Source organism: Mya arenaria, chromosome 6 (assembly GCF_026914265.1).
Source record: "Mya arenaria isolate MELC-2E11 chromosome 6, ASM2691426v1".
Taxonomy (NCBI): domain Eukaryota; kingdom Metazoa; phylum Mollusca; class Bivalvia; order Myida; family Myidae; genus Mya; species Mya arenaria.
Window position 1 is genome coordinate 67,684,480 of NC_069127.1, and position 132,705 is coordinate 67,817,184.

The 132,705-nt window shown below is 33.7% G+C and overlaps 4 protein-coding genes and 2 long non-coding RNA genes across 6 annotated transcripts in view; all 6 read left to right on the top strand.

The window, feature by feature from the left end:
- Positions 1-784, top strand: part of LOC128239119 (uncharacterized) — a 1,033-nt gene extending 249 nt beyond the window's left edge. Inside the window, exons 2-3 of the long non-coding RNA XR_008261819.1 lie at positions 47-173; positions 717-784. This is a non-coding gene — a long non-coding RNA (uncharacterized LOC128239119). The remainder of the gene's footprint in view (positions 1-46; positions 174-716) is intronic.
- A 1,087-nt stretch (positions 785-1,871) lies between these two features.
- Positions 1,872-15,879, top strand: LOC128237983 (receptor-type tyrosine-protein phosphatase O-like). The gene is made up of 11 exons (XM_052953559.1): positions 1,872-1,949; positions 2,210-2,311; positions 2,866-2,953; positions 3,288-3,378; positions 4,244-4,320; positions 4,888-5,022; positions 11,857-11,979; positions 13,648-13,811; positions 14,256-14,391; positions 14,555-14,639; positions 15,806-15,879. The coding sequence occupies exons 1-11, from the start codon at positions 1,930-1,932 to the stop codon at positions 15,877-15,879; spliced, it is 1,095 nt and encodes a 364-aa protein (XP_052809519.1). The 5' UTR covers positions 1,872-1,929.
- Positions 5,236-10,015, top strand: LOC128239118 (uncharacterized). Its single transcript, XR_008261818.1, has 5 exons — positions 5,236-5,597; positions 6,235-6,399; positions 7,273-7,391; positions 7,717-7,792; positions 8,119-10,015. It is a non-coding gene; the product is annotated as an uncharacterized LOC128239118 (long non-coding RNA).
- Positions 15,880-29,993: 14,114 nt separating the features above from the next.
- LOC128237984 (receptor-type tyrosine-protein phosphatase F-like) lies at positions 29,994-76,456 on the top strand. Its single transcript, XM_052953560.1, has 30 exons — positions 29,994-30,264; positions 31,613-31,718; positions 32,476-32,628; positions 37,306-37,599; positions 43,151-43,300; positions 44,100-44,390; positions 48,034-48,192; positions 48,600-48,881; positions 49,164-49,214; positions 51,735-51,875; positions 54,231-54,407; positions 54,602-54,745; positions 54,967-55,112; positions 55,339-55,413; positions 55,745-55,811; positions 56,390-56,569; positions 57,066-57,206; positions 57,387-57,513; positions 58,354-58,421; positions 63,983-64,091; positions 64,346-64,447; positions 64,767-64,854; positions 67,405-67,495; positions 68,145-68,221; positions 68,334-68,468; positions 69,393-69,515; positions 71,429-71,592; positions 71,938-72,073; positions 73,461-73,536; positions 75,405-76,456. Exons 1-30 carry the CDS (start codon positions 30,187-30,189, stop codon positions 75,452-75,454), a joined length of 3,981 nt encoding a protein of 1,326 aa, XP_052809520.1. The 5' UTR covers positions 29,994-30,186; the 3' UTR covers positions 75,455-76,456.
- Positions 76,457-88,938: 12,482 nt separating this feature from the next.
- On the top strand, positions 88,939-91,470 carry LOC128237985 (uncharacterized). Its single transcript, XM_052953561.1, has 5 exons — positions 88,939-89,042; positions 89,893-90,069; positions 90,260-90,403; positions 90,675-90,820; positions 91,384-91,470. Exons 2-5 carry the CDS (start codon positions 89,994-89,996, stop codon positions 91,468-91,470), a joined length of 453 nt encoding a protein of 150 aa, XP_052809521.1. The 5' UTR covers positions 88,939-89,042; positions 89,893-89,993.
- Positions 91,471-92,515: 1,045 nt separating this feature from the next.
- On the top strand, positions 92,516-106,880 carry LOC128237986 (tyrosine-protein phosphatase 10D-like). The gene is made up of 13 exons (XM_052953562.1): positions 92,516-92,600; positions 92,774-92,900; positions 95,543-95,610; positions 97,221-97,323; positions 97,987-98,074; positions 100,139-100,229; positions 100,888-100,964; positions 101,078-101,212; positions 102,170-102,292; positions 102,959-103,122; positions 103,498-103,633; positions 104,345-104,420; positions 106,780-106,880. Exons 1-13 carry the CDS (start codon positions 92,516-92,518, stop codon positions 106,827-106,829), a joined length of 1,323 nt encoding a protein of 440 aa, XP_052809522.1. The 3' UTR covers positions 106,830-106,880.
- Positions 106,881-132,705: the final 25,825 nt, after the last annotated feature.

The following is a 132,705-nucleotide window of genomic DNA, read 5'->3' on the forward strand; positions in this document are numbered from 1 at the left end:
ATATCATGAATCTCAATGTTCAATCAAATGTTTTAACCTTTTTCAGAGAATCGGCGAAAGCGTTCTGCAACAGATGATTCGAACATATTTGTCATTGGAAATGACGTGTGTCATGGTTTTTCTACTACAAAGGAATATTGCAATGGGCCTTTACCTGATGGACGCTCTTTCAAGTATACAGCTTCTTCATTTTCAATGTCATTACAACAATTCCACACGTTAAATTATCCATCTGGTTGAATGCAAGTATAAACTAACTAGATCATTCATAAAAATTATATTTTGCATTCTCTTCAACGGTTCCGTTGCTTCCATGTATACTAAAACGTTTAATTTATATTAATGATTAGGGTAACAATGACAGTATGTTTTTTATTTGCGAAATCATATTCGAGTTCATACGAGTTCAGATGTAGACCTTTTTGCGGATACCGTTTTAAGCCGGTTGTTTCATCAACATCGCTAAATAAACTATCCATTTCAATGCGATTGAATTGCTTAACTATCCAAGCAGTGTAGAATGCGACAACAGGAGGTATCCGCGAAAGGTGTTATACAAAGCCTATTCAGTTTCTTGTTCATCATAATCCAGTAATGTAAATATAAAATGTTCCAAACACGAAGGATAAACCCAATGCATGTAGGTTTCTATACATAAATTTGTCTCATGTCGCGATATGCGTCATTATTCACAAATGCGATTTGGTTTCTTACAGAGTAAAATCCTTTGTTTGTACGGACTACGGCTGCAGTGAATCCGTATACTCACAACCGATAGAAACAGGTAATTTGGATATTTACGAGATTCTCCTTTGTCCTTATTTAGCATTTAAGTATTTACAAACAATGTGTTTATTTTTTGTCCTTATCAATCGGGTTATTGTATTTCGCTTGCAACTACATTATTATTGAATATTTATTTTTTGTCACAGTGAAAATACTCGTAAAAGGTACAGGTCATTGGTGCTTGTTGTTTGTTGCAATCTTGTAATTTGATCGTGTACAAGCTATTGATTGCATTTTGTATGACTAACTACAGATTTATGAAAAATGATATTCTACTAAAATACCGTTTTCCTAAAACTGAATGTCTTAACAATCGAAATGCATGTACACATTCAGGAAACTCTTTATCATTAAACAGTACAGTGAATGAAGACAAAGCTTTCATTCTTCCTCGAAACCCACAGTATCTCTCAAACTATAGATACTTTTCTCGTTGTTTAAAACTATACTGTTCTGATTGAGTCTGATCAAATATGCTTATGAACTTTATATAACTAATTGAAACACAACATACAACCTATGTTAACCTCCATTTAAACAGCCCTTAGACTCACATGATACAATTGACACATGGTTTTATGAAGTATACGTAACCAGTGATGTGTTGTGAGAAAAGATTCAATATTATAATAATAGTTTGATATATGGTTTCGATACTTACTTAACTTGTCCTGGCTACATATTCAGCACATGTTTAAATCATCTCAATTGTATTTAAGAATGACCTATCATTTAAATCGAAGAATCCTGTTTTCGAAATATTGTTTGTATATTTATTGTTGTTTTAAGTTTCATTAAGTTCAGAATTGATTGCAAGTCTAAGCTATTGTTATTGCATATTAATACCCACTTGTGATTGTTTTAATTGATTATATAATTAAGATTTAAATATAATTAATATAATTATATCATACAAGGTTATGGCCATGCGTTCACATTTTGGCATTACTGTGCACGAATGTCCGTTCACAAATTTATGAATACAGAATTTTATAATTCACTTTTCTATTTATTATTGGCAGCATTACGATAACAACGAATGTGCAATTTCTAATTATAGAACCTAATATGACAGCGGCATTTGTGGGCGGAGCAGTATCCGCGGTTGTTGTTCTGGTCCTAGTTGTATTGGTGATCTTCTTTATGAGACGAAGACAGGCAGCGTAAGGAAACATAACTTTTCATAAGTTTTTTTTCTAAATACTTTAAAAGCAGGCATCATTTACTCACCAATTTCGTTATTTAGAGAGAAATTGCAGCACTACTACACTAGATATTAACACTCGTAATTCTTACCATTTAGCTTGAACACACGACATACTGTCAATGGTTGTCAGGCTTCTGATTTGCACACGCCAAGCTCAAAAATTATTCTGAGTGCAATTTATTTAAGATTTAACATTAGAAGAAATTTCCTTTATAGGTGTTTCAAAAAGGACACAGAAAGCATTACACATACTTCCAGTGACCAATTCGGTGAAATGGGGACGATGCAAACAAGGGAAAAACCTGTTGCTGTTTACAAGTACTAATGCTTTGCTTTTGGCTTTTTGAGTATTGTGCACAACCTTTTTAACTATCTCTTAGATAAATAGTTTTAATGATCGATGTTGATTTGGTCAAATCAAGCCTCAATTACCCGAACAATATTAAGTCCCATATACAAGGATCGAGCTATGCGCTCTTTTTTGTTTTGGTATATGTTGAGTAAAATTATTATTTTAAAGCGTGTGTAGAATTAAAAATGAGTATTTTGTATATCGGAAAGACAATAACGATAAACGGTGTTTTGTGTTTTAAATCGGCTAATTGAAATAGGATAATTAAGAATGTGAACAATTTGGTCAATCTATCATTTAAACTAATTTGTGTCGCAACACGACATGTTTTGACATCAAGTCGGTAATTTCGATTTGTAAAAAGAACTCTCTAATGCATTGTCAATTATTTGAACTACACTTATATCTATCTCAATAAACGATTTCCAGGAAAATATCGTTTTAGGCCAAAATTCATTTGTTTAGACTGCTATAATAATTCAGAAGCAAGCAAATGAGCTTCTCGTTGACTCCTTTTCAGACCTGGTCCAGTTAAACTGACTGAGTTTCCAGACTTTGTAGAGAAAATGCACAAGGACAGTGATCTTCTCTTTGCTGATGCTTACAAGGTTGAATTCGTTCCATCGTTCATTTGAATTTCAAACATAAATCATGTCTCAAACTGAAACTGCAAGCATACTATTTTCACGTATCTCTCAATAACTAGCATTATGTTTTGAGTCACCAATTTAGATAGTAGTTTATATCATAATAATCTCGTTATACGAATATGCATTTGGAGTATTTTTTAGAACAGACGAGTAAAAGTTTAATTCAATCACCCGTTTTGCATTTATCATCTTTTTTAAACATTTATAATGCACAAAAGTGCAATGTCTTGCACAACTAAGAACACTTAATTTCATTATCAATATACCAACACGTTTGTTTCATACGTTCCAGGCTATTAAGGAAAAAAGCCCTAAACATCCTTGTACAGTTGCTGAATCTCAGAACTGCAGAGCGAAAAATCGATATACCAACATTCTGTCATGTAAGTGTGTAAGTTGCTGAAACAACGACATAAAACAAGTTATCATTTATGTTTGTTAATTCATGAATACTCAAGTTCCTATTGTAAGTGATCATAAACATTTATTGAATTACCTCAGTCACAAACCATACCATGTCATGCTAATACTTTCGACTCACGACGATATGACTTATATCTATAGTTTTGCATTTATTCATAAATACTGGGTCTGAGTGACATCAATTTGGCTTAAACCCCATATGAGTTTTACTGTGTACCGTACCAATGTTTACCAATGAGGTTACACCAACATTAATAAGTTACGATATTTTGATATGTGTTTAAGATGTGTTGTCTTGTGGTGCTGTGTCTCTTGTTTGAGTTTGTTTGGTCTTGACCCTTGTGTCTCTGGAATTGTATAAGCTGCAATGTGATCAAAAATATATATCTGAAAATATTGAAAAATAAACCATTTTAGGATTTAGAAACAAAATATCAAAATAAATGTAACGCCGGCAGCAGGAATCGAACCAGAGCCCTCGCGGTCTAAAGGCAGAGATTATAACCACTACACTACTCATACAAGTTTATGAAACATATCAAAACAATTTGACATTTACGGAAAATTTGTTCAACATTGGAGCTGAAGTATTTTTATTGAAATATTTATGTTTATGTTTTAAAGATGTCAAGATCAAACTTTTAAATAGAGTTCAAATTCATGAATATGTTTCACTGTACATGAAACCAGATATTCATTTCTTTATTCGTAAATGAACACAAATACATTGGTAAAAATGGTGTATGCGCTTTTGAACAGGATCTTGTTTAACTTGCAGGCTACTCAGCTTATTCTGAGGTGTCCATTGCTTATCTATATTTGCAGTTGACCACTCTCGAGTAAAACTTCGGCCGTCAGACGATGTTGACGGATCCGACTTTATAAATGCAAATTACATACCGGTATGTACATTTATAAAATATAGTGAACTGGTAAGGGACCACTTTTGCCCGTACCAATTCATTGTCCACCCTGTACATCCTATGTTATCAATTATGTCATAATTTCTTTCATACTAGTGTTAGTTTATGTGGAAATGAAATTTTAAAATAGGAAAAACAAATATATATTTCTCTGAAAATATTAGCAATGTAGTTCGAATATATTGAAATTGCATCATGTTTGACCGCTCAACAAAATGGAAAATATTTTACCAAAACAAAAAATACTAGTGTAAACACTTCAAATCATTGTTACAGTACACTTCGGTGAATTTAATGAGTATGTTTGGCACTTGCATTCGTTCTTCAAATAAGTATTCATTATAAACCTTATCATACTGAATTTTAGATCAGGGGCCTTACGTTTTCCCTTATGATGTTTATTCGCAAATATTCAGTATCTCTCGAGTTTCTTTCAGTAAAGCCTTCTTTTCCGGGCTCGAAAGCGTCCCTATCAAGTACGGTATCTATTTATGAAATGGAATTATAATTCAATTTGAGTATAATGTGCACATGACTTAACTACAGGGCTACACATCCCCAAGCGAGTATATTGCCACCCAGGGTCCGATGCTGGCGACGTTTGACGACTTCTGGCGAATGGTATGGGAACAAAATGTTGACACCATTGTTATGCTGACGAAACTCGTGGAAAAAGGAAGGGTAATATATTTACTGTTTTAATTTGAACTTTTTTTATTTGTGGATGGGAACGCGATTTTGATCATTGTGGCGCTAACGTGAATAACGAGAAAAAGCGAGAATCAAATCGCGCACTCTTTTCCCCTTGATTTTTCATGGTATTTTCGAGCTTAAAACTTAGTTATTTGTTGTCAACATAAAAAAACACATCAATTTCAGCAATAAACCCTCTGCAACACTATTTATTGACGTTTAGTTGATCATAACCTTTTAACGTGTGTTTAATTTACCGAAAGAGTTGGTCAGCTGTTCGGCTTTTGGACTTTGGTAACTACGTTTGTATGACGGTAAGGTGCAAACATTTCTGGTCGATGATGTGAGGCGTTTTTGAAATAAAAACAGTATTATTTTATTTTTTTGAAACGAAAGAACATTGATCAGAATATGCTTGATCATGAAATGGTTGTTTATAACCGATATTTGTTAACATTCTGACAAACAACGTAGTAACCGAGACACCGTTTCCCAGTTTATCACGAGGAACATCCGGTGTTAAACTTCAACGTTTCTTGGTTTAAATTGTGGAATTGCAAGTGGTAAGTACAAATAAAATGTTATTTAATCATTAATGATTATTTTTAATCAGTATAACACAATCTACAAGCTTGATAAGTAATTTGACAGTACTTTCACATGGCAATCAAAGTAATTGTCAAAACCCGGAAGTGAATTCTGCGAATTGTTTTGTTGTTAGCAACCGATAATGACCGCCAAGGTTAAATGTTAAACGTTGTCACAGGCCTCGACGGTACCTTATGAAAAAGAATATATTCAAAATGATGATCCAGATTTTGCAAATGAACAACTTTAACTTGACAATCTTTATTATAAATGAATTTGTGCAGTCTTCTCAAAGTCAAAATATAAAAGATTCAGATGAAAGGTCAATTTTATGTTTGATAAATAATGATGATTTTGATTGTGAAATGAACAAGAGTCTGATAGTGGACATGATGTTTCTGAGACTAATTTCAACGATGATTTATTACTTTGTAAAATAATTATGATGGTACTCTGAGAACTGAAGATGTCAAGGAGATTCAAAATGTAAACAAACTGCAGTGTGCATACTACTATCATTTGAATGTTACTGAATAACGGGTTCGGATCACCTGTTTTCATAAAGTAAAATACTATTTGATTTTTTATTTGCTATCATTATTGTCTTTGAAGGTGCTGAACCATGTAGCCAAGATGTGCACTACCACTACTCATGGGATTTTGCCCAGCAAGTCCACTATCCACATCATGCCAACAAGTTGGGCCGATATATTTCGCCACCCCACAGAAGTGTCATGTGTTTCGCATGTGTGCCTTAGGTTCAGCTATGTTTTTATGGTAAGATGTCACTCTGAATTAAACATGGAGTAACAGAATAAGACAGATCTTATACAATAATGATGTACCTGTAAAAATTGTCTTTCCAAGTCAGAATTAATTTTTTAGGTTAGATTTTTTATGTTGTCAGCTTTGTATTCCTGTTCAAAAACTTTTACCTTGGCCATACTTAGAAATCCTTTTAAAAGATTCAACGTAAACAAGTTAAACACTCTTGATCTTAGCTTGGATTTTAAAAATGAATTTTAATTAGAAATAAAGATCTGTAAAAGTAATACAGCTATCTGTTAGTGTCATTTTGGGTTGTCTACATTATCTTCTTGCTGACTATTTCAGTACAATTTTATTATTATTTGTGAAATCAATTAAAGGGGCTATACACCATATGATGAAATAGCGGGAAAAAAAGAAGAAAATTGTCGAAAACTGACATAAACTTGGTATCAATGAGTACAATGCATTGAAACTAACTACATGTAACTGAAGTACCACATAGTTTACAATTATATATTTGCAGTTTTTTCGTATTGTACCATTAAAATAGATTACTAGGTATGTATACCTAGTAGAATTCATTTGTATGCGTGATTGGCTTGTCAATGTTATCACCTGATATTACCAAGTTAGGTATATAGCTTAGATATTCCAAAGGTTTAGAGTAAGCCTTCGTAGCACAGTAGATACAACATTGGACTGCAATTTTGGTGAATCCGGATCGAACATTTACATTTTGGTATTTTTTTACAATTATGATATCAAAGAGTAAAACATTTTATTAAATAATTGTCCTGAGATTTGTTACAGAAAAAAACTGTTTTTGGTGCCAATCTGGTGTATAGTCCCTTTAACAATAGTTAACATTTATTTGTACAGGAAAGTAGACATTTTATCTGGTGGACGAGGCCGAATTGTTGGGGAAAGGAAGTGACAGTGTCGTGAGCCTGGCCCACCACTACTTTCAGCACTATGGTGTCGGTGAAAAACATGCTGAGGTATTTAATGCTTCACCCATTTAAATTATCTATAGAATTTTAATGGATTAAAGGTTCTAACAGCTTATGCAAACTTTATCCTTATTGCTGAGAAGAGATTATGAGAATCAATAGTGAATATAAAAGATGATGAAACTTAACATATTTTACACCATGAAACACATTCTTACTCAGATTTTTTTTTCCATTTTACATTCGATGATTGATAACGATTGGATATTTGGATTCAACCATGGCTTATGAAATATGTCCATCAATATAACATTGCTTTCTTCATGTACTGCATATAGCTTAAAAAAGAAAAAAAATGTATTAAATTTTCCAGGTTTATTTCGATAATGCTGTCTGCCAAAACAAGAACAATGCTGTGCTTTGGTATGCCATGTGACCTGTAATGACAGGTAAGTTTTCTTATCTGTTAATAATTGTTTGTCTGATTTTTTAGGACAAATGCACTGTCTTTTGAAATCAATCACATCATTGATATCTGCGATTGGTGCTTTAATTTTAAAGGATGCAGAACTGGATGAAGTTAAAGTGTAGTTGGCAGTAATTTGATATGAGGAATATGTTAGCTAAATAAACATATGTTAACACTTCATTATTGTAAGATTTATATGTCTTGAAAACTTTATTATACCCTAGTTAAAATCATTTGCTTAGTTATATTTTTTGTGAATATAGATAAGTTTTATTTACACTAAACAGATCTTCCAACAATTTTCAGGATTGCATGAGAGTGTAACACTAAACACTATGTTGGCTGGGCACACCAAATTTGCTCCTGACTGTCACTTCGGCAACTGGAAGGTCCAGTGGCGATGTTGTAATGCCGAGAATCTTCAAGAAATTGCCCACACTGTTTTCACCTCTTCAAAGTCCGTCCACAACATCCCACACTTGGTTTATGACCCTCAACAGCCAATCACAGTTCACAGTTGGAAATCATTCCTAGATACATATTTCAAAACTCTAAAGAATATTACCAAATACCACCATTTCTATGTATCAAAACATAAACCAGGAGTTTAGTATGCAAAGAGTTTGTAGATTCCTCAGAAATTGAAGTTATTCTTTTGAGGATGAGTCCAGAATGTGGTGTTTTGCCTGAAATGAAGCACGCAACGTGCCTAGATGCTGAACGTCAATCGTACCTTCAATATTCTTTTGGTCCATTCTTTAGATCTGAGTCATCAAGATCTGCAGTATGCCCTAAACCAACTCTGTGTAAAGTCGAAGTTTACTCATTTGTTGGTGAAATGTCGATTGTAGATCAAATGTTTGTGGCAAATATGAAAGAAATGAGTAAAAAATGGCATTATCACATGTAACCATAGCAACAGGCTGTTGTTTTATATAGTTCTTTTGTGTCATTTTGTACATATAATGAGCAATGTGTACTCTTTGTGTCTATGAATTAGTTTATGTGTTAGCTATAACAGACAGTTAAGTTAGTATTTCGGCATGGACACTGCATTTAAAATAAGAACATTTTTAGTGGACATTGTTTTCAAACTGGCTTACCAATGTGTAACAGAATGATCCATATCTTTTGATTTCTTTGTACAAAAATGACTAGAAACTTTAGTTTTTATGCCTAAGATACTTGGTATCATTTACATGCCAATAACTTAAAACGCATTGTATATTGAGAACACATTATTTGTGGCAGACTTTGAAAATGATTGGAAATAGCATTTTCATTAGTAACCATAGCAACCGATGTTTGCTTTGACCTTTGTGGCCAATTTCTATGTCAATATAGACATTAGCAATGTGTACTTGCTATTTTAATGTTGAAGTTTATGTAACACTAGTAAAGATAAGTGATATATTTAAACAGGTATCTTGACATATATATAATATTTAAAATAAGAACAGTTTTGTTCACATTGTTTTTTATCCCTGTGTTTCATAATGTTTCATATGTTTTATAACTTTTGTGAAATTTAACGTGAAACTTTAGAGTTAATTTCTGTAAATACTTAGTATCATAAAGATGTCAATAACTTATAAATAAAAAAAAATTATGCGGACTTTCAAAAATGATTGGTAATAGCATTTTCATAAGTAACCATAGCAACTGAATTTTGCTTTGACCTTTGTTGTAAGTTTCTTTATCATTATGGACATTAGCAATGTATACTTGTTACTTTCCTTTTGTAGTGAATGTGATACTAGTAAAGATAGTTTTATATTTTAATATTTTGACTTGTGTACTTCATTCAAAATAAGAACAGATTTAGCGAACATTTCGTTCAAATTGTGTTAAAGCTCTCTGTTACGAAATGTTCCATATCCATTGTTGTTTTTTTAATATTTGACTGACTAGTTCAGATTTTATTTCTGCAATTGCTTGGTATCATAAAAATGTCAATAACTTAAAACACAACTTTATGAAAAACATTATTTTTTGAGAAACATTTAGAAAATGAGTGAAAATGGCATTATCAATAGTTACCATAGCAACCAAATGCACTTATGAACTTTTCGTTAACTTTTGTAATCAAACTATGAGTGCTTATTGTTTCTATGCTAAAACTTATATGTTACATGTAAATAGTCCTTGACATGATACTTATCTGACATGGATATTTCATTCTAAATAAACACATTAGACCATACATTTTGTTCATTTCGATTTCTACACCCGTGTTACGAAAAGTACTATATTTTTTTAGTTTTTGTGAATTTTGACTTTTGGATTTTTGTTCTTGAAATACTTGGCATCATAAAGGTTACAATATCTCAAAATGTCATTTTTGGGCCAGAATGATCATATTCCCATTCCCATCCACATTTACAGCATGGTTGATCTGACTCACCCTTCTAGATAATGGTTTCGATGAACTGAAATTTGTTGACGTTTTTATTTTACTAAATATGGATTCGCTCATAAACACTTCGTTCGATGTTATTATTTGTTATGCCCATATGCTTATGGGATAGTCTGAATTTTACAATATGATAACGTAACATCACTTCAATTTCTAGTAATTAGTATAAGGTAAATGACTACCTTTTCTTTGAAAACATAAGATAATTTATGTCTTTAAAATACTTTTTTTCTTTTTCTTTCTCGTTACCGCTTTTATTCAGTTATAACTTATAATAAACGTCTGACCTCGCAATAAATACAAACCAGTATTGAATGTTTTTCTCTTTTCGAAAGGGGAAGTTGTTCAAACTATTAAAGGTTTGGCTATTTATTTAAAATTGAACTGTACAGTATGTTACATATAGCGTAAATATAATTTTATCTTTTTTTCTGGTAAATAAGGCATCTATATAGATAATGTTCACGGTCATTCATTGCCAAACTGTACCATTTTCTTGTGAGTCAAGTAGGTCATTTCAAATGTGTATGCATCACAAGCATCACAATTATGTTTATAGCGCTCAAACTTACTGTACTTACATTTGCATCCATCGCTTCTGGTAAATATTTAAATATGAAAATGAAAAGTAATTTCAATAGTTTTTACATGAGGAAAATATAAATGTCACTCCTTATCAATACCTTTTAACATGTGAAGTGAAAATAACACACTAAGTATCTTGTTTATGGTGAGGCACAACCCTTTTCATTTTCAAAAACTTCGATTCATTTATATTTTGTTATTTTGTTACAATCATTTTATAAAGCAAAAAGTAAAGGCTATTAGTTAAGAAACTAAACAAACCACGAACGCCTAAGATAAAAGCAAACTATAAGAAATAGATTTGAAATAGGTTCGGACCTCAGATCATTATTGGGACTGGTCGGTCTTTACGATGCAAGGAGGCCATCAGTGAACTGAACTGCTTGTTTATAAGTGTTCAAGTGATCAGTAAATGTCCTTAAGTCCAGTATCATTGATGATTCGACACTATGATTGGTTTGGTTTATTCTGTTCGAAGAAACAACGAGCGTGTGGGGACGGTCATTTTCTGTTTCAACTAAAATGAAAGTTAGATGGTAAGGGTTGTTGGGTTCATGAAAAGTTCAATTTGGTGGAGGAAAATATTCAATGGTGACATCCATTACTATTACACTTTTAACTGTTATATATCAGTGGGTGGGGTATGGTTTTGAGGCAACATTTAATAGATTAACTTTTAAATATTGAGAGAGTGTCTTAATAATGACACTTAAAAATGGTATAAAGGAGAGTATAAAATGACGTTTAACTGCATTATATTTTAATAATAGAAACATACAAATTACGTGTATTGTTCAGCAAAGACAGAGTTATTATACTTACATATATAAACATATATAATTACTTGTTATGTAGATGTTTTTTGTTATATGGTTACTATCTTGTACGCCATCTTGGAGTGTCGCAATATTTTATCACATACCTTGACGTACTGTTTATAGCATGTTTAACCGTTTACCAATCCGTTACCATTTTCGGATATTTGCGACTTAACTTTTTTCTTTTAAGCAAGTGTTTCGTTAAGACTATTACATTTTCTGCAGATTAAGTGTGATAAGTACTGGCCGGATGTGAATGAACCAGTTTATTACGGGGACCTGGTTGTCTCGGTGACGTCAGAGTCTAACCTCTCCGACTACACACTTAGAATATTCGAAATCAAAATGGTGAGTTTTTTGCATTTATCGTTTCGTAGAAACTATGTATCACTTGTCTAATGTTATTTTGGAAGTACATATCAGAATTTGTTCTACACCTGACTACTACACACTGTCAACTGTAATGAACTTATTCCGAAAAAACATTTGTTTTTAACTCTTTTTAAATTTTCAATTTACTAGATAATAGGTCGAAATCAGTAAATGAGTTAAAATGATACAGAGTACTAAATCATAAACTGTACAAATGACAGGGAAGTAAAACAAGGAAGTTAAAGCACTTCCATTACCTTCAATGGCCTGACTTCGGGTGTCCGGAGCGTCATTGGCCCTTGATTAACTTCGTCACCTTGGTCCGCCAATATAGGCCGCTGTTTCCAACTGGCCCTTTGTTGGTACACTGCAGGTATCGGAATGTCGAATATGCATTGTGTCTATAGCTTATTATTACTCTTAAAGTGTTCTATGTTGTTCCACGAATACCGAAATTAAAGTTATCCCAGTTGAAGTGCATCCACCTAGCACCCCTGCATGTTTGGTTTAACTTGAAGTTTGTCGAGCATAAAACATCTTATTCAAATGAAGAAAGTGTTTAATTACGTACCTGTAGTGTAACCCTGCTTGCTCAGAATGAAGTTTATACAACGTTATAAGAATTCATGTGTTTTAATTCTCGGATGTATAACTAATTCAATCGTCAGGCACAACTGGACTGGATAATAGGTTCTGCAAACAAATACCCCGAGGCATGCTAATCACATTGCTTAACATTTACAATACAATATACAAATATTTAATATAAAACTATCAATCACAGTATTCTAGACGGATTAAATGAAAATGGTTCGTTCCAGCTCGTGTCTCATTTGTATTTAAACAGTCAATATATATCTAACATATTAATATATTCCTACACAATTCTATACTAGAAACATGGTATAACCAAGTGTTTGAATCAAAAATGACTAAAATAATCTCTTCATACTTACATGTGTAAATGTAACCCAAAACCTATCTACTTAACTTCCGCCTCCAATTACTGCAGACTGTTAAGCTGTGTTAACAAAATGCAATGTTACAATAAAGTGCAGAGAATAAAATGGTAAATGTCAGCCCGTAAAGATTTACAGAAGAAGTAACAGAAGTTTGAAGCAGAAAGAGTATGAATGATGAAAATTCCATAACACCGAAGAACAAGAAAGCCAACAACTGCTAAACAAACCTGTAATAAATAATTGTTAAAGTATATATTTATTATTTCATTTCACACAGTTAGTCTGAGATGTTCTCCTTTCGACTTCTTTGACGTTGTGAGTTTTTCTTCACAATCGCGCGTGAGAGAGAAAACTTTCCCAATAATAAAATAATAAATAAAATGTCCAAATCTCAAGCAGTCAAATCACAACGAGTCACAGTAGTATTCCCATTTTTACGATACCAGAGCTCGAATTCCTTATATATGTAAATAGGACATGGCATGCATTATACGCCTGATAAAGTAGACAAATAGAATCGATACGAGTCGAGCCAGTTAGCATGAATGCCTTTGGTGGATGAGCTCACGGTTTTATCATCTTTTATCATCTCACTTTAAATGTCAATAATAAACATGTAGATGCAATGCATAAGTGTTTGTCTTGATAACCGCATGTCAAATCCCGCATGCTCCCATTTCAGAAGGGGGAACGGCGTTCTGTCCGTCAGTTCGCTTACCTGAAGTGGCCAGATATGGGCTGCCCTGAGGATCCGGAAATGCTTCTGGAGTTCGTAAAGTCAGTGAAAGAGCACAACAAGCGCCCAGGTGGCGCACAAAATGCTGGGCCCATGATTGTGCACTGCAGGTGGGGGAGAACGAAATAAGAAAAGAAGAAATAATGTTTTGTTTTTGTTAACGCACAGCACTTACACCCAATATGTCTTTTATAATTGAAAAAGTACACTCAAACCCACACTTCACGCATCACATCTTTCATAGAAACGTGACTTATTTATGGCTTGCTTTGTTTATATTATGTAAATTCCCACAATTTGAAAATGTTCATTTACCTTTTCGTAACTATATGTCGTGATTAAATCAATACAATATTGTACGTACATAACACCCCGATTTTCTAATATTGTACTTTGAAGCAGTTGCAGGAACATATTATACTGCCAATAGATATGCCGTAAAACACTACTGTACATTTACGGTAAGCATTGCAATGCAATATCCTCATTATTATATGCATTATTAAGGGTCATATCTTTTCGAATTCTATCAACACCTCTCTCACTATCTGCAGCGCTGGTGTGGGTCGGACGGGGACGTTTATCGTGGTGGACCACGTACTGCAGCACATTCGAGACCATGACGAAGTGGACGTGTACAAACTCGTGCTTGATATGAGAAACCACCGATGCAACATGGTCCAAACTGAGGTAGGTTAATGTACATGCTCGTTCTTTCTTGTTTATACCTCATGTGATTGAGTATCTGCAGCAACTATATATGTGCACTTTAAAGTATATCGTGTTTATTTTTAGATATAGACATTTAAATAAATCAACGTGTTTTACAATTTCTTACACAATAAAAATGCAGGACCAGTTCATCTATATCCACGAGTGTCTGAAGGCGTTTATAACCTCTGACGAGGATGACGAAGAGGAGGAGCCGGAAGATGAACGTAAGTTCACTTCTTTAAGTAAAGAACATTGAAGTCGTGGGTGTGTACTATTTTTATTACTTATGTTGCTTTCTTGATAAGGAATAAAGCATGGCTCCTACTGTCACTACTTTGGCCGCAGACGGTCCGTATTCAAAAGATCCTGATTAACGTAGTAAGTTGCAAGGACGAACATGATGGTATCTGTCTGAATTTTTAAGCAACATGCATACTCGGTTTTATTGGAAACGGAAACAACTGTTTAAATCTGTCTAGGAGCATTCGCGATGATTTAGCTTAATAAATTTGATATTTGTGAACATCGTCTAAGAATCATTCGTGGAATTCTAAAATAAAAAGTAATTGAGCATTTGTTTAAAATTTAAAGCAAACATTTACGATTAAAACTACAAATGAATGCAGTTTTAACACATGTTCTTCACTTCCTCTACGGTTAAGGTGTGACAATTAAGAATCGGAAGCTGCCTGTACGGTCTACCGCAACATTTAAATGAACGCACGATTGTCTGTATATATTGCTGCTAGGATAATGTTCGAGGCATCGCCACAGGAAGCGAAGTGAATCCTTTGGAAACTTTGCTTTTTGCACACTCATCATAAATAATTGGTATTGATCTAACCACCATTGTTACTGAATCTTCAGCAATCCTCTTGCACCTTAGAGTATTAATAAGGTCAAGTTTCAAACTTATGAAAAGGTAAGATTACATGGAAATGCAAATCGTCAACATGTCAATGAATACCGTCCCATGTCAGTATTACACAAACGTGTCCAATTTAAAGCGATTTGTCAATGATGTAGATCATAAAATCATACCAACGACTAGTAAATCGTGAAATTGTTTGCAACCGGTCGTGAGATTGCCTACGACTACGTCGAGGCGTAAATTCGATACTAAGCCGACATGTTCAGCAAACGGAGGCAGAGTTGTGCCAGTGCGCATGCCTTAATTAATAACTCGAGTAACGAGAATAGGTATTTCGTAAATTATCTTCGCGACGGTGGGTGCTAGGCTTAACATTGCTCGCAGTCGTGAGCTTACTGTTTTATAATTTTAAAAGTACTCATCATATTTGAGATTGATGAACGCGCTGCCTATAAACGTAATAAAACAGAATCGAATGATATGACTTCATGTTGTGTTATATACTGTTTTGTTATTCAGACCTGTACGAAAATACACGTATGGGGGAAGATAATATCTACGAAAACACGGCATACCAGAACGATTCATTATAAATACATTCTGGCAAATGCGAACAACAACAGCTTAAGCTGAATTTATCTAAAAACTTGAAAACAGTCATGAGAACATCTTCGAATTTGACACATCAACTTTCCGACAATTTGATATGTTTTGAAATTTAAAATGCATCCTTTCGTTTGTATCAACATAATGTTATGGATCAACAATTCTTCGATTAAGCAGTGTTAGGCTTTGTTATACTGCCTTCACTTCATTACATTCATTTGATCTTGTTTTCCATGAAATCGGTATATACATTTCTTTCTTAACTACTTATTATTTATTCTTTCTTTATGTATGTACGTGTGCTATGTGCCATTATTGAACTGTTTAACTGTGGAAGTTCAAGGACAAAGAAACGCGTGACTTCTTATCAACAAGCATACAAGTCAATGTGATAATTGTTTATTTGAAAAAAGCAACATATATGGTTAAATCACATTAATTAAAAGTTGAATATGCAAATTATTTTTGGTATTTTATTAATTTTTTTAACTAAAATCGGCTTTAATAAATTGCAAGTAATTTATGAAACAATGCGAGATTGTGTTTGAGTTCATCCATTAAAAATGTATTCGAGTTCACTACAGCACTTTTTGATAAATCGGGGCTCATGTAATTGCTCTAAATTTAATCAAGACAAAAAGCGTGAAAGAGTCTGTGTACGGTTTGTCTTAGACACAAACACAACAAAGTGGAATGGTATTTATTTGGCAAAATTAGCATTCATATATCAACTTTGTCTTTGTTAATTGTGACTTTTTTAATATCAAGATTACTTAAAAAACCCGTTTTATATTGTCCACATAAGATCTGTCCTTGCAATGTGCTATTGCCTTATGTCTTGTATTATTGTATACTTTTTGTGTGTTTATTTATCACAAGAAACCTTATAGTTTATGTAGATAAAATTCGTTTCGTTTCTGCTCTGTTCTGTGTCACACTGTAAATGCGTTTTAATGTGATTTATTAATAATTTGATTCGCTAATAAGTATCACGATGATGAAATTAAATATACCCTTACTTTGCATAATAAATGGATTCAACAGACAGAAGAGTCATTGATGATATTGATTTCCAATCCTTACTATACTTATTGTACTTGGATTTGTTTATCCAAAGGACGAAGCACAAAATCTGTCAATTTGATACATGTGGTCAATTACAAAAGTCTGCTCGTCATTGGAATAAGCAAGCATTTACGTGCTAAATTATGAGTTAGAGGTTAAAGTTCTTTTCTTGTTCCTTGACATAACAATTGAAAGACTTGTTTGGTTAAAATTAAGCTATTTTCAAATTCCACATTTATAACTGAGTTACTTAGTCGTGAGAGTGTTTAAATGCTATGCTGGAAATATAACAAAGCACGAAATAAACAGGGTGCCAATAACATAATAACTTCACATATTGACAGTTCCTATTTTAGGATTGTCATGATTTTAATATCAAGGCAGCACCCATTGTATGAATGTCGACATTTAAACAATACAAGAGTTCCCATGTTTAATGAAACTGACATACAAGTAATACATATTTAGACAAAACGTTCCTATTTTATAAATATTTAAACATTTGGACAGTTCCCATTATCTGAGTGATGATATTTCAATAATATGAACTAATGCGCTGCCTCTACGGGTTTGAAATATTATTGCCCGACACGTTATAGTTACAGTTATGTCTATATGTTACTCAATTATTACACATTTGCAGTAAATGACACACGTTTAAATAATTGACCAACCTACAAGTTCGACAGGGGTGACTAACATCTTCATTCTCTTGAAATATGGGATTCAGTGCTGCATTGACTCCCGTTTCAGATTGCTTGACCACTTCAGGCTGCTGGCACATGGTGATCTGCAAAATCAATGTTTTAATAGAATCAAACTACCATATAATACTGTGAAGGTATGCAAAATGCCTGACAACAATCATTTGAGGCATACGCAAATCAATATGTCGTCATAAATTTGATGAATAGTGCAGATTTCATGCATTCAAAGATCAAGATGATAAGGTATATAATGTTTGGATAATTTGCAAAAAGTATTTAACAACTCCAAGGTTAAATCCCACTTATTGACTACAAAGAAGCATTTTGGCGAAGTCAAAACTAGACATGTTTAGAATATTATTTTACTTAAAGACCATATTCAAATTTCCGGGGGCAGTATGGAATTCTGGGCAGGACCATTCTTTGAGCAGCACAGGTTTTTGTCCTTGAAAGTTCATCCACAGCTTCAGCAACCAGGCGGCTATAGAAAAAAAATCAATACATTTGTGTTTTAACAGAATGTTTAAATGTATTTAGGTGTATTGAGGGAAAAGGCAATAATCATAATGTAACCGGCACACTTTTTATCCTATTTGCTTTAAGATATTTCAAGTAATAACATTTAAAACACTGAATACGAACTAGTGAGTGATGTGAGGTGAGGTGAGTGAGTGAGTGGTAGTATTTCTTTTAAATACATGTAGGAGTATTGTTTTATTTGTTGCCATGATTGTTGAAGTAGATGTATTTGTTTAAAAGCTGATATCAAATGTACACTAAATAAATCATCAATCTGCATCATAAATAAAGTTATAATGAGGAATTGGATAAATAGATAGATGCACAATACTGAGTCGATGGACATACTAAAAAGTTATGTTCATAAGGACATACAACAGAGTGTTCGAGTGGGGTTGGTGGGGCTTGGGTTTATACTATATATTTAGGTTGGGGGGATGGATATTATGTGTGAGGGAGGGCGGGGGAGTGCTATAAAAAGGGTCTCAAATGCTACTCTTATTACCGGAAAACACTTTTTCATTTTCATATATATCCTTGAGTGTAAGGGGGTAGGAGGACTTTGGTTCATACACGTACTTTATTTTGTTGGAGGGGTACAGTACACTCAGCGAGTTAGACCCACTTTCCGCGCTCAATCTGAGGGATTAAGTCGGCCTATTGTATGACCCTGCTGCGGAACTCATCGTCTAAGGAGATAAGCAAGAAATAATTATTCCCTGTTCGGAATAGTACCGTTTAATCCCTATGTTCATTGTAAGTCGCATACAGTTCTTACCAGCAAAGTGCGAACACCAAATAAATATTGTCTTGACGTCTTCATACAAACATTGAATCATTGATATATTGCCTCTGTTTGTTTTTCATGTAAAACAGCTGACATTTTACGCATGCCCTTTATATCATGCGTGTCACGTAGTGTTGAGAAACAGTTCAAATTTGACTATCGATCATCGGTTTCACTCAAGTAACCGATTATCGATAGTACAACCGAGTTTTGAAAATACCTTAATTATAGTTTAATTCTTGTACAATAACTCCTAATCCTTAACTATTCTTATGCTGTGTCTATCTTTGAAGTTGTTAAGTGTTGTTTTTGGTTTCGGCCATATTGCCTATTATAACAACTGAACACATCCGAATGTATAAATGAACTCAAAGGAGAAAATTGGCGGAAATTAACCACACTTAAATAACGAGAGGAGAGAAAACAACAGCCTACCGATTGAAACGATGATCGATTATGACAAAATACAATCGATTGTCGTTAAATTTAGAGGTCTAACCAATCAATTTTCGATAATCGTAACATCACTTTGCGTGTGATCAATACAATGTAGTGTAAAGTTATATGTTATTAATTATTGGTGGTTTAAAATAGCTAGTGCCATTTTTGGGAATTTTCCACAGAAAACAAGGCATGCGGGCCTCAACCATGTGCTTTCAACGCATGTTTGATTGCAGTCATTTTCAATTTAGATTTGCGAAAATCTTAAATTAGTAACAAAGCCTATTTCGTGTGTAATGTGTTTAACAATGTTTATACTATATCAAAATAAAATGCCATTATTCAGTCATGATATAATCAAACATTGTCAACAAGAGCAAGTCTCGTTATGATAGGCATTGGCGATTAAGACTGCATCTATTGTGGTAAGCTAACTTTATGCAAAGGTAAAGTCTATCGAATATTTTCTCGGAAGTGGATAATATGGAAATAAGTAATAGCTATTTAGTGTATCCATCAAAATCGTTTGAAATTTTTATTCAAACAATTATCAATTTAAGCGAAATATCATGTCAAGTATTCGCGGAGTTTCGCAGAGTTAACCCCTCTAAAAACGCGCACTTGCATTTCTTCGGTCGACTAATTACTCTCTGAGGGCCTAAAATCCATAATCCGTGAAACGCAAAATCTATAAATTCATTTTGTTTGCCGCGAAAGCGAAAATCGGTGGTGGGAATGGAACGTGAGTCTAACTCAACGAGTGTACTGAATACTATGTATAGGGGAGGATGGCGTAGGAGGAGGCTTTTCGGTAATACCACCAACCACTCAATACTTACAAAAAAAATAAAAATCATTAAAGCCCTAATATACAATACAGAAGTCAATAAGTAAGTTGTTTTGACCAGATTAGTAAGACACGTGAATATACAAAAATAAGACATGCATATGCTACTTCAGTCTATGCTATTGAAGTGTCCAATAACCTAATTATAGTTCTTTTATTTCAAATTTCATTCACTAATTCATTACATCCTTCAATAAGTACAGCATGGTGACTCACAGATTTAGAAAGTACAGACTACGTACTGTTTTGTTTTTGTGCATTATGAGTCATAATGCAGATCGTTCAGAATATTCAAAAATGCACCAGCCGTCGGGATCACATCAACAATTATTACTACGTTTGTAACATTTTTTAGCAGCTTATTACCCAAAACAAACGTAGGAAATCGGTACTAAACCGTTTTAACTAATGCTATAAAACATCAAATGATCGATAAATCTATTGAATTATTATGTGTATTCTTAAAGAAAAGTTTGTGAATTGCGTCAGAAACGTGTGGGAAAACGGATGTCGGAGACCTCGCACCACTTCAATATCGTACCACTACTATATTTTACCATTCTTGATAACTCTTTTAAGCCGAATCATCGGCGAAAGCTACGAATGCTCCTTTAACGATATTGTAGTGGTTACTGCTACAAAGTCTTCGTAAATCGGGGAGCTTGCGTAGCCTGCTGACACAATACAAACAATACGAGGTCAACAGCTTTCAACTGACAGGAACATTAATAAGGGCTGATTCGTGATCTGAACATATCCGAAGATGTTGCGTTCATCGGAGAATATTCTTAAATGCAGAAAAGCAGTTCATTTAAAGAATGGAAGTTGAGGTAATAATATGTATGCATTAACATGGTTTTGTTTCAAACAATCAAAAACAACCACATGTTTGAAATACAACTTTGTATAAGATTGTATATAGAAACAGAGTTCGAAATGATTTCCGTCGAACTGGTTATAACAATAGTTTAGACCGAAGGTTTATATAGTACATGGCAAATGTAAGCATTAATATATGGAACTCTAAATCTGAAGTTGAGATTTTATAATTGCTTCGTTTCACTGTAATGGAGAAGTGTGAACATATAGAATCCGTGGATATAAAGGCAATATTTTTAAGAGCACTTGCCTTCTTGTTTTTGAAGATGAATACCTGAAACAAAATATTGGGTTGAATATATCATCCTTTCATGACTTAACTTTCAGTGCTTTGATTTTTATGAAGAATTTGCTAATTCATGTTATCTTTAAAACCTTTTTTGGCGGACACGTGTTGACTGACTCCGAGTGTTTTGGCTGTGACTTATTTATCTTCAAATATTTTACGTTTTCAAATCATTTGGAAGGAGAAAATAGCATATACAAGTCGCTTTTATTTTTAATAATGTTTTTTCTTTATTTGTTCCCAGTGTTAGTACAATGATGCTTTTTATTATGAAACTCTATGATCACACAGTTTAAAACCTTTTATTTTATAAGGCAGACTGTGTGTGATGTTTTTGGTTTCTAACGATGACTGCATCGTATCTTTGAAAAATATTTGCGTTAGGTGCTCTGAATTGTTTCCCTCCGTCTGCAGATAGAGTTGGGATCTCTAATCATTGAAGTACTTGGGGTTTACCTTTTCGTTTTTTTATTATTATTTGTTTTATTGATAAGTTTCCTCAAGTTAATGCATACTTTGATAAGATTTACCTTTTGCGTTTTATCTTTATTAAGAATTGTTGGGATAAGAGTGAGGTTTGTGCACATAAACTGGTTTAAACCCCCAGTAAATTTACATTTTACTGACCGTTCCAAGGCGGTACCTAACAATTCTTGATAAACAGACCAATTATTTATATATATATAGTATTTATGCATTGTGCTGTTTGTGGATTTTGTGCTGTTCTATGTTTCTTGTTGGTGATTTTGTGTTCTATGTCTTTGGCGTTTGCCCATTGCCACTAAACCGGGTTAATGTTTAAACTTTTTGCTACTGAGCATGTTTCTGTAGCTTTTTGCATATATATTGGTAGTCTATCACACTCGCTCAGAGCAAGGAACTTTGCCACCATTCTATAAAGCATATGCAGTTTCTTACAAAAAGTTGAAATGAATTCTTTCTATGTTTTGGCAGTAATTGTATCCCCTCATTTCGCACGAGCAACTAAGAATTGGCGTTACTTTAGAGTAGAAAATTTTAAACGCATCTTTGATATGAAAATGACCAAAATGGCATTGGTAACGAAATATAACTAAGAATGCTTTCATTGCACTTAAATAAATATGTTGTCATTGTCCAATTTACTTTATGCGTAATATGTCCCTGTAGAACCATCTTCCGTAATGCCGCAACGGGTCCCCGTTTCGTTACACCATTATTATTGTTTAGTCCATGTTAATGAGCTTTCACAAAACCTTTCGATAATGTGTATTTGAGTTTGTAGATTTCGGACTGTTTCAGATAAAAACTAGCAACATAATCGACAAACATAAAGGCAAACAAATCACCCGTCTCCTCTGTTAGGTAGGTTTCATTTGGTGAGTTTTCCTTGAGGACGCTTATTTAAAATCATTCGTTAAGAATACAAAAAACTCGGGCGATGAAACGCATTCTTGTTTTATCACTATTTAACAAGGGTAGCACTCAATCAACCCACTAGAGAATTTTATACACGATTCACGTTGTCCATACATTGATTGAAAATATCTGTACATTTTCCCACCAATTCCAGTTCTGTACACTGTCACAATGTATCGTGGGGCTCGAATAAATGATGGCACGGTGCTCTAACCAACTGAGCTAACCGATGGGCTAGTTCTCACCCACAAAACTATACACCTCCTCCATTAGCCTTTTAGGAGGCATTCCTGCCGTTTACTGCAGCCACCATTAAAGCAAGCTTTTGAGGAAAAGTGCGCCCAGATTGAAGGATCGAATCCGAGACTGCCGTAATACTAGCACGGCGCTCTAACCAACTGAGCTAACCAGACAGATGGTTCCTACCCACAGAAACTACATATCCACATGCATGCGTTAGAGAAGTTATTTCCATATTGTATTTTGAGTTTAACTTGGAATATCATCCTTTATTTCAGCACTTCTCAGGACAACCAACGGATTAGTTGTTCGGAGTGTTTCTGTTACCCCGGCAGTAGCAAGCACCTGTCATACCACTAACAGAAAGCTGCCATATTCACATCAAACTCATAATGAATTAGCCACAAAAAGAAGACCGGTATTGGCAGAAATAACCAGTGTCAGTTGAAAACTAAACTATTGACTGTTGATGAGTACAAAGTTATTGATAATGAGTGTAATGATCACCTCTTTTGGCTGTATCTTCCAACCTTGTTATATCTTATAATAACACTTATTATTAAAATTATTCACTGCGAATATTTAAAAGCGTACATTAATTTACTTCTCGTTGATTTTTGTCCTAAATTCTGATTGGTTGTTTCATCTGGAGGTACACTTGTAGAAAAAATTTTCTTGCTTTTTATTCGATCTTTGTTTGTCCTGCTTGACACTTCCTGGGTCAAAATTAAAAGAAGGCAACAGACAACAAAAATGAGACACCACAAGGACCATTTACAAAAGAAGCATTTAAGGGTGACTAATTTTGCCAGTTGACATTGCTATACCATAACCTTTTGAAATTTAAACTGAGTATGAAATTTGTAAATCGAATATAACATAATATAAAATAATAATATATAATTTTCTTATATAATTTGTAATTTGTTACAGAGGACAACTTTCTCTTTCAAATTAATGTTTGGAAATAGGTCCCAAGGCTTGTAACTAAGGTTATAACGCCTCACTTTCAAATCCAAAGTAAAATTGAGGTGTTTTTTTAAACAAAATTAATTTCATCAATGTAAAATCAAGGCCAATTCAAAACTCGATGTGGTATATGAAAAAGTAAGCTCATGCGCGGCCCTATAAGGTATGCGCTTGTGAAGGCCACGTTTTCTTACAACGGCAAGTGGCATAATTTATATATTACAGGTTGAAGAACTAGGTTCTTCTCCAAGTTAAAGTGACACTCTTATTTAAAATCGATACATGCACATGTATAACAAACCTTAATTTTGAGTGAAACACCTTTAACTATTTACTAAATAATGACTTTGTGGAAAATATTACTGACAACAAGATTGTAAACGCGTATTCAGAAGCTTAAAACGTAATTATATTAAATGATTGGTGAGTGCTAAAAGATTTGCTGTGATCTACTATCGTCTCATAAAAAAGAATTACCGTGTTTCTGCCCCTTTCTTTATAATTAAATTCGGTATCCTTCATAAAAACTTTCGACATTTATTCATCCTTTTTGATATATAAAACAATTGTATTAATTGATGAAAATCTTACTTGGGAGTAAAAGTGCATCTTAAAGGCTTTTTGGCCAGGTTTAGATTTGGCATGAGCAACTTTGTGTCGTTGTGGAACACTTCAGTGTTGAGCACTTAGTTGAACCTGGAATACCAGATATGTGTTAATAAGGAATGTTGGGTAGGCCATCATCGCTTGAATGGTACTATTTTGCGATTGTGTATCTATGTGTTATCCTTATATGCTATAACATTATTGTTTTTAACAGGCCCGTGGAGAAATAATGAAGATCCATCCAGCCCGAGCTTTAATTGGCGTACCACAACATGTCGTCATTATTAACTATTTCAAGATAGCGGTAAGTAAATTTATTTTATACTCATCATAAATCAACACGCGATGAATGTCACAAATTTGAAAATCTGAATTCAATTCCAGTGCAATGCGGCCGTATTCTATTTTCCTGATGTCAGATTATAGATCGTATAAAAGTATCCTTACAAGATGTTAAAATGACGTCATAAAACAAAATAGTGTGACATTAAAATGATATTGATAATAAAAGCAGTTGTCTTTTTGTTGCGCCTCGTGAAGATATGCAATAATCCACTCGAGTCGAATACACCCTCCCGGATCAAAACGCAGTACTAATAACCCTGTTGTATCCAAACTTACCCTTATCCTAACCCCTTATCTCTTAGTTAATGTATCCTGTTTGCATTGTTCCTAAATGATAGAGTTACATGCCGTTTGTCGACTGTTTGTGGCCGATGAAGATAAAATCTTAGTATTGATCATTGGTCTGTGTTGTGAATCTATTTACACATGTTTTGTTCTCTTTTCAGGTGAGCCTTATATTAAATGCAATCATTCATACGTTTTCGATTATAATACATATCCACTCATTCATTCAGTTGTTTTTTCATTGTATGACCTAAAAGGTTTCAAGGGTATCAAAAGTGTACCGGTTTACATTATAATTAATGCCCTCTTCCTCCATACATCCTAAATACAACTACATACACTAAAAATGACTGAAAAACACAAAGTTAGTGCTATAAGCCAGGCTGCTGATGTGCCGGGACTTCTGCTGGTCAAAGGGTAGTCCTGTACGGAACTCCATACCACCTCATGGCAAGAGTTTCCAAGAAAGAAATATGGTCTCTAAGTCAGAAGAAATACTAAGCATTTGTAGTTATGACGCGTTCAAAATTCTTCTTTTCAGTCAATAACTGGACTTGTTAAAAACGTATTGCAAACTGTCTGAAAGAGTATACATGCCATGAATTTTGTCTTCAAAATATTTGAATGCATTAACATTTCTGCACTATTTCTCAAATTTAATTTTCATTCTTTAACAGTAGTTGATGTAGTTTTATTCCTGTGTAAAATATTTCTTATGCGTCTTCTCTGCAAATTTTGATGTGCCAAGCAGCTACGACATTTTTCCTCAAATCGCTCAAACATTCTGAAACATGGAGATGCAGCTATGAATCACATGTATCAGGAGAATATCGATGTTAGTCACCCCTGTTGGACTTATGACTAAATTATTTAAATGAGTGACAAAAAGCAAAACAGTTAAAATTAATCATCATATAAACAATTGGAAAGTGTTGTTCTCTTAAAAATTGGCGGCAAATCAACACTTAAAGACAGATACTTAAATTTAAAAAAAAATCATGTAGTCATCTGACACAAGCTATTATAATGAATCTTTCATTTTTTGTGCTTTCTTTTCCATTTCTCGTGTTGCGCCATTTGTCCGAGCGCCTATCAGTTTGGCATATAGTCTATGAACACATATCACTTTTAACATATAATTAAATAAATAAGTTATGTTAAATATGTATTTGAATGAATCAGAGAAGCACAACTATGATTTTAATTTGACTATGTTGTAAATGATTTAAAAAGAATAACAAATACAATTGATAGTACCTAATGCATTTTTTTCAAAGATATGATGCAGTTATTGTTTGAAACTATGAAAATCCCACACAGCCTCCCTGAGCAAATAAATGTGTGGTTTTTTCATAGAATTTCATACTGAGAGGCAACATTGTACTAAAACTGTGAACTAACAAAGATAACATGTAATAGATAGAGTACAAGTGTTTCTTCAAAAGTGTCCTTAACAGACGTAAGAAGAGCCTTCGCCTCGGACATGATTGGTGCTCGTCCTAGCGAAACGGTTTCTTATGTCTGTAAGTGGACACTTTTGAAGAAAAGACGAGTAATTGTATCTGACTTATACGAAGATAAGTGTATTGTATAAAGTGAGCAAATAAATGCATTAATAAATCATCTTTTATACAGTCTTATAAGAAGGAATATATTTCGGTGTGGGCACTTACAGTGTTGGCCGGTAAATCTTCAACTATTTGTCCATTTATTACCCAAGATTTGACCTTTAATCGTCTTATTTTCTTGCTTAACTTCCCTTACGGATTTTCAAAAATCCTCAACTTTACGGTCTATTGACCTAATTTAAGATCGTATTACAACCAATACAGACGCTATATTAATCTCACTGACAAAAAATTGACGTCTTGTTTAACATCGAATACTATGTCCTCATCATTTCGAACGCTTTTTGTTTGAACGGTCACAGAAAATAACCAAGACGGATGAGGTATCTGTTTCTTGGCGTCCATAGTTTATCCCTGACGCTCCTTTCTGCTGCGATGGCTGAGACGCTGGGATTGACATCCGATTGTCGTCTTGGATATGTTGCGACGAGGCACCAGCAGAGCCAGCACCGGGGAACGAAGTTAATTGACGTCCTGGGTGTTTTCCAACCGATGCCTGCCGGGAGACAGACGGTTGGCGGCCGGAACGCTCTTGCAATTCAGGACCCGTGCCAGGGTTTGTCTCTTCATAGTTGAGAACAAGTAATAGGAACGGGCAAATGCGCATGCATAAGTGAAACAGTGTTCAATGTTAAGGTCTTCAATTGTTTTGTTTTTTTGCATTTTGCAGGTTGGGATAAGTCCCGATCCTTTCTCGCCGTAATTACACACTTATCCCCTCTGTTATATAGCCATATCCGTCACTTAACGGAAAAATAACATCATCACAATTACATCACAGTCACTACCGAGTTAGGTATTTGATAAGACGCAAGCAGTGTGGGTGGTTACGGCGGCTGGTAAGGGAAATAGAGTTTGGGAAAGCGATCACTTGTAGATTTCTATCATAAAAGTAATTTGACCTCGGGTTAACGGACCCGGAAATGACGTAATCATATGGCATTACGAATTGCAGCACACGCAAAGACAGTGTTGTGACGATTTGCTTTCGGAAAAGAAATATGGTTAGAATAGTAGCTTTATTCATTTGAACATAGCCCTCTGAAGTGGGCAAGGTCACTCCGATAGCGCGAGAGTCTCGGATGCATGCTCCTGAAGATGAGCTTGTTTCTGCCTCAAGGACAGGCTCCCTGAAGCGAGCGTACGTGTTTTTAGGGAATGAATTTACACGCTTAAGAGTCGTATGTAGTAAAAAAAATCAAGGAAATGCTATACAACCATATCATTTCGTTTGTAGAATGGGTCCCAAAAAAGAAAAGGCGGAAACGGATAATTTAAGTAAATGCTTGGATTCAGATGATTGGTCAGTTAGTGATCATATTTTCTTTGTAAATTGTAAACACAAAATGGGGACCATTGACAGTTGATACATTTGCAACACACTATTATAATACACGTGATCGTTTCATTTCAAGATGGTGGGTCCTGGTAACGAAAGCCAAGATTGTTTTACGAACAGCTGGGTTGGCGAGTTTAATAAGAGCGTTTCGCCACCGAATCTGTTAGATCTTTGAACAAGATTGTTGTTGCGAAATGCAAGGGCACAGTGGTGGTGCCTAGATGGCTCCGTTGCGGTTCTTTGCTTACACAAAAATTGGTTTTAGGAGTTTTGTAAAAGAAAAACAACGTAATACGAAGAACGAAATATTGATAAATGTGCTTTTTAATTTCAGATTATTTGCCCTCTGACAATTAGAAAAAAACGCCATAACTAGTGCTTTATTCGTACAGAGGGAAGTAAATCTTGATCATAAACGAATACAGAACATGAATGTACATGTCTTATCATGATATACATCTTACAGGTGTTGGCTTGAGACAACACGGAATACGTGATAGAATGGGAAGCCACGTTTAAACAGCTAGATCAGATACACTGTTTCGAAATAGCACCATCAATTAAAGGGATTCATAGACTTTTGCACCTAGAAAGGATTCGAATATAGACCAGCAAATGTATTCATATTTCAAAGTATTTATCATCTTAATACTGTATAAGCAAGTATGCCAGCATTTTATGAAAAAAACTTGTACCACACATTAAATGATTTCAGAGATAAAACTTAGAAGTGTGAAGTAAAAGCAATGCTTGAATGTGCTTGAACTTGCAAATCGTTTAAACCAAAGCCTATTTAGAAAAAAATGACGCTGTCAATTCCGAGCATTTGATTGTCACATGCGTTTTGAATCCATCGACGTGATGTGTCACTTTAAATTTTATCTCTTTATATATACATGAATAAAATCAAACTAATCTATCAGGAAGTTTAAAATGCTGTTATCAGCATATCAAAATCCTTCAGGTCGACGTTGGCTATTCAAATGATCGTGGCTCTTTCAGATAACATTAAAGGATGCAAAAATGTGTTTGTTCTTGTATTTTTCAAATGGAAAGGAAGTTAAAACAAATGAAACTAAAAAAGTTCTGATTCCATCATATTGGCTTACTACCACAAGCATTAATATTAGCAGCAGCAAAAGCGGCACTAGGTTAAGAAGTAGTAGTAGTAGTAGTAGTAGTAGTAGTAGTAGTAGTAGTAGTAGTAGTAGTAGTAGTATAGTAGTAGTAGTAGTAGTAGTAGTAGTAGTAGTAGTAGTAGTAGTAGTAGTCGTAGTCGTAGTAGAAGTAGTAGTAGTAGTAGTCGTAGTCGTAGTAGAAGTAGTAGTAGTAGTAGTAGTAGTAGTAGTAGTAGTAGTAGTAGTAGTAGTAGTAGTAGTAGTAGTAGTAGTAGTAGTAGTAGTCGTAGTAGTAGTCGTAGTAGAAGTAGTAGTAGTAGTAGTAGTAGTAGTTGTTGTTGTTCTTGTTGTGGTAGTGGTAGTGGTTGTGGAAGTAGTAGTAAGTAGTAGTTGTTGTTGTTGTAGTTTATATGGTATTTCAAATAAGTCCGCGTTCAAGCCTTAAACGTTGGACCTTTTAAGAAAAAGAAATCTAACTTTTGTCGAGCACTGATTCGCTTAAAGATGCTTCTCTGTGGTTTAAGTAGCTTCCGTGTTGCTATTATATTACTACTGTCACTTTAAAGTATATGTATTTATTTTATTATCTGAATGAACTAGTTATCTTCCTCATTTCCTCAAAGCTGTAAATATCATCTGATATAGGTTGATATGCAATGTCACCTATTTATCACTTTAAATAGTTTAGTTCGCCGTTGTCAGTAATATTGTGTTTATAGGAATGGAAAAAGTCGAACACCTGTTTTAAACTGTGTTAATTAAAGAGACGGAGACAATTATTTCACAGTTATATAATGAATATATATATGGAAGGATTATCTCATGTTTGAAATAAATGAAACGCAAAATCTATACATTTCTGCCTTTTGCTTCCGTGAGAGATTTTCTTTCAAATTCAGCCAACATGGGCTTTGTAAGTATACTAAAATTTGTTTAATTAAATGATTAGATTATTTTGATTGAATGGGCTTTTTTAAAGCATTTTCAAACATCTTCGACAAAATTGTATGGTTTTAATAGAAATGTATTCTTAATTAGTTTATACCCTCTTTACAAACTTTGAAAACCGGGTTTTAGCATAACTTTAAACATGAAAAAATATATAAAACAATTCTAAGGTATATTTACCTGAATATCTGCTGTCTTCGAACATGATGTTAGGCACTTCATATTCTCATGGAATGGTATTAAGCATAATACATGACGATGACAGCAGCTAGTTTAAATTGGGCTTCAGCTTCTCTTCTTCCCACTTAGTAAAATTCTTCCCGAAAATTTCACTGTAGTAGTTGCCTGTTGTCGGTATTTTCTTACATACCAGAAGGGCTCCAGTCACAAAGGCGATTCTTGTAATCAACATGGACGATGAGTATCCGTTTCATGGACTATAAGTATATATCATGTGTTTCCGGTACGGATTAAAAAATCCGACCCGAGGGCACACGAAGCGTGCCCGAGGGTCGGATTTTTCGATCAGGACCGGAAAAAACATGATTTATATTTTTTCTTGCATACCTAAAATCAGAATTTGTGAAAAAAATTGACGTAGAAAACGCACTGTTGTACATTTAAGCAAAAAGCGTGTGCGACGTTGTGTACTGACGTCATAAAGCGCTGTAATTTTAAATCACTATCGACGTCAAATAGTTCCTTTAAAAATCTCGCTTTTACGATTATTTATTTTCAATGTTAATTAAATGTATTGTATACTTATATTTTTTATTGCGCTTTATTGAAATTGCATAATATACTTTTCATAAACCATACAATAAAAGAAATAAGAAGTGGCGCGTTGTTGCGCGTGACTCATCGTACATAGGGGGTATAAGACGAGTTTAGCCAGCACCGGTCACATGACTGGAAACACACGTCCGGTATGCAAGAAAATCAGTATCCGTTGTCTACGGTTGCACGGAATAACAACCAGTGTGTTTTCATCTCCGTTCTCTCGGTTGAGAGTAACGTCACACTCTTTTTTTTCTCTCGTCTGGTCACTCATAATAATGCAACCTTTTACAATTATGACCAGGATCATTTTAATGCATTCTCGTTCACCAGAGTGATGATGCTATGCGTACTATAGATGCGTTAGATTTATCACGATCGAACCTCTGATAAATGAGAATGTTTTAATGCGATACCGGCATCGTCGAAAGTGTGCTGTGTCATGTTGAAAATTATTTGATATTTTGAAAACAAATATTTATTGAGAAATATGCATCGTTTCAATTAATCAGCGTGTTTTTTCTTCGTTTTTACAGACCTATTTGACGGTTGTGGGTTTGTATATATTAATATTGGTGTTCGGTGCGGAAGCAAGCACAACAACAACATTAACAGTGATGTCGACTACTACTTTAAAACAGGGTAATGCTAGTTTTGTTTGTCTCACAATTCACTGAAACGTTGTTGAACAATCTTTCCATTAACAAGTTGTGAATGAAGGACTTATTCATTTCCTGTATAAATGGCGATATATTATATGTTTAGAAACAAAAGAGAGTTATGCATAAATCCTTTAATGCATACTTTACCGTTGAGTAAGATTTTCTGTTACGATTTGGATTTAAATTTTTGTTTATAAAATTTATTTTGATTCGCGTGTGGTATGTTTGTGGATTTTGTCCGTGCGTATGTGGTCTTTATACGTTTGTTTCACTAGTTGGGTCACTGTCTTGTGCTCTGAACAGGATTCATTTTTGAATGTTCGACTACTTGGCTTGTCTCTGTAGTTTTCATTGTATTATTGTTCACCCCCGGCAGTTTAAAGTAACTGCAAAGAACAATGCTGATAAAAAGTATATTACATTTTGCAGTTCTTTATAGTATTTTTTTTTGTAAGAAATTTGCATTGTCTCAACAAAAGTTTTAATAAGAGGAGACGAGTAATCAGTATCTGAAAAAGCCGTCACACCAACATGTTTTTCACAGGAATATCTCACTCACCTCATATTTACTTAACGTTTTTTACCAATGTTCTTAAAATAAAACTAATTTGCTACTGAGTTATTTATTTGCATCATTGAAATCCTACTTACAAATATTAAGGGTAAACAATTGATAACTTATTTTAACGTCATTGATATACAAACAATTCACCATTGTATTTTCCTTTTGTTTGTAGAAATAAAATTCAATGAATCATGCAAACAAAATGATGGAATAAATCCTTGCATCACTGACAATGCAGTATGCAGCTGGGAAGAGGAGGACATAGGTTACAAGTGTATATGTATGGAGACTGCTCCTTATTTTTACAACAACGCCTGTATTGCGGGTAAGTTTTGATTCATTTTAAAAGAAATCACGCTTTTATTGTTTTTTGTTCTATTTTATGTCAAGAAATCATTTTTTTTTCTAAATTAACGCATATCAAGATAACTGCTTGAATAAAATGTAAAATGAACTGGAAAAGTACCGACTATTGTTTTTCTTAAGCCGACCGATAATAAGCTTTGTCATCTTTTAATAGCTGTATGTTTACATGTATAGTCTTCATACATTAACATGGCTTGTGCCTCTAAAAACATTTTTTATTGATCTTAAACCTAGGTCAAAATCAATTTTATACACGAACACGCCAAATATACTTAATCGAACATGTGTAGACAAAACCAAAAAATGACATAGATTTAAAAAAAAATCATGTATACATTTATTTTTTTTATACTTAGAACAAGCAAAATATCGTTATGTTTTGAAAAATGGAGGCCATTAAACACCAAATAAGAATGCAAAACTACGCATACAACTTACATATCGTTGCAAATTTCCCGCAGTTGTATTCATTCGCAAACATTTCACTTCTTTATTAGTGTTTTGTTTTTAAACCTTATTTAAAAGTCGTTTGTTATACGGACACAAAAACATGCTAAATTTTGTGTGTAAAGGCGACACACAGAATATCGAAAACAAAATAAATATAATATCGACACTTTCCAATATAGATTGTGAAGTGATATTATTATACTTGATGTTATAACGTTGAATTATTTTACTTCCAACAATTCTATCCCCAATATTTCTTTAAAATAGGTTAATGACGCAATCATGTACACATATTTTGGTTTCTTTGATGAGCATAACTAAAAGACCTATCCACAGTCTGGACGAAAGCCACGAATAAGCATATACCCATGATTACATGTATTTTTTGGTAACTTTGTGTGTGGATCTAACATGTATCTATTTCATATTAAAGTAGTGTCTTTCCCCGTCAATATGATTTCTAAAATTAACAGTTAAGTAATTCCTTTGTTGGCGACTTTCGGTACAGGCTGACGACAATAACATTAAGTTTAGTTGCCCACTTATTGTGCCTGTTTGTACCGTCGTGAATTGCAGTAGTATAAATTTTCTTTACACAATAATAACAACAAAAGCACCATGTACTGAATTCCTGTACTGGATGTGTATGTTTCGTGAACATGAGTACTCTGTTGAATAGGTAACAATTTTTGACAGTTTTCCCAAAATTTGTTAAAACTTTTTTTTATAATATATGTGAATATACATCAACCAAGAACATACAGTTACTCGCTTCAGCACAATTAGGAAATTCATATATAACACCATTCAATTTTTGAAAGCATTGTCTGTCACTTTTTAAGACTGTTTTAAGAATATTATACATCTCACATTGAAACTTTCGATAACGATCGGCTTTTGCTGCAATTTATATTCCTTACATTCATCTTATTTCTATATGTCTTACCATAAGAATATTCCTTGAATCGTATGCCAAGAAATAAAAGTTATATCGGTGGATCAAAACTTCCCTGTGAGATTTGTTGCGAATGGTACTTAATACTATTTCCGGAAATATTTTGAAATTGAATTATTTACAAAAAAACATATATAGGATATTGTGGATGTTAAAACCGAAGTATATACCTAATTCTATATTTAAAGCCCTGATTTCAGGAACAATTTAATTCATACATACTAATAAGAGTTATTAGCATAAGAGTTGACATTGAAATCGGATTATAGGTTTTCAACCGGGATACCAATTTTCCTTTAGATTCCTTAAGTTAAACCAGCTCAAATTTATTCTTGAAATGTTTTTAAATCAAATGCTTACAAAAAAGGAGCCCTACGTAACGGCAATAAAATTGTATTTATGCATTTTATGCACGTTTGATGGTTTCAACGGATGATAAGATTAAGGTAGAACGACCCTATAGCTAATGGGCATCATTTCAAACTATGATCAGCTTGACATTTCTAAATGTGTATCATTTCCTGGATTCAGATCAAAATTTAAAAAAGACTTTTACTGTCAAATAACAGTTTAATCTAAACTTTGATTACCCTACCCCAATTTCAGATTATTTTATAAAAACATCATCATCCGAGAGACAAGACAAAACCTTAATTTCATTTATTTTTCACCATTTTCGGAAATAATTTGACATCAGAGTAACAATAAATATAGTTGCTTTGAAAAAAGATACATTTTTGATCACCTTATCAACAAAAATAATCATATTGCACTGAAATAGCCGTATAGTATGACAATTTTGACCGAGTGAAAATTGGAACGTATACGTTTTAAAGCAAAATCAACAAGTTCTAGAAATGTTCATAGCCTGTTCTTTATTAGTAATCCACTTTAACATTTTGGGAAAATTTTGCCAAAAAATATAAATGTTTTACCGTCTCATTTACAAAAATTGAGTTTGAAATCCCCAACCACCTAGATCAGCCGGGCCTGAAAGTAATGAAATGTGTAGAAATGTGTTTAACTACTCTTTAAAAAAATAACAATATAAACTTCTGTAAAATATGTAAGCTTATGAAGAAAAGAAAGAAAAAAAGATATATTTGTTCTCATGGATGGATTCGAACCTCTACCTTGAAACCCTTAAAATATCTGTAGTTGTGTGCTTAGCAACATAGGCTAAATCATTAAAATTAAAGAGTTTAAAGTGGAGGTTTTCATTACTTGGGGGCTTTTTAATAGATAGTATTATTATGCCCCCTTTTGAAAAAAGTGGGGTATATTGTTTTGCACATGTCGGTCGGTCGGTCGGTCGGTCTGTCTGTCTGTCGGTCGGTCGGTCGGAATACCAAATGGTTTCCGATCAATAACTTGAGAACGCTTTGACCGAGGGACCTCATACTTGGTATGTGTATTGGTCATCACCAGCAGATGAACCCTATTGATTTTGAGGTCAGTGGGTCAAAGGTCAAGGTCAGTGTGACCTTTACATGAAAAACGGTTTCCGATCAATAACTTGAGAACGCTTTGACCCAGGAACCTCATACTTGGTAGGTGTATTGGTCATGACCAGCAGATGAACCCTATTGATTTTGAGGTCAGTGGGTCAAAGGTCAAGGTCAGTGTGACCTTAACATGAAAAACGGTTTCCGATCAATAACTTGAGAACGCTTTGACCCAGGGACCTCATACTAGGTAGGCTTATTGGTCATGACCAGCAGATGAACCCTATTGATTTTGAGGTCAGTGGGTCAAAGGTCAAGGTCAGTGTGACCTTTACATGAAAAACGGTTTCCGATCAATAACTTGAGAACGCTTTGACCCAGGAACCTCATACTTGGTAGGTGTATTGGTCATGACCAGCAGATGAACCCTATTGATTTTGAGGTCAAAGGTCAAGGTCAGTGTGACCTTAACATGAAAAACGGTTTCCGATCAATAACTTGAGAACGCTTTGACCCAGGGACCTCATACTAGGTAGGCTTATTGGTCATGACCAGCAGATGAACCCTATTGATTTTGAGGTCAGTGGGTCAAAGGTCAAGGTCAGTGTGACCTTTACATGAAAACCGGTTTCCGATCAATAACTTGAGAACGCTTTGACCCAGGAACCTCATACTTGGTAGGTGTATTGGTCATGACCAGCAGATGAACCCTATTGATTTTGAGGTCAAAGGTCAAGGTCAGTGTGACCTTAACATGAAAAACGGTTTCCGATCAATAACTTGAGAACGCTTTGACCCAGGGACCTCATACTAGGTAGGCTTATTGGTCATGACCAGCAGATGAACCCTATTGATTTTGAGGTCAGTGGGTCAAAGGTCAAGGTCAGTGTGACTGTAAGCTGAAAAAAGGTTTTCTGATTGTCCATATTTTATTTTCTTATATAGTAGACAGTAGAAATTTATATGTCACTAAATGCATGAGTTGAAGTATCAGTTTTCAGTGAACATCTAGTTTAATTATGCCCCCCTTCGAAGCAGAGGGGTTATATAATTGCTTTGCACATGTCGGTCGGTCTGTTGGAAGACCAAAGCTTGTCCGAGTGATAACTCAACAATTCCCGGACCTATGGTCATCAAACTTGACATGAAGATTAGGTATGACCAGTAGATGACCTGCCTCATATGCATCCAATGACAAATCAGCTGTCATTTCAGTCCATGCATATTTCATTCAATTGTCCAAATATTTCTGGCAACTTGGCGCTCAGGGGGCATAATGTTTGACAAACATCTCTTGTTTATTATAAATTTCATTTTGAATCATGGTTTATATAATAACATGTCGCATGACAAGTGAATAGGAATATATACGTTACAGTAATGTAAAAAGCAGATCTGCGAGTTGCATATGTTGCAATGCCAATATAGCTTTATTCAGATTCACAAATAAAAGCTTAAGGGATCGACACAATCTAGCATGGTTCCCATTTGTTAATTGCCAATTTAACTAGATCTTTGTCGTTTCAGGTTTAAAACCTTTACATAAAAAATGAGGTAAATCGAATTAAAAAGGCATACTTATGACGAGTTGAATTAAAAAGGGTTATTTTACAAATATATTTTCAAATTGTTATAAGTATCTGTTTAAGAGACATAATACTTATCAAACAGATAAAATGGTTCACTTCTTTCTCCACATTTGTTGCTGAGGGTGTCACATACTCTTATATGCTTCATACTATGTATGCGGTTGCAATATCAGTTAAATATTGTAACTATATTTCAGGTCTGGATATAACCGTTACAGGCATAAACTGCTATATAAGTGGAAACCAAGCACTAGGACATGCTTCAAACTCAATAATGATAGCTTGTACTAGTCCTTCGATCTCCGAAGATATATTCGATGTCTACAATGTGCGCATAGTTAACAGTACAAGGCAGTGGAGTTTTGTTAGAAAGGAGAACACTAATTATAGATTAGACAATTTAAAATCAGGAGAAATATATCAAATAGAAATATTTCCGACAAAAGACTCTATCCCTAGCATAGAAAGGAAAACCATTGAAGGAGTAACAAGTAAGTTATCTTCATACGAATTTTGTTCCTTTTTGATAAGAGTACGAAAAATTCTATTTTGGGTCATGCCTGAACTGCACAGTAGGAATTTCTAGGTGAGTCAGCTGCGGATATCTCTCTTTATGCCCAAGGTTTAGTAACAATAAGTAAACTAACTCGTTTTAGCTTTTAAATGAGCTCATTTCATCCCTGTAGCCACGCGTCTTACCGGTTGACATCTGGTAATAATTTGTGTTCACTCTTACATCCATATTAATTTTCTCAAGAAACTTCTAAACGCACGAATTGAGCCAACAAGCGGAAGCGGCGTTTACGTCCGGTGATATTCATAACGACTAACCAGTAAACAACACTTATTAAGATACTTTGTATTAATTGGATGAAGGTCAGGCGACGATGTTCATTGTTCCCAATCTTACAATATAATAGTATACTAAGCATTAACAACAACGTCTTTGTAAAGTTGTCCTGAATGAAAACCTTTCGAAAATCAAATAGTTTTATTTCTAATTTTCGTCTTAATACAGATCGAAATATGTTTTCCATTAACCAAATTAACTTAAAAGTGGATTTAAAAATATTTCTTTTTAAAGATGATTGACGTCTTTATCATTTTTAACGTTTTTTTTTCAAAAGAAAAATGAAACTGTAAACATATGTACTAATTATTATTTACTGCATTTGTTTCCACAGCAATTGGAATTATTTCGATTGTTCGTAAGCGTTTATGGAACTTATCATGGCGATAATGCCATTTGTTGTGCGTATTCTTCGATTTGTTTGCCTTTTTTGTTATTTTGTGTATTTTAGTACAATTACAAGTGTATTCATTGTGTAAATCAACCTAAGATATCGAAGGCACCAATGAACTATATCGGTAAAATAACAAAAAAACATATAATTGAAAGAAATAAATACGTCAAATGAAAAATTGTCGTTTAAGATTTTAGATAAGTTCAAATACATGCGCATGATTATTTAAATACTTTTTTAAAAAACAATATCATACCATGTAGGTAATCCATTTGTATTCCCGGTAAAATATTTCTAAGCCAGCAACACCGTTTAAATACATAAGGTTCATAAGATGAATCAAACAACGAAATTTACGGTAAAATTAAATAGCTAATGTTTTGAATGCGTTTGATTGACGTCATGATGCCATGCTATTGCTTGAACAAAATATCCTTGCAATAATTGTCGCAAATAAGTTGGCATGCATATCATGTTTATGAAAACCTCCTGTTACCAAAAATTTCGTTCCTCTCACCTGCAGTTGTATGAAAGTAATTTAGAAAAACACATATTATTACATTTCATTGCTGGCAAAAAGAATCAATATACAATGAACTAATTATAAGACGAAATATTAACTTATATATATTATATTGTCGTGACTCTTAAGTATTATGATATTTTTTCTCGTTGTTTTTAGTGTCTTATAATTTAATCGATATTTTAATAAACACACACTTATGTGTCATACTCAGAAACTGTCTGCAGATTCATCAAATGTAGAGCAGAACCTTTATCCGAAACAACAGTTTGTTTGCATAACAAACTAAGAAATGGCTTTACGTCTACTTGTTTGGATTGGGGGTGCCCCGGAAGGGAGGCATATAGTAATAAGACCGTCCGTCCGTCCGTCCGTCTGTCCGTCGATCCTTCCGCACTTGGGGTGCTTAGAGAGTTATTATTACTATGAGAGTTAAAAGGTTAAATGGTAATGTTTTCTATTCAAAAGCGAAATGGTGTAAGTGGTATATTTTAAAGAAGAAAAATAACAAAAAACAAACACCAACAGTACCCAAAACATGCAGGGTCCGTTCCCGCTGTTTCAGATCAATAGCTGAAGAGCGCTTGGGTGAAGAGACCGCAATCGTTGAAGGCAAGTTTAAATAATAAGCAAATTTACCCTGTTGGTTTGAGGTCCGTGTGTCCAAGGTGAAGTGCATACTGACTGAAAATCCGCTTCAGGTTTATAACTGAAGAACGCTTATGCCCAGATACCTCAAAGTTGGAAGGGGGGTTGGTTTATATACCGGACAGCAAATGAACGCTATTGTTTTGATGTCAGTTGGTCAAAGGCCAAGCTTGTGGTAACCTCGGGCTAAAATCCGTTTCCAATCAATAGGTGAGGATCAGTTACGCACAGAAACTTCAAACTTGGTAGGCTTGTTGGTGATGACTGGAATATGAGCCCAATTGATGTCGAGGTCTGTAGATTAATGATCAAGGCCGTGGTGACTTCGAGCTTAAATTCTGTTTCCAATCTATAATTAAGGAACCCCTTACATAGGCCCATAAAAGTATACCTGAAAATGCTTAGGCCAAGAGTTTAGGTGATATCAACTCCATTTTGCAGTGACGTTTCTTCTCGATGTACATACTTTCCTCTTTAAAATGTTACAGATCAATATTTCAAAACTTCATGGGAATGCTAAGTATGTTGTTTATGAAAGTTACTTCTCAAAGCTATCCAGACATAAAGGCCCAAATACTAATGGCTACCTGTCCAAAGAGGTGTTTCGGAGGAATTTGTCGCGCTCCTATGATAGCTCTTGTTGTTGTTTTAAGTATTTTTTTTTTCAAATATATTTTGATATTAAATACCTACACTACGTGAATATCATAACATAAAGGCATTTGTCAGATTGCGTTTTTAAGTCATGTTCACTTAAACATTAACAAATTTATTTAAGAGGATAATAAAATACTGTAAGAGGAGTAAAATCAATCAAAGGTAGAAACAAGAAAACAATAGATTTCGGAAATGAAAAAAAAAAGATTCGTTTGAGCAGGTTATGATTAAGTTTGACTTTTTAAGATAGAAAATGTATCCATATCCAAGGATATGTTTAAACTAAATTTCCTACAAATATACACTCATTGTTTCAGACAGTTTTCAAATGAGATTTAATTGGGTAGGAAACTTTGTTTAAACATAAAAGTATTAGTTAGTATTGTAACTACTATAGTTTGTAATATAACTATGATAACTGTATTATCAGAGTCCGGGTGCGGGGTTAAAAAAGACAAAACTTTATCATAACCATGCGTGTGTTGCCAGTTTACTTTCGATATTTCTGCCAAAAAAGAAAGGGCAAGATAAAGGGTCTATAAATGTTACGAGCTTTTTAGGAGCATTGATGATTGCAAACAACATTCAAAAGAGTAATGCAAACTACTGTATTTTATCAACATAATGATGTGAGTATTTAAAATCATCTTAAAATAGATACACTCGAAATGTGAACAATAATTGAATGTAAAAGCAAATCTGATTTTCCGACATTTTATAAAAAAGGTTTTGTACGATACAATCTTCGAAGACCCTGCACTTTAAATCGACAATTTAATTCAACATGAAGCTATAATAATTACGGAAAATATAATATAGGCTAGATATGCAATACGAATTACATTTTTATAATTCACAATTTAAGTTTCATGTCAAACGCGCATGTTTTCCCAACGGACGATACCTGTAATAGTTTCGTTTTTTTTAATGTTATTACCTTCATTGCTAATAGCTATTTGTTTCTTGAATATTCAAAAACAGCAGTTACAACAAAAACAACAACTACATGTATAACAACAACAACAAAAACTTTAATGCATTCAGAAAATACATATAGCATACAAACAGTTTACGATCAAACAGGCAAAATTATGATATTATAATGTGAACACAAGATGAGTCATTGTGATTGAAAAAAATATACCACAAAGGATGAATACATGTAAAAAAAACAATGGTTCTTATGAAGATACCGAGTTTAATGTGAAAGAAACGTGTAGAAAACGCGGTATTTCTACCTTATGAGACGATAATAAATCACAGTAAATCTTTTTGCACTCACCAATCATTTAATTGTTATCAGTAATTAATATTTTCCATAAATGCATTATTAAGTAAGTAGTTACAGGAGTATCACTATAGAGTGAAATATTTTACAGAGAAATGTAAATCTAGGAAGTTTATATAAGAATCTTTTTGTGGTTAACAATTTGCTAAAACAAAATTTAGACAATAAATTTATCTAAGTCCGAATGTTTGTTTTCATATGTTAGGGGGGGGGGGGTGTATTTATCCAATCGTGAATATCATTATAAACATAGAATGAACGAATTCGTGCTTATGTATGTATTCAATGACATGACACCTACGTGTTACTAACTACAACCGCCCAATAACTTTAGTTAGCATTGATAGATATAGATAAAACTTGTTGTGTAGGTAGCTTATGTACAGAGCTAGCTTGGGATTGCTTTTGAGAGGGGTCGAGCTAAGGTCAAGGTCGCTGTTACTAAAAATAGAAAAATGGTTTCTGCCCAATAACTTTAGTTAGGATTGATAAATATTGACGACATTTTGTACTAGTAGCTTATGTGAAGTGCAAGCTTGGAATTTCTTTTGAGGGGGGTGGGGTCAAGGTCACTGTTACTAAAAATAGAAAAATGGTTTCTGCCCAATAACTTTAGTTAGCATTGATAGATATTGATGAAACTTAGAGCGAAGGTAGCTTATGTGAAGAGCTAGCTTGGGAGGTGAGGTCAAGGTCACTGTTCCTAAAAATAGAAAAATGTTTTTCTGCCCAGCAACTTAGTTAGAATTTATGGATAGTGATGAATCTTAGTGTGAATATAGCTTATATGAAGCTGCAGATTGAACTTGCTCATACAACAAATTAATTGGCTATAATTTCTGATTGCCCATAACAAAAACCTGGTTTCGTCGCATTGCCGCGCTTCTAGTTTATTTATTGATTTGATGTTAAAATAGCTCAGTGTTAATTCATCTGTTTCAATGAAATGATATACACCCTTGTCCGTTTTTTAGACGTAGTTATTTCTAAGCACTTTCTTTGGAAACCTTTTTAACTTGTAGTGAACTTATTGTCCGTGTTATCTCAAATGCATAGTAGCTCTATTTAAGTTGAAATGAGAACAAATCCAAACATTCATATTTAGTATAATGCATTATATATAATGTATACAATATTATTGTAGATGTTTTTGTATATATTAAATAAATTGCCAACAGCAGCAGACTTCCATGTTTCATTAACATATATGAAAAACGTTTCCCTTTCACTCCTAATATGTTTCAGTTAGTCATTAAGTCAACTTTAATATGTCCGGCAATAACACTTCAAGCCAATAAAGGCTTTAGTTCATTTTATTCAACTTTACATTAATCCAAATACGCTGATGTTTGATGTTTCATAAATTCCTTCTATACCAATATATATATATATATATATATATATATATATATATATATATATATATATATATATATATATATATATATATATATATATATATATATATATATATATATAAACCATTTATGTATATATACATCAGAAATGGTAATTTAGTCTCACTGTGCTTTGCTGATTGTCAATAAATTAGTGATTTATTTTTGGAAAACAAAAAAGATTGTTGCAATATAATATACTTTATAATGTAACGGAAATGTTCAACAACAAATAAGGCATTGTTAAACAAACATTAAACCATTATGTTTTCCTTTTGTTTGTAGAAATAAATTTTAATGAATCATGCACACAAATTGATGGATTCAGTCCATGCATCACTGAAAATGCAGAGTGCCAGGAAGATGAGAACAGTAGTTACAAGTGTGTATGTATGGAGACTGCTCCTTATTTTTACAACAACGCCTGTATTGCGGGTAAGTTTTGATTCATTTTAAAAGAAACCACGCTGAATTGTTTTTTTGTCCTATTTGATTTCAAGAAATCACAAATGCTTTAAATTACTAATTAATATCAAGACAACTGCTTGAATAATTTTTAAAATTTTTGGAAAAGTTTCGTCTATTGTTTTTCTTAAGCTGACCGTTCCAACCCAGAAACCATTGCTCCTTTAGATTCGTTTTATCAAACCAGCCTTGAATCATTCTTGAAATATTTTTTAAATAAATGAAATGGTTACAAATTAAAACTTGATAGGAGGTCATTGTTATTGGAAACAATAGTATTTTTGTATAGTACACATATATAATACATTGAGTTTCAATTTTGTATGGCATGGTAGTCACAGTATACGTTATGTAGAAAACAGAGTAACATAGGTTGAAATGCAGATATTGAGCTTTATTCTCTGATTCACAAATACAAGCTCAAGTGATCGACACAATCTAGAATGTTTACCATTTGTTAGTTGCTTGTTATATATTGTTATATATTGTTTTATGTCATTTTAGGTTTTTAAATCTTTACATATAAAAAATCGTGGTTTATCAAATTAAAAAATCATACTTATGACGAGTTGAATTAAAAGATGGTTACTTTACAAATGTATTTCCAAATTGCTATAAGTATCTGTTTAAGAGACACAATACTTCACAAACAAATAAAAAAGGTTCACTTGTTCCTCCACATTTGTTGCTGAGGGTGTCACCTTTTCTTAAATGTTTCATATTATGTATGCGATTGCAGTATCAGCTAAATGTTGTAACTATATTTCAGGTCTGAATATAACCGTTACAGGCATAAACTGCTATGTAATATACCAAGCACTAGGACCTGCTTCTAACTCAATAATGATAGCTTGTACTAGTCCTTCGATCTCCGAAGATATATTCGATGTCTACAATGTGCGCATAGTTAACAGTTCATTGCAGTGGAATTTTGTCAGAAAGGAGAACACTAATTACATATTAGACAATTTAAAATCAGGAGAAATATATCACATAGAAATATTTCCATCAAAAGATTCTATCCCTAGCATAGAAAGGAAAACTATTGAAGGAGTGACAAGTAAGTTATCTTAATACGTATTTAATTCCTTTTGTGTACGAAATTATTCTATTAATTTTGGGTCATGCTTAAGCTGCACAGTAAGAACTTCCAGGTGAGTCAGCTGCGGAATTCTCACTTTATGTCCAATGTTTTGTAACACTATGGAAAACTAGCTCGTTTTAGCTTTTAAAGGATCTGGAAATTGTATATGTTTACTCTTATATCCATATTACTTTCCTCAAGAAACTTTTGAACAAACGAATTGAGCCAACAAGCGGAAGCAGCATTTAAGTTCGGTGATTTTCATAACGACTAACCAGTAAACAACAGTTATTCAGATATTTTGTATCATTGTTTCCCATCTTTCCTAATAGAAGTATACTAAGCGTTTACGTCTTTGTAAAGTTCTTATGAATGAGCAACCTTTTAAAAATCAAATAGTTTGATTTTCGTTTTAATCCAGATCAAAATTAGTTTTTCCATTTACCAAACTTCCTTGAAAGTGGATTCCAGAATATTTCTTTTTAAAGATGATAAACAGTTTTAAACGTTATTTTAAAAAAGAAAAGCAAATGTAAACAAATGTCCTAATTGTTTTTTTTCTTGTTTATTATTTACCGCATTTGTTTCCACAGCAATTGGAATTATTGCGATTTTTCGTAAGCGTTTATGGAACTTATAATAACGATAATGCCATTTATTGTGCGTATTGTGCGATTCGCTTGCCTTTATATTATTTAGTGTGTTGTTGTTTAAATCGACCTAAGACATCGAAGGCACGAATGAACTATATTGGAAAAATAACTAAAAACATTTAATTGAAAGGGATTATACGTCTAATAAAAAATTGTCGTTCAAGATTCAAGTTCAAATATATGCGCATGATTATATGAATACTCGTCACAAAAGTAGAAAAATACTTAATTGGAGTTAATCCATTCGTATTTCCGATAAAATATTTCCAAGCCAGCAACACCGTTTAAAAGCATAAGGTTTATTAGATAAAGCAAATAACGAAATTTAACGTCAAAATTTAATATGTTGTGAACAAATGTTTTGAATTCGTTTGATTAAAGTCATGATGACATGCTTTTGCTTGAACAGTTGTTCAAAATACCCTTGCAATAATTGTTGCAAATAAGTTGGCATGCATATCATGTTTATGAAAATCTTCCGTAACCAAAATGTTCGGTCCTCTCACCTGCAGTTTGTATGAAAATCATTTAGAAAAACACATATTTTACATTTGATTGCTGGCAACAAAATTAAATACACAATGAACTAATTAAAAGACATTAACTATGAATATTGTCGTGACTCTTTAGAATTATGACATTTTGTTCTCGTTGTTTTCAGTGTCTTATCATGTGATCGATATTTTAATAAAACACACACTCATAGATGCCTATCATAGTCAGAAAGTGTCTGCAGATTCATCACAAAATGTTGAGCAGAACCTTTATTCAAAACAACAGTTTTTGTGCATAACAAACTAAGAAATGGCGTTTCATCTATTTGTTTGGATGGGGGGAGGCCTGAAGGGAGGCATATAGTAATCGGACCGTATGTCCGTCCGTCCGTCGATTCTTCCGCACTTGGGGTGCTAAGAGAATAGGTTTATTAGAGTTAAAAGATTATATGGTAATGTTTTACGCTTATGGCCAGACACCTCAAAGTTGGAAGGGAGGTTGATTCCGGCCAGTAAATGAACTATTGTTTTGATGTCAGTTGGTCAAAGGCCAAGCTTGTGGTGATTTCGGGCAAAAAGTCCGTTTCCGATCAATAAGTGAGGATCAGTTACGCACAGAAACCTTAAAATTGGTAGGCTTGTAAGTGATGACCAGAATATGAGCCCAATTGATGTTGAGGTCAGTAGACCCCTTAGAGAATTGATCACTGCAAACAACATTCAATAAAGTAATGCAACTATTGTATTTAATCAACATAACGACGTTATCATTTAAAATCATTTTAAAATAGACACAATCGAAATGTGAACAATTCTGATTTTCTGACATTTCATAAAAAAAGTTGTGTACGATACAATCTTCAAAAACACTTCACTTTAAATCAATAATTTTATAAAATTTGAAGCCATAACAGTTACGGAAAATATAATTTAGGCTTGATATGCAATACGAAATACATTTCTATAATTAACAATTTAAGTTCCATGTTAAACGCGGCATGTTTCCCCAACGGACGATATCTGTAATAGTTTCGTCTTTTTTGTTTGACTGATTGATAAGTCATAAATTTCGATAAAAAAAACCCATAAAAAGTATTGTGAAAAAATGCGAAGTTAAGTATTTCTATTTTGTATCTTGCTGCTATGATGACATGGATTCAAATGTCAACTAATTATGAAATATTATTACCTTTACTGCTAATAGATATTTGCATGTTGAATATTAAACAGCAGCAGCAACAACAACATCAACAACTATAATAACAACAACTTTAATGCATTCAGGCAATTATGCATATAGCAAACAAACAGTTTACGATCAAACAGGCAAAATTAGCATGAAGCATAATATTATAATGTGAACACAAGATGAGTTACTGTGAATGCAAAAAAGTACTAGTATCATCATAGAGTGAAATATTTTACAGTACAATGTAAATCTAGAAAGTTTATATAAGAATCTTTTTGTGGTTAACAATTTGCTAAAACAAAATTTAGACAATAAATTTATCTAAGTCCGAATGTTTGTTTTCATATGTTAGGGGGGGGGGTGAATTTATCCAATCGTGAATATCATTATAAACATAGAATGAACGAATTCGTGCTTATGTATGTATTCAATGACATGACACCTACGTGTTACTAACTACAACCAACCTGCTACGATTAAAAAGTACTTCTTGATCATGAATATGTATTTCGGTTATTTTTAATAGATAACGTTATATTAAGCCGTTGCCTTTTTCTTATAGGACTTATTATTTAATATTACTTTAACATTATCTTATTTGTAAAATTACAAAACAATCAGTGAAATCACCTTCACGATGTCGAAGTATTTTTCAATTCAATCGGAGTCAAAGTTAAAATCACTACATGCCATGTGTGTATAGCTAACCACACATTGCTGAATGTTACCTATATCGAGATTATTTCCTTTTGTCAAAAGAATTATTAGGAAAAGCAGGTCAGCAGATTTCTCTACTATTTCCAAAAAACTTAATACTTATGGCAATTAAACTAACATACCAATACCGTACTAAGTGAAATGTATGTCATAGCAGGGATTATTCTAGTATCTATTAGTGAAAATAATGTAAGTATCGTAACAGTAGTACCGCGCTCGTTCAGCTTTCTCATAAAGATTTAAAGAAATCTATGTATCAACCCGGTTGTTAAATCGTTTATTAAACATGAATCTGATAGGCTTTATCGGGTCATAAATTATACCCAAATGTTTTGCCAGGAAATCTGAAGCAGTGTTACTGCGGAATTTGATATCGACCATATGGACTAGATGGGTTATGTACATATGCTTCTTTAAGCTCACAATCAAGATATAATTTTTATCAGTTTACACAAAACAAAACGAAATGCAAGCCTCTTATATGTGTGTGTGTGTGTGTGTGTGTGTGTGTGTGTGTGTGGGTGTGTGTGCTCTATATGTGTGTATATATATATTATTTTTTTCAGAACCAACCAGTGAAGCAAACTGGAGTTTACGTTCTATTGATACCAGTTCATTTTTATTTGAAAACAATGACACATCTGCCGATCCTCTGAAAACATATACTGTTGAACTTAATACAACGGATATTAATTTTTCTACAAATTGTTTATCAAAAACCGAAAGTAGAGGAACTACAATTTGTTCGATACTTCAAAACGAGTCCTATCTTAACATTTCGAAACTCATTTCAGGCAGTTCTTATGAAATACAGATATTTTCTCAAATTAATTTCAACGGTAATGATATTAAAAGCAATACACCTCAGTTCTTCGTCAACTACACAGGTAATTCAATTATTCTTTTTTTCAAAAACATCAATATGCTGAAATAATGACGAGATAAATCCATTTTCTTGAACATTATTAAAGAATCTTAAAGTATTCGTCCAATCTATTTATGATAATACCTTGCGTTTTGGTATATTAAAAAAAAAAATAAAAAAAAATGTAGTAATCATTCATAAACGACATATTCGAGTTATCACATTTTCAAAGTTGATTATTTGCTCTTCTTTTATCCTATATTTTAGTTCCTGAATTGCCTGATGTTATTAATATTCCTCTTGGCAATATTACCCATGACAGCTTCATCATTTCATTCGAAAGTAATGGCAACAAAAGATTCACATATTGGAGTGTAGTTGTGATCAACAGTGAAACAGGGGAAAGGGTAGCAGAAGATGCTCGTCCTTCTGACGTCAAAGCACTGCAGATAGCAACAAATATCACCTCTTCAACGTTTTATCTGGTTCAGGTTCAGACACATGTTCCACTGCAATCCAGCGATTTGTTCAACATAACATTCAATACAAGTACATTCATTTCTTATATAGATAATGCTCCTTGTTAGTCTTAAAATCTTGATATAATAATAATAATAATAATAATAATAATAATAATAATAATAATAATAATAATAATAACAATAATAATAATAATAATAATATAATAATAATAATAATACAATATAAATAACACAGACAAATTTAAAGGTCGTGTAAAGTAATATAATGATTGTTATTAGATTTCACATTAGATTAGATTGCATTTATTATACCTGTATGTTATTAAAGCTGACCATTCTGTATTTGCAGGACCTCGGCGACCAAACAGTGGCGTTCTGGTGAAAGCAAATGTGACCGAAAGTGAGCTAACGTTATACATAAAAAAAAGTGAAGAAGAGCGTTTTGATTATTATTCTTTGATCATTACCAGTTCAGATGAAGCCTTGTTTACACTCGGTGGCCCTTCAATAGTTTCTTGTGAGCAAATCGGAAATACCTGCACATTCCCGAGATCTGCCAATTTCTCGACGGAAGTTACAATAAAGAGACTTACTTCAGGGACATTTTACCCATTACATCTTTATTCAAGCTTTAATGGATTGCCAAGCCTTGAATCACAAGATTTGTCTTCCTACACAGGTAAACGATCTTTAAGAAGTACTGGAAATTAAAAGCAATGAGCAAATCTGCACAATTTAAACATTAACCAATTGTTTCAGACCATATAATAAAAACGGATAAATTATATCTCAAGACATTTCAACTAAGATTGTATTGATTAAGAACATATTCAGGGGCATGGTTTCCTAAAATAAAAAAAATAAAAAAAATAATAGTAATCATCAAATTGAATTGTTGCCTACTTTGGTTACAATGCATAAGATATCAATATTTAAGCAAACACTAAAGGATAGTGATGTTCACCAAAACTTGCTAGTACGAAACAAGTACCAAAAAGCAGCCCCAGGCCTGGGTCTGCGCATGATTGTCGGCTAAGCTACGCCCTTGATAGTGATGGCGTATATTCTGTAAACTTTAACGCGTTTAGCAAAATAACTAACTTTTTCACCATGTGTATACACTTCTTTTAGGTTTAATTTAATGTTTCACTTATTAAATGTTATATAAAATACGTAATTTTTACACGTGAAATTCTTTTGCTAGTATAGTGCACGTTTTATACTTATACTATGCTGATCTACGTTTGTTTGATAGTGTATTTCCTGTCCGATTTATTTGTCGAAAGTATATCATCGAACAGTTTTGTTGCACAACGAAACTGTCTTTAGTGGAATATTATCTTTGTAAAAATAAAAATAATAAAAACAATAATAATAATAATAATAATAATAATAATAATAATAATAATTTTAATAATAATAATTAGTCTCTTAATTTTAGCGCCTTCAACGCCTTCCTTGCTTGAACTTCCGATGGAAAATGTAAAAGACAAGAGCTTCGAAGTTATCATCACAGTGCCAAATAAGAGATTTTACACACTGATTATTACTGTCTGTCGTGTCTCAAAAGCGGCCACATGCATTACCAAAGTCGGTAACAACACATATTCAACTGCTAAAAAAAGTTATACGAAAGTTGTAACTGTTGAGAATTTATCACCAGCAACAAACTACAGCATAACTGCTAACACCGGTATAACAAACGACGTGAAAAGCGTGACATCTTTGATATATTACATGCAAACAGGTAAACGAATACATTCTATTGAAACCGTTCTTCCCATAGTATATTATCTGAAATATATCTATTGCTTTGACTTCAATGATAGATTTAAGAATATTTTTCCTAAACTGACTATTGTTTACATTTAATTTCGTTGCTGTAATTGTTATAATTGCAACAACTTGATTGTAAGAGTGGTGTAGTGGATAAGGTATCCGACGTTCCTCAACGAGAAAATGGGCTCGAGCCAAACTAGACGCACATTATTTTGCCATCGCAAAAAGGTAATCTGTACTGTTTTCTACCCAGGAAACGGATCATAGAATGTGTTTTTTTTTCAGCATAATGCTCTCGTCACAATCAATCTTAAATAAATGAGTACAATAAGTATATATACAATAACTATAACATTTTTTTATTATTATTTTTATCAAACTTTTAGCTCCTGCACGTCTAAGTGTGCTGTTGAAATCTGTAAACGAAACTTCGATTGGATTGGATGTGACTGGAAACACTGAACTTACAATTGACAAATACTGCATAAAATTGAATTCATCGAGTTGCTATCAGATATATATTGACCCGCCTGGATCTATTATTGTTTCCAACTTACAAGCTGGTCAAAGTTATTCCTTGAAAGTTTATACAGTTTCAAATGCTATTGAAAGTGATCGATTTACAGAAATCAAGACGTATACGAGTAAGTTAACTGTGATAAGCGTTTGTATTTTTTTTTTCATTTAGCCAACGAAAAAACAAACAATGTATTTTCCAAATATATTTTATTTTTCTTCATCAGATCATAAAACGAAGTATAACAGCAGTTAGGAACAATATATATTTTTGGTAAAGTTTTGGGTAAAGCAAGTTACTTGCTCTAAGGTATTTGAACAATTCATTATGCGCCACAATCTATTTTAACGTCAAGAGAAGTATGCCTTTTCCATAATTATAAAAACAAAAAAACATATGCAGAAACGTGTGCATGCAGAACATTAATGTGTAAGACTGTGTATGCAATTTTTAATTGTATGCGTTTTAAACTATGATCTGTCTACACTTATGCGTCAGAGAGTTTTAAAGGTTTGTTTTGGTTCTTTCTTTTTATTAAAATATAATACCTGTTCAGTCAAATGACAACGGGTGTATAGTGACTATAACTGGCATTATTTCTCATTTTTATTAAAAACATTTCAGAGCCTAATCCAGTAAATGTGGATGAAATAAACATTGGTGTGGTAACCAACTCAACTCTCACTGTCGTCTGGAACAAGCCGCTAGCTCATACAGATGGATATGAAATAAAATGGAATTGTGAAAGCCCAAATATTGGCACAAGTATTAATAAACATCAGACTCAAAATGTCACGCAATTGTCAGCTACTGCTTCAAATCTTGATCCAGGGACGTTTTGCAATGTTACGATAACGGCATACATAATAAACTATGATAACGCTACTCTTCAATCAACGGGTGTTTTCAAAGTTATTTCTAGCAGCACACTGGAAGAAGGTACGAGTGTACTGTAGGAGTATGTTTCTGATAGTTGATGTCATTGTTGCTGATTCTATCTCTTAAATATTGCCTTCATTTTGTAAGAGTAAACCCCTTAAATATAATATATTTACAAACTGAAATGTATTACTCATCGTTTTGGAAATTTGGCAATTTGTGATATATTTTCCTGGGATATACTCGCTAGTGAAAAGGCAAAATTTAATGTTTTTCTTATAAGATAACAGGTTTAAATTTTGTTAGGTTATTAATTAACATTGGTTCAATCTGTGTTTAAAATCGTCAGAATGCAGTTGTCTACTAGCAGCAATTTTTATTTTACAAGTAGTTTTATTTGAGTCGAAATTAAGCTTTGAAAACAAGAAAATGTCAGATGAATTTGATTACCATATAAATATTTAGTGACGCTATTGACAATTCGCGAGTATGTATAGATTTAACAATTTTTAATATAAATATAATTGAATAAGCTTAAGTAAAGTTGTATATGAAATTGAAACACTAACGAAGGTCAACATGGTTTAAAAAGTCAGTATAGTCCAGCAGAACCCGGAGTTAACCGTGCATTGGCGTATATACAAAATATTTTTGCATTTTCTTAATGGCATGACTGCACAATAACATAATCTAAATGATGCCACTCTGGCATCGGTGGGCATATCTTGGAATTCAAGATGGCGTCCAAGATGGCCGCCAACGGACAATTTGTACCCGGAGTGATCAGTGCATTGGCATATATACAAAATGTTTTTGCATTTTCTTAATGGCAAGACTGTACCATAACAGGATCTAAATGATGCCACTCTGGCATCGGTATGCAACTCTTGGAATTCAAAAAGGCGTCCAAGATGGCCGCCAACGGACAATTTGTACCCGGTGTGAACAGTGCATTGGCGTCTATACACAATGCATTTTCTTAATAGCGTTTCTTACCATAACAGAATCTGAATAATGCCACTCTGGCATCGGTGGGCAACCCTTGGAACTCAAGATGGCGTCCAAGATGGCCGCCAACGGACAATTTATACATTCAAACATTAGGACATGATTTCATATGATTGACATACTATTTTATGGGAAATACTGAAAGTTCATAATTATTAATCCATTATCACTACCCTTCTTCAAAATTTTGACATAAAATGGTCTTCTTTGAAATGGATATCAAAAGTTAAAAAAGGTGCCAATGTATTATACAGCAAGTGATCGTATTTTGTAGGCGAAATTCTTAACCTCTGCGAGAAAGCAAAACAGCGTGCAACAGTTATGGGTCGAATGTCATCTAAAAGTTGTACGGATCATGATAATGTTTATCCGTGCTGAAAGGGAAGGTGATTGGTGCTTACATCTAGCTGGGATCAAGTGTATGATTCTAAACTTTTTGCGGCGGGTAACTTTTAGTATGCCCGCTATGGTCTCTATCATTTGAGATCGATGGAATCGCTTCCGAAACCAGTCAAAAATCTTAAAAGGTGAACACATAATGCGTCAAATACCCGAAACATGGAACGCGATATGGAGCGATATGTTCATTGAAACGACCTTTATGAGGTATGCACTTGGAGCCGGGGGAATAATAGAAATAACACTCAAGCCTGAAATTGAAACGTTATAGGCACTCAGTCTGCACATATGTAGTCAAATGGAACATGGCATCGAATTTATTTGTGAAGGAGAACGACCACAAGACACAGGCAAGCATTTAACGAAGATAAGAAAAGCAGGATATAAACCGATATAAAATACCGCACTTCTATCAAGACCAAGATCAATGAATGCATTCATCAACTGCGGCCAATCGATCATCCACAAGAGCTGGTAAATGTTGTAACCTGAGAGCTTGCTCCATTTGTAGCTAATGTACACGATGTCATCGCAATTGGTACGAAGCAAATAATAGACTTTAAAAGTTTCAGGTATAATCGCATTTTTAGTAAATGTTTATATGTGTTAAGAGCGTAAAAACTTTTGTGATTGGACATTAAAAAATTAAGGAATTATCTAAAACATAATTCGCATGCAAGCGCATGTCTGACGTTGTAAAGAAAAAATGCTTGACACTTTTAACCCAAAAATGGTAATTTCATTCAAATATGTATTTTCTACCAACGAAACATCATTCTTATTTCGATGTCAATGTTTTGTTATTTATATGTAATTACCATTTATATTTTAAAGATCCAGACAAACCAACCAACGTTTCCACAATAGATAAAACCTCATCATCTCTCCTGATTGAATGGGAAAAGGCTGTCCATTTTAATGGTCCAACTAAGTATATAGTACATATAAACGATTCAGTTAATGGTTCCATCAGAATTCAGTCGTGCACAACTAGTGTTGGTAATTGTACAGGTAAGTTGCAATCAACGTGTTCTTTATATAAACAAACGTAAGTAAAGACATTTAATGGTTTGATCAAGTATGTAAAACACGTATCAGAAAGGACAATTATGTTAAATTCTAAGTGTTATAATGTAGTATTTGAATTATATATTTGTTCTGAGAACAATGATTGCTATTTTAAATAATATATTTATATGTTACAGACAAGCTCTCGACCGAATGCAATGTGCTTGGTCTAGACGCTTACTGGGATTACGACATCGTTGTTGACGCTATTACGTTTGAGGAAGGTCTTGACAAATTAATAGAAAGCTCAGAAAAGAAAACATTTCGAACTGCAGAAGCCGGTGAGCTTTAAATATTGATGAGAGTGTGTATTTGTAAAAATATACAATTAAACATCAATATTTTAATGTTTCTATTATATAATGAAATTTGTGCCAGTGTGCGTGTGTGCGTTCTCGCTTGTGTGCGCTTCTTAAATAGCTATACGATAAATAGTTAAGGCTTATCATAACATACATAATTGTATCTATTAATGTATAATCATTATTGATAAACATCGTAGTTCCTGGACCTGTAGCGCATTTTGATGTAAAACCAGAAGAGAACGTGTTGGAGGAACGGAACTTTCGTATTGACTGGAATAAGCCTGCTGAGCGGGATCTAAACGGCGTCCTAACAGGATTTGTTATTCAATATCAAAATGAACAGGCAATTAGCGTTTACATATATTATAAGGATATTAACTATTTTTTTCTATTTCAAGTTTCCTATGTATAAGTTAACACAGAGGAAAACTGTCGCTCGACACCTTCAAAACCATGACAGTGAAGATTGTTTTGTTTCAATATTGATCGGGATTCGCATTAGAAAACACAGTTGGTAGTGGTACAAAGCACGAATCATTAAATAACATTTGACCACCTTTGATTCTTAGATTGAGGTACATGTTGGTCCAAACACAACGAGCAAGACGGTATACTACAATGTAATTGGTAGCTACAATGTGTCGGTTAGTTTGTTTGAGCATATTTTTCTCATAATGCAAAGCTATATTTTCGCGCTACATCGTGCTAAAGAACGTTACTAGTGTGTCGTTTCAAACCTAGTATCACAAACGTTGATTGATAAATAGGTTTAAAGTTTCTGAAAGAAAGCTTAAGAAATTATATTTTGTCTAACATTTGTCTTCTTTAGTTTGATCAGATCTTTTATATATAAATATGTCTTTGCTAAGGAATTTCTACGTGTAGCTCAGTGTATGTGTTTTGTTTATTTGTTTGTCATTTGTCACTGCCCGAAACATTTTAACAATCCTAAAAAACTAGTATTTGCCATCACAGATACAAGCTCGTACAAGGGTAGGGCCTGGTGCAGTTGTCCATAAGGAGATTACTGTGAAACCTGGAGGTAAAGACACGCATTTATAAATATTAATTAGAATGATTTTAAGTACGAGCTTATATGTATAACTTAATTGATCCACATCATTCTTTTATTTGCAATGCAAAATTATAAATGTAAAAAGTGTTTTTTATTTGTCCATTGAAAATACCATTAGGCCGATAGGTCTTGAACGAGTTTATTGAAGTATAGTGTACAGATTTATTCCCTGAAGATTTATTGCAATATGTGAAACATATTTTCCTTAAGTGGATTTAGTTTATCAAAGAATGACACTTGACAACCTTAGCATGAAACATTAATTTAAATTTACATGGGAATGTAACATTTGATGTGTTTTTGTAAATTATTAAGAAAAATCTTACTCACGGGTTTAAATGACATATTGTTTGTTAATGATTGTATATTCAGTGTAAGAGCAGTCTTAATGATGAGCAATAATATCAAAATAAATATGTCAACGGTCAACGGTCAGATATAAACTAGCCTGATAAAAATAAATAATCAATTTGATATATCATATATCATTATTTCAAAAGAGTTTTATAGTACACATGGAAAACATACATACTGTTCTTTTACAGCTCCGATAAAAGTTGACGAAAGCAAGACACCACTGATGCTTAAGGCATCGGTGTCTGTTGACAATGACGAGAATCAGATAGCAGTAACTCTTCCACTTGCACAGTTTCTCTGCAATAGCAGTAACGGACCACCAACTATGTGGGGCATTGTGGTTGCAGAAGCCGATGAGGCAGCTAGAGGTTAACGGCATATCCAATCAAGCTTTCATCAATATGTTTTTGTCGTGAAACAGCCTCTTCTTACACGTTCTGTTTCTGATACAACGACTTTGTTTCATTGTGCTGTTGTTTGTTTATGTTATACAACCCTTGGCAAAACCTAAAAAACCCAGACAATTCAAGAACTGACCTTTTGAAGAACAACACATTTATTTGTAATACATCCGTTTAAAAGGAATAACACGGAATTGCAAGGAATAGTTCACCAAATATGTCTGTTTTACCACCTTATTGCAATGGTTTTAGTTCAGAGCAACGACAGCAATGGTCTAACAAATAAGTTGAATAATACTGTTAGTTGTTTGGCTATAATGCCTTCTTAAAGTTATATATCATTATATATCATATACACTTACCAGGCCAAGTCCATACTCTATTAGCATATCTAATAACATAGATAGCATAGCATTTATAACATGAACTTTACACATTCAAATTTCATTGTTTTCCATTTTAGATTCAGCATTTGCTGGTTCAAGAGACGACTTTCAAAAGAAGATTGGTGACACGTATAAGACATGGTTTCAAGTAGACGGCCTAAACAATATTCCACCATATATTGTCACAAAGCCAAACTGGAGGCCGCCATGCACAAGCGGTAACTGAATTAATTGTGAACACAGTTTTCAATATTCAATTACAACACACAAACATATTGACAAGTACTCTTTTAACCTCATGTAATGAAATATGTCAAAAAGATTAACTATCCATCAATTCGTAAAATCAATAATATTATAAATCTCAATGCTCAAACATATTTTGTTTGTTTCTTCAGGGATTTGGCGTAAGCGTTTTGCAACAGATGGTTCGAACATATTTGTCATTGGAAATGAAGAATGCTACGGTTCTTCTGTTTCGAAGCATTATTGCAACGGGCCTTTACCTGATGGACGCTCTTTCAAGTATACAGCTTCTTTATTTTTCAATGCCATTATAACAATTTAATACGTTCAATTATCGGCCCGGGCGAATGCGAGTTTAAACTTATAAGATCGTTTATGATAAGTTCAAACAAAATAAATACTGGTATTTTGCATCCTCTGGTACGATTCTGTTGCTTTTATTAATTCTAAAAAGTTTATTTTATATGGATTCTTAGGGTTTCAATCACGGAAGTTTTATTTGCAAATTGATATTGAAGTTTAATACGAAAGTGAACTTTTGCGGATACCGTTTTGAGCCGGGTGTTGCATCAACATCGCTAAATAATCTCTCCATTTCAATGCGATTGAATTGCCTAACTATCCAGCATTTGGAACTCCTCAGCCATTTTCATCGAAAACAACCTGGGATGTATTTGGACGGTTTACATACTCAAAAAATGGAACGCTGCAAGTAGATCGCGTAGTAATTTTATTTAGCAGTTAAACTTTATGACTCAATTCTTTGGAATCTTTATGATGTTTGCAATAATTCACTTCACTGTCACTCAATTTAAACTAAGATCAATAAATACAACTCTTAAACACTACATTTAATTAATGAAATAATTCAAAAATTTACGAACAACTTCAACTGATGTACCGACATACATCCAGTTTTTTTCGATAAAAATGGCCGAAGAGCTCCAAATGACTATCCAGGCAAAATTCCGCAGTGTGGAATGTGGCGACAGGAGGTATCTGCGAAAGGGGTTATACAAAGCCTATTCATTTTTTTCATCAAAATCCAGTCGTGTAAATATAGAATTTGTCGCATATCGCGATATGCGTCATTATTCAGTGCGATTGGGTTTCTTTCAGAGTAAAATCCTTCGTTTGTACAGACTACGGCTGCAGTGAATCCGTATACTCACAACCGATAGAAACGGGTAATTTGAATATTTACGAGATCTTCCTTCGGCTCCATTTAGCATTAAAGTATTTACACAATATGTGTTTATTATTACTGTACAGTTATTGTACCTCGTTTGCAATTGAGTTTGTTTTTATATTATTTTTCTTTCTCACAGTGAAATCACTTGTTAGAGGTACAGGTCTTGGTGTTTGGTCTTTGTTACATTCTTGTAATATGACCGTTTTATAGCTATCGGTTGCATTTTGTATAACTTTTATATCACAGCTTAATGAAAACTATACTCTTATAAAATACCGAAGTGATAATACTGAATGTCATAACAATGGCTATGCACATGAATGCCTATTTTTATGCATATATACATTCAGGAAAGTTTATTTGATTTATTTCATCATATATAATTGTGAATTATATAGAAAATGGAAAGACAACATACAATGCTTAGCTTTCTTGTTTCTAACGGTAAAAACATATGCATGTAAACCTCCACTCAAACAGCCCTTAGACTCAAATTATTCACTTTCTGATGATTCATAGTTTAAATCAAATACACGTGACCAGTGATGAGTTGCGAGAGTAAAGACAATATTATATCTTTGATTGTATCTATGGTTTCAATACTTACTTAACTCAAGTTATTTCATGACTGCATAAGGAACGTTCTAAGCTTGATTTCTCTATTTTAAACACGTTATACAATACATTTCGTTTATACCGATGGTAGGGTGACTTTTAGCACATTTGAAAACAGGGACCCGGACCCCCCTTTGCTACATTTCATGTTATATACCAAAACAACCGGGAAGGTCTGAAGTTTATCAGACTGCCGGCATAAATTAGCATGAATGGCGGCGAGCCGAGAAAATCCAAGATGGCCGACAAAGATGGCCGCCAAAATCTGAAAATCAGCTATGCTCTTTTTTGCCTTGTTAATAGAACTATTTATCTATTTTTACATATTTTTCCATCTCATTTGCAAGAATATAGATGGTTTATGTCTTTTCAGGATGTAACTTGGTAAAAATATAAAAGATTTACAATTTTTTCATAATAAATAGTGAAAATTTTGCCAGAATTTTGCATATGAGGGTACTATTTTAATTTGTATCTTTTTTATTTATTGCACCCATTACCTATTTCTTAGATTAAAAGATAATTATAACATTTATACATAATTTACAAACTTGTTTCCATCTACCACCAAGTTATAAATTGTCAAAAGCTGTTTTTGGGTGGGTGGGGTAAATTGAAGTGGTTTAAAATTCGGACCAGGTCAGGATTTAGTTCAGATTATACTGGAGAGAACAGACTGTTAAGTTGCAAAACTGCCATCTATAATTATGTTTGATCAAAGCATATTAATTTAAGGATTTTATAAATTAAAAGCCATTTATACAGGTAGGATCATTTTCAAAGATAAAATTTACATCAGCACCGTGGAAGTTGTTTCAGCGGGAAAATTTAAAAACATGTAAACAAAGGCATTTTTTCAACATTTGACACTAAAGTGATTATAATTATAATGAATATTAAACATTTATTCCTTCTTAAACATAGTAAATGTGTTTTGTCATGTATAAAATGTTAAAATATTTAAGAGATGGATGGATTGTTTATTTATGTGATCAGAAACTTGAAAAGTTGAATTGAGAGTGTCCTAGACTATTTGTTTTGATAATTTGCAATAATGTTATGAGTGAAAATGGTTCAAAAACATGTGTTTACATGTATGTTCACTATAAGATAGCTGAATAAGTATAAATATTAAAATATATGCTTGAAATGCAAATAAATCTATTTTATATATGAAAAACAGTGCAACTGTAAATTATATCCCTTCAAATATATCCACTGTATTTGCATTAGTTCAAACATCAGACATTGTTTTCGAACCCAATCATATTAGCTCCCCCTACTGATCTTAACACTGTGTATACCACATTAGTCCGTACAAAAGAACAGATGGGTGCTTTAGGACAACATATTTGTCCAATTGTGTTTGATATGGGCTTATTGACAAAGGCCCTTGAAATTGTCTGGGCCTACCCGAGTGAGTTTGAGGGCGTTATACCTATTGAAGGTGGCATGCATTTCATGATGAGTATTTTTGGTGGGATAGAGCACATTTATGATGCGGGGTTAAAACTGTTGATGGTAGAGTCTGATGTTTTGCAAAGTTGACAGCTGGTCATATATTGTCTGGCAAAGACTTTGACCGAGCTTTGCGGGCTATTCTCATAATTGATGAAGTGTTGAACAACAGATTTCTCTTTCAGCTAAGAGCATGGGCTGAACAAAAACAAGAAAGAGTTTCCTCAAAATCTTTTTCAGAGGATTGCCTCTATGAAACAAAGTTCCGACTCTGATAGCAATGAATTTGATAGCATTTCAGGATTGATCGATTCTGAGATGATTCCTCTTATTGAGTTATTCAGATCTGAGGGAAGATCAATGTCACCATTGTTCAAATTTTGGGATGACTATCTCACTAAGGTATCTTTGCCTATCAAAGTGTATCTATCTTCCTCGAGGCATGGTATTTGGAGTGCTCACCAGGATGCCAAACAGATGTTTTTGCCTTTTCTGTTTGCCTCAAATAGATCTTTTTATGCCAGGTTCATGACATACATGGTGTTGAAGATGAATCAAATTCCTGAACACCTGACAAAGAATTTCGATCAAGGTCAGTTTGTTGCTAAACTCACAAAAGGCACGTTCAATGCCGTCTGGATAGTTTATGTGCTTGAAGTCACAGAAAATAAGGCACTCAAATCCTCTGGTGGTATTATAGGGTTAACACACAATGACAGTGCATTAACACGGTGGTTTTTATCGAGACCGTTAACTGCAAAGTATGCCAAAGCATTTGCAAACCGCAGACAGACCACATCAACAAAACATCACACAGACACTCCATTCCATACAAATGCATACAATAGTGCAGTTAGTCAGATGTTGTCCCTTTTTGAGAATGAATCATTTATAGATCCGTTTTCTCTTTCGTCTCCCCCTGAAAAGCTAGTAAACATTGCTACAGGAGTAGCAGTCCTGCTTGAGGTGGAGGAGAGCCTTTTAAATTGTCATGATACAGGCAAACGATTGCTGCAAACCTTTGTTAGTGAGAGGTTCATAGATGAAGAAGACCAGTCAACAAAAAAGTCGTTCTTTGATCCAATGGCACGGGTTAAAAATAAAAACCATGGCTCTGTCTAAGTCTGTTGTTCGAACGGCCACAAAATCTGTTCAGATGAATGGTTAGGAGTGGTATCTTCGGCTTTTGGCCATTAATACATTCAAAAAGGTGCCTTTGCAACGGGTTTTATCATTTGAAAATGCCCCAGTCCCTCTTAGTTTGTTCACTGATGAAGGTTCCATAGCAATGACAAAGAAATCCGACTTCCTAGACAAAATTGAAGGTCTTGTTAAAGATGAGGTTATTTACAGTATCCCAGCTGCTTCTAATTGTATTGTCTTTGATGGGATGGCTATTGTCCAAATGCTTCAACCTTCATCAAATAGACAAATCTCTTACTCGGAAATGGCTTCAGAGTTTTGGAGATGTGTATTAGCCAGCAGTTATGGTATCAAACACATCCATGTGGTTTTCGATAGGTATGTGACTAACAGTTTGAAGGCCCAAACGCGCCAAAAACGGGGTGAAACTCTTTCCCATGCGCCAGTTACAATTCAACCAAATATGCAGATCAGGGACTGGAAAGGTATACTGACCAGCACAAAGAGTAAATGTGAGTTGAGTAAACTTTATACAGAACACCTTGCATTGCATGCCCATGATATTCTTGTCAATGGTGAGACATTGTTTGTTGCTGGTGATATGGGTACAAAGGCTTTAAAAGTCACCGGTCTGGACTATGGTTATACTGTTGATCCACATTCAGGATTTTTTATTCCTCTGATGATGACACAGGCTGCAGCTGCCCGTGAATTGCTAAGTGATTTGGTTTTGTAGTTGCTGTAATTCATGCAAAGATGAATGTGTTTGTTGTTCGAATGAGCAACCTTGTACCGAAGCATGCGATTGTAAGGGGTGCTTGACAAACACAAGTTCATGTCAGAACTTGTTTACTGAACTTGCAGATGTTGAGTTAGAAGATTGCTAAATTAGCTTTATGATTTTATTAGTTCCCAGAAGTGTTATTAAGATGCACTTGCATATACTCATATGCAAAATGGTAAAAATTATTTGTATGTGCCTACTGTTATTTTGTCAAAGATATCAAATATTAGCAACCATCTTGGAAGTCATTATGTTATCCATCATTGATTTAATGAAGTTAATTTATTTTGAAAATGATATAATTGTTTAAATATCACTATTTTGTTATTTGTTCATTAATAAACTTTCATCTACTTATACACTTTTTAATACTATTATAAATATAATCATGAAAATTTTTCCATGTTGCCAGGTATTCAACCTAAAGGTCAGCCATTTTGGATAATTTTAGCTCGCCACTGTTTATTCAAATTTATGCTTTCACCCTGATAATCATGCTTTGATACAACATAATTGCAGGTGTCAGTTGCATGCAACCTAGCAGTTTTTTCCTCATAATGAAACTTTAAGAAAATTCTCAATTTTTGGTCCGGTTTTCAGAACCACTTCAATTTACCCCACCCACATGAAACAGCTTTTGGTTGGATAAAAATTGGTTAAAACTCATATAAAAACATATCTATTTATGTATAAATAATAAAAGTTATCTTATAATACAAGAAAAGGTTACTGGATGCAATTATTCAAAAGATATATGTTAAAATTCCACACTGCCTTGCAAAATTGGGCATTTTTTTATATATTTTTTGTATAAAAGTTATATTTTCCCCTTTTTCCCCCTATGTCATCACTAAAAAGCATAAACTATGATCATTCTTACAGTTTAGGTGAAAAATAATGTTGAAACGAGATGAAAAGGTCGATTAACAAGGCAAAAAAGAGCAAATTTGATTTTTAGATTTTGGCGGCCATCTTTGTCGGCCATCTTGGATTTTCTCGGCTCGCCGCCATTTATGCTAATTTATGCCGGCAGTCTGATAAACTTCAGACCTTCCCGGTCATTTTGGTGCATAACATGAAATGTAGCAAAGGGGGGTCCGGGTTACCCCTTTTAATAGTGGCCTTTTGAGCTGAAAGTCACCCCACCACGATATCATTCCGTCAAAAGCAATCATATATGGCACAACAGTTAATTTATTTCTATTGTGTATTGGCTTATTGAATATTGTTTTCAATATATATTTAAAGTAATGCAACTATTTAAAATAGTGATCAATTATTTAATTCGAAAAAAAAGTTTCCGAAGTTGAAAATATAATGTACTAGTTAATATTCAATTCTTTATTCTTTGGTTTTATTAAATTCAGAAAGTTTTACAAATTCAAGTTACAGTAAGTACATACTAGTTCACATTTGTCATTATTTTAATTCATAATCTTGAAGAATAACACCATAAAGGCTTATGGCAATGCGTTCCCATTTTGGCAATAATCTTAGTGAATGTCTGTTTATTTATTTTTTCTTCATAAGAATAACAACGACTGTGCAAATTCTAGTTGTAGCGACTTATATGACGGGGGCAATTGTTGGCGGAGCGGTGTCAGCGGTTGTTGTGCTGGTCCTAGTTGTATTAATGATCTTCTTTATGAGAAAGAAACATGCAGCGTAAGTAACCCAAAATGTGTAATGTACGTATGTTAAACATTTTAAAAGCAGAAATCATTTACTTCCTATATAAATTATTTAGACAAGTTGCAACACTGCAACACATATTCTAACCATTCAGCTTGAAGAAAAGACAAATTGTTCATGTATGTCAGGCTTTTGATTTTCATACGGCAAACTCTAAGGTTAATTTGAGTGTGTGTGTTTATTGATATGATATCCATTTTACATCACAAGCAATTTCCTCTTTACAGCTGTTTCAAAAAGGACACAGAAAGCATAACACATACTTCCAGTGACCGATTCGTTGAATTGGGGGAAATACAAACGAAGGCACAACCTGGAGCTGTTTACTTGTAATATTGCTTTGTCATTTCCTTTTAATGTGCACATTCGTTTTAGAAATTTTATTGGAACTAATAGTGTATTAGATAAATTTTGTGATCGGATATTCACTTTGATCGAACTCGTTCAACATTTAAAATAATTAGAGTCGCATCACTGGATGTTTTGGAAAAGAGTCGGTACCTTTGATTTGTAAAATATTTCACTTATTCACTGTTTATTAAATAAACAACAGAAGTATTTTATGTCCAACAAAATATCAACTTTAGGCCAAAATGCATGTGTTGGGACTAATAATTGAGAAGAAAGTCAATGAGCCTCTCGTTTCAGACAAGGTCCAGTAAACCTGACTGAGTTTCCAGCCTTTGTAGAGAAAATGCACAAGGACAATGATCTTATCTTCGCAGATGCTTACAAGGTTAAATTCCCACCGTCGTAGATTTATCATGTTGCACACTGAGATTGCAATCATGATATTCATACGAGTCTCTTAATTACGATAATTACATTTTCTAGGACGTTCGCCTTGAATAAAACCATTAAAATAGTTGTACTGTTCCAAATAGTTTTATTAATAGATATGTATTATCCCTTGCCGAGCAAAGAGTTTTGAGAAATGTATTACAGTAAAACTGCGATCGCTCGAGGACGCCGGGGACCGAGCAATAATCTCAAAGGAACCGATGTTTCGCACGACTCGAATTTCAATTTTCCAGTCTGTTATGAAATATCTTTCAGTGTATTTTAAGTTTGAAGTCTCAAACCGATTATGTGTTGCGTTGTGGAAACCGCTCTTATGTTCAAAGGCTGTCGTATGTATACTAGATATAAACTGTAATAGAAATATGAATAAATAGAAATGTTTATTTTTACAAAACAAAGTGACAAGAAGGAATTATTTTCAGAGATTCCGATGTTGGATGAATGTGGTTGTGTTTATTCATATTCTTATTACTCATTTTCATTTCTAACAATTAACTTCTCGTCATTAACTTCTCATAATTATCTTTTCAAATGCCCTTATCAACTACTTTCGGTCATGCGTAAACAACTTGCGAAAATTTTGACACCTAGCAATTGTTTGATTATTTTGGAACACGCGTTCGGAAAAGAAGTGTGAAATTATTACCTCCTGGGCTCACATAAGGTTTTGTGCATGATTTGTGTACTTTGGACAGACTATATTGCTCGTTTCCTCGACATATTTAGGTTTCGATGCAGCGTAGGTATATTTTATAAGAAAACAGAAGGAAAGATGTTCGGGATCAAGCTCCGACCTCGAGGGACCACCGGTTCTCGAACGGCCGCTCGTTCGAACGACCACAGTTTAACTGTATATTGATTTGGTGTTGTTTGTCTGTCATTCCATCAGTCCTCATAGTTTTCTGTCCGGAACCATATCTTGAAAGGATATGGTCACGTAATGTGCAAACTTGGTCAGATTGTTACACTTTTTAGATCTAATCTTAAAAAGAATCTTTGGAACACACTAAAGACATTGTAATTGGTCCAATATTAAGCGGGTAACATGTGAAAAAATAAGTTTGGTCACTAGGTCAAATCTTGTATTTTGTGACCTGAACCATATAATCGGAATCATATCATAATGGGATTGGTTAGATTATCTTTAAATTTGTGCAGAATGTTTCCTTTGACATTGGGTCAAAACTTAGGCACAAAGTCAAATTGTAGAATAAAAGTTTGAATCACACTAGGGGCATTATAATTGGTCCACTATTCAACAACTTTAATCTGAATGCTTTCCCTTGATGAACTCTTGGACAAATTAAAACTGAGTCACATGTGGTAAAAAAACAAGTCGTTTTTGTCTGAAACAAGTTCATGGTAATGAATTGTCAGATATTTTTTTTCAAACTTGGACAAACCCTCAATGGAAACTCAATGTATTTCAAGGAGGGTCACAATGGGTCATAACTAAGTCACTCCATCAAGTCAAAAAGAAATATTAGGAACATGTTTTGTCTGAAACCATATAATAGTAATAATTTGTCAGACAATGTTCAAACTTGGACAGGGTTTTATCCTTTATAAAATTTCACTGTTTTTCTTTAAAGTGTGTCAAATCTAGGTCGAATAGTAGAAAGAAATAAAGCCAGTATACTTGAGTTTGAACTAGCTTGAAACTAGTTCAGATCAGGTCTGAAACTAGGCCACAAAGTAAAATCTTTGAAAAATCGTGATCAGAAACCAAAATTGTCGTTGATTTGATAGGCTTTGTAAAAATAGTAATAATATTTATAATAATAATAATAATAATAATAATAATAATAATAATAATAATAATAATTATTATTATTATTATTATTATTATTATTATTATTATAAAAAAATAATCGCATTGATTGGTCAGGCTTTGTTCAAACAGTGGTCAGAATGTTCCCCTCGGTATGATCTTGGTAGACTTTAAAAGTGGGTCAGAGTCAGAAAGCAAGTAAAAAGGTTAAATCTAAAAGACATCTTGGAAAAAAAAATGTTCACGAAATTTAATCATAGTTTTGCCTCGATGAATTTTTCGATGAGTTTGAAACTATGTCAAATAGGTTCAATCTCAGAAAACCCTTATGAACACTCCAAAGGCAGTTGTTTTCCTTAAATTTCTGATCCAATCTTCATGAAACTTGCGTTGATGAATGTTTTTAACTGAGTAACGAGGGAGTGCATGTTTCCGTTGGAATAATTCACCAACATTTGATTTCCATGCCATCTTCTTTTCCTAATCAGGAGTAGAATATCAATTCAACGAATTTGCTTGTTTAAATTATCTATAAAACAGTTATGTCTACTACAATCGTCAGGTTTACGTATAGTTACTTTTTCCAATTATATATCAAGCACAAAGTGCAAAGTCTATCATCACCTGGACACTTATTTTTATGCATATTGTTTTTATACTCAACTGTCAGTTTCTAAATGAATATTACAACAACTTCGTTTCATATGAGCCTAGACTATTAAGGAACCAAGCCCTAAACACCCTTGTACCGTTGCCAAATCTCAGAACTGTCGAGCGAAAAATCGATACACACACAGTTTTCCATGTAAGTATGTTATTTTCTGAAGATTTACCTTTTGGTTTTCCTTAACTATTGATTTAGATATCTAAACCATAATTTATATTATGGTATAATATATTTTTAAAGTCACGCGGCTAAAGCTTATGTTTTTTTTAGATTTGCCATTATTTATAAATGTTACGGCAAATGTGGGTTTGGGACACTGCAAATTAGCCCGAACCCCCCAAAGAGTTCTTTCTTTTTCTACGTTTTCATTGATCATGCCTATACAGCTACAGTAACATTAACTAATGACTTTATTTTGATATTTGTTTGCTACTTACTGTGCTGTAGCGTTGTGTCTCTTGTTCGGTATTTGTTTGGTCTTAAAACTTGTATCTTTAAAGAGGACCTCGGATATATTAAGACTACTGTGCTTGTCCTTAGCCAAAGTTTCTTGAACTATATTTAGTCACTTATAACAGATCATGCTAAACAAACCATTTTGGTTAAGTATAATTTGTGTTATATTCTTATTTTAAAGAGTTCTGAGACATTCAATGAAAACTATCTTTATGATAATCTCGATAAATTTTAATTTGTAAAATCAAGTATTTATTTGGGAACATGAAATAAACTACTTGAGCTAAATATTTCTTACGAAATTTGGGCCTGAATTTTATTTTATTTTTAGATGACCACTCGCGAGTAAAACTTAGACCGTCAGATAATGTTGGGGGATCTGACTATATAAATGCCAATTACATACCGGTAAGTGACGCCTAATTTCACATGTTTTAAATCAATTATATAATGGTTTGTTTATGAAGTGGAATTAAACTTAAACTCGGAAGAGTTTTCAAATGACTTTAACTACTTACAGGGCTACACATCCCTACGCGAGTATATTGCCACCCAGGGTCCGATGCAGGCCACGTTTGACGACTTCTGGCGAATGGTCTGGGAGCAAAATGTGGACACGATTGTCATGCTGACGAAGCTCGTTGAAAACGGAAGGGTAAGATATTTGCACACAGTTGCACATGGTGTTCCTATGTGCTTCCCATGTGCTTATTAAAATTAAAAAGAACGTATTCCGATAGAGGTTAAAATTAGTTATAACACTTTAATTTGAAAAAGGGCAAAACACTGCTATTCAGTGGTAAATTTTACATATATTCAGTATAATCACAGGGATTATTTTGTATACATGTTTCATTAAACAATGCTTAACAGAATATAAAACTTTTTATTTCAAATGCGTATTTCTATTTTTATTGCTAATGCTAAGCTAGGTATACATATGAAACGGATAATAGTAAAAGTTTGTACGCTTGGTTAAAGAGGCAATCCGTGAAAATCTGAATCTACTTAAAAAGTGCAACCCTGTGGTATATTTTGTTTTGTTTGTTGGTGCTGCATAATTGAAGAACATTACAAATCCTATTTCTAGATAGGTTCATCAACTAAAATTGTATTACCATTGTTTTAAACAAATGTGTAAAATTGAATTTTATAATAAGATAACGTTACACCACTTCAAACACTTGGAAAAATGAAAAGGCAGCTGACTCAGTTTTCTTTGAAAGCATACTATATTTATTTTTTAATTCATTTTTTTCTTCCTCGTTGATCATAAAAACTAATACTTCCGTCACATAATCTTTAAGAAAGGGAAAAAAATAGAAAATATTAGTAGTGTTTCATTTTTGGCGCCTTATTTTGCAATTATCCTTATTATGTTGTTATACAAGTGCATCTTTAACTCATTATTTTTTCTGTTTTAAAAGCGTTTGTCTTTGGATGCCTAAATTTAAAGCAGAATATAAAATACCCATTTATGCACTTTTTTGATGTACGTAAGACAGTGGTGCCCGGACATTTTAATGTTTGCATTAGTAAAATTGCTGTAAAATACATCTAAATATTCGTGTTTCTGCAGATCAAGTGTGACAAGTATTGGCCGGATGTGAACAAACCGAAGTATTACGGGGACCTGCTTGTCTCAGTGGCGTCAGAGTCCAACCTCTCCGACTACATACTCAGAATCTTCGAAATCAAATTAGTGAGTTCTTGAATTCACCCTTTTGCAGAACTATGTACCAGTTGTTATATTATTTGTTTTCGAATTTGTTTGGCACAATAATGATGACTTGCGACCTCTGCGGTCTTTTAAAAATAATATTTTATTTCGACGGAACGTTTACGTGTCGTCTTGACTTGAACTGAATAAAAATAATTTCAATTTGTTAAGATATTCAATTGATGTGATTAAACAAGTAAATTTGTTACAACTACAAAGTACTACTTGCTACTAAAACATAAACTGTACAAATGACCGGGAAGTAAAATAAGGAAGATACAGTGCCTCCATTACTTTTAATGGCCTGACCTCGGGTCCGTAGCAGCATTGATAAATTGTGTCACCCCTTGTTAGTACTCTACAGCTATCGTAAGGCCGAACATGCATTGCCTTCATAGTTCATAGTTCATATTTCATACAGTTTGATATTGATGCGACCCGCATCTGGACATAAGAAATACAAAATAATGTCATTTTACTTAATACCTCAAATATTTAGGATTATGGCATCCTTTTCATGCTTTCTGTGCATAGTTTACGTAGAAATTTCTGAATTCCTTCATTTGTAATGACGCAAAATAGGAATCTGACAGGGATGCCGCGATTTTGTTTTGTATGTTTAAGTTTATGTCGTTTATTCCATGTACCTACGATAAACGATAAATTAATCCAGATAAAAATGAAGATCACTTTAAGACCTGCAAAATACTACACTTCAACTTGATTTCGTGTATAACACTTATACTCGCGTTATTTTGAGTACGAATTATTGTACATGTTTAAAGCAGCTTCACAGCTTCCTTCTTGCTTGATTGAACGTTGCTTTGTTGCATCATTTAATCGATTACCAGTTAATTGCGAATATTATGGTCCTGAGTGAAATTGTTTATATTTGTATGTTAATATCTGCGTGAGGAAGTCTGGATTTTGTCCACTAAACGTGGTTTTTCATATAAATCCAAAATGGCTGCCGCTGTTTCTGCCATAGCCTGGCCGGGTTTTTTTGCCGTTTTTGGCCGCCGGCCAAGTGTCAAGTCGAAAGTTGGCCGTTTTCTGGCCGATTCTTAGCCGAAAACGGGCCGCTCTGTTAAACGACCATTTTTCGGCCCATTTTCGGTCAGTTTATGGCCAAATCCCTGGAAATTGCTGAAAGATGGCATTTTTGGTAAGGTTTTCATTGAGACAAGCCGCATTTTTAGTTTGTTTTCTCTGATTATTTTATAAACTTTGATTTTTTTTTGGAAATGTTTGATAATTTTACCAAGATTTAAAATGAATAACATTAATTCTGCGGCTGTCGTTTTATTTTCTACGAAATTGGAACATTTTGGCATTGATGTAGAAATACTAAATTTAGATAGTATTTAACTTGAGAATTTTGAGACCTTCTGAAAGTGCGAACACTTAGATTAATTTGAGACACGCTTCCAAAATCTTTGAAAAAGTTGCAACTTTATTTCACTTAATAAAATAACTTGAAATGTTCGAGCCGCATTCTTTCTGCAATCTGAGGCCCCCTAACAACTGTGCTCCAACAATATTGTTTCCAGGTTCCCGAAGTCAAAGTGTGCTATAGTTCCGGTGTATCCATCTAGTATAGCTGTTTATGGGTTTACTTGCTGTTAAAAGCGAAATGAAGACAAATTTTTATCGCGTACATATAGTTCTCCCATTTTTCTTCACCAACACTATCTTACTTGGTTTTATTGACATGCTGGTGTAGTTGAAAAATTGCATCGATACATGATTTTGCCAGTAAGCACGAATTCCTTAAGTGAAACAACCTAAATTTGTACTATTCGTTTATAAATTGTGAGCATTAAAATTAGAATTGCTATGAAAAAGCGATCGTTTTGTTTCCCCGCTTGTCAACACACCGTATGCTCCCATTTCAGAACGGAGAACGACGTTCTGTCCGTCAGTTCGCTTATCTTAAGTGGCCAGATATGGGCTGCCCTGAGCTTCCGGAAATGCTCCTGGAGTTTTTCGAGGTGGTGAAAGTTCACAATAAACGTCAACATGACACAAGGGACAAGGGGCCAATGGTTGTGCACTGCAGGTGTGCTGCGGAATTGTGTTCATGTTTATTTACCTGCACTTTCTTTCTCATAGATAATTATGTTCGTAAACCCTCACTGCCGGCATTATGCATGACTTCCCCAAAACATGGCTCAGTGCATTGTTTGTTTTTATTTTTTGGTTCCAAATATAGCAGTTTTTTAATAACCCTCTTGCTTATGGCGATCGTGGTTTTGGTACATTATGATTATTTAACCATTGTCACCTTCGAAAATTGTTTTTTCATTGGTAAAACCCAATTGTTAAGTTATATATAATATTAAAATGCAATATACAAATTTTTATTAAGAGTCATATTATTCCGATCTTCAACTCTTCAATGTAGCGCTGGTGTAGGTCGGACGGGGACGTTTATCGTGGTGGACCATCTACTGCAACACATCCGTCACCATGACGACGTAGACGTATACAAACTCGTGCTTGATATGAATAACCATCGTTGCAACATGGTCCAAACTGAGGTGGGTATAGTATGTACTTGGTCTGTCTATTCATTTCGCGGTAGACCAATGCAACATGGTTCGAACAGAGGTGGGCTAGGCTTGTTCTGTCCATACTTTTTTTGGTGGAGAATTGCAGCAGATGGTCCAAACTGAGGTGAGTGAACGAATGTGCTTGTTTTGTCCGAATTCCCGTGGTGGAGCATCTGCAGCAACATGGTCCAAACTGAGTCGGGTAATGTATGTGCTTGTTCTGTCCGAATTCCCGTGGTGGAGCATTTGCAGCAACATGGTCCAAACTGAGTCGGGTAACGTATGTGTTTGTTCTGTCCGAATTCCCGTGGTGGAGCATCTGCAGCAACATGGTCCAAACCGAGGTGATAAAACAAATGTGCTTGTTTTGTCCGAGCTTCCCGTGGTGGAGCATATGCAGCAACATGGTCCAAACTGAGTCGGGTAATGTATGTGCTTGTTCTGTCCGAATTCCCGTGGTGGAGCATCTGCAGCAACATGGTCCAAACTGAGTCGGGTAATGTATGTGCTTGTTCTGTCCGAATTCCCGTGGTGGAGCATCTGCAGCAACATGGTCCAAACTGAGTCGGGTAATGTATGTGCTTGTTCTGTCCGAATTCCCGTGGTGGAGCATTTGCAGCAACATGGTCCAAACTGAGTCGGGTAACGTATGTGTTTGTTCTGTCCGAATTCCCGTGGTGGAGCATCTGCAGCAACATGGTCCAAACCGAGGTGATAAAACAAATGTGCTTGTTTTGTCCGAGCTTCCCGTGGTGGAGCATATGCAGCAACATGGTCCAAACTGAGTCGGGTAATGTATGTGCTTGTTCTGTCCGAATTCCCGTGGTGGAGCATCTGCAGCAACATGGTCCAAACTGAGTCGGGTAATGTATGTGCTTGTTCTGTCCGAATTCCCGTGGTGGAGCATTTGCACCAACATGGTCCAAAATGAGTCGGATAACGTATGTGTTTGTTCTGTCCGAATTCCCGTGGTGGAGCATCTGCAGCAACATGGTCCAAACTGAGTCTTGTAATGTATGTGCTTGTTTTATGCATACTTCCTGTGGTGAACCATCTGAGGTAACAAGGTCCAAACTGAGGTGAGTGAACGAATGTGCTTGTTCTGTATAAACTTTGCGTGGTGGAGCATCTAAGGCAACTTGGTCAAAGCTGTGGTATGTGAAGGTTTGTGTTTGTTTATAAGTCAATACTTCCTGTGGTGAGCCACCTGCGTATTCAAGGTCATGTTACTGATAAGGAACACTATACATGGTCTAGACTATTATTAAGCAATATTAAGCTGTGGATGTGTAATTTAAAATAATGTCGAGTTTATTGTAAGTAGCGGTTATAGTTGTTTTAACTGAGATCATGCTAAATTCAATTTTATATCCAGGACCAGTTCATCTTTATCCACGAGTGTCTGAAGGCATGTATAACCTCGGACAGAAATTATGAGGAGGTGGAGGAACGTAAGTTAACCACTTTAAGTTATGCCCATTCAATGCATGAACAGGATAGTGTTTATATTGTGTTGAATGGTGTTTTCGTGATTATATTTTGCCACAGTTGGTCTGGATTCAAAATATCTAGGTGTTACAAAGCAAATCTGTCACAATCTTGCGTAGTCCTTATGATTGGTATGGTTCACAAATTGTTTGAACTGTTCGAATACATCGAGGCGCATTCACGATAGCTTTCATGTGTATTTTGACAATTCGTTTGACAAGTCCCGATAATGACGTAGGTTACGACATTCGACGACAGGAACATCTCTTAGATATGCCACAGCGATAATGCGAACGCACGAACGTCTGTTTACATTGCTGATACATTAATGTCTCAAGCATCGCAGCAGAAAGTGAAGAGAGCGGTTATCGTTTCAAAACTTTGCTAATCGCTAGCTTATCGTAAATATTTTTCATCGAGTATACTAAAACATTTCAGTGAATCGTGATCAATCGTTTTTGGTCGCCTGTTATCGATCTTATGGTGCCATGAAGTTCATCAGCAGCAATCATAAATTAACTTTTTATCTTTCATTTTAGTCAACCATAGGCTATCGCACGAACGTTCTATGTTAATTTAATACACTCGTTTCAAAACATCGTCTTAAACAATTAGTCATTGCTAATATTGTATAATTGTATACTTGGAAAAACCTACCTACGAACTGATAATCGTGAGATTGCCCGAGACTGGCCGCATGATTGCATACAAGGTCATCAAATTGATTTCTACTTTCGTACAAATGCCCCCAATTTGACTTGATTTATGATTCATTACGTTTATTGATATATCACGCGATAAAACCTGTTGACAAATATAACTACAACATACCATTTGAAATGAAGTTGAATGCGATTGTTACCTTAACTTATGTCAGGCCAATTGAGATACCGACTTATATTGCAATTGTTTACAGTGGATATTTTAAATATGAAATGATAAATAACTCACTTTTTATCTCATTTTATGTGTTATTGTTTAAATAAATGTAACTTTTATTCTGATTGATGCTCCATTTAGCGGTATTAACGTTGATAACCTTGCGCGGTAAAGGACATTCGTTATTGGTTGGCAGCCAAGAGCGAAGTAGATCATAACGTATAATGGTGTAATCGTTATTAATCTGCGTTGAAATATACGTATGCAAGTGAAATTGGGACAATGTCCTCCTATTTCAGCTAACGCTTCTTCCGTTTTCGCGATACCAATTGGGCTAAATGAAGAAAAACAACTACAGTAATTATGTGAAAAACTACAGAAACAAGTTCAGTAGCAAAACATTTAAAGATAAACCTGGATTAATGGCACAGGGTAAACCCCTCTCTATCGTGAGTTGGCCGCGAAATGAAGCTATGTTGATGTTTTGTTACTGTTTAGGACAGCCAAAGTTAAATGGTCCAGTTTAAACGTTTGTACCATTTTTTTGTTCCAATAATTTAAAGAGAATGATATTTTTAATATATTGTTTTTGCAATGAGCCATGCACTGTGAAGAAATAGAACACAACACTAATAGTTTATATAGACATGGTAGAATTAAAAACGCGTGAATGCGATTTCACACCGACACGTTTGGAATACGGATGTAGAGTTGTGCCTGTTCGAAGGTTTTTTTCGATTTACAAAAGTAGGTTATTCGTAAATGGTTTCCGTGACAGTGGGAGCTAGGCTTATCACTGCTCGCAGGAGAAACATTGATAAACTTTCTGATTAAATATGTTGGAAGTACTCAACAAAAATGAGACATATTCGATCGTTCTGCCTATAAAATCAATAATACATATTGGGTAGATATTGCTAAAACCTTATTTTTATTTTGTTTGTCTATTCAGATATGTACGAACAACTCACGAATCTGGGGAGACAACATCAACAATGTTAGTTGATATGAGGAAAAAATGAACAACACCAATGATAGCATCTTGGAATCCTAACACGTATACATAACATACACTGTTAATTCTGCGGTGACACGTCAGTTTATAGTTGTTTTTCGTTCATTTATAATGCATCTTGTATAACCAGAATGTTATTGATCAAACAATTCTTAGAAGTGTGTCAGGCATTGAAAGTCGGTCTTATACTTCTTCCATTCCATGACATTCATCTTATATGAACACATTCCATAATATGAGTGTTATGCACATGTCTTTCGAACTAATTACTCACTATTGTGTTCAATCTTTTGTATGATATGTAAGTGTGTGATTTGTCTTTAAGGACGCGTTTTGAAGTTTTTCATATAAATATTGATGTGAGATTAATTATATGATGTTGTTTACACTAGCTTATGTAGGAACAAAGAAAAATCAACAAGCGTACAGGATAGCACGATAATTATTTATTTAAAAAATCAAGAAATTTTGAAACATATAAAGGTTTATCACAGATAATAAAAACGTATAAATAAGCATATATGCAAGTTGAAATACTTTTTGTTCCTATAAATTCAGCTTAAATATATTGCAAGTAATATGGGAAAACATGTAAGTATTTTTATTTTTTTTTTCATCGATAAAAAATGGACTGGAGTTTAAGCGCATGTAGTTGTTCCAAATTTATAGTTATTTAGCAAAATTAGCATTAATATATCAATTTTGCTTTTGTAAATTGTGATTTTTTTGACATCATTAAAAACCGTACATGTTTCATATTTGCCATAGAAGATCCATCCTAATAATGTGTTTTAAATTTATGTTTTCTACTTATATATTAGCTGTGTGTATTTTTCAATCAAAAGAAACTGTCTAGTTTGTTGGGAGAAAATCCGGTTATGTTTTGTTCTGTTTTAAACTTCGCTTCTGAATTTGATTAGTTCATGATAGCTTTTATTAGTCTATGAATCTAATGCTTGTGAAATAAAATATACGCTACCATTTGCATAATAAACGGATTTAACAGACAGAAGAGTTGTAAACTTTTTTGAAACCGAAAAACTGAAAACTATGATTAAACTGCCATTCATGTTCATTCGAATAGCGAAGAACAATAAGCTGTCCACTTGAACTGTAATTTGTAGCTGTTGGTAAAAACAAGCACTTTTTTGTTTTGCTCAGGATGAATTGCTGTTTAAACGTTTCAACATACTAGTTTAAAGATAATGCTGTTCTTGTTTAATATTTTTACCTTAGTTTTACTGAGTTATTGAAAAAGTGATAAAAATCATAATATAGCTCAAAACCAACCAGTTCCTATTTTATGAATGTCATCATTTAAACAATAAGAAAGTTCCGGTTTTATTAATGTCAATATCTAAAAATGCACACAATTCCCATGTTCGGTCTGTCAACGTTTATACATTAAGACATTTCCCGTTTTGTGACTATTGCTATTTAAACATTTAAGACAATTTCCATTTTATTAATGGCATCAAGGCATTTTCATTTGTCTGGTTGTCATTATTCAAACTTTAAGACCGTTGTCATATCACGAAGTTCAACATTTAAGACGGTTCCTACATTAAAACGTTGGAAAGCGCCCGTTCATTCTTTTCAAAGTAAACACATTTATACAATTCACGTATGTACGTTTCATATACGGATTCATTGTTAGAGGCGATTTCTGGATGTTCAGATAGATCCCGGTGTAAGTGTCAATATCTAAACAAGTAGGCAGTTTCTGTTTTTTTAGTAAAATAATGAACATTAAGACAGTCACGTTTTTATGAATGTGAATATTAAGACAGGTCCCCTTTTTCTCAGTGTCAACATTTAAACTTGAAGAAATTTATCTGTTTTATGAATGTCAAATATGAAATTTAGGCAGTTTCCATTTATAAGTACACAAAATACTCTCTTAACATACAAGTTGTCTATGCAAAGTTGGTGTGGTTATTGTAGTTTTTAAAGTGTTTTTATTTAAAGGTTTTAATAGCCCATTTCTGTGGTTTCGTAAAGCATTTTCGGTAGATCAAGCCACGTGGCGAACAATGCCATGACTGTGTTTGCAGATTTAATGCTTTGGGAATTCCTACTAGTAACAAACATGTATATTATGAAAATAACATCATCAGTTTAAATCAGGACATTATGTGATATACTGATTAACGACGTGACCATATAATCGTCCGTGTACAATTTTGATAAATAAATGTGCAAAGAGCGAGTGCGTTATAACAGGTACGACCCAATATGGGGATGATCTACAAATGTGTTTCGTCTGGCTCGCTAGTGTTTCGCATACAAATCAAGCTTATTTAGCAGCGGCTGGTTTGAATATCAATACAGCAGTCGTCCACCATTCCACTCCAGTACTCCAATTAAACCAGTGAATTACATAAAAAAGAGATAAAAAGTAAATATAAGAATAAAATATAATATAATAATAAATGTGTTCTTCTGACAAATTAAGGTAACTCCAAATGTTAAACATTTTGTTTTCAAAATATAATTCCTAATTTCTGTTGTTGTTTTCTGTGTGTATACTTTCCAATCAAAACATAGATTACAAACCAGTTTTGAATGAAATATAGGTGTGTTCATAATGAAACAACCTTATCACTGTATTTTGTTTTTCATTTCTAGACAAAAAATCCAATATTTCTCAAAATGACACATTTTCCCAATCAGTATGGCCTAGTCCATTCACAAAATGGTAGAAGAAAACACTGGAATTGATTGTCGTCCCACCTACTTAAAAGGAAGGAATGAATAATTATATGTATCACCCTGTTCTATTTAAAGCTGCAGTCTCACAGATTGAAGGTTTTGACAACTTTTTAATTTTTTGTCTTGGAAAGAGCCAATTTTTGCAAAAAAAACATGGAAACCCGTTATATAAGACTGCTGACAAAACAATTAGATCGCAGATTTTTATATTTAAGTTCAAAAAATGATATTTTATGCATTTTTCCTAAACCGTTAGTAACGGATTAAGCGATAAACATTAATTTTCGAAAGGATATATAATAATCTACGATCTGATTTTTGTCAGCAATTATATACCATTGGTTTGCAGATATTTACGCAAAAATTTGCTCTTTCCAAGACAAAAAATTAAAAAGTTGTAAAAATAGTATATATGTGAGAGTTCAGCCTTAAAACTATAAACTTGTTTACAATGAGTCACAAAAGGCACACATTTTGAGATAAGAAAGGTTAAATTACTTATCTTTATCAATCAATACCTGATATGTTCTGATATAAGGCAATATTCAATTTAAAACAAGGTTGTATAACCAAATCTATTTAATTCTCTTCAATCATGATTTTCATTAAAAGTTTAATATATGTTTACATTGTCTGTATTGTTAAAATTCTGATAATTTATTCTGGATTAGGAGCGACAGGTAAGTTTTATATAATTAACTAAATTTTACACTGAAATCGATTTTTAAGCAGGTGAACTTAAATGATTCTAATTATTATGAAGAATTGTATAAGTTATTTTAATATATGATGGGATATTTATTAATTGTGTGTGTTTGCTACAATCATATACAAGTTTATGGACGTAAAATGTTTGTTTAAATTGTAGCAAATTTACATAGATAAATTTATATTATCGAAACATAATTTGATGTATTTTCACTGCTTTTAGAATTCATCTTGTATGGACGTATCAAGAATTTATCAATAAAAATAGAGCGTATGTCATTGAAATTTCATGTAAATGGAAACAAAGGATCAGATGGTCATTTATTACAATGTAGGCTTTGTATTTTCAAATGTTAAAATGATACATGTCATTGATATTAATACACTTCTTAATATGTTATTTCCCAACGATATTTAGCCTCATACGGAATCTTTGAATTTTGTAAAAACAATGTTAATCAAAGTACTGCAAGTACGCAAGGGATGGTTTGTAACTGGTACTGAACGTTTTCTTGTTGCGTTATGAGGTAGATTGACATGTTTTCGAAGTTTCGAAAATATGATCATTGTCGATGCCCATTTATTGAAACGTTAACTGTGTTGATTTCAAAAAACAAACCTTATTGAACAAAGTTACTAATATACTTAAATTGCGCTTGATATATGGTTTAATTATCTAATTATCGTTTGAATAACTTTAACGACAAATTGAGATTTTTTTTTTTTTTAAATTTAATGGTTTTTCGTAGAGTGCATATACAGTATACTGAATGGGAGTTCTCCAATGAGTTTATTTAAGACCAGAGACGTTCAAAACAATCTGTGTGCGATTAGAACTAAGCGTTCGAAATATTGACGTATTGTAAGAATCTTCGCGTACGAATATATTCAATTTGTTAACGTTTTCCAAGCTGATAATCAACCTTTAATTACTATTTGTTATTGCCAGTATATTATCTTGTCTTCAAAGCTGTAGTAGCCTTTGGCCTACACATTTACTAAAAAACTGATAAACACTTGCAAAGCTACGATAGGTTAACTGCAATACGGCACTGGACGTTTGAACTGCCAAATGACTTCTAAGAATATGTATGAACTCCAGGCCTACCGATCCCATAAAATGACCAATACACTAAAAGTCAGCATTATCTTATTATGGTATTAATATTTCGGCAAGTGAAAGAATGTGTATTTTGGCATTTGCAAGTGGATAAGACACTTTACAAGAAAGACATAACGGACGAAACAAACGGATAATGGTTCGAATCCTTGAAACGGTCGCTTTGGTTATAGCATTATGAAACAAAGTACTACATTTTTTTATTTCATTTAAGATAAATGATGGTATGCAATGTTTCATAAAGAACAAAATAAAACGGTTAAAACTTTCTATGAATATAAATTTAAAACACGATAGCAAAGGTTTATGGTAGTTTATTTATTATTAATATGTGACTTAAAAGGAATGAAGAAAAGGGCAAACATTTTTATCTGTTAATGATGTTCAGTAATCTTGTTTAAGAAAAAATACTAAAACAGAGAAATATAATTATGCAATGTTGATGTAATTAGAACCCCAACCGGTTAAATCAAAAGTCACGTTGGACAGCAACATAATCATTGAAATACGCCCACAATCTTACTAATTGATGGATGTTTATACAGGGAAAGTACCCGTATGAGGTAATGTATCGATAGGGAAAAATATGTCCTGACATTTGTCTGTCTTAACATGTACATTTACAATTAGGCGAAAATATTGAGTGATACCATTTCAATGGAACAGTTGAATAGACCCTGAGATAAGTATCAGGCGACAGACTGAATGTATTAAACTGTATGATCGTCAAAATCGACGTAAGTAACTATTCTGAACGATCTGTTAGATATAAGTCAATACAAAAACGAAATACCAGCTTTTTGTAACAACCTAAAAGCTTTTAAGTTTGTTTGTTCATGCTTCAAATAAATCATAGGATCAACTACATGCAATAAAATTGTCTATCATTGGAAGGTAAGTATATACCATAATGTTAAGATTCAGTTTATGTCGGTGAATGAGCAAGTTTACATAAGCTCTTAAATTCAAATGATATGTAGGTACATCTTAAAATCAGCTATATTTTTGTTTGTTTTAAAAATGTAAGCCAAGAGTAATACCAGTATTACATTTTTTTCATTAAGTATTAGCGACAGTGTACATCATTAATTGATATTATAATCGTACACATACATTTTATTGGCTCCATATATGTTAGGGTAAGTATGAGGTTTTGCACTCATGCATTTGTTTAACCAAACAGCGTTATGACTGACCATTCCGAGGCAGCAACCTCAAAACTTATAACAATGTTTTACTTTTCTTTCATGCTTTACGATGAAATATGGGGATTAAACAGTGAAATAACAAGAGTGAAAATATCAATTATATTTTCACTGCAAAATAAGGAGTGAAAATATCAACTTTCAGAACTTCTTTTAAATTCCTTTGTAGTTACTTGCCTTCATCAAAACAGAACACTGGACATTGAACCAAAAAATGTTGTCAAAAATGTTTTAATTGAAGAAATATTTTATAAATTTAAATAAATATATATTTGAAAATTAACAACTTATCGTTTATTACCGGTTTTAACGATTTTCAAACATTTTCCTGATCCTTGAATCTGAATGTTCGAACATTTGCTTTCATACCAAACAAATAACAGACTAAAACAACTGTTCGAACATAAATAGAATTTTATACCATCGTTCAAATGATTTTTGAAATGTTTGCCGTTGTAGTGCGAAAAAGAGCTTCCTGGAAATTTCACACAACAGTTTCATATTTTCCGAAATTTTTTACCCCACCCACACCTCAAAATTTGTCAACAAACTAGCGTGGCAATCACTCTTTATCTGGAAAACAAACCTGTTATGAAGTGAAACAGACTGGTCTCTTACAGTAAGATGACTGATTATTAATTTACTATAAAACAGTCTTAAACTTAGAAGAATGTTTAAAATCCAAAGAGTATCCGCATTTGATTTGCTAACACATTTGACCTTCCAATTTTTCATTCATTAAATTGCGACGTAGTAATTTGGTTATGTATTCATGCCCAACTTTAAATAAAACTGTTTTCATTATTTTTTGGAACATATGTTCACTTATAAAACTTCATTGCTTACTGTTCATAAAAGCTTTGCACAAAAAAAAAACGAGCGAATAATAAGCTATAAGAACTATAGCAGAGAACTATTCCTCAGCAAACTGAAAATAGAAAAGTTGACAGCTATAATTTTGCATGAGGGGCACTCCACGGGTAGCAGCGTAAAAAACACCCTCTATTTATTTATTTTTGTGTTTGTCTTCCTACACAGGAAAACAATCTTAAAATGGCACAATAGATTAAAATAAATGTGCAAACCTGTACAATTTAAAGATTTGCCAATTCTTACAGACACTATTATACAAACTGATTACACCTTTGGGGATCGTAATTTAAGTTTTATTGATAAACAAATTATTCAGGGGCGTAGCTTCCTTAAAGAATATAAACGCGAAAAATTTAATCATCAAATTGAATTGACGTCAACTTTAGTTACAATTTTTTAAGGCAAAACCTGGGGATAGTGATAGTCCTCAAAACATATTTATTGTTTAGTCTAGAACATAAGACAAGACAGCAACACCCCAGAACTCGGTATATACATCATGGTTAACAATGCTACGTCCTTGATATTGATGGCGCATATTCTGTAAATATCGTTAAGCAAAATTGCATTCACATTTGTTCTCCATGTGAAATTGCTCATTGTTTAGGTTTGATTTAATTTTAACCTCTTCAATGATGTATGAAATATTTAATGTATACATGCAAAGCTCGTATACTTTCTCACATTCTTATATATTTTGATATACGTTTATTTGAATAAAACTTTCTATGTTAAAATAATAATAATAATAATAATAATAATAATAATAATAATAATAATAATAATACAATAATAATAATAATTTCGAAGTTTATATAACAGTGCCTAAGAAGAGAGCCTTAAAATTGAGCATTTCTGTCTTTCGTATGTCAAAAGCGATCACATGCATTTCCAAAGTCGTTAAAAATGTATTCAAATGCTAAAAAGGTGTGAAAAAAGTTTGCATTGTTTATCATCAGCAACAATTTACTGCTAAGACCGGTATAACAAACGACGTGAAAAGCGTGACATCTTTGATATATAACATGAAACAAGTAAACGGATACATGCTGTTGAAACCGTTCGGCTTATAGTATATTATCTGAAACGTGTCCATTATATTGACCTCAATGATACATTTAAGAATATATTTCCTAAAATGACAATAATTGACATTTAATTTCGTTACTGTGATTGTTATAATTGCAACAACTTGAGATAAGAGTTGTGTAATGAATAGTGTATATGTCTTTCACCAACATGTGCAGTCAATTAGAGGCATGTTATTTGGCATCGAAAAAATGTCATCAGTAGTGATTTCTACTTAAAAAACGTACTCGAGAGTAATTCTTTAATATAAGCATAATGCTCTTTTTACAATTAATCTAAAATAAAGGAGTACAATTTATATGATTACAATCATTGTTCCACGTCTTATTTTTGTTTTGTTTTAATGTCATCATACTTTCAGCTCCTGCACTTCTAACTGTGCTGTTAAAATCTGTAAACGAAACTTCGATTGAACTGGATGTGACTGGAAACACTGAACTTACAATTGACAAGTACTGCATAAAATTGAATTCATCGAGTTGCTATGAGATATACTATATTGACATGCCTGGTTCCATTATTGTTCCCAACTTACAAGCTGGAAAAAGTTATTCCCTGAAAGTTTATACAGTTTGGAATGACACTGAAAGTGAACAATTTACAGAAATCAAGACCTATACGAGTAAGTAAACTGAGTATTTGTAAATATATTTCTGTTTTCATTTAGTCAACGACAAAAGCAATCTATTTGCCACATATATTAAATTGTTTCGTCATCAGATTCAAGAACGAAGTATTACAGCCATACCAAAAAAATAAGAAAAAATAATATATTTTTGGTAAAGCATGATACTTGATATTTGAACTATACATTATTCGCCACAACCTATTTCAACGCTAAGAGAAGTATACCTTTTTCATAACTATAAAACAAAAACACATATGCAGAAATATGTGCATTCAGAACATTAACATGTAAGAATGTGAATGCATTTTTGTAGTTGTATGCGTTAAAAAAATATAGTCTGTCAACACTAATGCGTCAGAGAAGTTTCAAAGGTTTGCTTTGATTCTTTTATATGATTAATATGGTCAGTTTAAAATATCGGATCTAAAGTAACTTTAACTAACAATAGTTTATTTTTAATGACAACATTTCAGAGCCTTATCCAGTAAATGTGAATGAAATAAGCACTAGTGTGGTAACTAACTCAACTCTCACTGTTGTCTGGAACAAACCGCTAGGTTATACGGATGGATACGAAATACAGTGGAATTGTGAAAGCCCGAATATTGGCAGTATTATCGAAAAACATCAGACTCAACATGTCACGAAATTATCAGCGACTGCTTCAACTCTTGATCCAGGAACGTTTTGCAATGTTACGATAACGGCATATATAATAAACTATGATAACGCTACTCTTCAAGCAATGGGTGTTTTTAAAGTTTTTTCTAGCAGCACACTGGAAGAAGGTACGCGTGTACTGTATGGGTATGTTTCTGATATTTGTTATCATTGCTGCTGTTTATATTTTATTTTTTCTTCATTTAGTTAGAATGAAAACCTTCTAAAGTAGATGGCAATCTCAGTTTCAGTAAAACTTTGGTTGATTATAGAACAGAACAGAATTTTATTACACGTAAACTATACACTTATAAACTTATACTCACAAGCTGAATCTTTACTATTGTTTTCAAAATGTTTCAAAATTTGGCAACTGTGTTATATTTTACGGCGATTTACGTCGTACTCGCTTATGAAAATGCTTTATCAAATTCCTTTTATGAAGCTAATTGGATTAACTTAATAAGTTTATTAATTAACACTTTTTAAGTTAAATGTTACTTTTAGAAGTAAAATATTTAGATGATAAATACGCTCATTTTAAAGCTATTTATAAACTTATTCGGAAATCGCCATCACCACATTTTTAAGAAGGAGATTATACATTAAGTTGAAATTGTAATATACGCTGGACATTCAAAAATACGTGGCCACTGTACATTAATCATTTGACAGAGATCATACTTATATCTATACATATCAAAGAAGCCTCGACATGGTTTTTTCTTAATCTATAATATTATTATTCTTATTTAAGATATTTATATTGAATTTGCTTGATTTGTAAAATTTCAAAACAGATGAGGTGAAACAAGACGGCGCAATTCAATGACGTCAAATGATGTTTCATATGTACAAAAAGAAGCTAAAAATAAATATAGTTATTTTTTTAATAAAAGCTTGACTGCTGATGTCATAAAATATAACTGGTAAAAAAACTAAACCAGTAGTAAAGTTCCTTTTATGTGATTTAGCATATCAATCACAGCACGCTGTGATAACGTCGTTCGTTCATGTTTTTCAATTTGTGCATAAGGTTGTCGTTTTGCAGACATAAAAAGGAGGAAATGTCTTTGACATGTTCAAAGTTAAAATTAAAACGGATAAATGTGTAGCATTTCTGCACATGCATGTTTTTTATAGCACTTTGGAACAGAACACTTTGCAGGAATGAGCATTGGATAAAAAAATACAAAACATTTTTTGTTCGTCCATTTTTCTTTCCCTTATTTCGCTAATAAAAGTTTGATTCAGACAGTTGTGTCCGATTTGTGAATTATCGTTACGTTTTACCATTGATACATAAATGCATTCAGGTCAGTTTGTAAGCAACATACGCATGTATACCCCCCACCCGTTTACCTACACCCGTCCCCCCACCCGTTTACCTACACCCCTCCCCCCACCCGTTTACCTACACCCCTCCCCCATCCGTTTACCTACACACCTCCCCCCTGTTAATCGTGCGCTCTTTGCATTTTATTTTTAAAACAATCATCAAAACACCAATTGGTAAATGTATTCTTTCGTGTTTTTGCAGGTTATTTAAAAGAATACCTTAGTTTATGTTTTTACCAACTAATGAGAGAAGTCGCCAAAATCGTGATAGGATATAAAGAAAGACTACTTATTTTTTGAATGGCTCTTTTACTTTTAATGTATTCTCTTGAAGGCGTTTCAAATGAATAATTTACATTAGAATAAAACATTCTATGAGCTTGTTTGATGTGCTTAACTTTGAATAGCCTCTTTTACGATGTATTAGCTACATGATTTCGGATTCACATAGTGCATATGCATTGCTTAATCGACCGTAGATGTATTTATATATTAGGTGGACATACTTAATTGATTTCAGCTCCGGGAAATCCAGAGTCACTAGAAAACACCAATTTGGCATCAACGTCAACCATAATTGAGTTACAAGAGCCGAGGGAAAGAAATGGTATTCTTAGAAGATATAATATGTGGGTCATTAAAATTGAAACATCAACATGTGAGCAATTGATGACATACACGTGTAAGGATTGTGATGGATCTCCGCCAAAAGTTTCAAATTCGGTATGTTGTTTTGCATATTATTTAAAAGATAAAATATAACATTGTTTGTGAAAATACGACAGTATGTTCATTGTTATGATATTGGTATGCATTTGGTAAAATAAAAAGTTAATAGATCGCTATGTCTTGTGATATTGATTTGGATTTTCCTATTTTGTTGAAATCGAAAAGGCAAAGGAGTACACTAACTTTCATGAAGTTTTCAGGATTTATATAAAAAAAACTAGGACTTGTATAGCTATGAAAGCAAAATTTCTACCTTACTTAAGCATTTTGGAAAAGAACAGTCGCTATGGGATTACACAGTTAATGTGTTGCTTTTTATCAAAACTAAGTGAATCAACTGTCACCTTTTGTATCTTCACCTTTATTCCACTGATTTTACCCGATTTAATCAACTACGAGGAGCCTTCAATATAAAATGATACTTCATATTTTGTCATTAATTGTCAAAAATGTTTGAAATTGTTACCAGCTTCTTGAACCATTTCTATCTGAACGGCTTTTGTAGATCCACTGAAAAACCACTGTGTCATGTTTTTGATGCATTTCGTATTCATAGAAAGAAAGTAAACTTAAACTGTTTCAACAACCCAGAGGTTTGAAATAAAATAAAGTGTAGTTTACATGGCAACTTTTATATCAGAAATCCGGTTACTGTACAAGAGCTAGACAAAAAGGAATGATCCTTACACATTCTACACCTCGTCAATTTCACATAAAGCGTATATACTTCTGAAAAAGTTTAGTTTATCGTACCAAAATTATGAGGACATAATACACAGAAATATTAAACCATTTAGCAAGTCGTATTCATGTATTCATGGTTTGTTCTTATCAATGACCAGAGGAATATAAAGGGTGATTGCATCAAACAGAACAACACCAATTCAAGCCAAAACATGCTTCAACCATTTAGATTAGGCAAATCAAAGTTAAAATAAATGGTTATGTTTCAGTCATATATGCTCCCGTGACAAGACATAGGATTTCACAACAATTAGCGAAAACATATGACGCTAGACTAACTTCATCAAAACGATAAAATCGCATTACGAAAAGCGTAACAAGTATAAAGCTCAGTATTTTCAGTTTGTTAGCCCCAAGAACAATATGTCTGATGTCGAATGATTTTTTCGTTGTAAACTAAATTACATGACTTTTAATATATGATGATAATGTAAAGGTCTCAAATTTGATTTTAGGTTCCAGATACGTGTATCAAATCCCATTCTGAAATGTTTTATAAAACGAACACATCCCTTTCATGGAGCATTCAACAGCTTCATCCATTCAGAGATTACTCAGTGCATATTGTTATTTACACGACCAAACCAGGAGGTGTTTCGACCATTACGTTTGCGACACTAGAAGACGGTACAGCTATATTAAGATCACACTTATCTTGCAACAATTGAAATAAATCAAACATGACCAATTATGTCTACTATATAGAGCGATTTTTTTAAATTAAATACTTTGCCTCAGTTCACAAAGTTATTTATTACATTTATTGAACTATTTCTGTATATAGTATAATATGTTGAACTTTAATATTGTCAAATTTAATAACACGCGATATAAACATGATTACAAAAATAAGTGTTATATATGTAAAACTTATAGACTAAGGAGGCAATTTTTGTTATTTTTACATACTTAAAGTTCCCGGTAAGCCAGTGGAATTGAATGCAAGCACGACCCACGACTCGTTCACTCTTCAATGGAATCCTCCCAACGAACGCAATGGCATAGTGTTAAATTACACTCTTAAGGCTGCTTACTATGAACAAATTTGTGGAGGTTTTGGTCCTCTGCATAACGAACGTTATGGTGTCGAATTTGATCCCCTGACAAAGTACTCTAAGAACAATTTGCATGCATATTGGCAATTCAATCTAACAGTAGAAGCAACAAATAAAATTGCCACAGGAGAACCATCAGATGTAATATCAGTAATGACAAGGGAGAAGAGTATGTATTTTTTAAGATAATTGTTTTTTAAGTTGAATATGCGTAGTTATGTTGAAGATAAAACTAAAACACGAGCAAGCGTATTCCTGATTTAAGAGGTCAGTCAGACAAGAACCTTTGTTTACTTACCATATCATGAAAAAACACTAATCAAATACCAACCTAGTTGAGAAATCAGTAATAATAGAGTCGCTTTCTTTACAAATTGTGAACATACATATAATTGTATATTTCTTTGATAGATCCCGGATCAGTACAACAACTTCAATACGAAAATGTGTCTTCAAAGAGTGTTGGAGTGTCATGGACAAAGCCTTGTTTTTCAAACGGAATACTAACAGGATATTCAATTATCATAACAAAATTGTTAACATATGGACAAAATGAAAGTACGTTCATTAAATGGTACGAAATAGGTGGAACTAACGAGTACATTTCCATATCTGAATTACTTCCATACAGAACCTACAACGTTGATGTTTATGCACGGAACAGCGCAGGCAAAGGCGCAAACTCGAATGTTTCATTCAGGACGAATATTGACTGTAAGTTTTTTTAAACATCTTTAAAATAAAATGGGTTTTAAAGGGCCAAATCTTAATTATTTTATTCGACGGTTGTGTCGTTTAAGCTTATAATCATTGGCCATCTTACCATATGTATTTTTTTTAAATGTTTGAATATTTTTGACATATTGGGGATTCTACGATTAGACAGTATGAAATGTCGAATTTTAAAAACAAATGCATAGGAAAAATTGCTGGACACTTTCAAAACTAAAATGTATAGTTTAAGCCGCAGGTAGACTTGTGTTCCAGTGAATACGATTATTTCTGACCTTTCAAAGCCGAACATTTTCGGTAAAGCTTTTTCGATCCCTGTTTTGTCTTATATTTGATTTTTTGATTACTAGGCTTGTCCCTGTAGTTTTCTGTATATTATTGCTAATTTTAAATTGTTTTATATTAAAAAAAAACACAATTTTTTTGCATCTTAAAAAGCTTAATTGAGTGCCATTTTTTTCAGTTTGTAACTTTTTGAATAATATATCTTTAAAGGCCATACTTATTTCTTATTTTTATGGTCTGAAACATTTTGGCAGACAATGTATTTTTATTGGCGATCAAATTTCGTAAGGATACAAACAACTTTTGAACACACACTGAAGTAGTTTAGCTTCTTTAACCGAACATCACTCCTTAACGCTCAAAGATTGCATACACGGATATGGCTTTTATCTTTACAAAAATCTTTACAGCGAAATCCCCCCCCTTATTCTCACATAGTTCCCCCAGTGTGTTTATACAAATATGTATCTTCTTCCCACAAGGCACCATTTTTATTTTGATACCAATGTATATTTATTTAAATGTAATTCAAACTGATTTTTATAAGATCCAGACAAACCCACCGGTGTTTACACGGGAAATAAAACAGCGTCTTCTCTACTGATTAACTGGGCAAAGGCTGATCATTTTAATGGTCCGACAAAGTATATGGTGCTAATAAACGATTTAACTAATGGTTCCATCATTATTCCGCCGTGCACAACTGCTGTTGGTGATTGGACAGGTAAGTTGCAATAAATTTGTTAATCAAACACTATTTAACAAAGTTAGTTTAAATATGTAGTGGTCAAGTATGTATAAAAAAATATAAAACGTATCAGAAAGGAATAATATGATATATTCTATAACATGTTGTTTGAATTTTTGTTTCTATAGCTTTAATGCTATTTCTATTTTCCCTTTGTATGCTAAAGACAAGCTGTCGACCGAATGCAATGTGCCTGGACTGGACGCGTATTGGAAGTACGACATTGTTGTTGAAGCAATTACGTTTGATGAACGTGTTGGCGAATTAACAAAAAGCTCCGAAAAGAAAACATTTATAACTGCAGAAGCCGGTAAGGGGTTTATTATAAATGACAGAGCGTGTTTCTTTTAGAATACACATGCATAAAGTTGCTTTAATTTAATCATGTGTGTGCGTGTGTGCGTACATGCATGCGTGCGAGCGTGCGTGCGTGCGTGGGTGCGTGTGTGTGTGTGTGTGTGAAAAGTATAAGATTTATAACTAGGAAGGCCATGGACCAATTAGTAAAGGCTTAAATGGCCTGTAATAAGGTACCCGACATCTTAATCGTGCATTTAATAGCTATTTATTATACACCGAAGTTCCTGGACCTGTTGCGCAATTCGATGTAATACCTGAAGACAACGTATTGGAGGTACGAAACTTCCGTATTGACTGGACTCGACCTACTGAGCGGGATTTAAACGGCATCTTAACAGGATTTGTAATCCACTATCAAAGTGAACAGGCAAGTTAGCTTTTTCATGTTATACGCGTAAATAATACATTTATTCTTTTTTGATATTCCTCTCTTAGTTTACACCCAGAAAAACTGTCGCTCGATAGAAAAATATTGATTAGGATTTGCATTAAAAACAGCTGCTAATGGTGCAAAGCACATATTATTTCTTATTTTTTTAACTGCTTTGTTTCTTAGATTGAGGTACATGTTGGTCCAAACACAAGGAGCAAGACGGTATTTCACAATGTAATTGGTAGCTACAATGTGTCGGTTAGTTTGTTTGAGCATACTTTCCTCAAAATGCAAAGCTATATCATGCCAAAAAGCGGGATGGTACACATTGTTTCACAAGCGTTGAATTATAAATTAGTTTAAAGTCTTTGAATGTAACAATTGACAAATTACGTATTTTGTCTTACGTATGACTCGTTAATGCACTTTGTGTTCGATCAGATTGTTTGTATTTATTTATGTTTTTGTGTATATCTGATTTCCTTTTTTGATTGTTATTTTTACTGCCCTAAATCGTTCAACAAACTTACTCATACTACAAGTATATGCCATCACAGATACAAGCTTGTACAAGTGTAGGGCCTGGAGAAGCTGTCCATGAAGAGATCACTGTGAAACCTGGAGGTAAAGACACGTATTTATAAGAATGCATTATGTCGTTTCTGAGTACGAGCATATTGGTATATTTCAAGTGTTCCACATCATATATTTCATTTGCAATGCAAACTTAGAACTGTAAGAAAAGGTCAATAACGAGTTTACTAAATAAAAAATGTAAACTGTAAACGTTCAGATATCAACTAGCTTGATAACAATAAGTGATCAATTCACTATGGCATATCATTACATTTACTTCATAAGAGTTTTAAATTACGAATGGAAAACATACATAGTACACTTCTGCAGCTCCGATAAAAGTTGACGAAAGCAAGAATCCATTGATGCTAAAGGCGTCCGTGTCTGTTGACAATGACGAGAAGCAGATAGCAGTAGCTCTTCCACTTGCACAGTTTCTATGCAATACCAGTAACGGACCACCAACTATGTGGGGCATTGTTGTTGCAGAAGCCGATGAGGCAGCGAGAGGTTAACGGCATATCTAATCATGTTTTATAAATACGTTTCTGTGGTGATACAAACTTTCATGTATGCTCTTTTCTGATAAAATTAACGTGCAGAAACAGATATAACCGTTCACCCAAAAAGTAGAATTTAGTTTTAACGGTAATTCTGCCGTTTTTTGTCTCCTTGTGTTGTCGTTACCCTAGACGAAACCTAAAAAAACAACAGACAATTTAAGAACTAACTTTTTAAAGAAGAACACCTTCTTTTGAAACATATCCATTTAAAAAGGAAAACACGGACTTGGAAAAAATATGTAACTAAAATTGGCTGTTTACCACCCTCTAATTGCAACTTACAGGTTTTTCGTTCGGAGCAACGGCAGCAATGGTTTAACAAATTAGCTGCAGTAGACTATTAGTTGCTGGGCTTTAATGTCTTTTTAAAGTTAACCAATCCTTTACACTAACCAAGTCAAGTCCATGCTTTATTAGCATATTTAATAGCATATCATTTATAGTATGAACGTGCTCTGCTTGACTCATTCAGTTTCCATTATTTTTCATTTTAGATACAGCATTTGCTGGTTCAAGAGACGACTTTCAAAAGAAGATCGATGACACGTACATGAACTGGTTTCTAGTAGACGGCTTAAACAATATTCCACCATATATTGCCACAAAGCCAAATTGGAAGCCGCCGTGCGCAAACAGTAACTAAATTAATTATGAACACAGTTTTCAATTTTCAATTAACACACACAAACATATATTGACAATACTCTATTGATCTCATGTATTGAAACATGTGAAGAAATTTAACTTTCCATCGGTTCGAAAAACCAATTATATCATAAATTTCAAACTCATTTTTTTCTCTTTTCAGGGAATCGGCGTAAGCGTTCTTCAACAGATGGTTCAAACATATTTGTGATTGGAAATGACGCATGCCATGGTCCTTCTACAACAAAGGAATATTGCAATGGGCCTTTACCTGATGGACGCTCTTTCAAGTACATGGGTTATTTAGTTTTTACTACCATTTTTACAATTCAATACATTCAATTATCCGCTTGAACGAATGCGAGTTTAAACTAAATATATCGTTTATGATAATTTCAAAAAAAAATAAGTACTCGTATTTGACATTGTCGGGGACGATTCCGTTACTTCCATTGATACTTAAACGTTTATTTTGTATGGATGTTTAGGGTTTCAGTTACTGAATATTTTTTTTATTTGCAAATTTATATTTAAGTTTAATCCGGATGTGTTAAGATTTAGACTTTTTGTGGATACCGTTTTGAGCCGGATGTCGCTAAATAAACTATCCATTTCAATGCGATTGAATTTCTTAACTATCCAGGCGAAATTCCGCAGTGTGGAATGCGACAACAGGAAGAATCCGCGAAAGCAATTACACAAAGCCTATTCCGTTCATTGTTGGTCAAAATACCTTTATGAAATATAACATATTCCAAAAATGAATGGTAAACATTTCTATAAAAAACAGATGTCGCATATCGCGATAAGCGTTTATGAACCTTAATTTTCATATTTTCGTATTTTATATGGCTTTCAATGTCTATAAAATACGATTATTTTACTAGATTTCAGAATTTATATATTATATTATTATGTGTAGATTATATGCTTTCCTGTGCATTATAGAGATTTTAGAGTAAAGCACTTTTATTAAAATTGTGTATAGTTATGGTTTATGTTTTGGGCTAGTGCTATGATGATAAACGTAATTTAAATTCACAATTTAAACTTAAAGAAATCATGGTTTTACGAATTTAAATCCACGAATTCATGATTTCAACCTCCAGATTTTATGAGTTCTTGAAGTTGAAATTGTGAAATAAGTCAGATAAGTAGATCCAAACATTTGGCCATGTTGGAAATTTTTATCTTGCCCACGGCCATAGATAAAACAAGTACCCGTATGGAACTCCTTTTTTATTGTCATCACAGAATTACCTCCCTTGTTGAAGACCGTCGTTTATAGCATAGTGGAAACCTTGTCTGGTGGCAATAATTAAAAATACGTAAAATAAGTTTTCGCGCTCCGAAATAATGCTGCCCTCTTCTCAGAACTATTTAAAGAATGAATTTATCTTTACATAATCTGAATCACTGCGCTCATATCCTTTACAACCATGAAGTATCACATATATATTATATTATTTTCACTACGCACAAAAGAGTTCCAGCGAAAAAGACATGTTTTGTTCGTTTAACTGAGGTGGGGGACAAAGCTTCTACCATAGCCGCTCGTGTAAGATAGGTTCATCCCTTCTCTCGCGCAGAGTGTTCTGCGAAAACTCGGTAAACATCGTTTACGCAAAACACCATACGCTCGGGTTCGGATAAATCTCGGCCATGGAAGGTACTCTTATAATCTATAACTATATATCACCCCCCCCCCATGCTAGATGAGTCACGCGCTGTGACGCACTACTTTTTATTTCTTTAATCATACACTTTATGTAAGCATATTTATGCTTTTTCATTAAAGGATTTCCATAAACGTTAACTTTACAAAATATATAGCTTTAAAACAAGACAGAATAACCCTTAAGTACCTTATATTTTTAGGAACTTCTAAACCCACAAATGAATACAATGAATACAAATTAGTGTGCGTCATGACGACAGTAAAAATCATCGCACACGCTTTTTGGTGGTTCAAACATATGGTTTTCTATGTCATTTTAGGTATGCTTGTACATTTATAAATATCAATCATGTGTGTCCGGTACTGATAGAAAAGTCCGAGCCTCAGGTACGCTCCGTAGCCACAAACTCGGAAAGCCTCGTTACCTGGCAACCCAGGTGCCCTTGGGTTGATTTTTTTATCTGGACCGGAAAAACATGACATATATAATTAGTCCGTACAACGTCGGTGCTCCGACGTTAACCCGAAGTTAAATTATGGTAGGCGACGATGTGATCAAAATCCCCATGTCGTCTTAACGTCGGGTGTAAGCTAGAAACCTGCAGCCAAGTTTATAAGCATTGGCTAAGTTCTCCATATGTTCTTCAAATTGTGAAATTAGATAATGTTATTGGATAATAGTAATTATTGGGTACACTTTGAACAAATCAGAACTAACCAGTTTTATACAATTGGCCTCTATCCTTAAATGTTGACATTGACCTTGAGCTAGTGTTCCTTGGACATTGTTTCTGCATTTCGTCTTGATTCGTTGAGCATTTGACCAAAGTTTGAGGAAATCCTTCAAAGGGTTTAGGCCTGCTGGGGCAGACACACAATCCTGTTACCTTGAATGGTGACCATGCCCTTCAGTCGGCGAGGCTGAAAAATGAGATATACGTGCTGTCCGGATGAGGTCAACAGTTACCCAGTAGGGAACAAATATCATTTTCAAAACTATTAGTCAACACAAACGGCACATTCAATACACGTTACATAAATAAAATGTCCAATACTGAATTGTGACCCTGTCGTCGATCCATGGTCCTGGGTCTTGCACGCAACACATTATCTTGATGTGGTTACGAATTTGTCCCACACATGTGAAGAACTCGTACGAATGTGTCACACGTGTGACATATTCGTATGACTTTGTGTGGAAATTACGGTTCAACAAAGCGTCATTGTTCAAAAATGCGATTGGGTTTCTTTCAGAGTAAAATCCTTTGTATGTACGGACTACGGCTGCACCGAAACTGTATACTCACAACCAATAAAAACAGGTAACTTGAATATTAACGAGATCTCCCTTGGTATATAACTGCCGTAAGATAACCTGTGAACGTTCGCGAATGTTTCGTGTTAACCACTTAATTTTCGCGATACTTATCTAGCTATCTAGTTAATATTCGCGAAACTTTATCTGTAAGATGAATATCATAAGACTCAAAACTGCCTTGAAAGTGCCAAGAACTGCAACCTTTTACCTTTCTTTGGCTGTACAACATAAACAGGTTAACTAGTTATGGTTTGCGGAATCCACTTAATAAGTTACGAATATTATCTAAATAATTCAATAATTATCGCGAAAATTAAATGGTTAACACGAAACAATTCGCGCACGCTATCAGGTTATCTTACGGCAGTTATATGCCACCACACCCTTTGTCTCCATTTAACATTAACGAATTTACAAAAGATGTTTTAATTATTATGTTAAAGCCATTGTCCATTTAGTTATTGTACGTCGTTCACAACTGAATATTGTTTGTCTATTTTTTTCTCTTTCTCACAGTGAAAATACTTGTTTCAGGTACAGGTTATTGGTGTTTGGTCTTTGTTACATTCTTATAATTTGTTCGTTTTTCAGCTACCGTTGCATTTTTGTATAATTTTAATAAAAAATGATATTCAACTGAAATACCGTTCTGCTTAAACTTAATGTCTTAACAATCGCAATGCAGGTGAATGCTTTTTCTTCTTCATATATTTAAAATTAAGAAAATCCTTATTATTAAACAGTGGAATGAATGACGACAAAGTTTTGTTTCTGCATGTAAACACTCAATATTGATCAAAATTATTCCTCGGCGTTTGAAACGGATTTGATCATATATGATTATGACCAATATATTACATATGGAACCTGTCTTGTTTTGTAACGGTATAAACATATGCATGTAAACCTCCATTTAAATCAACCTTAGACTCACACTATGAAGTATATACATAGTTTTATCAAAATATACGTTACCAGTGACATGTTGTGACAACAAAGACAATATTATTACTATGATTGGATTTAAGGTTTCTATACTTAAAACACTTTCAAGTGATTTCTTGAGTGCTTGAGGAACGTTCTATCCATGTTTTCTCTATTTTAAGCACATAATCATACCTGTCGTTTTTATCGATTTCATACCGTCAAAAGCAATCATATATGGCTTAATAATGTAGTCATTTCTATCGTGTATTGGAATCTTTAATATTTTATTCTGATTAACATATATGGAAAGTACTTTAACTATTTTAAATAGTGACCTATTATTTAATTAGATGAAAACAGTTTCAAAAGTTGAAAATATAATGTATTAGATGTTTAATTATTTATTTTTTAGTTTTATTAAATTTAGAAACTGTTATAAATCTAAGTTACAGTAATTCAATACTAGTACATGATTGTCATTGTTTTAGTTGATTATTTCTGAAAAATAATATCATTGAAGGTCGTGGCAATGCGTTCGCATTTAGGCATTAATTTGAATGAATGTCCGTTAAATTTAAAAGTATAGTGAAAACTTATAATTAATTCACTGACTTAACATTTCTTTTTAATTATTGTTTGCCATTTTCTTCACAAAGATATCAAGGACTGTGCAATTAATAATTATAGCGCCTAACATGACGGCGGCGTTTGTGGGCGGAGCGGTGTCAGCGGTTGTTGTGCTAGTCCTAGTTGTTTTGGTGGTCTTCTTAATGAGAAGGAGACAAGCAGCGTAAGTGAACCTTATGTGTTATAGATGTGTTCTGAACATTTTAAAAGCAGGCAACACTTACCTCACACTTCAATCATGTAGACATGTTGCAATACTACAACACTTATTCTTACCATTCTGCTTGAAGAAAAGACAAACTGTTTATGGATGTTATGCTTTTGATGTGCATGCGACAAACTTGTGTGTGTTTATTGAAATGATATTCATTTTACATCAAGAGCAATTTCCCTTTCACAGCTGTTTCAAAAAGGACACAGAAAGCATAACACATACATCCAGTGAACGATTCGTTGAAATGGGGGCAATACAAACGATAGCACTACCTGGAGCTGTATACTTGTAATAATTGCTTTGCCATTTGCTTTTTAATGTGCTCATTCGTTTTAGAATTTGTATCGGAACTAATAGTATACTAGATACATTTCGTGATCGGATATTCCCTTTGATCGAACTCGTTCATCATTTAAAACTAATTTGAGTCGCATCAGTGGATGTTTTGGACTAGAGTCGGTAACTTTGATTTATAAAGAACGTTTCACTAATGCACTGAATATTTATTGAACTACAATTGTATTTTATGTCGAGCAAAGTATCAACTTTAGACCAAAATGGCTGTGTTGCAACTTATAAGTGAGAAGACAGTCAATGAGTCTCTTGTTTCAGACATGGTCCAGTAAAACTGACTGAGTTTCCAGCCTTTGTAGAGAAGATGCACAGGGACAGTGATCTTCTCTTTGCTGATGCTTACAAGGTTTCTTTCGCACTATCCTCTATTTTAATTACAAACATTTTTAACATGTTGCACGCTGAACATGCGAATACAATATTCATACGAGTCTCTTGATTACGATCATTAGATTTTCTAGGATTTCGCCTTGAATCAACCATTAAATAGAAGTTTTTTCCAAATAGTTTTATTAATCGATATTTATTATCTCTTGCCAAGCCGTGAGTTTTGGGAAAGGGATATTGTTTTGGCGTTGTTTGTCTGTCATTCCATCATTCCTCATAGTTTTCTGTCCGAAACCATATCTTTGTAGGACTTTGTCAGATGATGTTCAAAAGTGGTCAGATCGTTACCCTTGATGAACTATCGACTGCTTGTAAAAGTGAGTCACATCGGGTCAAAAAGTAGGTTACTAGGTCAATTCTTAAAAAAATCGTTGGACGACAATACAGGCATTGTTTTTGATTCAATTTAAAGCGGGATCACATGTGATAAAATAAATTAGGTCACTAGGTCAAACTTAAAAGTTTGTGTCAGCGCCAATGTAATCGGAATCATATCATGGAAGGGATTGGTTAGATTATCTTTAAACTTGGGCAGATTGTTTTCTTCGACATTAGGTCAAAACCTAGACACAATAACAAATCTTAGAATAATTCTAATCCAACACACTAAGGGCATTATATTTAGTCCACTAGTCATCAATCTTAATCAAAATGTTCCCCTCGATATACTCTTAGACAATTTAAACTTAGTCACGTGTGATAAAAAACTATGTGGGTTTGTCTGAGACAATTTCATGGTAATGATTTGTCAAATTTTTTTTTTCAAACTTGGACTGCAGGTTAACCTTAATAAAATCTCACTGGGTTTTGAACAGGGTCAAATTGGTTCATAACTAGGTCACAAGATCAAGTCAAAAATATTAGACACATGTTTCTTTGTAATGAACCATATCATGGCAATGATTTGTCGGATAATGTTCAAACTTGGACAGTAGTTTATCCTTTATGAAGTATCATTATATGTAAAGGTGGGCCACATGGGGTCGAAGAGTAGAAAAAACATGTCAGTATACTATAGGAAATAGATCTGGTTCAATAATTATACACATGATCAAAATAATTTACTTCATGAAATCATTGACTAGTTTGAAACTAGGTCAGATGAGGTCAGAAACTATGACACAAGGTCAAATCTCTGAAAACTAATGTTCAGAAAACAATATTGATATTGATTTGTAAGGCTTTCTTCCAACAATGGTCAGAATGTTCCCCTTGATGTTGTCTTTGTAGAACCAAACAATCGCTTTGATTGGTCAGGCTTTGTTTAAACAATGGTCAGAATGTTCTCCTTAATGTGGTCTTGGCGGACTTTAAAAGTGGGTCACCTGGAGACAGAACTAAGCTACAATGTCAAATCTTAGAGAAATCTTGGGAACGAATAAAGGCAATATATAGGGTCCAATATTCAAGAAATTTAGTCACAATGTTTTGCCTCGATGAAGTTTTCGATTAGTTTGAGTTCAAAACCTAGCACACTCATATCTCAGAAAACAAACATGTAAACATTCTTAAGGCTATTTACTTGTTAATATTAATGATCCATTTCCATAAAACTTAATCAGAATGTTTGCCTTGATGATTGTTTTGAACTGGGTATAAACGTTGGGTAAACAATTAGGTTACTAGGTCAAATCGTAACGATACACTTTATACAATATTATTTTATTTCAAATAATTTGTAAACAAATCCATTTCTCATAGCCGAAGTTCATAAGAGTCCATCATTCTGCAGCCGTAGTTCATGTGTCTGTTGGAATATTTAACCATCACTTAATTTTGATATCATCTTCTTTGCCTGATCAGGCGGAGGATATCAATTCAACGAATTTGCTTGTTTAAATTGTCGTTAGAACAGAAATGTCTACTACAGGTTTGCATATAGTTAGTTTTTCCAAACCTATATAAAGCACAAGGTGCAAACTTTTAGGATCACCAGGACACTTATTGTTATGCATATTGTTTTTATCCTCCAATTTTAGTTTATAAATGAATATAACAACTCCTTTGTTTCATATATAACTAGCATATTAAGGAACCAAGACCTAAACACCCTTGTACAGTTGCTAAATCTCAGAATTGCCGAGCGAAAAATCGATACACATACAGTATTCCATGTAAGTATGTCACTCTCTGAAGTTTTAGTTTTGGGTTTTCCTTAACTATTGATTTAGATATGTAAGTCATGATTGATATAATTGTATAACAATATTTTTTAATCACGCGGCTATAACTTATGTACTTTTAGATGTCCTCTAATTGATTAATGTTGGGACAAATGTGGGTTTGGGAGACTGCAAATTAGCCCTAACAAGAGGTCTTAGTTTTTCTACGTTTTCACTGGTCATACATATGCAGTTACCGTTACATTAACTATGACGATATTTTGATATGTGTTTAATGTTGACTGTGTTGTAGCGATGTGTCTCATGTTATGTATCTGTTAGGTCTTAAAACTTGAGTTTGTAAAGAGGGCTTCGGATTTATTAAGACTACTGTGCTTGTCCTGAGCCCAAGTTTCTTGAATTTTATTTCGTTTCATATAACTTATCATCCTAATGAAACCATTTTTGGTTTGGTATAATTTGTGTTATATAACTATATTGAAGAGTTCTGAGACATTTAAAGAAAATTATCTCTATGATAATATCGATAAATTTTAATTTTTAAAATCAAGTTTAAGTATGTAATTTGGCTACATTTAAAAAACTACTGGCCTTATAATGATAAAGATTTCATTAAAAAGGCCTGAGTATTCTATTGTTTTACCTTTAGACGACCACTCGCGAGTAAAACTTGGACCGTCAGACAATGTTGGGGGATCTGACTATATAAATGCCAATTACGTTCCGGTACGTGACGCCTGATTTTTATATGTATTAATTACTTTAAATATTGGTATGTTTATGAAGTGAAAATAAACGTATACTCGAAAGAATTTTCATATGACTGTAATTTATCACAGGGCTACACATCCCCACGCGCGTATATTGCCACCCAGGGTCCGATGCAGGCGACCTTTGACGATTTCTGGCGAATGGTGTGGGAGCAAAATGTTGACACGATTGTTATGCTGACGAAGCTTGTGGAAAACGGAAGAGTAACAAATTCTCACACAGTTGCCATATAATGTGTTAATTAAAATCGAAAATAACATATACCGACAAAGGCTTAAAACAATCACAACTTAATAATTTGAATAAAGGACAGAAAATAGCTATTCAGTGGTTAATTTTACACATACTCAGTACGATAACAGGGAATATTTTGTATACATCTTTCATTAAACAATGCTTAACAGAATATAATTGTTATTTCAAATGCGTATTACTATTCTTATTTCTAAGGCAAAGTTATGTATGTTTATTTTCTAAAATGAAACGAAAAATAGCAAAAGTTTATATGCTAGGTTATACAGCGCCAATCCGTGAAAATCTGAATCTATAAACCTGTAGTTGTTGTTGGTGTTGCATAATTGAAGATTATTAGAAATTATTTTTCTAGATAGATAGATAGATAGATCAACAAAAAATGTTTTACTAAATTTTAAAACATTTTTCCATACAAAACTATATTTTCTGCCCATTGGCTAATGTGATAAATGAAATTTTACAATAAGATAACGTTACACCACTTCAAACACCAGGAAGAATTAAAAGGTAGCTGACTCAGTTTTCTTTGGAAACATATTATATTTATTTGTTTAAATCAATTCTTTCTTTCTCGTTGATCATAAATTACTATTACTTAAGTCATACAAACTTTAAAAAAGGGAAAAACAACAGAAAATATTAGTATTGTTTCATTTTTGGCGCCTTATTTTGCAATTCTCTTTCCATTTACTCAAGCACTCATTATGTTATCACATGTACAATACAAGACTTGTATCACTAACTCAATATTTTTTCTGTTATAAAATCATCTGCCCTTTGCTGCCTTTAAAGCAAAAACAAAACTACCATTCTAAGCACTTTTTTTGTTTTATAAATGAGCTTGGTGCCTTAACGTTTTAATGTTTGCATTAGTAAAATACATCTAAATATTCGTGTTTCTGCAGATCAAGTGTGACAAATATTGGCCGGATGTGTATAAGCCGAAGTATTACGGGGACCTGGTTGTCTCGGTGACGTCAGAGTCCAACCTCTCCGACTACACACTCAGAATCTTCGAAATCAAATTAGTGAGTTCTTGAGTTCACCCTTTTGCAGAATTATGTATCAGTTGTCATAGCATTTGTTTTCGAATTTGATTGCGATCTTTTAAGTCTAATTTATTTAGACAGAACGTTTGCTTGTAGCTAAATTTGTCTTGACTTAAACTGAATTAAATACTTTCAATTTGTTTAAAATTTGATATTCAGTTGATGTCATTAAACAAGTAAGTTAGATACAAAGTCCTATAAAGTACTCCAACCTACTAGTACACAAACTCTACAAATGCTCAGGAAGTAAAAGAAGGAAGTTAAAGCGCTTCTATTACCTTTAATTACCTGACTTTGGGTCCGTAGCGGCATTGATGCACGTCGTCACTCAACGGGCCCTTAGTTTGTACACTAAATTATTATTTAAACTGGATTTATAGGAAGTGTTTTATCGCATACAAATATTTCTTCCATTTGTCTTCACCAACACCATCTTACTTGGTTTTATTGGCATGTTGTATGACCTGATGTAGTTGAAAAGTTGCATAGATACATGTTTTTGCCAGTAAGCACGAATGCCTTCGGGGGAGCAACCTAGATTTGTATCATTCGTGTTTAAAATATGAACATTTAAATTATAATTCCAATGCATATGCGGTTGTGTTGTTTCCCCGCTTGTCAACGCCCCTAATGTTCCCATTCCAGAAGGGGGAACGGCGTTCTGTCCGTCAGTTCGCTTATCTGAAGTGGCCTGATATGGGCTGCCCTGAGTTTCCGGAAATGCTCCTGGAGTTTCTGGAGACGGTGAAAGATCACAATAAGCGTCAACGTGGCACAAGGCACAAGGCGTCAATGGTTGTGCACTGCAGGTGGGCTGGGATTGTATATCAAAAGTGTCAATTTCCTGTTTCTGCTTATGCGGTGCATTTACCTGCACTATCTTTCTCGAAGATCAGTATGTTCTTAAACCCTCACTACCGACATTATGCATGACTTACCTAAAACATGACACCGTGTATTGCTTGTTTTGTTTGTTTTTTGGTTTCAAATATGGCAGTTTTTAATTAATCCTCTTCCTTATGGCGATCATGTGTTGGTACATTATCGTTATTTTACCAATGTCACCTTCGAAAATAGTTTTTCATTGGTCAAAGACAAGTGTAAATTTGATATTAATATTAAAGTGCATTATACACATTTTCGTTAAGAGTGATATTATTCCGATCTACAACTCTTAAATGTAGCGCTGGAGTAGGTCGGACGGGGACATTTATCGTTGTGGACCACCTACTGCAACACATCCGTCACCATGACGACGTAGACGTATACAAACTCGTGCTTGATATGAAGAACCATCGTTGCAACATGGTCCAAACTGAGGTGGGTTTACGTGCTTGGTATGTCTATTCATTTGACGGTTTCGAATAGAGGTGGCCTATCGCATAGGATTGTTCTGTACATACTTCCCCCGGTGGAGCATCTGCAGCAAATGGTCCAAACTTAAATAGGTTAACGTATGTACTTGTTCTGTCCGTATTTCTCGTGGTAGGGCATCTGCAGCAACATGGCCAAACTGAGTCGGGTAACTTTTGTGCTTGTTTTGTGCATACTTTTCGTGGTGGAGCATCTGCAGCAACATGGTTCAACATGAGTCGGGTAACGTATGTGCTTGTTCTGTCAGAACTTTCCGTTGTGGAGAATCTACAGCAACATGGTCTTAACAGAGTCGGGTTACGTATGTGCTTGTTTTTTTCCGAACTTCCCGTGGTGGAGCATCTACAACAACATGGTCCAAACTGAGGTGAGTGAAATAATGTGCTTGTTTTGTCTAAACCTTTCGTGGTGGAGCATCTGAGGCAACTTGGTCAAAGCTGAGGTATGTGAAGTTTTGTGTTTGTTTAGTCTATACTTCCTGTGGTGAACCACCTGCGTATTCAAGTTCATGTTACAGATAAGGAACAATATAAATAGTCCAGACTAAGCAATATTAAGCTGTGTAATCTTAATAATGTCGAGTTTATAGTAAGTAACTGTTATAGTTATTTTAAATGAGATCATGTCTTACAATGGTAAATTCAATTTTATATCCAGGACCAGTTCATCTTTATCCACGAGTGTCTGAAGGCGTGTATTACCTCGGACAGAAATTATGAAGAGGTTGAGGAACGTAAGTTAACCTGTTTAAGTTACACACATTGAACGCATGTACGGGATACTGTTTATTCTGTCTTGAATGGTGTTTTCGTGATTAAGTTTTGCCACTGTTGGTCTCGATTCAAAATATCTCGATAGAACAACACCAAATTCAGAGACAAACATGACAATATCTGTCGCAACATGCGTAGTCCGTATGATTGGTATGGCTCACAAACTGTTTGAATATAATGTTATTAATTAGGTGATTTCATATTGGCCCAGTTATTTGTCCGAGGTTATCTGTATACAGCTGACCGAGGACAAATAACTAGGCCAATATGAAATCACCTAATTAATAAGTATATTACTAATTAACTATTACGTATGGTTCGACATTTTGGTTCAAAAAAACATTCTTATAACTTACCTCAATTTTATTATACACGTGTAGTTGAAGCCTGTTTATCGCTTATTCATTCATGGTGTCTGCTTTTCTGGACTTAATTTTGCTGATTTTGACACGCATCCTTTAGTGACATTGCACATACTTATGAATAAAGCGCTGTACAGTCTTTTCGTCTTTATTTCGTAAATCGTTTGCTATAACGTCAAATGCTTCACCTTCGTCGTCCATTTTGTCGTTGTACAGAAACATAATTCTCGTAAATATCACCAATGGGTTAAATACAACTGTAATATCAAACCGTTCAGAGTGGTTAAAGTATCTAAATAGGCTATTAATTCCAAATACGGTTAAACGAAGCACAAAATTTTCCAACAGTCGGTAAAATAGAAAACAAACTGGCTACCTTTTGAAATAATTTTCAGCATATTTCTCATATAGCGAGTTTCGGCAGCTAATAAAAATGGTCCATATGGTGATATTGGCCGAGTTTTGGTCTATATTGGCAGAGTTTTGAAATATATTTTCTTCAATTGCTTAGTATTCGTACCGCGATTGTCCCCGTATCACGTGAAATACGCAATAGTTTATTTATGATACGTTCAGATATGTCGAGGCGCATTCACGATGGCTTTCATGTGTATTTTGATAATTTGTTTGACAAGTCCCGATAATGTCGTAGGTTACGACATTTGACGATCGGAAGCTGAGCGATTATACGACCACACGAACGTCTGTTTACATTGCTGCTACAATACTGTCTTAAACATCACAGCAGAAAGCGAAGTGAATTGTTATCGTTTCAAAACTTTGCTAATCGCTAGCTAATCGTAGATAATTTTCATCGAGTATACTAAAACGTTTCAGTGAATCGTGATCAATCGTTTTGGTCGCCTGTTATCGATCTTATAGTGCCATGAAGTTCATCAGCAGTAATCATCAACTTTTTATATTTCTATTTAGTCAACCATTGGCTTTCGCACGAACGTTCTATGTTATTTTAATACACTCGTTTCAAAACAACGTCTTAAACAATTAGTCATTGCTAATATTGTATAATTTAATACTTTAAAAACTACCTACGAACTGCTTATCGTGAGACTTTCTGCGACTGGTCGCCTGATTAAATACGAGGTCATCAAATTGATTTCTACTTTTGTACAAATGCCCCTTATTTGACTTGATTCATGATTCATAACTTTATTGATATATCACGCGATGATTTAAAACCTGTTGACGAATATAACTGCAACAAACCTATTTAAAATGAAGTTGAATGTGATTGTTACCGCGTCGTCGCAAAGAACCTTAACTTATCTCAGGCCAATTGAGATACCGAGTTATCTTTTAATCGCGATACCCATTGGGCTAAATGAAGAGAAACAATTACAATAATTATGTAAAAAACTACAGAAACAAGCTCAGTAGCAAAACATTAAAACTTGACCCGGATTAATGGCACTTGGTAAACCCCTTTTCATCGTGAGTTGGCCGCGAAATGAAGCTATGTTGATGTTTTGTTACTGTTTAGGACAGTCAAAGTTAAATGGTCCAGTTTAAACGTTTGTACCATTTTTTGTTCCAATAATATAAAAAGAATGATATTTTTGATATATTGTTTTTGCAATGAGCCATGAACTGTGAAGAAATAGAACAAAACACTAACAGTTCATGGAGACATAGTAGAACTAAAATCGCGTGAATGCGATTTCACACCGACACGTTTGGAATACGGATGTAGAGTTGTGCCTGTGCGAAGGTTTTTCTCGATTTACCAGAGTAGGTTATTCGTAAATGGTTTCCTTGACAGTGGGAGCTAGGCTTATCCCTGCTCGCAGGAGAAACATTGATTAACTTTCTGATTAAACGTGTTGGAAGTTCTCAACAAAGATAAGACATATTCGAGCGTTCTGCCTATAAAAGTAATAATACATATTGGGTTGATATTGCTAACACCTTAATTGTTTTTTATTGTTTGTCTATTCAGATATGTACGAACAACTCACGATTATGGGGAGACAACATCTACAATGTTAGTTGACATGATGAAAAAAATGGACAACACGAATGATAGCATCTTGGAATTCTAACATGTATAATACTACACTACATAATTTTACGGTGACACGTCTGTTTATAGTTGTTTTTCGTTCATTTATAATTCGTCTTGTTTAACCAGAATGTTATGGATCAAACAATTTTCAGAATTGTGTCAGTCATTGTTAAACGGTCTTTTACTTCTTCCATTCTATGACATTCATCTGATATAAACACATTACATGATATGAGTGTTATGTACATGTTTCTCGAACTAATAACTCACTATTGTTTTCAATCTTTTGCATATTGGCCATAGAAGATCCATCCTTTTAATGTTTTTTACTAATATATGAGCTGTGTGTTTTTCTCAATTAAAAGAAACTGTCTAGTTTGTTGGGATAAAATATAGTTCTGCTTTGTTCTGTTTTAAACTTCGCTTCTGTGAACCTAATGCTTGTGAAATAAAATATACTATAACATGTGCTTAATAAATGGATTCAACAGACAGAAGAGTTATAAACTTTTTCTATTGTAACGTGCGACGTAAAAAACGCAACAGATCCCTTCAGATAAAAGCATGATCGACCCTGAAGGGTTCCGCTGGTCTTTATATACAGTAAATTTTCAATTTACACAGAGCCCGGGCTTTGCTTATTTGCCTAATACCAACCAAGTAAACATACGTACTATGAACGTACTTCCGTCTATAACAGAATGGTTTACTATGAACGCAAATCCGCCGCCTGCAGCGGACCGTTACATTACCAACCAAGTAAACATATGTTCTATGGCGTACTTCCGTCTATAACGGAATGTTATACTATGAACGCTTATCCCCCGCCGACAGCGGACCGTTGCATTTCTTTCCCCTCCGAGAAGACTCGTCCCGAGTCATTGTCTGGGAAATTCGTTGGTAAGGCAACTCCGATTTGGCAGTTGTCAACATCCCACCATTGCCACCATTTGTAACGAGCGACACCAACAAGGCCAGCAGATCCCTTCAGAGAAAAGCATACTCAAACTTCTCGTCGGGTGGTACACTCATTTTGCATTGCGGACATATAGGCTGCATCGACTCCCGGCCATCTCAGACCTGGAACAAGAAATACATAATCTTGAGCCCATACAGGTTTTCTACGTTTTCTGACATTGACATCAAAACTATGATCAATATTTAAATCTATACCATGTTCATCATCGATATTTTCAGATTCTACCGTTTGGTCATCTCTTACTTCGTTGTTTACCTCTATCTTATCATTTTCTCTATCTAATCCCTGACTTTTAGATTTTCATATTCGATCACAATATATAACCTGTCCTTTACCTTTCTACCACAATTGTTTATTTTTCCAAAAACAATGATTTCTAATTTCATCAACCCTACGCGGTAACAACCTAATTTCCCAACGCTTTGCAAAGCGATTTTCCGCCCATTGATTGTCAAGGTGTCCTGTATAACATCGATATGAACAGTGTGCATTTTCATAAAATCAATCCTAAGTACGACATCACCATCCATGTCTGCTGCTACAACTTTACTCGGGCAACTCGTTTTACCGAGCTGTATTGCAAGCTCCGAACTACCGATTATATCCATGCTACTTCAAGAAGCCGTTCATCATTTACCATATTTTACTGGAAATTAATGTTAGCGTAGCTACTGTATCTACAAGGCAAGCGACGTCTATACTTTCTATCTTAGCTGACACAAATAAACCAGCCGATGTTTGGATATTAGCTTGTTTTAAGCTTTGCTGCTGTTGTTGCTTATTATTTTCCTTCTTTCCGTCATAAGGTTCACTTTTAATATTTGGATAATCCCTTCTTAAATGTTGTTCTGACCCACACTTAAGACTAGCTTTCTTTCTGTCCAAATGACTTTCATTCGAATGATTACCAAATGATCATTACTTTTAAGTATAACACTGTTTCTTGTACGGTGTTTGCTGATAACTTCTTCTACCAGTCTCATTTTTCTATGGTAGCCGGTACCATTCCTTTCTGTCGTTTCTCTGCACGGTAAAAGGACTCTATTTCAACAGCATACCGAACAAATTCATTTAAATCAGCAGGCCTAGCCTGTTTTGCTTTCAATCGCATATCTGCATTTATCAATGAATCGATAAATTGCTCTTTTGCGAGCGTTTCTCGCACGTCATTTAGTGCGCTTCGATATGCCAAATTTGTGAGACGGCGAATACCCTGGCCAAGCTCTGACATTGTCTCAGTAGCTGTTTGTTGCCGATCCCTTAACTGTACCAGGTACAGTTCAGTTTGATTTGGAGGCGCAAATCGATCCTCCAAAGCTCTCACCAATTTCTTGTAGTCGGTAGTGTTATTTGCAAGGTTTCCGAATACACATTGCTCCTGTCCCCTCAATGAAACAGACAGATGCATGCCTTTTTGATGGTCATCCCAACCATTGAATGAAGCACATGCTTCAAAATGGGTTTTATAGTCCGCCCAGGCACTGGCCCCATCATAAGTCGCGGGCTTCATCTTTAAACCCCGATCAACTGTGCCCCCACTATTATATATCTGCTTCTTATATTATAAAGGCACAGTTTCTGAACAACGTGCTTTCTTCCTTCGTTCAGTTACGAATTTATCTGGCCTGTCATTATTTTCATGCAATCCGCCTGGAAGGCTTTGTTCGTAAAGGAAACACTTAATTTAGTTTGCGTTTCTGTCAACAACCGTCTTGGTCTTGTCAATTTTCAATGAAAAACCGGGGTGGATTCTATCAGTTCTCTTTTAACAAATGAACTAGGCATATCCATCTTACCACGCAGTATATTGTCCATGACTGGCGTTGATGCATCGATTTTAAATGAAGTTATGTCAATCTCCCGTTGCATTGCATCAATTTCTTGTTGTAACTTCATTATATGGATGCTGTCGCCTTAAATCATCTATCTCTTACTCCATATGACGTTCACGATCACTTCTTCCGGCCATTGTCGTAGGTTTGTGGATATATATGAAAATTCAAATTGTCCCTCGTTGGACGCCAAATTTTGTAACGTGCCGGGGCTAACTTTCAGATGGTTATATATAAGATTTTCTTCCCTGCCTACTTTACCAAATAATTTGCACTTATGATTACTTAAAATGATTGGATAGTGAAAACAATTATCGTTCAATCAATAGTAAATCAACAAAGATTGGAATATTAACCGTTTTCATAGACGTATTAAATTATCTTACTTTTTCAATATCCCTAGCTTTCCACATAAAACTGTTCTAATGGTATTAGGTCAATGTACAGTAAGGACTTTTCAGTTTACGTTCATGGCTTTTATTGTTTAGGAAGCGCTTTTCTATTTAATACTCTCGGGTTCTCAGATTATACCATACTTATATCTATATTAAATATAGATAGTTCGGTATAAACCCCTAGGGATTTAACGTCACCGTGTATATTTGCCGCTAGGACAAATAGTGTTTAATCCCTATTCGAGATAATAAATTTATTACACCTCGTCTTATCTAGTTGTTTCTCTCGAAGAAGCCAGCACAAGAATGACTCAAACTCGCTGGTTTGCTCTTTTTACACTAACGATATCACGTGACCACATTTGACGGTCCTAACCAGTTGGAGTTGTCCATTTTAACGCTAAGTCTTTTTCCGTAGGGGGTTTGCCTTATTTTCACAATTTGAGAAATAAGCATAATTATTATAAATAGCTGTTTGCATCATGCTTATTATTATTATTCAACCATCAATTTTCGATCATGTTGTATCATTAGCTGTCGTTTTCATAGATAAATTCATTTGTGGCTCACAGTTTTAGAAAGAACAGACTAAGTACTGTTTTGTTTTTGTGCATTATGGGTCATAATGCAGATCGTTCAGAATATTGAAAAATGCCCCAGCCATCGGCATCACATCAAAAACTATTACTAAGTTTTAACATTTTTAGGCAACTTATTATTCCAAGCAAACGTAGTAAATAGGTACTAAACCGTTTTACCTAATGCTATAAAACATCAAGTGATCGATCAATCTATTAAATTATTATGTGTATTCTTAAAGAAAAGTCTTTGAATATAAAATTAAAATGCCAATATTTACATTGCGTCAGACGCGTGTGGGAATACGGATGTCGGAGACTTCGAACAACTTCAATATCGCATCACAACTATATCTTACCATTCTTGGTAATTCGTTCAACCTGAATCATCGACAAATGGAACGAACACTCCAGTAACGATATTGTAGTGGTAACTGGTACGAAGTCTACGTAAATCGGGGAAACCCCGTGCCTTGCTGTCAGATTCTCGGTAGGAAAGAGAAGATCGATACAACATGACGTTTCTAGTGAAAAGTGTTCAGATATGTATTAATCAATAAAACATGCATCTCAGTTAAACTCACCTTTACAAGCAATAATCAGACTTATTTGCTTTGATTCCAAACTGGGAGTAGCATTTGACACTGGTTCCAATTCCAAATAAACAAAATTGCGTCCATTATTTACTTTAGGTTTTCATCAAAGTCATTGTAGTGTGAAATGCGGATTAATAAATTTAAATTTGAATCCATAAATATTTAGGTACAGCTTTACTTTATGAATTTTGCAAGAACAATTACTGTTGAAATCTGTTTACTGACAAAAAGCAGTGTGCTACATATTGTTTTGCACAGTAATGAAATATACTTTCCTACCAAATGTAGAACTATTTTTAACGCATTAACAAAACTATCCATATGTGGAAGAAAAATAGAGTACTATGGGTGTTTTATAATTGATTTTCATTGGTTAAAGGAGGTCAAACCCCGCCCAAAACATGTACAATTCGATTGCCGGCCTGCACGCGCTTCATATGAGCAATGAAAGACAAGTTTTTCCTGTTTTTCCCATTTTTATGGTTCAGTGGTGCCCATTTTTTAACCCATCACTCCGGCAAAGATTTAGAAAGTGTCCCCTTGCACACATGTTGACGTTGGAGGGATTCTAACCCGTATTAAGATAACTCACATTCTATGAATGCTAAATTTCTCAACATTCAGACAGTTCCTAGAGTCTATGTCAACATCTACAAATTTTCATAATACCGTATTATGAATGACGCCATTTTTACAAACAAATTCCCATTTTCTTAATGTCAGCATTTAATCATTCAGAAAGCTCGTGTTCTATGAACGTCATAGTTTATAACAGTTTCTTTTTTATTTATATCAATATTTTAACATTACGAAAACCACCATTTCCCGGAGTCAATATCGAGACAGCTCACTTATTATGAATGCCACAATTTAGTTTAGTTGTCGATATTTAAACATTCAGACAGTTCCAAGTTTCAGAGTTTCAATAGCTAAGCATTAAATAAAACGCCATTTTAACATCAAGACAGTACCAATTTTATAAATTTCACTATTTGAATATGACGACAGTTACCGTTCTAAGAATGTCACCATTTAAACATCAACGATTTATCATTTTACAAATGTGTTCATTTAACATTAACCAGCTTTGCCAATGTCCTGATTGAAACATAAAATAAGTTCCTGTTAAGCCAATGTCATAATATAAACATGAATAGAGTTATAATTCTACGAATGTCAATAATTTAAATGGAGAAAATTCCCGTATAACGAGTGTCAGCATTTACAAATGTCGAAAGTTCCCGTTTTTTATTATCATGGATCTAAATACTTGCCGTTAAAAACGGAAACTTTCGTATTGTTAAATATTGACACTTTGAAATAGGAACTGTCTTAGTATGTACTTATTGATTACCAATGAACGGAAACTGCCTCTATGTTTAAATTTTAATACCCAGTAAAAGTAATTTTATGAACGCCCGTCGCCAACATTTTAAAACTTTAAAATATTCTTGTCTTAAACAATAAGGACGGTACCCTTGATATAAGTTATGTAGCCTTATGTAGTGTTCATGTACCAATATATAAATTAGTTCAAATAATGTCCCTGGGGTCATACGTTCCCCGCCCCAGGTAAACAAGTTATGTATATGCTTATATTGTAAAACATGTTCGAAAATTATTCTCTGAGAAAGCACCGCCAAAACCTTTTATATTTGGTATGCAGCCTCTTTTAATAATTATTTACCAAGATTGTTCAAATTATATCCCTGGGTTGGAAAGTGGCCCCGCTCTAGGGCTCTTAGGTTTACCCTTGTGCGGTATTCACGTAAATTGAAATTATGTGTTTAATTATGAACTACAGTACATAACTTTTTGTGCAGTAACCATTGAAAATTACTAGTTACTATTTGCTAGTAACCTGAAATTAACAATAGCTATTTTATGGACACCCCATTGTTTAGGATGTAATAGACTGCACCTATATACGATTTAAGAAGCGTTCGATTAATCCAGAATACTTTAATGGGAGAAAATGTGTTTCTACCACATGTGATCAGGCAAATTCAAGATGATGGCACAGGCAGCCACATTGACCTTACAAACGTGCTAGTAAGTTTATTCCTTTTGCCCAACAGTTAGAGAATTTAGGTTTTTATTGGCCGAAGACAAATGCATTTCGTATCTTAATTGCAATGGTAACTGGTTAGGTCAAAAGCTAGACTATGAAATAAATATTTTATCATCTATTATAACGTATAGTAATCGTGGGGGATTCAAGTTTCAGCTTGCAGGCGACAAACTTGATGTGGCAAGCATGCGTGCTCGTCTTTTGGCTTTGCCTGAGCATTTCTTTTCCAGAACAGTCTAGGATTAGTTCTACTTTCAAGTTACTCGTTCCGACATTTGTTTTTAAGAGCTTTGCTGTTTTTACTTGCACGTACTTTTTAAGATTTATTTCGCTTGTTTATACATTGTAAAGTCCAGTACGTGTTAGATAATCTGTATTGTCTCAAATTTACTACGCTTACCCCTCTCTTTTCGTTATCCCACCACTCTGGTTGGGAGTTTGAATTAGCGTATTATCATTGCGTTTTCCTTTATGCATTCACTATCCCACTCGTACATAACCATAAAATTTGATAGTTCTTTCAATAACATTACTAGAACTTACAGACTGCGCAAATCGCAAGACAAAACAGTTTTGCAAACCTATTTCGAAGCTCAAAACAAAATCAAATATTGGGATTGACACTAACATATAGTCAACAACACTACTTCTGTTATGATATGTACGTCTCGCTATTTTCATCCCTATGTGACCAGCCATTCATAACATGAACGTCATGTGTGCAACAAAACTCTGCTAGCGCCAAACCAAAATTATTCAAGGTGCCTTTTTTGCTTGCTCTGGGAAAAAAACGTATTCACACAATATAAGGTTTAAGTAAATGGACGGGATGAAACCAACAAGATCTCCTACTCGTGCATTCAAGTCACCCGATATCGTTTATTGTGCCGTAGGGCACTAAGACACAATGGACGTCACTTTGTCATTTAAAAGTGCAATGCCATTGACCTCGTTCACAGTCTCATTAATAGGTTATCGTTCAGCTAAACATATGTGAAAATTTAGTATAATCTCGTTTTGGAGATAAGATAAGGCATATACAGTATAATACGCTCCTAAAACATTTCAAATAATTAATTATATACAATTTATTTTATCGAAAGAAAATCGGGAGTAATATTACGTCGGGCGCAGGGCTCGAATAAAGGATCGCACGGTTCTCTAACCAACTGGGCTAGCCGGGGGGCTAGTTTAACTTGCAATATCATCCTTTATTTCAGCACTACTCAGGACAACCAACGGATTAGTTGTTCGGAGTGTTTCTGTTACCCCGGCAAAAGTAAGCACCTGTCATACCACTAACAGGAAGCTGCCGTATTCACATCAAACTCATAATAAATCTGCCACGAAAAGAAGACCGGTATTGGCAGAAATAACCAGTGTCAGTTGAAAACTAAACTATTGACTGTTGATGAGTACAACGTTATTGATAATGAGTGTAATGACCAACTCTTTTGACTGTATATTCCAACCTTGTTATATCTTATAATAACATCTTTTATTATGATTATTCACTGCGAATTTTTGAAAGCGTACATTAATTTACTTCTCGTTGATTTTTTTCTAAATTCTGATTGGTTGTTTCATCTTGAGGCACACTTGTAGATAAGATTTTCTTGCTTTTTTATTCGATCTTTGTTTGTCCTGCTTGACACTTCCTGGGTCAAAATTAAAAGAAGGCAACAGACAACAAGAATGAGACACCCCAAGGACCATTCACAAAAGAAGCATTAAAGGGTGACTAATTTTGCCTGTTGACATTGCTATACTATAACCTTTTGAAATTTGAACTTAGTATGAAATTTGTAAAATGATTTTTACATAATATAAACTAATAATATATTATTTTCTTATATTATTTTTAATTTGTTACAGAGGACAACTTTCTCTTTCAAACTAATGTTTGGAAATAGGTCTCAATGCTTGTAACTAAGGCTAAAACAGACAGTGTTTGTGACAATTTGCTCTCGGAAACAAATATGGTAAGAAAAGTAGCTTTATTCATTTTAACTTAGCCTACTGATGTAAACAAGGTCACTCAGATTGCACGCGAGCAGTTGAGTCTTGGATGCATGCTCCCGAAAACCGGGACGGTTTCTGTCTCAAGGGCAGGCTCCCTGACGCGAGCCTACGTGTTCCAAGGGAATAAATTTATACGCTTAAGATTCATATGTAGTAGTAAAGTCAATGCTATGCTAAACAACTTTATCGTTTTGTTTGTAGAATGTGTCCAAAAAAGAAAAGGATGAAACGGGTAATTTAAGTAAATGCTTGGATTCAGATTATCGGTAAATTAGGGATCATATGTTTTAATTGTAAACACAAAATCGGGACCATTTACAGTTTATACATTTGCAACACACTAATAAATGTAATCGTTTCAATTCAAGAGGGTGGTTACAAAAGCCGTATATTGTTTTACGCAAAGCTGGGTAGGCGAGTTGAATTAGAGCGTACCGTTACCTAATCTGTTAGATCTTTGATCAAATTGGTTGTTGAAAAATGCAATGGCACAGTGGTTGTGCCTCAATGGCTCATTTCGGCCATAATTTGCGTGTATAAAAACTGATTTTATGACTTTTGTAACAAAAAAAGTACGTAGAACAAAATATATGTGCTTTTGAATTTCAGATTATTTGCACTGTGTTATGCATGGCATTAAGAAGAAATGTCATAATCAGTGCTTTAAAGGTAAAGAGTGATAGAAGTATATCTTAATCATCAACAAATAAAGAACATGAATGCACATGTTTTATCATGATATACATCTTACAGGTGTTGGCTTGAGACAAACGCTAAAAAGAACGGTCGAGGAAGCTTGGGCAATTATTGACAACACTGAATACATGATAGAATGGCAATCCACGTTAAAAAAGCTAGAGCAGATACACCGTTTCGAAATATCACCATCAATTAAAGGGATTCATAGACTTTTGCACCTAGAAATTATTCGAATATAGACCAGCAAATTTAATTCATATTTAGCATCTGTAGGCGGTATAAGCAAGTATACGAACATTTTATGAAATGAAACTGTACCACACATTTAATGATTTCAGATATCGAACTGAGAATTTGTGTAGTACAAGCAATGGTGGAATGTGTTGAACTTGCAAATCGTTTACACCAAAGCCTATATAAAAAAGACGCTGTCAATTCCGAGCATTTGATTGTCACATGCTATTTGAATCCATGGACGTGATATTTATATGGAATCTTACAGTGATTATTTTCTCTTACACTGGATATTTACGTTTTGATAATCTTTGTGTTTTGACTTTTAGCGACGTGAAATTGGAGAGGGAACATATACTTTTTAGACTTAGAAAGATCAATCTTACGATTACCATTGAACATATTCGTTAACCTTTTATTTGTAAAACAATATTAAAATTGAAAAACGCAATTTGTTTATTTTACAGATAGTTTGTGGAGCCAACTATATTGTTACGAACATCTTCACAAAATGGCCTAGTTCAGTCAACGACAGCTGAGTGTTCAATGAATGGAACCTATGCCGTATTTATCCACCACACTTGAACCCTTGAACAAGTGCATATTGTCACTTCTTAACTATTAAATTGCAAATCATGTCTTTAAAATTATAAATGATTCATATGAACAAAACCCAGATAAATGCCATGTTTGCTTGATGCAAAATAAAGCTCATTTGATATATTGTCAAAATCACATAATTAATCACTGTGTTTTGGGCCCTTGTCCCTAAACAGGAGGAACTTTTGAATTTTCGACTTCTGGCCTTGTCCCTGTATTTTCCATTGTATTTTTGGTTATTTAATGCCATTCACACTACAGACACTTAAAATTAAAAGATCAAAATAAAATCTAATGGACAATTCTAATTGATAGTCTTTTTTACTGGGCAAGTGGTAACGCTTGTCGTAGATATCTGATGACGCCATTGGTCAACTTAGAGCAGGTATGAGTATCAATGAATTCATGCTGTACTGACAATCGTTTAAACATACATGTATCGATAAGCAATATCCACTTATTGATTTTGATGGAAACTGCGGTCGATTTTACCTGGTTAGTAGTCAGAAAATTTCTTTTAAAGAGCCCAGGACTCATTTCAAAACTATTCGCTAAATGGTCCTCATGCCTCTTTCATGTATAGGTTATGCTCTTGACAGATACAGCATGGCTTAAAGAAATACACTTACTCCCAATGAAGATTCACCACAATTTATATATATATGTTTTATTATACCAAAAGGGATTAATAAATGTCGAAAACAATGGATACCGAGTTTGATTTGAAAGAAACGTGGAGAAAACACGGAATTTCTACATTATGAGACAATAGTAGATCACAGTAAATATTTTAGCACTCATCGATTATTTAATATTGTTGCGTGTTAAGCATTAATTATTTTTTTCCATAAATGCATTTTTAAGTTAGTAGTTAAAGGTTAATCATTCAAACATTTTTGGGTTATACACGTGCATGTACTGATTTTGAAAAAGGGTGTCCCTTTAAATTTAATCTCTCTGTATATACATAAATGAAATCAAACTAATCTATCAAGATGTTTAAAATGACGTTATCAGCATATCAAAATCCTTCAGGTCGTCATTGTCTATTATGCTCGTGGCTCTTTCATATAACATTAAAGGAGGCAAAAATGTTTTGTTTCTTTTTCAAATGGAAAGGAAGTTAAAACAAATGAAACTAAATAAGTTTTGTTTCCATCATATTGGCATGATACCACTAGCATTAATATTAGTAGCACCAAAAGCGGCACTAGGTTAAGAAGTTGTAGTAGTAATAGTTGCAGTAGTAGTAGTTGCAGTAGTAGAAGTAGTAGTAGTAGTTCTAGTAGAAGTAGTAGTAGTAGTAGTAGTAGTAGTAGTAGTAGTAGTTGTTGTAGTTGTTGTTGTTGTTGTTGTAGTAGTAGTAGTAGTAGTAGTAGTAGTAGTAGTAGTAGTAGTAGTAGTAGTAGTAGTAGTAGTAGTAGTAGTAGTGGTAGTGGTAGTAGTAGTAGTAGTAGTAGTAGTAGAAGTAGTAGTAGTAGTAGTAGTAGTAGTAGTAGTAGTAGTAGTAGTAGTAGTAGTAGTAGTAGTAGTCGTAGTAGTAGTAGTAGTAGTAGTAGTAGTAGTAGTAGTAGTAGTAGTAGTAGCTGTTGTTGTAGTTTATACGGTATTTTAAATAAGTCCCCGTTCAAGCCTTAAATGTTGGACCTTTTATGAACAAGAAATCTAACTTTTGTCGGGCACCACTTCGCTTAAAGATGCTGCTCTGTGGTTTAAGTAGCTTCCTCGTTGCTATTATATTCCTTCTGTCACTTTAAAGTATGTGTGTTAATTTTATTATCTGAACGAACTAGCGATCTTCCTCCTTGCGAAAGCTGTATGTATATCGCCTGATATAGGTTTATAAGCAATGTCACCTATTTATCTGTTGAAATTGATTGATTCGCTGTTATCAGTATTATTGTGTTTATAGGAGTCGAAAACGTCGAACCCCGTTTTTAACTGGGTTAAATAAAGAGACGGAGACATTTATTTCACAGTTTCTAAAGCGATATGAAATCGGAAGGATTATCCCATTTTTGAAATGAATGAAACACGAAATTTATAAATTTCTGCCTTTGGAGATATTCTTCCGTGATAGATTTTCTTACAAATTCAGCCAACATGGGCTTTGTAAGTATACTAAAAATTGTTTAATTAATTGATTAGATTTTTTTGATTCAATGAGCTTTTTTAAAGCATTTTCAACCATCAACTACAGAATTGTATGTGTTTAATAGAAATGTATTCTTAATTAGCTAATGCTCGTTTCACAAAGTTTAAAACCACTTAAACATGGACAATTACCAGTTTAGAACTCGGATTTGAGCATAACTTGAACATGAAATAAATATATAGCAATTCTAAGGTATATTTACCTGAATATCTGCTGTCTTCGAACATAATGTTAGGCACTTTCCTATACTTATGGCATGGTATCGAGCATAGTACATGGCGATTACAGACGGCTATTCTGAATTGGACTTCCGCTACTCTTCTACCTACTTAGTAAAATTATTTCCGAACATTTCACTCTGGTAGTTGCTAGTTGCCGACATTGCATTATATGCAAGAAGGGCTCCAGTCACAAAGCCAATTAGTATTGACAACGGCTATCCATTGTTGACGGTTGCACGGAATAACAACCTGTGTGTTTAAATCTTCATTCTCGCTGGTAAGAGTAACGTCACATTCTCTTCTTTCTCTCGTCTGGTCACTTAAAATAATGCCACCTTTTATTAATATGACCAGATCCATTTTAATGCATTCTCGTTCACCAGAGTGATGATGCTATGCGTACTACAGATGCGTAGGATTTATCACGATCGAACCTCTGATAAATGAGAATGTTTTAATGCGATACCGGCATCGTCGACAGTGTACTGAGTTATGTCGAACATGATTTGAATATTTTTAAAACAAATAGTTAGGCCACAACAAATTGATCATTTGTTTGTCGGATTTGCCGCACCTAAAATTCGAAAAAACGAAAAAAAAACAAAAAAAAAACTCTTTTTTTGCGCGCGCACATACTTTTTGGCCGCGCATATTACTTTTTTTGTTTACTTCTGATTTTTTTCTATATCTGACGCTCTTTTACATAGCATTTAATCCTGCAACGTCGACTTCGCCTTTTTTGAAGGTATTTCAATGCTTTACATTCTTCGTGACCAAAATTTCCTCGTGTCAGGACAAAATCAGGTCCGGGTAACCGCAAAACAGCCGATATTTGTTGACAGTTTTTTTTTGTCGGGAATATTTTGCAGAACGCACCATTGTTATTTATTTCCGGTATTACTTTTCAGGTTACTTTCAGTTTTCGCAATGTAAAATACACGTTTTAAATGAAAATCAGTGTCATAGTCAATGGTTTATAGTCTTTAGTAAACAACAACAGTTTCACAGCGACGAAGGCAATAATTATTTATGTGTGTTTTAAGTAATTCATTGTTTTGTATTCAAAATTTTGTGTTAAATAATAACTAAATCGGATTTTGAGTGCAAAACTTATATTAAAACACACGGACACACGACTTAAAACAATTGAACATGTTTTCGTGAGTGTTTTTTTTTTTAAATTCTTAAATGCATTTCTCAGTTTTCTTATAGTCATTATTGTCTTAAACTGATAAAAATAGTAGGACTTGTAAATGTTTTAGAAATATTACCACCACCCTCCCCCGCCACCCCCACCAAGGGTCCGGGGGTATACCAGGGATAGCCTGGGAAATAGGCCGTGTTTTAACCTTCCAGTAGGCCCGACAGTGCCGGGTGAATGCGGTGAATTTACCAGGGGTTGGCTGGACCGAAAGTCCAGTAAAGTGGCCTGTGATTTAAGTTGCCTGTTTCTTACAGGCCGTCATGATATTCTTTTTCAAGGCATGGACATATAAACCATAGGTTCATGGTCAAGGCGAGGTCTTGAAAGGGAAGCATCTTTATTCCACCACCTGCTCTAATATAATGACCGGTGCCACATTTGTGTTGCTGCTTTAATTATGTTGTCCCGCAATCTAATCCACATATTCTTTTTTTAGAAATGTTCTCTGTTTTATTTACATTTTCAATCTTCTGCAATGTCAAAGTCACTATATCTTTATCATGTGCTTCAAGAGGTTCAAATTTAGACCTGACCCAATATTTGGAAATGCTCAAATGATGAATTACTCTTACTAGTCTAAAATATTTTTTGTGATAGTAAGTTACGGAATGAATACAATAGTTTTTTCTATTTGGTCTTCGAATAATTGCATGTTACTATGAGGAATGTTGTCTACAATATATCCACTTTTAAATAAAAGTTAATAGTAAAGCACTGGATCTCATTGCCATTTGTTAAATATTGAGACAGATTTTCATGTGATACAATCAAAACCTTTTCATTTATAGCTGACAACCTTTGTTTGCAATTAAAAAGCATTTCTTGACATAATTGTATGATAAATTAAGTAAGAAATAAACTTCTTTTTTTTAATTTTTCGCTTTGCGCTCGCCTCTGAATTGCCTTAAATTAAAAAAAAAAAAAAAATTGTTTTTTTTTCGCTCGCTCGCTCCTACTTTTTTTTGGCAAAATCCGTAGAACAAATGATCAATTTGTTGTGGCCTTATTTAGAAATATGTAACGTTTCAATAAATCATGTAATTTTCTTTTGTACAGACTTCATTGACGGTTGTGAGTTTGTGTATATTGATATTGGCGTTTGGTGTGGAAGCAAGCACAACAACAGCATTAACAGTACTGTCGACTACTACTTTAAAACAGGGTAATGCTAGTGGTGTTTTTGTTTAACAATTCACTGAAACGCTGTTAAACAATCTTTCCATTTACTTGTTGCGAATAAATTTCGTATTCCTGTATAAACGGCTATAATTTATCTGTTCTAGAAACCAGTGAATTTTGCATAAAAACTTTATTGCATACTTAACCGTTGAGTAAGATGCAAAGAACAATGATGATGATGATGATGATGATGATGTTGATGATGCTGATGATGATGATGATGATTATGATGATGATGATGATGATGATGATGATGATGATGATGATGTTGATGATGATGATGATGATGATGATGATGATGATGATGATGATGATGATGATGATGATGATGATGATGATGATGATGATGATGATAATGATGTTGATGATGATGATGATGATGATGATGATGATGATGATGATGATGATGATGATGATGATGATGATGATGATATGATGATGATGATGATGATGATGATGATGATGATGATGATGATGATGATGATGATGATGATGATGAAGTAGTTTAGTTACGCTAATACTTCAATTAAATTATGCTTATTGCAACAAGCAAAACATATATATTACCTCTTGCAATTCTTTATAGTTTTTTTTAATTGTAAGAAATTTCCATTGTATCAACAAAAAATTTAATAAAAGGAGACGCACACAATGCTACAAAGTAAGCAATATCTGAAAATGCCGTTACACCAACACGTTTTTTACCAATGTTCAATGATTTTTTTACCAAAAATAAAATTACTTTGTTACTGAGTAATTTGCATTATTAAAATCCTACTAAAAACTATTAAGTGTAAGCACAATTTAAACAGAAGGTTGGTATTGATAACTTATTGTAACGCCATTGATTTACAAAAAAATACACCATTGTATTTTCCTTTGTTTGTAGAAATAAATTTTAATGAATCATGCACACAAATTGATGGAATCAATCCTTGCATCACTGACAATGCAGAGTGCCAGGAACATGAGAACAGTAGTTACAAGTGTGTATGTATGGAGACTGCTCCTTATTTTTACAACAGCGCTTGTATTGCGGGTAAGTTTGGATTCATTTGAAAAAAAGAAAGCACGGTTTTATTTATTTTTTGTTCTATTTTATGTCAAGAAATCACTTTTTTTAATTAAACATGGGTAGGAAAAAACATTAACATGGATTTAAAAAGAAATCATGCATACATTTTTTTTTATACTTTAAACAAACAAAATATCATTATGTTTCGAAGAATGGGGGCCATTAATTAGAGGTTAATACACCGCGTAGCCGGGCCGTTGAGTGATAATTGGCCCGAATGACTCATAATGGCCCGAGACGTAGTCGAGGAACATAATGAGCACGATGGCCAATTTTCACTCAACGACCCGCCTACGCCGTGTATTAACCTCTTTAATACATGTGTGTGTTTTATTTATTTAGCAAGTTTAAAATTTGCCTTTTAAAGTTTATCTGCAATCCAGTTGCGCATTCTCATTTCGCTCTGGCTTGACTACGATAAGTTAACTCACTCTCAAATTAAATTTACTTTTTATTATTTAGTCTTTGAAACTGGACCAAACAGGCAAACAAAATTTTGTTGTCATTTTTATGTTCCCATTCCAATTTCAATTGATCACCTTGAAAATTCACCGACACGTCTATCCAAATTTATCTGTACGAATCACTGACATCTGTCTGTTCATGTCCTGAATAATTCAATTCAAAAAACATGAACACTAAGCAGGTAAAACGACTTTTTGTACATAAATAAACCAATACCTCGTATTAATGATGTCAACATGTATGAACAATTGCTGTTTTGCAAGTAAATTCAAGTTTGCCGCTTCCTTTGTTTTGTTTTTTGAATGTCAACGAAGAATAAAAAACGCTGCCCTAACGGTCCACACTGGTTATCAAACACTAGCATATCTTCCTAAACTGCGTTCGCGTTTGCTTTCATTAAGGATTTTAATAATAAATTTGTTCAAGCAGATCAACAAAATTTGATATATTTAGTCAATACATTACTTTACAGTCGCCAAAATTGATTTTAAGGCGAAAATGAATTCACGTGCGAACGTTCTACGGGCCGCAAACTAATAATCGTAAATCGGTCCGGGACGCAAAACTGATAATCGCTGAGTCATGCAAATAATCGCGAAATCCCTGTACAAATGTGTTACTATATATAGTAACATATATATTAAACACCGAATAAGAATACAAAACAACGTTATCAGCTGTTGTAACAGCAAATAAATATAAATGTATTTATGTAACGTATGCACATGTGATTGTTTCAACGAAAATGAGTCCTACGGATGATAAGATTAAGGTAGTGCGACCCTAATGGGCATCGATTCAAACTATAATCGACTTAACATTTATAAATGTGCATCATTTCATAGATTCAAAAACTAAATTGTTTATTTTTGAGACCCTGGATTGATTCGAACCTCTACCATGAAACCCTTAAAAAAGTTGTAGTCCTGTGCAAAGGATTCAGCAATAAAATTGAAGGGATTAAAGCGGAGATTTTCATAACTTGCGTAATTTCTCAAAGATAGTTTTATTTATTATAAATTGCATGTTAAATTATGGGTTTTGTTATAACATGTTGTATGACATGTGAATCGGAATATACACGTTATGTAAAAAACAGATCAACGAGTTACATATGTTGAAATGCAAATATGGCTTTATTCTGATTCACAAATTAAGGTTCAAGGGATCGACACTATCTAACACTATTCCCATTCGTTGATTGCGTATTAAACTATATCTATGTCGTTTTAGGTTTATTAACTTTTACATAAGAAATCGATGTTTATTAAAATAAAAAAGCATACTTATGACGAGTTGAATTTAGAGGGTTACTTAACAAATGTATTTCCAAATCGCTTAAAGTATCTGTTAGTGACATAATACTTAACAAACAGATAAAAAGGTTCACTACTTTCTCTACATGTGTTGCTGAAGGTGTCACCTTTTCTAAAATGTTTCATATTATGTATGCGATTGCAGTATCAGCTAAATGTTGTAACTATATTTCAGGTCTGAATATAACCGTTACAGACATAAACTGCTATGTAAGTGGAAACCAAGTAATAGGACCTGCTTCTAACTCAATAATGATAGCTTGTTCTAGTCCGTCCATCTCCGAAGATACATTCGATGGCTACAACGTGCGCATAGTTAACAGTTCACGGCAGTGGAATTTTGTCAGAAAGGAGGACACTTATTACAGATTAGACAATTTAAAATCGGGAGAAATATATCACATAGAAATATTTCCGTCAAACGATTCTATCCCTAGCATAGAAAGGAAAACTATTGAAGGAGTAACAAGTAAGTTATCTTAATACGTTTTTAATTCCTTTTGGGATAAGTTTACGAAAGTATTCTATTACTTTTGGGTTATACTTAAGCTGCACAGTAAGAACTTCCAGGTGAGTCGGCTGTCGAATTCTCTCTTTATGTTCAATGTTTTGTGCACTATGGCAAACTAGCTCTTTAGTTTTTAAAGGATCTGGAAATTATATCTGTTCAGTCTTACATCCATATTAATTTCCTAATGAAACTTCAGAAAAAAACGAATTGAGCCAACAAGCGGAAGCAGCGTTAAAGTTCGGTTATTTTCATAACGACTAACCAGTAAACAACAATTATTCAGATTTTTTATCAATTGGATGAAGGTCAGGCGACGATGTTCATTGTTTCCAATCTTACAATATAGAAGTCTACTAAGAATTTACAACAACGTCTTTGTAAAGTTCTTATGAATGAGAACCTTTCGAAAATCAAATAGTTTTATTTTTAATTTTCGTTTTAATCAAGGTCGAAATAGTTTTTCCATTAATCAAACTAACTTGAAAGTGTATTTCAGATTATTTCTTTTTAAAGATGATTGACGTCTTTATCAGTATTTTTAACCGCATTTGTTTCCATAGCAATTGGAATTATTGCGATTGTTCGTAAGCGTTTATGGAACTTATTTTTTGAACTGCTAAAGTATAACAGTCCGTGTATTAGATCATAAAAGCAACAGTGTCAAAGGTATTAAAGAAATACATAGGCAAAGATTTAAAAAGATATACTCAAAGTATCTATTGGATGCACTTAAAAGTCAAACAGAAATCGATAATTGACGTTTTTTGTTCGTATGTGTGTTTCCAAAGGAATCAGATCGTAATATAAATAAGTCAATATATTTATTGGCTTCATTTTCCGCTCGCAAATGAAATATGTTTTATAAATACAGTAACATATTTGACTTAAAACAATATTAACACAGTTGTATTCTTTTTGGTGTATCTTGTGTCCTATTAAAATATAGTTGATGTTATTAAACATTTACTGTGTACCACAATTATGAATAAGGCATTTATCGTCGACCAAAAATTGAATAATGAATAACAATGGATAAAAAATGTTGATAATCTTCAACTTCCTTGCAACACATACACAGGGAACTGTCTCTCAATTTCCATGTAAATGAATTTTAGTTAGTCGCCACTAGTTTATTTAATAATTTAATATTGAATTGTTTAACATTGTTGTCAACAATAGATGAACTATATAATACCATGATTTCCACTCAATACTATCTTGTACACGTTGATTCCAGTAACTATGGATATATGGGTTTTCGAAACTTTGCCGGACATAGAGCTGATATGTTTCCTTATTTGTCATTTCGTTAACTAGTTTGTTCCCAAATATTAAAAGTTTTGAATTTACATTTGTAGTTATTGATTCGTTTGCTTTCACAGTTATTTTTCATTGAATCGGATTGGCTTTTATAACTATATTTATTTCCGTTATCCAGTTTTAATTTTAAGTTTATTCAGAATCAGATTGGTGTCTCTAGTGCCAGTATTTGAACGAATATCGTTTACGAATATTAAATCCGATTCAATCCAATTCTTAAACGGTATGCTTTTATTTTAATGTTTTAAAATTGTATTGTCCCAGATAATTTCTTTGCTTATACTATTAAAATCGTTTATGGAACTTATTATAACGATAATGTCATTATTATATCATTTGATTGCTGGCAACAAAATTCAATATACAATGAACTAATTAACTATGAATATTGCCGTGACTCTTTAGTATTATGACATTTTGTTCTCGTTGTGTTCAGTGTCTTATCATGTGATCGATATTTTAATAAAACACACTCATAGATGCCTATCATAGTCAGAAAGTGTCTGCAGTTACATCACACAATGTAGAGCAGAATCTTTATTCGAAACAACAGCTTTTTTGCCTAATCAATTGAGAAATGGCGTTTCACCTACTTGTTTGGATGGGGAGGGGGCGGAAGGGAGGCATAGTAATCGGACCGTATGTCCGTCCGTCGATCCTTCCACTTGGGGTGCTTAGAGAGTATGGTTATTAGAGTTAAAAGGTTATATGATAGTGTTTTCTATTCAAAACCGAAATGGTTTTAGCGGTAAATTTTAAAGAAGCAAAACAACAAAAAACAAAAAACAAGAACACCCAAAACATGTTGGCGTTCGTTCCCGCTGTTTCCTATCAATAGCTGAAGAGCGCTTTGGCGAAGAGATCACAATCTGTGGAAGGCAAGTTTATATGATAACCAGATGAACCCTGTTGATTTGGGGTCCATGGATCAAAGTGCATACTGACATCCGGCTAAATATCTGCTTCCGGTCAATAACTGAAGAACACGCACAGAAACCTCGAACTTAGTAGATTATTTGGTGATGACCAGGATATGAGCCAAATTAATGTTGCGGTCAGTAGATCAAGATCAAGGCCCTGGTGACCACGAGTTTAAATTCTGTTTCAAATCAATAATTAAGGAACCCCTTAGGAACACAAAGGCACATAGACCTTTACCTGAAGAATGCTTAGGCCAAGAGATATCAGTTGATATCAACTCCATTTTGCAGTGACTTTTTTATTTCGATATACATACTTACAAATGTTACAGATCAATATTTCCAAACCTCATGGGAATATTGAGTAGGTTGTTTTCACTTATCAAATCTTTCCGGCCATTAAGTCCAAATTACTAATGGCTAACTGTCCAAAGAGGCCTTTTGGTGGCATTTGTCACGCTCTTGTTGTTGTGTATTGTATTTGAACGGATTGCGTTTTTGAGTCATGTTCACTTATATATAAGCAAATTAATACTTTAAATGATTCTCATTTAAAATTGGAGGATGATAAAATACTGTTAAAGGAGTAAAATCAGTCAAAAGAAGGAACATAAAACAATAGTTGAGATTAAAATGGATTGATTCGTTTGGGAAGTTATTGTATAACTTTGTCATTTTTTAAGATAGGAAATCTATGCATCTATATTTAAGGATTTGTTTAAACTAAATTTTCTACAAAAATACAAGCACTGCTTTAGACAGTTTTTAAATGAGATTAAATTTGGTAAGAAATTTAGTTTAAACATACCCTCAATATTGTTCGAAAAGTATTAGTTTGTATTGTAACTATTAATACTGTTTTATCAGAGTCCGGGCCCTGGGTTAAAGATAACTAAACTTTAATAATCATGTGTATGTTACCTGTTTACTCTCGATCTTTCTGCCACAAAGGAAAGGGCGAGTTAAGGGTCTATAAATGTTACTGGAGTTTAAGGAGAAATGATCATTGCAAACAACATTTAAGGAGTGTTTTATCAACATAACGACGTGATTATTTAAAATCATTTTTAAGAAGATACAAAAAAAAACGAAATGTGAACAATGAATGAATGTTTTATATTTTTTTTATAAAAAAAGTTGTATACGATACAATCTTCGAAAACACTGCATTTTAAATAAAAAATAGACGCCATAATACGTAGGGAAATTATCATTTAGGCTTCATATGCAATACGAATGACAATTAACAATTTCAGTTTCATGTAAAACGCGGCATGTTTCCCCAACGGACGATATCTGTAATAGTTTCGTTTAATTTGTTTGATTGATTGACAACGCCAAATAAAACATAGCAGTATCATTATACAGTGAAATATTTGCAGTAAAATGTAAATCTAGGAAGTTTGTATAAGAATCTTTTTGTGGTTAGCAGTTTGCTTAGAACAAAATTTAGACAATTATTTTATCAATGCCCGAATGTTTGTTAACATATGTTTAAAAAGGGGGTAGTATTTATCCAATCGTTAATATCATAATAAACATAGAATGAACGGATTCGTATTTATGTATGTATTCAATGACATGACACCTACGTGCTATTTACTATCACCAACCTGCTACGATAATAAAGTATTTTTAAATTATGAATATGTATTTCGGTTATTTTTAATAGGTAACGTTATATCAAGACGTTGCCTATTTGTTAACGGACTAAGTATTTAATTATTTAACATGATCTTATTTGTAAAATAACAAAACAATCATTGAAATCACCTGCAAGATGTCGAAGTATTTTTCATTTCAACCGCAGTAAAAATTTAAATCACCACATGCAATGTGTGTATAGCTGACCACACATTGTTGCATATTATCAATATTAAGATTATTTCCTTTTGTCAAAAGTATAATTAGAAAAAGTAAAGTTAGCAGATTTCTCCTCTATTGCCAAAATAGTTTTGTTGTTAGCAGTTTAACTAATAAATCAATATCGCACATGGTTAAAATGACGCGTATGAACAAGTACTTAGTTAAATGTTAGTCATTGCAGGAATAATTCTAGTATTTTCTTTAGAAATTTTTATTAGTATCGTAACAATGTTATCGCGTTTGTTCACCTTTTAATATTGATTTATAGAAATCGCTGTATGCGTCTGGTCGTTTACTCATTTGTTCAACATGAACTTATATGCTTCATCGGGTCTTAAATTATACCAAGATGTTTTGCTATGAAATTTGAAACCATGTTACCGCGGAATGTCATTTGTTAACAATATCGACCATGTGGACTAGATGGGTTGTGTACTTTATGCTCATAATCAAGATATAATTTACCATCAGTTTACACAAAACAAAACGAAATGCAAGCCTTATATTCACATATATTATTTTTTCAGGACCAACAAGTGAAGCAAACTGGAGTTTACGTTCAATTGATACCAGCTCGTTTTTATTTGAAAACAATGACACATCTGCCGATCCACTGAAAACATATAGTGTTGAAATTAATACAACGGATATTGAGTTTTCTACAGGTTGCTTATCAAAAATCGAAAAGCAAGGAACTACAATGTGTTTGATACTTCGAAAAGAATCCTTTCTTAACATTTCGAAACTTAATTCAGGCAGTTCTTATGAGATACAGATATTTCCTCAAATTAACTTTAACGGGAGTAATATTAAAAGCAATATACCTCAGTTCTTTGTCAACTATACAGGTAATTCAATTGTTCTTTTTAAACATCAATTTGCTGAAATAATGACGCCCGACAGCAATAATTGAGTATGTTTGTTATGTAGTATACAATTAATAAAAATAATGTAAAAAAAAGATTGACAAAAAATATATTGATAACGTAAGATATCAAAATCATGTAAAGTCGTCATCACATCAAAGGTATTTTTTTGCCATTTTCGAACGATAAATTCATTTTCCAGAACATTATTGAAGAATCTTATAGTATTCGTCCAAGCCATTTATGATAATACCTTGCGTTTTTGAATATTTAAAAAAAATATAATAATCATTTTTATAAACGACATATTCCAATCATCACATTTTCTAAGTTGATTATTTGCTTTTCTTTTATCCTATTATTTAGTTCCTGCATTGCCACATTATATCTCTGTTCCTCGTGGCAATATTACCCATGACAGCTTCAGCGTTTTATTCGAAAGTTATGGCAACAATAGATTCACATATTGGAGTGTAGTTGTGATCAACAGTGAAACTGGGGAATGGGTAGCAGAAGACACTCAGCCTTTTGACGTCAAAGAACTGCAGATATCAACAAATATCACCTCTTCAACGTTTTACATGGTTCAGGTCCAGACACATGTTCCACTGCAATCCAGCGATTTGTTCAACATAAATTTCAACACAAGTACATTCATTGGTTATGATATATATAATGTTCCTTGTTAAATTAAAATAATTGCTATTAGATTTCACACGGAAATGCATTTATTATACATGTATGATATTAAAGCTGACCATCCTGTATTTGCAGGACCTCGGCGACCAAACAGTGGCGTTCTGGTGAAAGCAAATGTGACTGAAAGTGAGATAACGTTGTACATACAAGAAAATGAAGTAGAGCGTTTTGATCATTATTCTTTGATCATAAACAGTTCAGATAAAGCCTTGTTTACACTCAGTGGCCCTTCAAATGTTTTTTGTAAGGAAATCGGAAATACCTGCACATTCCCACGGACCGCCAATTTCTCGACGGAAGTAACAGTAAAGATACTAAATTCCGGAACATTTTACCCATTATATCTTTATTCAATTTTTAATGGACTGTCAAGTTTTGAATCACAGGATTTGTCTTCGTACACAGGTAACTGTTCAAAATAGCGCGGTTAATTGAAAAGAAAATCAAGACCAATTTGCATGCCTTTACATTTTTTAAGATTTGCCAATTCTTACATACCATATTATACGAGTACAAATGCATAATTTATTATTTTGAGCATCGTAACATAGATTATTTTAATTGACAAAATACTCAGGGGCAAAGTTTTCTATAGGCCATGCAAACAACTTAAAATTAAAACATGAAATTAATACGCAATCAACTTCAGTTACAAATAATAAGACATATATTTATGGTAAAATGTGAGGATACTGATGTTGTTGTTTTTTGAAATTATACGAACCATTTCTATAAAAGGCAAGAAAAGTAGCCCCTATACATCATTTTCGGCCAAGCTTATTCATGATATTGATGGCGTAGATTATGTTAATCTTATACTCGTATTGTGTTTCCTTATGATTATTGCACTTTTAGCAAAATTTCATTTTCATGTTTCATCATTTATTTATAAACTGTTTAAGTTTCATTTTATGCTTTACCTATTTCATGTAAAATTACAATGTAAAATGTGAAAATCATACTACTATTATTTGACATGCTTTATACCTTCTTATCAATGTTTACCTACATGTATTTGATAGTGCCTGCCTTGCCGCATTTCATTGTCAACAGTATATCATCAAATGGTTTCGTTGTGGGTTTTAACGAGACGCAAACAAATTTTCTCTGGTGGAATATAATCGGTATTGAAGAAACTTCAAACAAAGTACCACGATCTAGCCTTTCTTACAAGTTTGAAAACCTGCTTTCGGGTCATCAATACGATCTCGAAATATATTCTGAAGTTGATGGTTTTATTTCTTTGAAGAACTATTCAGAAACCGTCACCACTTGTAAGTATTCAAAACCAAAGCAATAAGTGTTGAATAACCGTGTGTTACTTTTTAAATATGCAAGGCTTCGAACAAATAATACTGAATGTCTAACTTTTAGTGCCTTCAACGCCTTCGCTGCTTGAATTCCCGATCGAATATGTAAAAGAGAAAAGCTTCAAGGCGAACATCACAGTGCCAAATACTAGATTCGACAATCTGAGTGTTAAAATCTGTGAGGATTTGGAACCGTCCACCTGTTTCACCAAAGTCGTTAACAACACATATTTTAATGGCAACAACAGTGTAACGAAGCTTTTGTCTTTTGAGAACTTATCGTCAGCTACAAATTACAGCGTAACTGCTACAACTGGATTAACAAACGACGAAACAAGCGTTACATCTGTCGTATATTACATGAATACAGGTAAACGTATACATACTGTTGAAACATTATTGCCTAGAGTATTGTAAACTTTATCTTAAATATAACAATGTTACCAATAACAATGATATGTGGAAAAAATGATGATGCACTAAATCAGTTCCTAAAATACCTCTTCATTGTGACATTTCATTTAAGTTTGATTATTATAATTTCAACAAAACACATGAATGTGAGAGATGCCTTATGAGTATGGTATTCGCCTAATGGACTCGAGCCCCACATCTTCTTTGCTTTTTAAAAAGGACACTTGTACTAATTTCTACCCAGTTAACGGTTCGTGTGATTATTTTCCATTTAAAGCTCTCTTCCCAATCGGTCTTTTATAAATAAGTACAATACTTACGTATACAATAATT

Excerpts from the sequence above, each read along its gene's own strand:
- LOC128237983 (XM_052953559.1), top strand. The coding sequence starts at position 1,930 with ATGAGACGAAGACAGGCAGC. Across the intron at positions 2,312-2,865 it reads AAACCTGTTGCTGTTTACAA|ACCTGGTCCAGTTAAACTGA; the intron begins GTACTAATGCTT and ends ACTCCTTTTCAG. Across the intron at positions 14,392-14,554 it reads GCAACATGGTCCAAACTGAG|GACCAGTTCATCTATATCCA; the intron begins GTAGGTTAATGT and ends ATAAAAATGCAG.
- LOC128237984 (XM_052953560.1), top strand. The coding sequence starts at position 30,187 with ATGAAACGCAAAATCTATACATTTCTGCCTTTTGCTTCCGTGAGAGAT. Across the intron at positions 54,408-54,601 it reads TAGTGTTGGTAATTGTACAG|ACAAGCTCTCGACCGAATGC; the intron begins GTAAGTTGCAAT and ends TATATGTTACAG. Across the intron at positions 55,812-56,389 it reads GATTACTGTGAAACCTGGAG|CTCCGATAAAAGTTGACGAA; the intron begins GTAAAGACACGC and ends GTTCTTTTACAG.
- LOC128237985 (XM_052953561.1), top strand. The coding sequence starts at position 89,994 with ATGGTGCTAATAAACGATTTAACTAATGGTTCCATCATTATTCCGCCG. Across the intron at positions 90,404-90,674 it reads ATTTATAACTGCAGAAGCCG|TTCCTGGACCTGTTGCGCAA; the intron begins GTAAGGGGTTTA and ends TATACACCGAAG. Across the intron at positions 90,821-91,383 it reads TCCACTATCAAAGTGAACAG|ATACAAGCTTGTACAAGTGT; the intron begins GCAAGTTAGCTT and ends ATGCCATCACAG.
- LOC128237986 (XM_052953562.1), top strand. The coding sequence starts at position 92,516 with ATGAACTGGTTTCTAGTAGACGGCTTAAACAATATTCCACCATATATT. Across the intron at positions 92,601-92,773 it reads GAAGCCGCCGTGCGCAAACA|GGAATCGGCGTAAGCGTTCT; the intron begins GTAACTAAATTA and ends TTCTCTTTTCAG. Across the intron at positions 97,324-97,986 it reads ATGAGAAGGAGACAAGCAGC|ACATGGTCCAGTAAAACTGA; the intron begins GTAAGTGAACCT and ends CTCTTGTTTCAG.